At 36.2% G+C, this 144,179-nt stretch overlaps 5 protein-coding genes across 7 annotated transcripts in view; 2 read left to right on the top strand and 3 right to left on the bottom strand.

Moving 5' to 3' along the window:
• Positions 1 to 15,376, bottom strand: part of LOC142344630 (NADH dehydrogenase [ubiquinone] 1 beta subcomplex subunit 9-like) — a 412,587-nt gene extending 397,211 nt beyond the window's left edge. For all 3 annotated transcript variants that reach the window (XM_075396441.1, XM_075396439.1, XM_075396440.1), the window contains exon 1: positions 15,363 to 15,376. The gene's annotated coding sequence lies outside the window, so the exon portion shown is untranslated. The remainder of the gene's footprint in view (positions 1 to 15,362) is intronic.
• LOC142344629 (serine/threonine-protein phosphatase 2A 55 kDa regulatory subunit B delta isoform-like) overlaps positions 1 to 15,376 on the bottom strand; it is a 136,508-nt gene extending 121,132 nt beyond the window's left edge. The window contains exon 1 of the mRNA XM_075396438.1: positions 15,364 to 15,376. The gene's annotated coding sequence lies outside the window, so the exon portion shown is untranslated. The remainder of the gene's footprint in view (positions 1 to 15,363) is intronic.
• Positions 15,377 to 34,953: 19,577 nt separating this feature from the next.
• On the bottom strand, positions 34,954 to 106,344 carry LOC142344622 (alpha-mannosidase 2x-like). The gene is made up of 15 exons (XM_075396430.1): positions 106,007 to 106,344; positions 94,639 to 94,919; positions 93,717 to 94,263; positions 90,095 to 90,210; positions 89,655 to 89,822; positions 81,613 to 81,886; positions 75,732 to 75,850; positions 64,830 to 65,031; positions 46,200 to 46,469; positions 45,708 to 45,875; positions 39,986 to 40,094; positions 39,531 to 39,754; positions 39,101 to 39,245; positions 38,595 to 38,923; positions 34,954 to 35,395 (listed from the first exon to the last, which is right to left on the bottom strand). Exons 1-15 carry the CDS (start codon positions 106,313 to 106,315, stop codon positions 35,138 to 35,140), a joined length of 3,519 nt encoding a protein of 1,172 aa, XP_075252545.1. The 5' UTR covers positions 106,316 to 106,344; the 3' UTR covers positions 34,954 to 35,137.
• A 3,541-nt stretch (positions 106,345 to 109,885) lies between these two features.
• LOC142344625 (trafficking protein particle complex subunit 2-like) overlaps positions 109,886 to 144,179 on the top strand; it is a 580,178-nt gene continuing 545,884 nt past the window's right edge. The window contains exon 1 of the mRNA XM_075396433.1: positions 109,886 to 109,908. The gene's annotated coding sequence lies outside the window, so the exon portion shown is untranslated. The remainder of the gene's footprint in view (positions 109,909 to 144,179) is intronic.
• LOC142344623 (ubiquitin carboxyl-terminal hydrolase 5-like) overlaps positions 109,891 to 144,179 on the top strand; it is a 385,171-nt gene continuing 350,882 nt past the window's right edge. Inside the window, exon 1 of the mRNA XM_075396431.1 lies at positions 109,891 to 109,911. The gene's annotated coding sequence lies outside the window, so the exon portion shown is untranslated. The remainder of the gene's footprint in view (positions 109,912 to 144,179) is intronic.

Raw genomic sequence — 144,179 nt, 5'->3', positions numbered from 1 at the left:
CAGTGTAAGGACCTTCGGTCTTGATTCCCCAACTGCTTGGCTTGCCACGGACTTCGTCCGTTCGCAGATTTCTATTAAATCCTCTAGTTAATTCTACATTTGGATGTTGTTTCTTTACATGAGCCCTTATCCCATCATATCTCACAACAGAAGCACAAAATGGACAACTAACTTTAGCTGAAGTACAATTTCTACATGTATATTTACCCTCATCAAAATTATTTAGTGTTTTTATAAAATTACACTTATTACAACATCTATTTAAAACTTCTGAGCTTGGGTTAAGGTTGAGGTTAGGGATAAGGTTAGGGGTAGGGTTGGGGTTAGGATCTGAGTTAGGGTAGAATCTTAGTTTTATCTTAATGACATGATTCATAATGATATTTTAAAACAGCAATGTTTCCGTATTTATAGTTACACTCTAAACATTTTAAAAGCATTTATAATAGGGTAAACTTTAATATTTACCTAATCATAGCGCGGATAGGACTTTATCCATCAGTGCAGCCGCTTCGCGGATAATGTTTAGCCATGATTTCAATTAAATCTTTAGTATTATCTTTAGTATTATCTAGATGTGATACACTCTGCTAAATATTTATTTCCTAACGTATTGAATTTATTAGTTTTAAATCTCTTATCTAAAATCAATTCAAGGTCTAATTCTTTTTATCTCTAACAAAGTTTATAATCTCTTCTCTAAATTCTTCATTAATTCCATATAGTCTGGTTAAAAATTTTCCTCCCTTTCTATTCAAAATTCCAATCTCTTCATTTATATATTCTTCTTGTATTATATTTCGTAAATTGGTATAAACACTTCGTAGATCATTATCCAACTCTTCTCTATATCCTCCTCTATGTTAACCAATGTATTTACTCTACTCAACATTGTGCTTGCTCCCATTGCTACACTCCCAGCATTTCTTGATTTTATATCAGGATAAATATAACTAAATATAATTAAACCTGAGCTTATAATTCCACCAATAGTTGATAAACTTTTTATACCCTTTCCCATAATCATTTCTTTAGTTAGAACATCATTCTGTATTTTAATATTTTTTAAAGTAAGAAGTTTATTAAAATAAAACTGATAATTATCATGATTGATGGTATTTCTATCTGTTGCATTTATCATGAGTGGTTTCATATATGCTATAAGTTATTTATGTCTTCTCTTTCTAATTCATCTTTTAAACTAAGAGCTTTTAAATCAAGGAAACCAACTCTTGAATCATATATCATTGTTCTATTACTATTAATAATAATAAAAGTATTTTCCTTTTTATTATATTTAATTATACCAAAACGAAGTTCATCTGACATTCCATCTGTACGATTATAATAGTTACTAATTAACTCACTAATTATTTTACTAAAGTCATGTTCACATTTATATATCTCATTAAAGTTTTTAAATAGATCAGGTCCATTATAAGTTGTTAAATAAATAGTATCACAACTCATTCTTGCTGTATTAATTATTTGAGCTGGTTTATGACACATTAAAATCATTTGAATATTATAATGTCTACCTTCAGTAAAATAATAAGCTATATCTTTATTTAACCTATTACCCATATCATCAAGTATTATTACACAATTTTGAAATTTATGCATATTATTTTTTGAGATCATATTTATATCACATTTATTAAACCCAGTATAAAACCCAGTATAGACTCAGGATCTATCCAGTATCTGTCATCTTCACACACTATAACTATATTTTTAGCTTGGTCGTGGTTTTGGTTTTGGTCTTGGTTTTGGTTTTGGTCTTGATTTTGCTTTTGGTCTTGTTCTTGATTTTGGACTGAGTATAATTTTAAATATTGTCTGATAAAATATGTTTTGCCTGTACCAGTTCCACCATAAACAATAGTATGTAATGGTGACTTTTCATATTCAAATATAACTAGACTCCTATTCATAAATCCACCAAAGCTTTCTTCTAGTTTTGTATATTTACTTGGCATTGGATCATATATTATATAACATATTCCAATTATAATAATAAGAAAAAAAAGTATACCGCCTTTATCCATTTTTATATATTAAATTTATTCTATAAAAATGCTCATCCTAAATTTTGAGGAATTCAATAATAAATTTAGTATTGATAATAATGCTATGAGTGATATCAGAATAAAAGATATAGGCAAAGATATAAGCCTATCACCAATTGAAATTGTAATGAGAGATGATAAACCAGAAATAGTAAGTGAACCTAACTCTAACATTATTGTAAATCTACATCCAACTGAAGGAACGCATTGGGTTTTAGTTATAAGAAGAGAAGATGGTCCTGTGTATTACTTTGATAGTTTTGGCGTAGAAACCCCACCATTATTCCTAGAAGAATATGTTGATCTAGGCTCTAATGAGAGAATACAACAATATGATGAATCTTATTGTGGGGCTTATTGTTTATACATGATCTATCTTATTTATAGAGGATTTAGAATTAAAAGTGCTTAGAATATTCTAGTTAATCAATGTAGATATCCAGGAATATATAATGAGTGTTTTTGTTTAATTTGTAGTAGATGTGGTGATAAAGATAAGGATAAAGTTAATGATAATGTTAATGATAAGGATAATGTCATTGATAATGATAATGATTATGATCTACGAAGTAGCTTTGCTAACAATGATAATGATAATGATAATGATAATGATAATGATAATGATATTGATAATGATAATGATAATGATAATGATAATGATAATGATAATGATAATGATAATGATAATGATAATGATAGTGATAATGATAATGATAATGATAATGATAGAGATAAATTTATATATCTATTTGATGAAAAAATCAAAGGAGTAAATATAATACTAATAGCAAAAGTAATAGTCCTACTAACAGTATCCGCGAAGCGGTTTCACCGATCTCTGTTAATATAAATGATGATCTACAATCATGGCTAAATGATGATGATGATATAATTATTGAAGCCACATTCCCAGTTAACTTTAGATGTATAATATCTGGTCCTAGTGAATGTGGTAAGACATTCTTATTAAAAAAAACTATTTCTAGCTAGTATATATTTTGATAAGCTATACATCATTGGACCTACTGGCGATCAGTACCATGGTATAGAAAGAATAAACTCCAAAGCAATTATAGAATTTATTAAAAATATAAACGATTTACCATCTCCCAATAAACTACCCAAAGACTTAAAGAAACTAATGATATTCGATGATGTTAGAGCCAAAGAACCAGTTATTAACGAATAATTTTGTAGAGGTAGACATAATAATTGCAATATGATATATCTTAATCAAAACCTGTTCTCTCTGGATAGGCAGAGTGTTAGAGAGAACTGTAATCTATTTATTTTATTTGAACAAAGAGGTAAAGTCCTCATATCTATTTATGAAGATTTCTTTAATAATGTTGAACTTAGTTATAATGATTTTGCAAATATAAGTAATGAGGTATGGAAAGAGCCTTATAATTATATGGTCATTGATATAACTAAAAATAAAAATATTAATGGTAAACTAAGAATTAATTGGGATCGGAGAGTTTTGTATTTAACTTTATGTTTAAGTTTGTATCTAAATCAAATGGACCTCCGGTCTGCTAGTTACACTAGATCAACGAAGTTGTTAACACAAACAGTCTGCTGACTACGTCAGATCAACGAAGTTGTTGCTGGTTACACCAGATCAACGAAGTTGTTAACACTAATGTAAAGTAAAACTTAATACATCACCATTAAAGTCTGTAGGTCTTCCATGCTCATCTTTAATATGAAACGCTATATATTCTATTCTATCTTTAGTTATATTTTGTTATAAGATATTAGTTGGTATAATATTTATTAGATAGCCTGGTGGTTCAGTTAGATTAAAAGTATATAGTATGTCTGTATCTTTACCATTATCTTTAGCTCCAGATATAATATTGCAATGAATGTTAATATTATTGAAACACATAATATCAATAATTTTCTGAGATTTATATCTACCTTTTTTATAAATTATTTTTCTAAATCCTAGTAATGAGGCTAGTGAGTTTTCTATATCAAAGCTGAGTGCTCCTTGTTTTATTTCCATTAAACATTTCATCGTATTTTTATCAGGTTCTATTATAACGTTACCATCAGTTTCTTCTTTGATTAATTCTGCTATATCAGTTAACTCATATGCTCCCGGTGTAATAGTTGAATATAGCAATGGGATTCCTTTATAATTATAATTAAGTATAGATGTAATGTTTGGGCTTGAGGGAGAGATAGGGTTAAGGTTAGGGTCAGAGCTAAGAGCCCGAGGTAAAGCTTCATCATCTTCTATAACAGTACTAGCATAGATGAATTGATTGTTCCTTCTATTCACATTAAACACCGAATTATAAACAGATAATCTAATTAAACCTAATTTTGTTTTATTAAGCATAGGTTCACTAAAGTTAAATTTTTCTGTTGGTTTTATCATTCTAAAGTTAAGTGTATGCTCTTCTTTAGTTTTAGTTAAAGCTTCGTGTATAATTTGTAGTTCTCTTAACACTAAACTATCGGTGAAACCGTTTCGTGAATCAGTCTTTTTTTATCTTATAAAAATGGATATTAATTTGGATACAACTTATGGTTATAATAATGATATACATAAAAGTAAGATTATAAAATATAAACCTAATAATCTAGCAACAATGAATACGGTTAATACTAATATTAATATCATTATCAATAGAGAAGAGAATCATTTAAATTTACGTGATTCATATCTAGAGATAGAGTTTGTTGTATCAGATGTTGCTGGTGGTGAATTTGCTAATGATGCTAATATCAGATTAGTTAATTATGGTATGATGGCATTGTTTAGTTCAATTAAGCTTGAAACTAGTGGTGGTAGGACTATTGAAAATATAGATCATTGTCATCCTAATCTATTTATGTCTTCTCTTTCTAATTCATCTTTTAAACTAAGAGCTTTTAAATCAAGGAAACCAACTCTTGAATCATATATCATTGTTCTATTACTATTAATAATAATAAAAGTATTTTCCTTTTTATTATATTTAATTATACCAAAACGAAGTTCATCTGACATTCCATCTGTACGATTATAATAGTTACTAATTAACTCACTAACTATTTTACTAAAGTCATGTTCACATTTATATATCTCATTAAAGTTTTTAAATAGATCAGGTCCATTATAAGTTGTTAAATAAATAGTATCACAACTCATTCTTGCTGTATTAATTATTTGAGCTGGTTTATGACACATTACAATCATTTGAATATTATAATGTCTGCCTTTAGTAAAATAATAAGCTATATCTTTATTTAACCTATTACCCATATCATCAAGTATTATTACACAATTTTGAAATTTATGCATATTATTTTTTGAGATCATATTCATATCACATTTATTAAACCCAGTATAAAGCTTATTAGACTCAGGATCTATCCAGTCTCTGTCATCTTTACACACTATAACTATATTTTTAGCTTGGTCTTGGTTTTGGTCTTGGTTTTGGTTTTGGTCTTGGTTTTGCTTTTGGTCTTGTTCTTGATTTTGGACTGAGTATAATTTTAAATATTGTCTGATAAAATATGTTTTGCCTGTACCAGTTCCACCATAAACAATAGTATGTAATGGTGACTTTTCATATTCAAATCTAACTAGACTCCTATTCATAAATCCACCAAAGCTTTCTTCTAGTTTTGTATATTTACTTGGCATTGAATCATATATTATATAACAAACTCCAATTATAATAATAAGAAAAAAAAGTATACCGCCTTTATCCATTTTTATATATTAAATTTATTCTATAAAAATGCTCATCCTAACTTTTGAGGAAGTCAATAATAAATTTAATATTGATAATAATGCTATGAGTGATATCAGAATAAAAGATATAGGCAAAGATATAAGCCTATCCCCAATTGAAATTGTAATGAGATATGATAAACCAGAAATGGTAAGTGAACCTAACTCTAACATTATTGTAAATCTACATCCAACTGAAGGTACGCATTGGGTTTTAGTTATAAGAAGAGAAGATGGTCCTGAGTATTACTTTGATAGTTTTGGCGTAGAAACCCCGCCATTATTCCTAGAAGAATATGTTGATCTAGGCTCTAATGAGAGAATACAACAAAATGATGAATCTTATTGTGGGGCTTATTGTTTATACATGATCTATCTTATTGATAGAGGATTTAGAATTAAAAGTGCTTTGAATATTCTAGTTAATCAATGTAGATATCCAGGAATATATAATGAGTGTTTTTGTTTAGGTTGTAGTAGATGTGGTGATAAAGATAAGGATAAAGTTAATGATAATGTTAATGATAAGGATAATGTCATTGATAATGATAATGATTATGATCTACGAAGTAGCTTTGCTAATAGTGATAATGATAATGATAATGATAATGATAATGATAATGATAATGATAATGATAATGATAATGATAATGATAATGATAATGATAATGATATTGATAATGACAGTGATAATGATAATGATAACGATAATGATAGAGATAATTATATATCTATTTGATGAAAAAAATCAAAGGAGTAAATATAATACTAATAGCAAAAGTAATAGTCCTACTAACAGTATCCGCGAAGCGGTTTCACCGATCTCTGTTAATATAAATGATGATCTACAATCATGGCTAAATGATGATGATGATATAATTACTGAAGCCACATTCCCAGATAACTTTAGATGTATAATATCTGGTCCTAGTGAAGGTGGTAAGACATTCTTATTAAAAAAAACTATTTCTAGCTAGTATATATTTTGAAAAGCTATACATCATTGGACCTACTGGCGATCAGTACCATGGTATAGAAAGAATAAACCCCAAAGCAATTATAGAATTTATTAAAATTATAAACGATTTACCATCTCCCAATAAACTACCCAAAGACCTAAAGAAACTAATGATATTCGATGATGTTAGAGCCAAAGGACCAGTTATTAACGAATAATTTTGTAGACGTAGACATAATAATTGCAATATTGTATATTTTAATCAAAACCTGTTCTCTCTGGATAGGCAGAGTGTTAGAGAGAACTGTAATCTATTTATTTTATTTGAACAAAGAGGTAAAGTTCTCATATCTATTTATGAAGATTTCTTTAATAATGTTGAACTTAGTTATAATGATTTTGCTAATATAAGTAATGAGGTATGGAAAGAGCCTTATAATTATATGGTCATTGATATAACTAAAAATAAAAATATTAATGGTAAACTAAGAATTAACTGGGATCGGAGAGTTTTGTAGTTAAGTTTATGTTTAAGTTTGTATCTAAATCAAATGGACCTCCGGTCTGCTAGTTACACTAGATCAACGAAGTTGTTAACACAAACAGTCTGCTGACTACGTCAGATCAACGAAGTTGTTGCTGGTTACACCAGATCAACGAAGTTGTTAACACTAATGTAAAGTAAAACTTAATACATCACCATTAAAGTCTGTAGGTCTTCCATGCTCATCTTTAATATGAAACGCTATATATTCTATTCTATCTTTAGTTACATTTTGTTATAAGATATTAGTTGGTATAATATTTATTAGATAGCCTGGTGGTTCAGTTAGATTAAAAGTATATAGTATGTCTGTATCTTTACCATTATCTTTAGCTCCAGATATAATATTGCAATGAATGTTAATATTATTGAAACACATAATATCAATAATTTTCTGAGATTTATATCTACCTTTTTTATAAATTATTTTTCTAAATCCTAGTAATGAGGCTAGTGAGTTTTCTATATCAAAGCTGAGTGCTCCTTGTTTTATTTCCATTAAACATTTCATCGTATTTTTATCAGGTTCTATTATAACGTTACCATCAGTTTCTTCTTTGATTAATTCTGCTATATCAGTTAACTCATATGCTCCCGGTGTAATAGTTGAATATAGCAATGGGATTCCTTTATAATTATAATTAAGTATAGATGTAATGTTTGGGCTTGAGGGAGAGATAGGGTTAAGGTTAGGGTCAGAGCTAAGAGCCCGAGGTAAAGCTTCATCATCTTCTATAACAGTACTAGCATAGATGAATTGATTGTTCCTTCTATTCACATTAAACACCAAATTATAAACAGATAATCTAATTAAACCTAATTTTGTTGTATTAAGCATAGGTTCACTAAAGTTAAACTTTTCTGTTGGTTTTATCATTCTAAAGTTAAGTGTATGCTCTTCTTTAGTTTTAGTTAAAGCTTCGTGTATAATTTGTAGTTCTCTTAACACTAAACTATTGGTGAAACCGTTTCGTGAATCAGTCTGTTTTTATCTTATAAAAATGGATTTTAATTTGGATACAACTTATGGTTATAATAATGATATACATAAAAGTAAGATTACAAAATATAAACCTAATAATCTAGCAACAATGAATACGGTTAATACTAATATTAAAATCATTCTCAATAGAGAAGAGAATCATTTAAATTTACGTGATTCATATCTAGAGATAGAGTTTGTTGTATCAGATGATGCTGGTGGTGTATTTGCTAATGATGCTAATGTCAGATTAGTTAATTATGGTATGATGGCATTGTTTAGTTCAATTAAGCTTGAAACTAGTGGTGGTAGGACTATTGAATATATAGATCATTGTCATCCTAATCTATTGATGTATAAGTTATTAACTAGTACCAATGATGAATATGAGAGTGGTTTTGTTAGAAATCAAGAAAATAGAGACAGTCAACTTAAAGGTGACCCTATTGCCGCAGAACGAGGTCATATGTATATGATGGTTAAGATGAGTGATCTATTTGGTTTTGTAAATGATTTAGAAAAGATTATATATGGTTTAGGATTTAAACTAACATTAAAAAGGAATAATATTGAGAGAGCTCTTTTTAGAGTTAATGCTAATCCTGGTGCAGTTGCTAATGATGGTAATATAGAAATTAGAGATACATCATGGTGTGTGCCTAGTATTGATCCCGGTAATGTATTAGAATTATTGTGCAAAAGGGTTTAAGTAAAAAGAATAATGCAGACTTTAGTTATTATGAAAGAAAGACATTTTATAAGAATGTACCCAATGCTACTAACTTCTTGTTTGATCTAGGTATGGAAAGTGGTATGGAAAAACCACAATATATAATAGTTGGTTTTGAAATTAATAATGTTTATGAACAAACTCATGATGCAAGTACCTTTGATATAATGAATGTTACTGAAAGTTATTGTAAGATTGTTGGTAGTGAGTTTTATCCCGAGGATAGAATGAGTATTAATTATGGAACCAATAATTATAATGAGGCTTTTAAAGAGATTGTCAGCTTTAATAAAGATTATAATGGGCTACCACATAATATAAAACCATATAAAAATCATAGAACATTCAAAAGCAGTTATAGAATATATGTATTTGATACTAGATATCAAAGTGATCATATAGGTCCACAATCAATACAACTTAAATTTAAATTTAGTGCTGCAGTTGCAGATGTTATATGTCATGCATTAGTATTAACTAGAAAGGTTATTAGTGTGAATAGTGATGGTAATAAGATGGTTGATATAATATCATAGATATAATTCAAGCCATAGATATAATTATAATTTTAGATATAACTCTAGCGATAATTATAATTTTAGATATAACTCTAGCGATAATTTAAAATTATAGTATAATATAATTATTGTTATAATTATATACTTTTACTTGTACATAACCATATACTTATACTCATACTTATAGCTAGTCTCTAATTGTTACTCTTGTTAATACCTAACTATTTCTTATTAGTATTAACAAAACCTTTGGCATAAATAATATCTAATTTCTTTTTATTCTCTAGAGATAGGACTCCATCCATCCTGGATAAACCTCCAGCTTCAAGCTTTGGTTTAGATTTAGACCTAACCTTGGGTTTGGGCTTAGGCTTAAGCTTAATAACAACAAAAGGATTATACTTTCTAACTTCCATTATTTTTTATATATAGAAATGAGTCTTTTAAATAAGTTCAAAACTAATTCATATTGTGTTGGAGGTAGACATTATAGTGGTACTAATAATATAAGTGGAGCTATTACTTCAAAAGGTACTAAGATGATAAGAGGATCCTGCACTAAATGTAGAAGGAATAAATCAATGACAGTATCTGATGCAACAATAGAAGCTGAGGGATTGAAGGATTTCTTTATAAGTGTTGGTAGGGCTACAGTTAATTTTGGAAGGAAGGTTGCTAATAATTCAGTAAGAGCATTAGAAATAGCAAGTAAAATAGGAAGTGCAGCTGCATCTAGAAACCCTAGAGCTGCTTTATCAGCCACACCTGATTTAATTAAATTTGCAACTACTGGTGAAGGTATAAAAGTAGTACAGAAAGGTAGAGGGTTATACTTAGGTACAAAGAAAAGATAATTATTTGATTATGATTATGATTATGTTTATATTTATGTTTATGATTATGATTATATTATATTTATGATTATGATTATAACTAAGATTATGATTATGATTATATTATATTTATGATTATCGATAGATATTGATACTAATATTATTATTACTAAACATACTATTATTACTAAACACTAATATCTTTAATCTAAAAAAAATCAACTTACTTTTCTTGTTCTTGTTATATTCTTCATATAACTTAACAAATACATTATACTCATCATTATCTATTTTATTATTATTCATTGATTTAGTATATAGTTTAGTAAACTTATCACTAAACTGTTTACTTAAAATATACATTTGTGAATACTTTATAATTTCATTTCTAATTTAGTATTAATTGTTTTTGATAATGAACCACAAACAGTTGCTGTAGCAAAAGCTGTTGGTATAGAATAAGCTAATCCTATACCTGTTAATGAAACTGATGTTGTTGTTGCAGTTGTTGCTATTGATGATAAAAGTATTTCTGTTATCTCAGCTACGTTAATATAATCTTTATATCTACTTGATTTCTTATTATAGTTATCAGTTTCAGTTTCATAATAATTTCTAATATCTTTTATAATGTTAATATTGTTGTTCAATTTATTATTAGCTTGGATTTTTTCATTTATCTGTTTCTCAGGCGCTTCGCGGATCAATCTTTCTGATACTGATGACAAATCTGGATATAGTAATCTCTCACTCGGTGCTGTTGGGTTAGTCATGGACTCCGTCATAGCTTTACTTATTTTCATTAATAAAAAACTTTCTATTTCTTTTGTTATATCCTCTTGATTAAAACCATAATGCATCTCAAAACTGTCTTTCTCTTTATTATCAAGTAACGTACTTCGTAAAAGTATAGCAATTATATATTGTACTATTGTCATTTTATTTTTTAAAAAGGCTTCATCTATAAAAGAATTAGTCTTTTTGTTAACTTCTTTAAATTGTTTTAGCCCAGTAGTAAACATTTCATCTAGTTGTATGTTAGTGATATTCTGATTAAACTTATTATTATGAAATTCTTGTTTGAATTGATTATATTTAGAGATAGTATCAGCAGAAACTTTATTACAAAACTTAACAGTATTTCTGACTTCATTTGTTGACTTAGTCTTGTTACATTAGTCTTGTAATTAGACTTATAATTGGTCTTACAATTAGACATAGACTTAGAATTATAATTAGACTTAGGACCGCAGGTCAATCTGCGAAGCAGGTTCCCTGATCTACTTCGTAGCTGACCGTAGGTCTGTGTTTAATGATTCCAAAACCTTATTATTAGATTCAAAGTCAAACTCGGATTTTAATAATTCCTGTTCGTAATATTTACCTTCTATTATCTCACCATTAATATCTTCTATTTTATATGTTAGTGGTTGTGTTTTTAGAACTTCATTAACTTTAAACAATTCCCTATTCCAATTAGAAGTGTATCCCTTAGAGAAGATATTACGTTTATCTGCATTTCTAACATAATCACCAACTTTAAGTTTAGGTTGGGCGTAGCCAGGTTTACCCTTAATATTCTGAAAACTAAAAGTGTATTCAACTTTATCAGGATTATTAGAAGCGTCAACTGGTGTCATTTTAATTGTTGAGTGAATGTTATTGTTATATGTTACAACAGCATCATTTAATATATTTACCCAATTACCATCGCCCTTGATGAACATAGGTTTATTTATTATGTGTAATAATGTTCTATTGAATCTCTCTATAAACACAGCCTTTAAATCACTATAAGTAGAATATAGCTCTATCCCTGAAGCGGCTTTGCCGGTTTCATATTCTTTAAGTAAAGATTTAAATGATTTATTGTAAAACTCACTACCTCTATCTACCCATAACTTTATAGAGGTAGTGACTACTTTATAACCTGACTACCCAAACCATTAGTTATAGATAAACCAGATTTATTCTTTAATGGAATAGCCCATGCATATTTTGTGAATATATCTATAACTGTTAATATAAACTTATAGTTATTATTGTATTTACTTAGAGATGACTTATCAATTAAATCAGCTGACCATGTTTCATCTTTATATAATGGTATTATTCTTTCTCTTCTAAACTTTGTTATTCGAGGACTGAATACCTCTTTAGCTAGTTGTTGTTGTTGTTGTTGTTGTTGTTTTTCCTTATTTTTTATGGACGTAGTCAAGGTTTCACCTATCTGCAAAGCAGGTTCCCTGATCAACGAAGTTGTGAGCTTGCTCATGGACGTAGTCATGGTTTCACCTATTTACCATAGTTAAAAACAAAATTATCTAGTTGGTATTGATTAATAATATTCATAGATAATAGTTGCTTAGATATATCAAGCATTTCATCATATAATCCATCATGACCAAGTTTTGTTTCTAGTATTAGTAATTCTAATCTTTCTATTAAACTATTTGGATCTGCAAAGCAGGTTCCCTGATCCACGTAGTGGTGGCAATTTTGTTGATCTGGGTTGCTATTCAATCCCCTACCATATACATCACTTTTTGCCGCTATTATACGTTTTATTGCTCTATATCTAGCACTTTTCTTATCCCCTTTCCTAAATCATATCCAATATCCTTTAAAAACCTTTTAATTTTGTTTTCATCTTCCTCAACATTATCATATGTTATATTTGATTTAGTAAGAAAATCAGTAAATCCTTCTGAAAACTCATATACATTATCCCTAACTAAAAATGCACCCTGTTCTAGGGTTATATCAACACCATTCATTTTATAGCTCCTAGTAGGCAAATCTATGAGTTCTAATCTTAATTGAGGATTAGTTTGAGCCCCCATGTCATGAAGAAATTTGGCTGTTTTTGTATCAACATAAACTGGTGCCATATCTTGAGTTTCCTCCACGGCTTCATGAGTCTTCGTCCATCAGTGAAACGGCTTCATTAATGCCCCGCTTCATTAAATTTGGCTTCATTAATGCCCCGTTTCTAGTTTGCTCTATCATCTTAGTTTGTTTATCTAACTCTTGATTTTGCCAATCTATTGCTCTAAATGTTTGTTCACTGAATGCTAGATTGCGTTCATTGTTTGCATTTATCTGCGAAGCAGTTTCACTGATAGTTTTAGATAAAGGATCAAATAACTCTTCTGTTTCTCCATAATAATCTTGTTGTTTTAATTTATCTTCTAATCTATTCTTTCTGTTTTGTTTTTCTAGATTGTTTAATTTTATAAGTGTTTCTAGTTTAGTCATTTTTTATAAAAATAATTATCACAAACATTATATAATCTAATAGCGGCTTCAATAAACTTTCTATCATCATTAATTGTTAATTCATACTTTAATAAAATTATTATAATTAGTTATAGCTTTACTTCAATCTGGGAATCAGCTTCGTGGATTTGGAAACCAGCATCGCTGATATTATATTTCTTTGCATGTTCTGAGAATCTTTCTTTCGTATGATGAAACCTATAACTATGGAGATATATGCATAACCTACAATAGAAATGTTTAAATCTATACTGAGAGATGTGTTTATTTACTTTACACATTCTGCATACTAAATATTGATTGGGATTATTAAAATGAACAACCATATGATTATGTTTTTCTCTATATGTTATGATTTCATTACATATGAAATATTGGAATGGTTTACTTTGACATTTATCACAACTCCAACACCCAGCCTTATTTTTACATTTATCAAATTTGGTACTAATCATTTTAATAGTATTGAAAAGCTATATAAATAATATTATTTCAAAATTTGGCATATAAAAATGAATCAACAAGATTATACCGGTTACATTCATTCCACGATTGAGCGAGCTCAATCTCATGGACAAGTCAAATCTGGAAGTGAGCGAGCTCAATTTGGAAGTGGACAAGTCCAATCTCATGGACAAGCTCAATCCCATGGACAAGTCCAATCTAGTGCTTCTAGTATGGCAGTCCAAATGTTAAAAAATAAAACTAAACCAGTAGATCTGCGAAGCAGTTTCACTGATAAAGAAAGACAAAAGATAGAATTAGAAAAATCTTTAGAATCAATCAGAAGGTTTAATCAAATAAATGAAGAAATAAAAGAAACATATGATAAACACGATGCAAAACTAAAACAAAAGAAGAAGATATGCGTGAGTCATTGCGAAAAGCAGAAGCAAAATATTATCCAGATTTAGATCCACGAAGTGGTTACACCAATAAGGATTTAGGTTATGATAAGGATAAGGATAAAGATAAAGATGTAGATTCTGATAAAGATAAGGACTCAGATTTAGACTCATTTGATGATTTTGTCTATGTTAAAAAGCCTAAAACAAATAGGATTAGATGTGAAGAATGTGATGAAGAGATGACTCGAAAGAATTATAACAGACACATTCAATCACTTAAACATAAAAAGAATGACCGAATGTATAATAGAAATAAAATTATTGAGAGTGCTAATGAGGAATTCTTGAATATACTGGAGTCATTGCATAACATACATCCCCATATTAAGTTTAACACCTTTGATGTAGTTAAGCATACAAAACCTACAGATGATAAGTTAGAAGAAAACGAATTCACCTTTAGGTTAATGACTAGGCAATATAATGGTGCACATGACTTGGATTTATTGAATGGGGAACTAGAGACAAAAATGCAGGAACAAGAATTGAATCAATCTGGATGGAGCATGCAACGATTTGTTAAAAGGACAATGTATATACATAGGTTTTATCCTAGTGGTGGATGTGATACTGAGTTACCATTCACATCTAGATATATAATTAATATACATAATACTGATAATAAGTGTTTGCTATGGTGTCTAATTGCTTATCTACATTCTGCGCCACATAATCCCAGTAGAGTTAGTAATTATAAAAAACCAGAATATATTAATGAGATAAAATTACCAATAGGAGTTACAGCCCCATATGATTATTATCACTTAAAGAAAATACAAGAACTAAATAAAGATAAAACATTATTTAATAAGTTTAATCTAAAGAAAAATAAAACTATTAATCCTGTTTTAATTAATCATAATGATCCTAAAGGATGTAATATATTATTCTGGGATAATCATTACTTCCTATGTAAAGATGTATCATTCTTATTAAGAAAATCATCTAAACTTATATGTTATCCATGTCTAAAATGTTGTGTATCATTTAGAACAGAAGATGCATTAAATAAACATTTAGAATTATGTAATACACAGAAACATGTAGGAAGAAGAACATTCCATAGAGATGATTACCTAAAGTTTGATAAGTTCCATTATGAAAACAGAGTACCATTTGCTATGTATTATGATTTTGAATGTAGAATAAAAGATGGTAAACACAATCCTATTGCTTGTGGTTTATATATAAAAAGTGACTATCCTGATATATTAGAAGATAAGTATGAAGCAACTGTGGCGATAAAGTAGTTGATTGGTTTGTGGATAGAGTAGATCATTATAATAAATTTTTTAAAGATATATTTAATATAAATATTCCATTGAAAGAAGATAGTACTACTCCGTTATATAGTAGATGTTACTATTGTAAGGAGAACTTGGGTGAAGACATCGTTAGAGACCATGATCATCTAAATGGTAAATTTAGAGGATATGCTCACAATAAATGTAACCTCAAAGCTAAAAACACATTTGTACCAATGTATGCTTATAATTCTTCTAATTATGATAATCACCTATTTATAACTCAGCTAGCAAAGAAGATGGGTGAGAAACACCATGGACAGAGTCCCATTAGACTTAAAGTATTAACTAAAACTGATGAGAAATATATTAGTATTGATATGGGTTATGCTAAAGCATTAGATATGTTTAGGTTCTTCCATCCACTTAGCTTAGATGCTATAAGTAAAACATTGAGTAATGAAGAATGTATAACATTAAATAAATGTGGCTTAGAAAGACGTAAAGGTATATTCCCATATGAATGGTTTGATAGTAGAGATAAACTATATGAAACAACATTACCACCTAAGGAAGCACTCTATTCTAAATTGAAACCAAGTGGTATTACAGATAAAGAATATAAGCAAGCAATAGATTGTTGGAATAATACTGGATGTGAGACAATAAAAGATTATATGATGTTATATCTTAAAACAGATGAATTATTATCAGTTGATGTATTTGAGAAATTTAGAGCTATGTGTTTAGAATATTATGAAATAGATCCATGTTACACATTTTCTACTCCTGGGTTAACCTGGTTGTGGGGGTTGAAATATACTAATGTTAGACTTAAGTATTATAAAGAAAATACAGTTAATATTTATGATACAATACAACATGGTATTAGAGGTGGGTTAGGTTCAGTATTAGGTGATTGTCATGTAAAATGTAAAAATAAAGAAATAGATCCTGAGTATACAGGGAAAGAGAATTATTTAAAATATTTAGACTTCAACTCATTGTATGCTTCTGCTATGGTTCAAGCTTTACCTACCGGCGAGATCAAAGTATGTGCCACTCTCGATCCAGAAACTGGCTTAGCAGATACAGTATATACTAGATCTAGTTCTAATACTGGATATATCTATACCATTGATATAAAGTATAATGATGAGTTGAAACAGAAAACAAAGAAATATCCATTTTTTCCTGAAAAGAAAAAAGCTAACATTACTCAGTTTACAGACTATCAAAATGAAAATAAAAAGAAAGGATATAAACCCAATGAGAAGTTAATGTTGAAGTTAACTGATAAAAACGTTTATGTAATTGATGGTGAGACGTTAGATTGGTATTTAGCTAGTAGTTTGCAAAAGTTAAGCAATTAAACCTTATATTGAGTTTAATATTCAGAAAAGAAAAGAAGCTAAAGTTAAGTGTGATAAATTTGGGGATGTATTCTTTAAGTTAATGAATAATGCCTTCTATGGAAAATCAATAGAGAATGTATATAATAGACAAGATGTAGAGTTAGTTAATGATGTAGATAGACATAATAAATTAGTAGAAAATATTGGTTTCAAATATTCTGTAGAGTTTGATGATGATTTAGTAGCCGTACATAAAACGAGAGGTAATGTTAAATTAGATAAGTTTAATTATATTGGATTTGTTATATTAGAAAAAGCTAAACTATTCATGTATAAAGCTATACATGATTACTTTGAGAAAGAGTTAGATTGTAGTTATCATTACACAGATACAGATAGTATATTTATAAACATAAACATTCCATTAGATAGTACTATAGAAAAAGAAACGGATAAGATAAAAGATATTTTACATACTAATGAGTTAAGTAAGATGAAGGATGAATTATCTAATGATACTATTATAGAAGCATGTTTTCTTAAAGCTAAAGCATATTGTAACAATACTGTTAAAAGAGAAGAAGAGAAAAAGTTAAAAGGTATTACTAAAGCCACTATTAAAAAACAGATTAATTTGGACGATCATAAAAATGGTATATATGGTGGTGTCAGTAAATATGTAACTAATTATACTATTGATAGCAAAAGGCATCATTTAGAATCTAAGGAACAGTATAAGATAGCTATAGATCCATTTGATGATAAGGGCATTAGAGATACTAATGGTGAATTTAGGTTCTATCAGTGAAGCTGCTTCGCAGATGGGTCTTAGACCATGCTTCACCATCAGTGGACCACACTGACCACTGTGTTTCCACCGATCTCAGTGTTTTTGACTGTATACCCATCACAGTGTGTCCCATATTGTCTCACAGCAGGGATGATCTTTTTTAAGAACTGTGAATTTGGTTTTTTATCTCACTTAGTTTTATAGTATTTCATCAGAGTCGGGGGAAGTTCACTGGAGTCAGTGAGGAAGGAACCCCGAACCTTCCGTTTGCTAAAGCAACTTAACTAGACTCGATGATTTAACCACTACACCAAGTGAGACAAGAAATGATAGATTTTAAATATAAAAGAAGTGAATATAGAGTAGTGGATATATAAATGGAATTAGAGTAATGTGTATATGGGTACCGTATCGCGGCTCTATGTTGCGGAGGTACCCATATACACATTACTTATGGCACGCCATTTTTCAGTGCTAAACGCGTAGTTTACATCGGGTAGTATCAAATTTTTTTTTCAACACAAAAATGGACAAGGATTAAAAAAAGTTAGAATGTAATTGTGCGATTTGAAGTAGTTGAAAATAAAACTTATCTGTCAGCTTCAATATTAACAGTTGAGTTATCTGTTTACAATGATTTTCTAAGCACGCTTGTAGCAGTTTTTAGGGACTGGAGGTATAGTCAAACTATTGAATAGTTCTCAATTGTTTTTCAATTAACAATGTTTTTAACTCTCTCGCAATAACAGCTACCATACGCCAAACAAAATCCATCTTAAACAACCACGTACCTCGCCATCTAAACGATTTATTTGCTTGTAATTAAAAAAATGCAGTGTATAAAAGCCAAAATTTACGCTTCTGATTACAGAAAAGTTTCTGCCAGACGTTGTTCGGCCAAAGAAATTTTCATTAGTTGGGTTAGATATTTTTGTACCAGAAAACGAATATACTTATACCCAACTGTCAAGAAATCTGTGCTAAGTTTTGTGTGATTAATTCGGCTAGCGAGCAGTTTTTCAGTAAACACACTTGCCCTACAGTTCTCCAGTTGAGCAAGATTCAGTTTACTTACGTTAGAAAGATTTCAAGCAGGAATTTCCAGCCTTAAACTTAGAAATGCCCGCCTTCACATGTAGCCAACCCATCAGCTGTCAGTTTATCAACTTGTGCTCTCGGTTTCGCTGCACGCAGTATTCCTTCATCTATATTCCTTGTTAGGTGTTTCTCCATCTCATTTTTACGTGGGCATTTCAAGCCCGTCTTACTATCCAATTGAGTTGAAGATTCCAGTATCGTTTCCTCAGTGTTCTGAGAGTAAATAACAGCATCCGGAGGTGCTGGTAGGATACGATCAAGCGGGACATTTTCTTTCGCTAAGAGCTCCAATTTGAATTGGACCTTCAATTTTTCCCAGTGCATAGTGGGGTCTGGAAGTGGCTTGTCCGAGAAGTGCGGAGAAAACTTCGGGTGGTTGCACACTGCTGACAGCGTCATGACGTCTTGTTAGGTGAAGAACTGTAAACTCGGCGCTTTTAAAATTGCAGCTTTAGGTCTGTTATATATACTTCCGTGGATCGAAATACCACAAAGTTTTGTTCAACCGGTTTCAGACCAAGAGAATTGTTCTAGACTAAACAAAATAGGAGACATGTAAACATACCCAGAAGATTGCCGGAAAATAGCCGCCGTTGATTCCCATAACCAAGATTGGGAATGAAAGAAGAGAAAAAACTAATGAGAAAAATGATTTTTGTAAACAAACAATTTTAAGTGCGAACTATTTTGATGTCATTTTGGAGCTGAACATCCTCCTGTTTCGTAGTGAGACGACACAGTGCCTAGAATCAATACCAATAAGCATTAGAGAAGTTAACTATGTTGTGCAACAATCAAGTCAGAAAAAACATTGAATTTTGTCCTTATCGCAACCAAAACGAGTTGGTTGTTCCCGCAACTTAAAACTGATATAAAAACTTTGCAAACTGTCTAGAAAAATGTAATTGAATCCTCATCCACATTCTCTCACATTTTATGGTTTACCCCTCGCTCAAAGAACAAAACCTTCTTTCCCCAAAACAATGAGGACAAAAGTCTCCCCTGTTACTGGCAAAAAGTTCCACAACTTGTCCGACGCACTAAAGAAAGCATCAACGGTCAGTGCAACCATCAAGTGCCGAGCACAATAAACGGAACCCGAAAGCTGGCAGCCAGTCAAGACAAAGAAGAGGACACAAAAAAGACACAAAAACGAAAAGACAAGCAATTTTTTCAGCTATGAAGCCAAGTTTGAGTTACAAACGTCATCCCAGCGAGAGGATCTAGTTTTTTTACTGGTTTCAGACGTTACCAGCAGAAGTCCGCCCGAGATCTCAGACGTTACCTCTGATGTCCCGTTCCCCGGTTAGAGCCATCCAAAATCTCTACTTTTTTTCGACAAAAAGCCTCCAAAAAATTGATATTTGTCCCCTAAAAAACTTTTTTTGTTACTATAACATCTCGACTGATAAACCATGACTAGGTTTATTATTTTCAAAGCAAGTAAAGGCAATTATCTCACTTTTAAAGAAAAATCTGCGAAAAAAACACAAAATTCAAAGATATGTTACTTAAATCAGAAAATTCAAAAAACTCAATTTAGTTTTCTGACTACAAATCCGTTTAAATTGCGGAAATAACTATTAAAGTACTCTTCTGAATTGGTTTTCGATCAAACAAAAGCCACTTTTATCGACATATCATATCAGCATTATATAAATAAGAAATGTCAGAAAAAAATTTTTTAACTCAGAAAATTCAAAAAACACAATTTAGTTTTCTGACTACATATCCGTTTGAATTGCGAAAAAAACTATTAAATCATTCCTTTGAATTGATTTCGATCAAACAAAAAGCCACTTTGATCGATATATCACATCAGCATTATATAAATAATTGTCAGAAAAAATTTTTTGAATTCAGAAAATTCAAAAAACACAATTTCGTTTTTTAAATAAATATCCGTTTCAATTGCGGAAAAAAATATTAAACCACTCTTTGAATTGGTTTGTAATCAAACAGAAAGCTATTTGCTTCGATATATCCAATCAGTATCATATAAATAAGAATTGTCAGAAAAAATTTTTTGATTCACGAAAACTCAAAAAACACAATTTAGTTTTGTGACTACATATCCGTTTCAATTGCGGAGTAAACCATTAAACCACTCTTTTGAATTGGTTTGTAATCAAACAGAATGCTATTTCTATCGGTTTATCAAATCAGTATCATATCAATAAGAAATGTCATAAAAAATTTTTGAATTCAGAAAATTCAAAAAACACAATTTAGTTTTCTGAATCCATATCCGTCTCAATTGCGGAATAAGCTATTAAAACACTCTCTTGAATTGGTTTGCAATCAAACAGAGAGCCATTTCCATCGACTTATCCAATCAGTATCATATAAATGAGAAATGTCAGAAAAAAACTTTTTAACTCAGAAAATTCAAAAAACACAATTTAGTTTTCTGACTACATATCCGTTTGAATTGCGAAAAAACTATTAAATCATTCCTTTGAATTGGTTTCGATCAAACAAAAAGCCACTTTGATCGATATATCACATCAGCATTATATAAATAATTGTCAGACAAAATTTTTTGAATTCAGAAAATTCAAAAAACACAATTTCGTTTTTTAAATACATATCCGTTTCAATTGCGGAAAAAAATATTAAACCACTCTTTGAATTGGTTTGTAATCAAAAAGAAAGCTATTTGCTTCGATATATCCAATCAGTATCATATAAATAAGAATTGTCAGAAAAATTTTTTTGATTCCGGAAAACTCAAAAAACACAATTTAGTTTTGTGACTACATATCCGTTTCAATTGCGGAATAAACCATTAAACCACTCTCTTGAATTGATTTGTAATCAGACAGAATGCTATTTCTATCGGTTTATCAAATCAGTATCATATCAATAAGAAATGTCAGAAAAAATTTTTGAATTCAGAAAATTCAAAAAACACAATTTAGTTTTCTAAATCCATATCCGTTTAAATTGCGGAATAAGCTATTAAAACACTCTCTTGAATTGGTTTGCAATCAAACAGAGAGCCATTTCTATCGACTTATCAAATCAGTATCATATAAATGAGAAATGTCAGAAAAAATTTTTTGAATTCAGAAAATTCAAAAAGACAAGTTAATTTTCTGACTACATATTCATTTCAATTGCCAAAAAAACCACTGAACAAACCCCTAAATCAAATCATTGTCAGTCGGTTTGATAGTTTCACCTATATAGGGAAGTAAATAGAAAGTCATTAGGCGCCACAGCAAATATCAAAACTTTCATGTGACTAAAATAACAACCATTTCAATTTCTTTTGGAAAAAACTCCCAAAACTTGATTTTTTGCAGAAGTCCTCGGTCTCAGACGTTGCCGTCTGCTAAGTCACTTTATCCCTATTGGTTTCAGACGTTATCGTCAGCAGAAGAGGTGTTTTCGAAGAAAATTGGTTCTAGTGGTCACCAGAAAATTTGATGTTTTTTTTCCTACTTCGTTTTTTTGAAAGGCAGATCTCAGACGTTATCTGTTGGAGAGCGCTTTGATATTTTAGAAGAGTCAATGCATATTAAAGATAACGAAGAAAGAATGAAAAACATCAGATAAAGTCGCACAAATTTCTTATCTTTAGCCATCACAACAGTAATAAACTCCTAGAAAAAGAACAGATTTCAAAGTTATAAATTCGCAAAAACCTGTGAGAGGTATTTATTAATCATAGTGTTCAGTTAGGGTAAGGAAAATAAGTAAAAGTTTCTTCGGTAGTTTTATAAGGTTTCTGGTTGGTAATTTATTCGTATTTGTGAGAAACAGACGAGTTTGCGTCGCTCCGGTTCTCAAAGCTGTTTTTCACCTTCATTAACGAGCTTCTTCACCAACAGCATCAAAAATCAGCTTCAACAAAGCAACATCCACCAAGATGTCGAAGCAGAAGAGCGCTGAATGTCAGTTTGCCATCAATGTGTTCAAAGCGACAGAAATGTCAATGAAGAAACTGCTCGATCTCCCTGAGAAAACTGAGGAGCAGAAAAGGAGTTTCCGATCATTGTCTTCGATGATCAACAAGATCAAAGGCCAGGAGGCAGAGCTCAAGAAACTCTCAGAGGAAGTGATGAGACAGCAGCCACATCAAAGCACTGCAACATCTATATTGAATAGGCAAACGAGATTAATAACCGCGACTCAATGAATTGAAACTGCAAGTCGATCTGTTGGACGATGATGGCCAGCTCAATCAGTCTTCCAGTCGCATTAGAGATGATGTCAGCATGATCTCCAGCAGAACAAATTTGTCTCGGCAATCGACACCTGCGCCCAGTGACAAGGAACGAATCCAGGATCAGCGCGATATAGAGGAAAAGCAGACCAGCAGTAACATCTTCAATCATCCGCCCTCAATACCATCACGGCCACCAAAACCATAATTGTTTCTACAAACATCTAATGAACCAGGACTCCAAATTCAACATGTGCTTGAAGCCCACCAAAGAAAACCTAAAAAGGAAGTTCATGAAAGTCTTCTAAAATCGAAAAATAAATTTGAAAACCAAACAAATGCTCCCAATCCTTTTCCCTGCTTTGACAAAGATACCAGCCAAAAATTCATATCTCCAACATGATTAGGGAAACTCAAAATTGCCTCCAATCTGGTAAATAGAGATGTCTGCGAAATTGAAACAGCTCAAATCATTTTGAGTGACAACTTTAACACGTCGCAGAACCTTTTGCCTCCAATCCAGAATTTGAACCTTTCAAGCAATCATTCACTTTCAAACCCCTTCAATTTGGCAGAACACCACATCATTTGGTTCTGAAATGGACTGAACATTGTCTTACCGAGCTCAGCTCAGAGCAGACTCTTGTGGATTTTCAAGCGCGATTTTAGTGCTCCAAGCTCGAATCTACGACAAATTGAGTCGAGAAAGCAATCAAAGAAACATCAGTTCCCAAGCCTCCTCAAAGTTTGCCATTCGAACAACCTGCGAACCAAGCCATACAATAGCAACCTCTCAGTTTCAGTCAACAACGCATCGGCGGAAAACAGTAGAAAACATTGGACCTTTGCGCCTCAGCAAAATCGACCGTCAACTTCACAAAACGTTCCGAATAAAACTTTTAACACAAGTGAGAAGTGCAAACAAGACACAGCATTGCCACATGCCCTGAATATCAGTTGGGCTCACCAGGTGATCGATACAATCTTGTCAGCCAAAACAATTTGTGTACAAACTGCTTGGGCAACAAACACCACAAACAATCGTGCCCATCGCAAAAACGATGTGAGGTTTGCAGTGGCTTCCACCAGACAACTCTTCATGATCCTGCCAAGCAAATCAAACGCCCTACAGCAGCTTTTTCTACTGAAGTTTTTCTGGTAGCAATCCAACAGCTTCGTCTAGTAGTAAAGCTTCAAGTCAAACTCCAAATACATCTCAACAGAAAAGTCAAAACAAACAAAGCCCCCAACAGCTGTTATTGCAAAACTTTCAGCAAAAAGTACAATGACGTAATGTAAACGGAAATGCAATTAACCAATCATTCAGCATTAACCAATGCTCAGAAACACCGAAAAATTGGTATGAGCAATTGCAGCTGATTCCTGTTTCATTCCTCAAGGGGGATAAAGCGTTCGATACCTACGCCCTCATAGACCCCGGTAGCCAATTCAGCTTTGTACTGAACGCAATAGCTAAATTTCTTGAGCTTCCCCGTGAAACTCAACGGTCAGTACCACTACAATTTCTCAATACAGAGGACAGCATGTCCCTCTCAAAAATTGTTGAGCCAGTCACAATAACTCCAAATAAGTCAACCGAAATATCGTTTGAACTCTCTGGAACGCTCAGCACCCCGTCCCAGAACGTCGCAGCTGCAAAACTTTTTGAACTTAATCAAATTTGTTATGCCTTCAACAGTTTGCGCCACATACATTTCCCAAATATTGCCGATGGCAAAATAGGCGCCCTCCTGGGTGTTAACGCATTTGCATTCACCTACCCTACACATGTTATACCTGGCAATCAAAATCAACCGATTGGTGTGAAAACTAAACTTGGTTGGACCCTCGCTGGTGAATATGAGAATCGTATCTCAGCCACCACTCAGCAGCCCGCGAGTCAGCAGAAGATATTTATTTTCCATGAGTCAAGAAACAGAACAGATGAACCCGGACTTGACGAACTGGTTCAACAGTTCTGGAGTATTGAAGCATATGGCATTCAGAAGGACCGTGAACAAATTTACAAAACAAGAAGAACAGTTTCTTGATATTTTGACGAACTTCATCAATCACAATGGTGAGAGAGATGAAATCAAACTGCCCTGGAAATCAGAAATAAAGTTGGAAAACAACTTCTATTCTGCACTGAACCAAGTGGAAAACCTCAACACACGCCTTCAGCGTGAACATTTATTGCACGAAAAATACAATAAGACTCTCCTGACAGACCTCGAGAAAAACTATGTCAAACCGGGGGAAATGCAAGATCCTCAACCAGACAGAGTTTGGTACCTGCCACACCATCCTGTCGAAAATATCAATAAGCCCGGAAAAGTCCGTGGAGTTGCAAATGCCGCTTCAAAATTCCGCGGCCAATCGCTTAATTCAAACCTTCTTACAGGACCAGATCTTAATAATCTTTTAGGTGTCCTAATGAGATTTCGAGAACATCCCGTTGCAGTCCTTGCGGACATCAAAGGCATGTTTATGCAAATTGCCATCCATCAGATTGATCAATCTGCTCTTCGATTTCTCCGGTTAGCAGACAATCAGATACAACAGTACCAATTTACCAGACTCATCTTTGGAGCAAATTGCTCGCCTCCGTGCGCAATATACGTTCTCAACCATTGTGTCAATGAGAACAGTCAACAATTCCCAGATCTTGAGCCTTGTCTCCTTGATCTTTGACCCAATAGGGATAATGTTGCCATCAACGATCCGTTTCAAAATAGTTCTTCAAGAACTGTGGAAACTTGGGGTAAAAATGGGACGAACAAATTGCCACTCAAGTAGTTAAAACACTTCAAAAGAATTTGGACTCACATATTTTTTCACCAGATGTGACATTGAACAGAACTAAATAAGAATTGCAATTCACCAGAGAGTGAAAAGGAAATCCATATAATTGTCGACGCCTCAGCTGTAGCAGTTGCAGCCGTTGCTTACTTGAAAACAGTTCCTAATTTAGCCACTGATGTTGAAACTTTTTTCTTAATAGGCAAATGCGAACTTGATCCATTTAATCAAATCAGCATACCCAAATTAGAGTTGGAAGCCGCAGTCATCGGAGTGCGCCTTCTTTCAACCATCATGAAAGAGTCATCGTTTCACATTACTCGTTCTACACTCTGGACAGACAATCAAGTAGTTCTTGACTGGTTATCCACAAACAAGAAGCAACCTGTTTTTGTTGCGAATCGCCTCAGAGAAATCCTTGCATCAACTGATGCTTACCAATGGAATCACGTTACCACCAAAGAAGATCCAGCTGACCACGGGACACGTGGTCTCAATCCAGACGAAATTCCAGCCAAGTGGCTAACAGCGCCAGCATTTCTTTCCACAAGACAGCTCAGCGCTCCTGAGAACTCTTCAAAGCATGTGTTAGCAACGCATGAAATTTCATGCAATTTGTCGGAGCTAATAATCGACCCGTTCTTAACTTGGAAAAAGTTGCTCCTGACTTTGGCAATAGCCTTCAATTTGGTCTTTCGGATCAAAAAGTAAAGGCCTAAAGATCAGCAGTATATAACAGAAAATGTCATTCTTGCAAGAAATCGGCTGATCAAAATGTCGCAGCAAAATTTCTTCTCAACAATCCAAGCCCTGAAACGTGGTTCCAGGATAGACTCAAAGGGCGAAATCCGTTCGCTCAACCCAATGTTGGACAACAATGGAATCCTTCGGTCATGCGGAAGATTGCAATTTGCGCCAGATAACCTCGCAAAAGACAAGCGAGACTCTATATAGAGCATGCACACAACATTTGCGTTCACCAAGGAACAGAGCCAGTGAAGGTTTTTGTGCAGGAAAGATACCACATCATTGGACTCAGAAAAACACTTTTGAGTATAAAGTACAGATGTTTTCTCTGCAAACGATTTCTGAGTCAACTTTTTGGACCCTTTTATCTAGAAGATGCCAAAGGACAGAGTGAAAAACATGACGGCCTCATCTTCACTTGCCTGGTTACTAGGTGTGTCCATCTAGAAGCTTGTCGCGACCTTAACACTGACACTTTTTTAAACGCTTATCGACGTTTTGTAAGCCGCCGATGTCAGCCAACAACAATGCTCAGTGACAATGGCAAGACATTTATTGGTGCATCTGAGGAACTAAAAAGATGTGTGCAAGGTCTGGACAACGACACAATCTACAAAGCAATGGCAACAACCAACACAAACTGGAATTTCAATCCTCCCTATGGACCTCATTTTAGCGGTATTTGGGAGCGCTTGATCCAGACCGCAAAACGCACTCTATTGATCATTCGAGGCTCCAGACGATTGTCGCTTGATGTGCTCAGGACAATTTTGGTCGCGACCGAAGCTATATTGAACTTCAGACCACTAACGATTGTCGCTGACCTTCCAGAAAATGGAATGCCCCTCACGCCAAAACCATTTTCTGATCAACAGGCCGTTCAACTCTCTCCCACCAGGAAAGATCGACAGCCAAGATCCCGCCAGCTTCAAGTCTTGGAAGAATGTGCAGCAAATGGTCAACCATTTCTGGAAACGACTCGTCAAGGAGTATCTTTCGGCACCGTTAAAGAGGTCCAAATGGAGCGTAAGTGACCAAACACTACTCAGAGTCAATGACATCGTTTGGATTCTGAAAGATATGACTCCACGTGGAAATTTGCCCCTTGGACGTGTTCTCGAAGTCTACCCTGGACGAGATGGACAGCACCGTGTAGTGAAGTTGAAAACGGCTTAAGGCACGTACGTTCGCCCGGTCTCCGCAATCGCACTCGATTTGGCTGATTAACCCAGTTTTTTTTCTTGACCTTTTTTCGAAACGGTTCTCTAGGCAACTTGGGTTACACCCTCTTAAATGATCTGGTCAACCGTACGTGATGTGTTAGTTGGCCTCCTCTTTCCCCTGGAGCATGTCGTGCAACAATCAAGTCAGAAGTGATACTTGAAAAAACTTTGACTTTTGTCCTTATCGCAACCAAAACGAGTTGGTTGTTCCCGCAACGTAAAACTGATAAAACTTTGCAAACTGTCTAGAACAATGTAATTGAATCCCCATCTACACTCTCTTACAAACTAAGAACTAAGTTCGAGTTCCAGACATATAAAATTGGGCTTTATGGGTTTATCCCGTTTCTATTTATGATATCGGTTTCTAACTCTGTTCATTTTGAATTGCTCTGTTCAGCAACTATTGTCTAAAAACAGTTTTTAGCAGATTGAGAGACGAGTGATACTAGCCTAGGGAAGTCGAAAAGTTTTCACGCAAAATGATGAACAAGCTGAACTAAGGTAAAGCGCAAAAATTTTAGTACAACGAAGTAATAAATAGCAGGACAAGTCCTGACGTACAATTCAAAAAATTTTCATTGACTAAACAAAAGACTAGACCTAGAACAAACTAAGTGAAATGGGAAAACCATTCCCAACGAAATCAGATCAAAAAACAAAAAATCATAAAATCAAAGTTAAACTGACACATGTGAACAAAAACCACAAGCGAGAAAGGGAAATCTGGTTCCAAAAAAATAGGCCTAGAAATAACTATGAATGGAGTGGGAATACGATTAAGAAAAAAGTCCGACCCAAAAAATTCGAAAAAAAAACAGTAAACTTCATTGTAAAATGGCCGCAAGTGAACAACAAAACACCAGCCAGGAAGCGAATTTTTGTCTAAACAGCGACTTCTCACTCTAATTTAAAATAAGAGTGAAAAAATTTAACTCCGCAAAACCACTTGATTTTTTGCTCCATTTCTTGTTTCGGCGTGACCAAAATCACTACAATTTGACTTCAAATTTCTTGAAAATTTGTGAACACATCTTTAAAGACGGTGCCCCAATACAATTAAAGTTATATGAATTGTATTAAAAAATAGGAGCCCTATAATCGCCGCTGAGAAAGTGTGGCGGCTATTACTCAACTATCAATGCATTGGGAAAACTATTTAGAATTAAATAAAATGAGAAAATCAATGAAAATGAAAGCTAATTTAAAACATGTGAACAGAAAACAAATAGCGGTAACGGCGACCTTCGTTCAAACACCGTTTTCTCACTATACTTTACAACTAGAGTAAACAAATTTAACGCCTCAAAACCACTCAATGTTTCACTTTCAGCGGTACATAAATAAACATAGCCGGTAGATTGCCCGAAAATAGCCGCGATAGACGCTTGTGGCCTTCCATGAGTTGAAACAACTAACGAAAAACGCCAAACAGATTGACCAGGCTCCAATGCTCAAGAATTAGGACATATAAGTTTGGCACTACTTGGATGCACACTTTTGATCTTCTTTAACTAGTAAATGCTCATAAAAATTAGAGTCCATTAAGTGATTTCAGAAGTTATTTTTTTGAGTGAGGTAAGTCACGCAATTGACCTAATAGCAAAAATGACGTCACGAACACAAATTTCAACTGCAAAGCAGAAGTCAGTGAAGTCATTGAAAAAGTCAAATCCAAGAAGACAGGTTAAGACGAAACAAAAATCTGTAAGACTGAGTAAAAAACATAGCAGGACAAGTCCTGACGTACAATTCAAAGAATTTTCATTGACTACACAAAAAATTAGATCTCGAACGGACTATGAGTGAATTGGGAAAACCATTTCTAAAATAATCAGATAAGAAAAATGAGAAAATCGATGTCAAAATGCCCCATGTGAACAAAAACCAATAAAAAGAAAATGATATTTCGTTCAAACACAAAACTAGGTCTAGAATTAACGACGAAAGGATTGGGAAAATCATTTAGAAAAAAAAATCCAGTCCCACAAATCGAAAAAAATTAAAAATCAAAGTGAAATTGCCGCATTAGAAAAAACCACCAGCAAGAAAGAGAATTTTTGTTCAAACACCGTTTTCTCACTCTGCTTTTTAATTATTTCTCACTCTACTTTAAAAAAAAATTCAAGCCAAAAAACCACTCGCTTTTTCGCTCCACTTTCTGTTTCGGAATGACCAAAATCACTACTCCCATTTGATTTCAAAAATCATGAATGTGTGAACAGATCTTTAAAGACGGTTTCCCAATACAATTGAAATCCTATGAATTGTATTAAACAAATAGGAGCCCTATAATAGCCGCTGAGAAAGTGTGGCGGCTATTACTCAACTATCAATGCATTGGGAAAACTATTTGGAAATGAATAAAAAATCTAGGAAAGTGAAAGTCGATTTCAAACTTGTGAACAGAAAACAAATAGCAGTAACGGCGAATTAAGTTCAAACACAGTTTTCTCACAATACTTTACAATTAAAGTAAACAAATTTTACGCCGCAAAACAACTCAATGTTTCACTTTCAGCGTTACATAAATAAACATAGCCGGTAGATTGCCCGAAAATAGCCGCGATAGACGCTTGTGGCCTTCCATGAGTTGAAACAACTAAAGAAAAACGATAAACAGATTGACCAGGCTCCAATGCTCAAGAATTAGGACATATAAGTTTGACACTACTTGGATGCACACTTTTGATCTTCTTTAACTAGTAAATGCTCATAAAAAGTAGAGTTCATTAGGTGATTTCAGAAGTTATTTTTTTGAGTGAGGTAAGTCACGCAATTGACTTAAAAGCAGAAATGACGTCACGAACACAAGTTTTAACTGCAAAGCAGAAGTCAGTGAAGTTATTGAAAGAGTCAAATCCAAGAAGTGAGGTTAAGACTGAACAAAAATCTGTTAGACGAAGTAAAAAAAACATAGCAGGACAAGTCCTGACGTACAATTCAAAGAATTTTTATTGACTACACAAAAAACTAGATCCCGAACGGACTATGAGTGTAATGGGAAAACAATTTCTAAGTAAAATCAGATAAAAAAACCAGAAAATCGATGTCAAAATGATGCATGTGAACAAAAAACCAATAAAGATAAATTGAAATTCGGTTCAAACAAAAAACTAGGTCTAGAATTAACAATGAATGGATTGGGAAAACCATTTAGAAACAAAAATCCAATTCAAAACATACCCGGCAGATTGCTGGAAAATAGCCGCCGTTGATTCCCATAACTCTATCTGGATTGAAAAAGAAAATAACAGAAATTGATATTTGTACAAAAACAATTTTAAGTACAATTTATTTTGATGTCATTTCGTAGTTGAAAAAAACCTGTCTTTCAGTGAGAGGCTACAGGGTCTAGTATCAATACCAATAAGCATTATAAGTAGTAACTGAAATATATGGGAACAAAGTTCAAGTACCGGGCATCTAAATATGGGCTTTATGGGTTTATCCCGCTTCTATTTCTGACTTCAATTTTTTATACTGACTCTGTTCATTTTGAATTGCTTTGCTGAGCAACTGATGTTCAAAATCACTTTTAGCAGAATGAGAGAAGAGAGAAATTATTTTGTTTGACGAAGTAAAAAACATAACAGTACAAGTCTTGACGTAGAATTCAAAGAAATCTCATTGACTAAACAGAAAACTAGACCTAGAACGTACTATGAATGGATTGGAAAAACCACTTAGAAAAAAATCCGATCGAAAAAACAAAACAGTAAAAATCAAAGTGAAATTGCCGCATGTGAACAAAAAACCACTAACGAGAAAACGAATTTTTGTGCCAATACCGTTTTCTCACTCTACTTTAAAATTAGAGTGAACAGATTTCACTCCGCAAAACCACTCTTTTTTTCGCTCCACTTCCTGTTTTGGCATGACAAAAATCACTACTCCAATTTGACTTCAAAAATCATGAAAATGTGTACACAGACCTTAGAAAAGCGACAGCGCGCCAATACAATACAAATTCTTTGAATTTTAAAAATACACCCGTATTTCACCGCTTAATTAAGGGCGGAAGAGTTTAATTATACGAGTGTTTTACAAAATAAGAGTGAAAGGAGGTGGTGAGGATGGATCCCTCCCTAGCCCCCCTATTGAACATGTTGTTCTCACTTTGGGCATTAACCATTATGCCAACTGATACATGCCTTCGATGTTTCAATGTTTTGATGTTTTTTGTGTAAGAGTAATTTTTATCAGTCCACCCTAAATTTCACTCTTTGCAAAGTGTTTAAGAGTCGAGACAAGTGTAAGAACAGTGTCAATTTTGATCTTCTTTAACTAGTAAATGCTCATAAAAAGTAGAGTTCATTAGGTGATTTCAGAAGTTATTTTTTTGAGTGAGGTAAGTCACGCAATTGACTTAAAAGCAGAAATGACGTCACGAACACAAGTTTTAACTGCAAAGCAGAAGTCAGTGAAGTTATTGAAAAAGTCAAATCCAAGAAGTGAGGTTAAGACTGAACAAAAATCTGTTAGACGAAGTAAAAAAAACATAGCAGGACAAGTCCTGACGTACAATTCAAAGAATTTTTATTGACTACACAAAAAACTAGATCCCGAACGGACTGTGAGTGTAATGGGAAAACAATTTCTAAGAAAAATCAGATAAAAAAATCAGAAAATCGATTTCAAAATGATGCATGTGAACAAAAAACCAATAAAGATAAATTGAAATTCGGTTCGAACAAAAAACTAGGTCTAGAATTAACAATGAATGGATTGGGAAAACCATTTAGAAACGAAAATCCAATTCAAAACATACCCGGCAGATTGCTGGAAAATAGCCGCCGTTGATTCCCATAACTCTATCTGGATTGAAAAAGAAAATAACAGAAATTGATATTTGTACAAAAACAATTTTAAGTACGATTTATTTTGATGTCATTTCGTAGTTGAAAAAACCTGTCTTTCAGTGAGAGGCTACAGGGTCTAGTATCAATACCAATAAGCATTATAAGTAGTAACTGAAATATATGGGAACAAAGTTCAAGTACCGGACATCTAAATATGGGCTTTATGGGTTTATCCCGCTTCTATTTCTGACTTCAATTTTTTATACTGACTCTGTTCATTTTGAATTGCTTTGCTGAGCAACTGATGTTCAAAATCAATTTTAGCAGAATGAGAGAAGAGAGAAATTATTTTGTTCGACGAAGTAAAAAACATAACAGTACAAGTCTTGACGTAGAATTCAAAGAAATCTCATTGACTAAACAGAAAACTAGACCTAGAACGGACTATGAATGGATTGGAAAACCACTTAGAAAAAAATCCGATCGAAAAAACAAAACAGTAAAAATCAAAGTGAAATTGCCGCATGTGAACAAAAAACCACTAGCGAGAAAACGAATTTTTGTGCAAATACCGTTTTCTCACTCTACTTTAAAACTAGAGTGAACAGATTTCACTCCGCAAAACCACTCGTTTTTTCGCTCCACTTCCTGTTTCGGCATGACCAAAATCACTACTCCAATTTGACTTCAAAAATCATGAAAATAAGTGAACAGATTTTGAAAACATACCTGGCAGATTGCCGAAAAATAGCCGCCGTTGATTCCCATAACTCTATAAGGATTGAAAGAAAAGAAAATATCAACAAAAATTGATTTTTGTATAAAAATATTTTAAGTGCGATTTACTTTGATGTCATTTCGTAATTGAACATACTCCTGTCTCTCAGTGAGAGATTAGAGGATCTAGTATCAATACCAATAAGCATTATAGAACACACCCAGCAGAGTGCCGGAAAATAGCCGCCGTTGATTCCAATAAGCATGATTGGGATTGAAAGAATAGAAGATATCGAAAAGATTTTTGTACAAACCATTTTTTAAGTCCGATTTATTTTGACGGCATTTCCTAGTTGAACATAATTCTGTTTCTTAGAGAGAGGCTACAGGGGCTACTATCAATACCAATAAGCATAAGATGGTAACTAAGACTTATAGGAACGACGTTCAAATAGCGGGCATCTAAAATTGGGCTTTATGGGTTTATCCCGTTTCTATTTCTGACTTCATTTTTTTAATTCTGACTCTGTTCATTTTGAATTGCTTTGCTGAGCAACTGATGTTCAAATTCACTTTTAGCAGAATGAGAGATAAACTAGCCCAGAGAAGTCAAAAAGATTTCACGCAAAATGATGAAAAAGCGGCAAATGGTAAAGCGAAAAAAAGTTCGACGAAGTAAAAAAAAAATAGGAGCGCTATAATAGCCGGCTGAGAAGATGAGGGCGGCTATTAATAATAACTAAAACTTATGAGAACAAAGTTCAAGTACCGGCCATCTAAACATGGGCTTTATGGGTTTATCCTGTTTCTATTTCTGACTTTTTATACTGACTCTCTTCATGTTGAAATGCTTTGCTGAGCAGCAGCTGTTTAAAAGGACTTTGATCAGAATGACAGAAGAGTGAAACTAGCCTAGAGAAGTCAAAAAGATTTCACGAAATGTCAAAATGTCGATAAAGCGGCAAAATGGGTAAAGCGAAAAAAAGTTCGACGAAGTAAGAAAAATAGGAGCGCTATAATAGCCAGCTGAGAAGATGAGGGCGGCTATTAAAAAAGCAACGCCACAATACAATTCAAATTATTTGGTAAGTAAAAAAAACTAGGACAGCAATAATAGCCGTCTGGAATTGCTGACGCGGCTATTAATCACTTCAAAATTAATTAAATGTGTGAGCAGATCTTAAAAAACGGCTCCACAATAAATTCGAAATTTTTGGATAGCAAAAAAGGAGAGCACCTAAATATTAGCCGTTGAGAGGCTGTCATCGGCTCATATAAACAACTATAAAGAACTCAAATTTTTTAACTACGCTCTGCACATCTCAGGAAAGCTCTACAACTGCAAAGGGCCACGGGATTCACCAGTTTATCGCGCTTCTCTTGAAAAAAGTAAATTGGTCAAGATCAAAAATTCGTACGAGAATTGCATGAAAACCAACAGGTCTAAAATAAATGCTTAACTTCTTTTATGAGCAATTAATTACATGGAAAATCAATTAATATCAGTAAACCTGTACAGGGAACGTATATATTTACAAAGAAACAGCACACTTTATAAGCAGTTACAATTTTAGCACGACAGTCAAATTTTCATAGATTTCGGATAGATTTATCATAACTTTTCAATTTTATGATACTTGTTTGACTTGATATGTATTTATGTTCATTGGCTCAATGTGCACCACAGTCTGCGATTTATCGCTTAATTGATGGATTCCGTTAAGTGTGTACTCTGCGAACTGCAATCTACCAGACCCTGAGTCTCCTTGATCTGTGTAATGATTGGCTGGACCACTGAACAGATCAGGAAGCGATAGGTGGCCATTGGTCAAGGCACAGTTGGTAGGGGCCACGAGTCCCCATGTGCCTATTTTACAAGAGTGGCCCTGCAACAATTAAGCTCATCAATATTCATAAAACATTCAAACTTAAATAATGTACTGCGAACTTAACAAGGTACCGCGATTCTCTTAAAGTGTTTGAAATTTGGCTCATCTCTAACCGCTACGAGGTTTCTAACGTCATCAGAGTCACGTAACTTCGTTGCGTAACCTATCAAATACCACTATTGCGTTCTATCACAAAAGTGATATGACAAATTAAATACATTAGCTCTCGATAGAGTACCACATTTTGCTCACAAAGCTGCACAATTAGACATAGCCGGCAGATCGCCGGAATAGCTGCGAAAGAATAGACCTGCGTGCCATATAATAGAGATAGAAACAGATATAGATCTAAATTGAAAAAAAAAAATCGACGCCGTTCAAAACTAGGCTAAAAAACATTCAGCGATAAATTAATAAAGCTTGCTAAAATTCATTCCACAGAAGCCTCTTGTTAGGGACCTTTACTGCATATATGAGTTCCTTTGACCTTAAACAAATTCAAATTAAACTTAAGTTTTAAAGTGCAAAAGTCATTTTATTGAGTGAGGTAAGTCACGTATGATCAAAATCTAATCACGCAAATAACCTAAAAGATTTAGCTAAAGCGAGTGAAAAATGACGTCACGCGCGCAAATGCCCTTAGTGAGAGGAAGAAGTCATTCAGAAAATTTGACTTTTTCAGCTTTGCTGTGTGAACAAATGTAAAACGAAAAAAGAGCGTCAGACGACGAAAAAAACATAGCCGGAAGAATTCCGGAAGCGACTCGAAGCGTCAGAACTTCACATAAAAAACCGTGAATGCAGCGGAAGCAATTACCATTTGTATTAAACCATTAACTCGTTACCTCCCCAGGTCGTTTCTAAAAATTGATGACTTAAACCACTGTCACCAAGAGAAAAACGAAGAAAAACTTTATATTATTGAAAACGTTTTGTAACGTTAAAAAAGTCCGAAATAATTAACATGGTCAAAATACTGATAGGCTGAAAAAGCGGACAGGTCTATCAATTGCCCTAAAAAATTCATGATTCTAATCTCAAAGATCACGAAAGCAAACGACAGATAATAATCTTAGAAACTAAGTTGAATCTTTTCAAAAAAAAGCTCAAACAAAAAAATCAGATAACCACTACAATACACTTCTAATCACTGCAATTAAGACAAAAAACAACACATACTTCTTCCTTGTTGTACATATGCTAGACAAAATGATTTCATACTAATTCAAAAATTAAATTGATCATAAAAAAGACAAGCAGCAGAAGAATATTTAAAGGCACAAAATCGTTTAAGTTAAAACCCAGGTCGGAAGAAATTTGCAGTAGCCATTAATAAGTGGCAATTTTGGAGAAGGCATGCTAGCCGACTCTCAGTACTGACTTATGTTGAATGAAATCAATTGCAAACCAAAGAAATGACGAAAATCTAAGAAAAAGCTGAAATCATTCGATTTTTTAACAACTGAAAAAAAATAAAATACCGAAAATAAATGTAGGTTCCAGCACAGACCTAGAATGATACCAACTCTTATATGAAAAATAAGGACACAATGTAAGGAACACCGTAACAAAAAGACATTCTTGATTTTTGAAAGTTAAAAATCAAAATTAAAATATCAAGAAAAACGGATATATTTCATTGTTCAGCTTTGAGACATAGAAAAGATAACGAGCCATCCAATACAAACATCTATCCTCCTGAAGAGAACAAAAATATAGGAAAAAGCAGAATTCAAAAATACGAAACATTGAAACACTTTGCAAAAAAAATGGTCAAAAAACTTTAAGACTGCATTTATGAAAAAGTTGTAACTGTTTTTCAAAAACTTAACGTCAAAAAAGGATTGAACTTTTATTAAACCGAAATTAAAGTCCCTCAAGTAGCACAAAAAGACTATTTCTAGAAAGTAAAACCAAATTGGATACCAAAAAACGGAAAAAAATCGGAAAAAACTACCAAAATCGGATTAGCAAATGTACAATTTTATAAAACAAATTACATCTAGGCAGAAAGAGACGTTGAGTATATGAATTATCAAAAAAAAAGATTTTTGACAAAAAGACAGTTAAAATATCCAAAAATGAAGAAATTAATAGAAAAAAGCCAAAAATTAACTAAAAAATCAAGAAATGTGTGCCAATTTTGAACTTGAAACACATCTTCAGGCTCCGCAAAACACTGTGGTATCAATTTCCGAGGTTGACATTCCAATAGAGCATCGAATAAAAATAAATTCCACAAAAAACCAAATTACAAGCAAAAAAAATTGGGCCAATTAGACGAAAAAACGGCTAAAAACGGTTATCTATATGTGCCATTCAGTCAAAAACTACTTTCAAAGTCAAAAAGTCATTCACTAAACGCGGCGCATGATCAAAAAACTTCTTTCGCTCAGAAAAAAATTAGTTCACGCGGCAATTTTACTCACTTTCGCTTTTAGGTCAAAACAGCGTCTGAACGAATAGTACTTCCGGTAAAAAAAACTTAAAACATACCCGGCAGATTGCCGGAAAATAGCCGCCGTTGATTCCAATAAGCATGATTGGGATTGAACGAAGAGAATATATTGAAAAAAAAAAGATTTTTGTACAAAAATATTTTTTAAGTCCGATTTATTTTGATGGCATTTCGTAGTTGTACATACTTCTGTTTCTTAGAGAGAGGCTACAGAGGCTACTATCAACACCAATAAGCATTAGAGGTGGTAACTAAGACTTATAGGAACGACGTTCAAATAGCGGGCATCTAAAATTGGGCTTTATGGGTTTATCCCGTTTCTATTTCTGAATTCAATTTTTTATACCGACTCTGTTCATTTTGAATTGCTTTGCTTAGCAACTGATGTTCAAATTCACTTTTAGCAGAATGAGAGAAGAGAGAAACTAGCCTAGAGAAGTCAAAAAGATTTCACGCAAAATGTCGAAAAAGCGGCAAAATGGTAAAGCGAAAAAAAGTTTGACGAAGTAAAAAAAAAAAAAATACGTCCGCAATAATAGCCGGCTGAGAAGATGAGGGCGGCTATTAAAAACCAATACTCCTCGAGTCGTAAAAAAACCAAGAGCACCTCAATATAGCTACGCTCAGCTAATAGCTTCGCAGCTATAATAAAACATGGTAGAAAAAATAGCATCAAATTACAAAAGCTTGACCAATATTGAAGTTTTTAATTTTAATTCAAAGAAGAGAACGACTAACAATTCTATGTAGGAGTAGCAGAGATTGCTTTTCTTTAACTCTCATAGTTCTGAAGCTGAGCAAGTGCACGTCACATGGCAAAAACTTCAACGCCTGTCCCTTAAAACCCGATGGCGATGCAACGTCCGAAAGATCAGATGACACGTGAAGACCCGGCTGGACCAGTGTAACAACTGGGTTGTTCAATGCCAAATTGGCTTGCTGAGAAAGAAGCGTAGGATGTATTGTGTAGTCCGAGGAATCCACAGCTGAGTTCTGTTTGTGCTGTGAACTGAAAGTTTCCAACACAAGCCAAAAATCATTTGGCGTCAGTTTATTGTCCTTCACACCTATAAGTCAAAGCAACCTTATTAAATCTGGTTCATGTCCGATTATAGCTCAGATCATAGGACATGGCTATGCCATGTAGCCGCGATAAACTTGGCAGGCTGGGGGCTATAATGGGAAAGACGGCAAAATTTCAGCAAGTTGTGTAATAAATTGTTAGAATATAAGTGAGAACAAACCTTGTCCGAGTCCCCTGTCGTCATCCTGCATCAGTTTTCTGTCGAGGATGATGTCAACGTAACCAGATGACGTCATACCTGCACCATGAGCTTCGGCTGAATGAAGAGACAGTCGACTTTTGCCACTCAAACTGCTTATTACCATCTGCAACAAATGTAAAATTAATACGAACAAAATAGAGTTAATATGGGACAGTAGCTTACTGGAATGGTATGGTGAGAAACATCTCATACCTATGCAAAGCTTCAATTGTTAATGTTTTCAATTTCCATTTTGTCAAAAAATAACTGAGGACATATCAAACACTCAAGTTGATTCAAGGCTCAACATTTGAATATCAGCATAAAATTTGGAAAAATTTGATTTCACTGAATTTAATCACAGTAAAATACTGGTTCAATAAAACATTACGTATTTCTGAAAATATACCTGTGACGGCATGGGGTAAAAGCTAGCTTGGAGAGGCAGTTTGGAGTGATGGTGTCTGGCTTGCATCTGGAACCCATTGAGGTCAGTGTAAAAAGAAGTTTTAACTTTTCCAGCGGTGGAATCAACGAGCAAATCCACCGCGTCCACCCTCATGGCCATCTCCCTGTTGGACAACATTCGAATGTCCACTAGGTTTGAGATCAAAATACTGTGACCGTCGAGTCCTGAAAAGGAAAGAAAACTTATTCTCCTGGAACATTGATGGTAGCAAAATTTAGCTGAAATGTATTAAGGGCAATGCGTTACATTATATACACTCAAATATATACTTATCATTCTCTAGGATAACTACTACAAACTGCATTTTGCCTTGTATTATGAAAACAAACACTAAATACAACAGGAGTCCGTTGACGAACAAATAATAATGTTGAAAAGTGGTATAAGTACTCCACCTGGTGAATTGTGCAGTCGGAGGGTGTGGACAACATTGTCTAACATAACAATCACTCGGCTGAAGAGAGGACCTTTCTCAATGACCACTGGAGGACCCAGAGATGGCACCTATAAACACATACAATATAACCCAGCAAGCACTTTTTAAAATGATCACTCAGGCAATTTCACAAGCATCACACCAGTTTGTGCTCAGAAGTCCTCAAGTAATGGGATTCAGAATTGCTTAAATTAGAAATCATCGCTTAATTTTTCACAAATCCATGCACATCTATAATAAAATATCAGCCAAAGAGAAAACCAAAAGGAGCTCCGATCCGCATTTTTTTTATCTCAATGAGGAAATATAGATGCGAGAGAACGGCTTTTTATGAGGAAAATTTTCACTTTTCTGCGCGTCGAATAGAAAAAGAACATGGAAACTTTTACAACAGAGCCGGCAGATTGGCTAAATAGCTGGGAAATAGAGTTCAGGGCGTACAACACAGATAGCAACAGGTATTGAACTGAGTTGATGCAGTTGTCCATATAACGCATAACTATCAGAAAATTATTTTTTTAGTTTAGAAAATAAAAGACTCAAATTCCTTATTTCATTTCAATCGCAAGGCCTTAAGTTTAGCAGCCCACATAAAATAGTTGTCCTTTATTTAACTTGGAAAGAAATAGGGTCCTCTGAAATAACTTTTAAAGTCATTAAAAAAAGAGGCAAGTCAAAATCAAAAACTGTTCAGGCAATTTAGCTAGGAAAAATCTACGCAAATGAGCGTAACAAATGATGTCACGCAAATGAAAGCAGCAAAAAAGCCATCTGAATGTGTGATCAAAACCACTCTTTTGAGCTTTGCAGCCTTAATATACCTAGCAAAATATATCACGTTTCTATTTCTGATTCCGTTTCTGATACTGACTCTGCTCATTTTGAAGTGCTTTGCTGAAAATGACACCTTTAGCAGAGTGAAATAGCACATTCTAAAAACACCAATAGCAGCTTGAGAGAAGATTTAAACTAGCCTAGAGAAGTCAAAAAGATTTCAAGCAATATGGTGAACAAGATGTGAACTAAGGCAAAGCGAAAAATTTTTGTACGACGAAGTATAAAAACAATGCAGGACAAGTCCTGAAGTACAATTCAAAGATTTTTCATTGACTAAACAAAAATAGAACTAGAATGAACTATGAATGGATTGGGACAACCACTTAGAAAAAAATCCGATCCAACAAACAGAAAAAACAGTAAACAATCAAAGTGAAATTGCCGTACGTGATCAAAAAAAGCACGAGCGAGAAAGCGAATTTTTGTTCATACTCCGTTTTCTTACTCTACATTAAAATTAGAGCGAAAAAATTTCACGCCGCGAAACCACTCTTTTTGGCGGCGAGACCAAAATCATTACTCCAATTTGACTTCAAAAATCATGAAAATGTGTGAACAGATCTTAAAAAAGACAGCACCCCAATACAATTCAAATTCTTTGAAATGTAAAAATATAGCGGGACAAGTCCTGAGGTACAATTCAAAAAATTTTAATTGACTAAACACAGAACTAGACCCAGAACGGACTGAGTGAATTGGAAAAACTAGTTTTAAAAAAATCAGATAAACTAAAACAAAAAGGACGCTTTCTAAAAATTACAATTACTATAAAAGTCATTCAATTAAAAACATAGCCGACAGATTGCCGGAAAATAGCCGCGATAGACGCGTGTGGCCTAATTGAAACAACTAAAGAAAAAAGACACAGATTGACCAGACTCTAATACTCAAGAATTAGGGCACATAAATTTGGCACTGCTTAGATGCACATTATTGACCTTTAATTAGTAAATGTTTTGGGACAACCAAATGAATGGATTGGGACAACCACTTAGAAAAAAATCCGATCCAAAAAACTGAAAAAACAGTAAAAAATCAAAGTGAAATTGCCGTACGTGATCAAAAAAAGCACAAGCGAGAAAGCGAATTTTTGTTCAAACTCCGTTTTCTTACTCTACATTAAAATTAGAGCGAAAAATTTCCACGCCGCAAAACCACTCACTTTTTGGCGGCGAGACCAAAATCATTACTCCAATTTGACTACAAAAATCATGAAAATGTGTGAACAGATCTTAAGACAGCCCCCCAATACAATTCAAATTCTTTGAATTGTAAAAATATAGCAGGACAAGTCCTGAGGTACAATTCAAAGAATTTTAATTGACTAAACAAAGAACTAGACCCAGAACGGACTGAGTGAATTGGGAAAACTATTTCAAAAAAAAATCAGATAAACTCAAACAAAAAAGGACGCTTTCTAAAAATTACATTTACTATAAAAGTCATTCAATTAAAAACATAGCCGACAGATTGCCGGAAAATAGCCGCGATAGACGCGTGTGGCCTAACATTAATTGAAACAACTAAGGAAATAAGATACAGATTCACCAGACTCTAATACTCAAGAATTAGGGCATATAAATTTGGCAATGCTTAGATGCACATTATTGACCTTTAAGTAGTAAATGTTCATAAAATTTAAAGTTCCATAATTGAGTTCAGTCATTTTTTTCAGAAGTCATTTTTTTAGTGAAGCAAATCACGCAATTGACCTAAAACCAGAAATGACGTCATGAACACAAATTTTAACTGCAAGTCACTGAAGTCATTGAAAAAGTCAATTTCAAGAAGTCAGGGTAAGACGAAACAAAAATCTGCTAGACGAAAAAAATTAGGAGCCCAATAATAGCCGCCTGGAACGTTATGGAGTCAGAAATCAAACGCGAAAGTCAAGACTAATTTATAACGAAAAAAATTATTGAAAACGATTGTTTCAAAAAAGCCCCTAAAGAATAGCCTTTGAGAAACTCACAGCGGCAATTAAAAATCAAAATTAATTTTTGTACAAAAACTTGTCGAAAGACAACTATTTTGTAATTTTTTAGTTTCACATACTACTGTTCCGTAATAAGAAAATACAGATGCTAGTATCAGCACCATTACGCATTGAGATGGTAACTAAGAACTATAAGAACAAAGTTCAACTTGCGGGTATTAAAAATTGGTCTTTATGTTCATCCCATCTCTTTTTGATTTCATCTGTTCCCACTCCGTTACCTCGCCGGAGGTATTAACCACTCAGCTATCAGGGCCTTGTCATCTACTCTCTGAACAACAAACTTTATTTCGGAGTGAGAGCACTTGAAACCAATCAAAAATCAAGAAGTGCGAGAAAAAGTCACTTGAGAAGTCAAAAATTATTCTGGAAGAAAAGCACAAAACGGTCAAGTAAAAAATTTGCTTAAAAACATACGTCTATAATAATTGCTTCTCATTCCAGAACAATTAAACAGTAAACATCAATCTAATCGCCGCATATGAACGAAAACATACCAACTGTCGAGAAAACGAATGTTTGTCAAAACAGCTTTTTTAGACTTTTTCAACGTTAGAGATTTTCTCGCCGCAACATTACTCATTTTTTTATCTGTTTGGCGCAAAAAATCATGAACAAGCGTAAACATATCTTAAAAAAGAGCAACACAATATACTTTGTTGAATTATAATAAACATAGCAGGGCAAGTCATGAAATACAATTGAAAGAAATTTTATTGACTACACAAAAAAACTATATCGAGAAAAGACTAGGAATAAATGCAGAGAAGCATTTAAAAACTCAAGAAAAACTCTTAAAACAAGTCGATCCGACGCACGTGAACAAAAATCACAATCAAGAACATGAATTTCGTCAAAGCACAATTTTCTCACTGCGTTGAAGTTGGCGGTAAAAAATTATCACACAGCAAAACCAATTGCTTTTTCGTCGCTGCACTTCATATTTCAGTGTGACCAAAATCATCATTTTACTTCGACTTCAAAAAACTAAGTGAAAAGCTCAAAAAATGAGAGCAAACCAATACAAATCAAAATCTTTGAATTGTTATAAACAGAGCAGTACAAGTCCTTAACTACAGTTCACAACACTTTCATCGGCTAAACAAAAAATAAGACAGCGAAAATAATAGGAATGGATTCCAAAAAGTGATGAAAAACCGATAAAAAAGCAAAAAAACTGTAAACATAGCTGGCAGATTGCCAGAGAATAGCCGAAATAGCTTTTTAAATCTGCAGTCTCAAAAAACAGTAACAAAGTTGGCAGATTGCCAGAAAATAGCCGCAATAGCTTCGTAGATCTGCAGTCTCAAAAAACAGTAAAAAAGACAGACCAAAAAAATTAGTCCTTTTATTGAAGGCTGAGATGTTATATTTTGATTAAGAATCTGTTTTAGTTTTTGCGGCCTCCATTAGCTGCTCTCAAACAACCTTCATTTAGAGTGACACAGTCAAATGACCTTATCTCTTTAAATTAAAGTAAGTAAAAGTCCATTTCCAAGTCAGGAAATCATTTGATTGAGGTAAGTCAAATGTGACCAAAAATTTAATCAAGCAAATGAAAAAAAATAATCGCTCCACTAAGAGCGAAAAATGACGTCACGCACGCAATTCAGTTTAAATTTCATGAACGAATGAACAAAAATCAGATTTGAAGTGCTTGTGACGTCATATGAGAGAAGCAAGAGAAGGCCAATAATAGCCCCCGCTATCCCTGTGCAGAGATTATAAAAAAGGTCGATTTCTCGCAACTGAACCCGAAATTTTGTCGCGCCTGAAGTCGATTTGTCGAACATTGAGAGAGCGAATCTTCAATCAAACGCCGTTTCCTCACTGCATTAAATTTAAAGCAGAAAAATTTCACGACGCAAAACCAATTGTTTATTCGCTCCACTTCTTATTTCGGTTTGACCAACATTTTCACCTCACTTTGACTTCAAAAATCATGAGAAAGTGTGAACAGACATTTCAAAAAGACAGCGCCTCAGTACGAAATTGAATACTTGCGCCTCTACGAAAATGAGGGCGGCTATTAATAAAACATACACGCCAGACTGCCGGAAATTAGGCACTAAGGATTCCCATAAACTCAATTGGGAATGAAAGAACAGGAAAATAGATTTTTGTACAAAAAATTTTAAAGTTCAAGCTATTTTGACGTTATTCCACTTAAATAATAGCCTTTGAGATGCTGACGCCGGCTCCTAAAAAAATTAATTTTCTACAAGTTTCAGAGTGTGCTTCATGGATTTGTCCCGTTTGTTTCTATGTCTGCGTTCCTTTTCGATTGCTTTGCTGAGCAACTGCTGTTTAGAGGTAATTTGAGAAGAATGAGCTAATAATAAAGCTAGCCTAGAAAAGACACACAAGTTTCACGCACAATGCTGAACAAGCTGTGACTAACGGTAATGAACTTATTAGACGAAAAAAATAGAACCGCTATAATAGCCGGCTCAGAAAATGAGGGCGGCTATTAGTAAACAAACTAACGTCGGTCAAACAGCTCTCACGATGATTAAGGGGAAACAAGGGGCCCTAAACTGCCAAAACAGCTCCTCAGACATTGAATTTCGGTGTCTCCTAAGGAGTTTCCGCGAATAACATACTTAACGACTTACAAGGCTCTAAGAGAGCTGCTCAGCGACATTATGCCCTCCGGGCTTTACCTGTTTATCCCGTTTTTGTGGAAAAAAATTGAAATTATCAAACCTTATAAAAACTATCAGACGAAAAAATTTTAGTACGAAAAATCTCATGAAAAGACCAATAGGACTAATATCATTGCTACAAACATCGTTAGAGAGAAATTTACTACACACTTTGTAAGAAACAATTAATAACTTATGCAAACCTTAACTGCATCTTTATCTGGGTAGAATAAGTACGCGCCACCTTTGGTGACATGGTAGGAAACAAAGCTCAGCTCCACTCGAGTAGATGCAGAGGGTGTGCTCTGGTCCTGCACTGTCTTGAGGAGTCCGTTCTCTCCAAATGTCAGCACATATTGGTAGTTGGCCAGCTGGAATGGCATTTAATTAGATAATTAGAAAAAGACACTCTATTAGTCTGATAACAGTTTCTTGGTTAACATATCGTCAAAATCACAGTCGCATGCGCACTTTTTTAGTAATGATACTGGTCATCACTTGACTAGGACCTCTTGACGACCTGTCGAGTAGATTTAATATTGCTACATGATTTATACCATATGTGTTGCAAACAAATGTCCATCCTACTCGAGAAAAATGTATTATTATTATTGATGTATAAGCCACAAGGTAGACGCCTACATCAAACTTCATTAGGTAAAATTCAGATCTTATCGCTCGAAAACCATCATAACCTTGAATTCTTTAGTTTCGGAGTGTTCAATCTCAAATCCATTGTTAGGAAAACTTTCATCAACAGGAGTTTTCGCCCTCATAGTGAAGATTTTCGACTTGGAATCACTCTTGGTGGCAGCCATCACAAAGTATCTGGACAGAGATAATGGCGTCATGTTAACAGTGAACCACAACTCATACACATCTGCTTCCATGTTGAGAGACAGAGCCTTGTTTGACCATTTGGGTGCCAATTGAGATGGCACAATATTTCCTCTATGACCAATCACCTGCAACGAATCATCCTCTATTGATATCATTAAAAACAGTTTAATTTCTTTGACTAATTTGGTTTGAAGCTATGCATAAAAATTGACTGTTAGTATTATTAAACTACTTCTATCAAAACAATGCAATAAAATTTGCCCAAAAGAGGAAAAGAATATCGCAATATACGATTCAGAAAATTAAGAAAAAGGATTTAGCAACAAAGTTACCATTGACAGAAGCCTTACAAACTTCCGTTCTAGATCGAACATAGTTTATCACGTAGGATATTCGTAACTTCAATTAGTAAAAGATAAAGTCATTCAAGCGACAGAGCTACTAATAGTTTGGACAAACATGTCAGTTAATTCGAGCCAATTGCAGAACCAGGTCGGCGTACAGCTAGCTCAGACCGGGCTGTGAAGATCGGGTTTAGGCTCAGTGACACGAACGACAACTTTTTCAATTTTGTGGCAGAGCAAAACAGCACATCTACGGTGGCAAGCAAGAGTCCCAACAGTCGCGAGAAAACATTTGATTGGCAAATGACTTGTCAACCCAAGAAAAAGAAAACAAGCTGAGGTGCTTAATTTATTCTCAAGATAATGTACCGAATTAGAAGATTAGCTGGCACAAAACAGAACAAGGACGACGAAGAAGGCATATCAATGCTTTTTGAGACGATAAATTGAACTCCAAGAGCAACAGAGGCAATTACTGACAGCAAAGTAATTCGAACCTTCCGATGCTGACACCAAGCGTCTATTGGACGAGAAAAAAAGTTTTGCGAATGGGTATTTGGCCAAGCACAACACCTCAAAGATATTGTAGAACGTCACAGTTGTGTTACGGACTATCGACAAGACACTCTGGATCTTTAAAATGGAAAAGTTAATTAACTCCAAAGTAAGCGTCGTTTATAGAAGATGAGTTGAAAGCAAAACACTTACGTGACTGACTCTCACAAGCACTAACAAATTTGAGATGTGCAAAGAACTTTATGTGAACGACGCAAAAATTTTTCAAATTGTGAAACCAGATAAGGTCATTCAGGGTTTCAAGACTTTCTGGCGCTAAAGATTAATGCCGAGAAAAATTCAAAAAAAATAGCCGACTAACGTCGGGCGAATTGCTCTCAAACGACCGGCGAGCGGTTGGCTTCGTCAACAGCTAGCCACGGTTTAGTGACCTCAGGGCACTACCTCTATCCCGTTTCTGAAGACGAAAGTCAAATGGGTCAGACGACAAATCGGGCAAGCGAAAAATTGCATAAAAGACAAACAGGATTAAAATATTTGCTACAAACTGCTTTTGAGAGCAATTAACAATGGTTTCCTAAAAAGTGCCTGTTAGATCATTTATGATAAAAAACATTTCAACTATAACTCATTGATAATGAGGATCCGAGATGATGACATTACGCCACATAACAGCACCTGAAGTGCGGCATCAACAAAGAGAGAGAGAGAGAGAGAGAGAGAGAGAGAGAGATAAAACGTGAACGAGAAAGAGATGAAAAGGAACCCTAACCAAAAGAGAGAGACAAGAATATCTTCCATGATTGGATTCGACACAGAAAAAAACTGAAAATGACAAAATTTAAAAAAAGTGTTCAACTTCGCAAAAAAAAATTCAAAAACATTTTTTTGTCTCGAAAGTTCTGTCAATTAACCATCTCCGAGACTTGAAAAGTTCTGTTGGCCAGTAATTGTCGTTAAACTCGAAAAGGACAAAAAATATTGAAAAACTTTAGAAAAAATTGCAAATTTTAACAAAATCTTGCAAAAATTCAAGCATTAAAATCCTAAGAACCAATTTATTGTTTCAAGAGACTATCCAGTATCCCCGTTTCAAGCCAGAAATAAATTCATAAAGATCCATACACTTGGAACAAAAATTTTCCAAAAATTTGAAAAGTTTAAATTTTATCCAAAAATTACTAAAACTGGAGTCATAGAAAACGTTGATCGCCATCCCATTAACTCTAGAAACTATGCAGCAGCTTATTATCAAACCTTGGAGGAGGTCCCAGGGCCTCTGTTGCTAAAAAAATCAAAAACACGAAAACCGCAAATACTTTTAAAAATTGCTTAAATTCGTGATATTGAAATCTTGAACAACACTCCATTACATCTATGAACTATGCAGTAATATATTATCAAACCCTAGAGGAATTTCACTGGCCCTTGAAACTAGAGAAAAAAAACTCAAAAAAGTTGTGAGTTTTATAAAAAAAAATTGCTATAACTTTAAAAAGTGATATTAAAAGGATGAAAATTAATCCATGACCAAGAAAAATTTTCTAGTAACTGATTATCAAACCCTAACGGAGGCTTTTTGACCTTTGAAGCTCAAAAAATCTAAATAATGCCTATAAACGTCAAAAAAACGAAATTGGCAAAAATTAAAAAATATGCTAAAAATGGGATGTTAAAATCTTGCAAGACATTCCATTTAATCTAGAGATTATTCAGTGGCCTATTTCCAAACCCTAGAGGAGGATCCTTGGCTCTTGAGGCCGAAAAAATTTAAACATAACCGACTAACGTCGGGCGAATTGCTCTCAAACGACCGGCGGGCGGTTGTCAGCACCTAGCCACTGTTTAGTGAGGTTAGCATTCGCTTGATTGAAGAGGCGTGAGGCTAGGGTAATAGATGATATTATCACGCCACATAACAGCCGCTGAAGTCAACAAAAGGGTTAAGGAGAGAGAAAGAGAGAGTGCGAGGTAAAACGTGAGCGAGAAAGAGAAGGAAAGAAACTCCAACCAACACACACACACAGAGAAAGAGAGAGAGCTAGAAATTTTTTCCGTGCGATTCTAGCCTTGTTAGTAACTAAATCATATAAAAAACTGAAAGTGCAAAATTCAGAGAAAACTTTCCACATTTCGCAGTGACGAAAATGTTCAAAGAACATTTTTTGCCTCTGGATTTTTGTCATGTAACACATCTGCAAGACTTAAAAAGCTTCATTGGCCAGTATTAATCGTTAAACTCAAAAAAGGACTCAAAAACTGCAAATAAAATGACAAAAATTTCAAAAAAAAAAAATTGAGAAAATCATAAGTTTTATTAAAAAATCGATAAAATTTGTGATATTAAAAAGTTCAAAACTATTCTATCGCAATAAAATTTGTTCAGTAACCTATTATCGAAGCCTATACGAGGTTTCTTGGGGCTGGAAGAACTTAGATAATGACAAATTTTGAAAAATTTGAAAAAAAAATTCAAGTTATATCCAAGAATTGCTAAAAATCGTGATGTTCAAATGTTGAAAAACATTCTATTACCACTAGAAACTATGCAGCAACGTATTATCAAACACTTCAGGAGGTTGTCTGAACCCTGAGGCTGAAAAATCTTGAATAATGAAAATATATGTCAAAAAATTTTAAAAATATAGCAATTTTTGTCAAAAAAATGCTAAAATTCTTGATTTTTAAATCTTGAAAATGATTCCATTACTTCTAGAAACTACATAGTAACCTATTATTAAACTCTCGAGGAAGTTCCTTGGCTCTTGAGGCTGGATCAACCTAAAAAACGACAAAAACTTTCAAAAACATTGAAAAAATTTGCAAAATTTATCAAAAAATGCAAAAAATTCGCAGTGTTGAAATGTTGAAAACATTCTATTACCACTAGAAACTATTCAATAACCTATTATCAAATCCTAGAGTGGATTCCTTGACACCTAGGAATGCTAGGGCCGAAAAAACTTAAAAAACTGACAAAAATTTTCAAAAATCTTGAAAAAAAATTGTGAAAATTAGTATAAATTAGCGTTTTTAGCTAGCGGTTGTACGTCAGTAGCTAGCCAGGGGTGGGGGGCAGGGTGCACGGGGTTGCCGACAGTCGGGTGGGGGGTGGGTGGGCAACAGGGCGGTGGGGGGTGGCAATAGTGGGGGGTCAGCAGTGGGCGGGGGGGTGGGGGGGGTCTTCAACCTCTAAGAACCGCTGTTCACACCATAAGTATAAGACTCCAAAACTGTTTGAGCTGAAACAGAGCTAAAAGGCTCTAAGAGCACTTAATGCCCGCTGGGCGCTACCTGTTTATCCCGTTTTTGAGGACGAAAAGTCAAAAGCGTCAGACGAAAAATTGGTCAAGCGAAAAATCGCATAAAAAAAAAGACCGACAGGACTAATATAATTGCTACAAACTTCGTTTGAGAGCAATTAAAAAGACTACAAAATATTTCAAAAAAACTTGAGAAAAAGCAAGTTTTATCAAAAAATTGCTAATATTTGTGACATTAAAAATTTGAAAAACTATTTCATGGCCATTAAAAATTTGTCAGTAGCTTATTATCACACTTCTTAGGATGTTTTTTGGACCCTGGGTCTGGAACAACCTGAATAAGGAAAAAAATGTCAAACAATATGAGAAAATGCACGTTTTGTCAAAAAAATAGCTAAAATCCGTGATGTTAAAATGTTGAAACCATTCCATTACCACTATAAACAACGCAGTAACTTATTATCAAACCCTAGAGGAGGTTCTTTGACACCTAGGGCTGATAAAAATAAAAAAAAACGACAAAAATTTTCAAAAAGCTTGAAAAAATTGCAAAAAAGTATAATTTGCGTGTTTTTAGCGAGCGGTTGTTCGTCACTAACTAGCCATGGGGGATGCTGATGGGGTGGCAACAGTCGGGTGGGAGGGCAACAGCGCGGTGGTGGGGTAGGGGTGGGGGGGGGGGTCAACAGTGGGGGTGTCTCCAACCTCTAAGAACCGCCCTTCACACTATAAGTATAAGTATTAGTCTCCAAAACAGTTTGAGCTAAAACGGAGCTGAAAGACTCTAAGAGCACTTAATGCCCGCTGGGCGCTACCTGTTTATCCCGTTTTTGAGGACGAAAAGTCAAAAGCTTCAGACGAAAAATCGATCAAGCGAAAAATCGCATAAAAAAAAGACCGACAGGACTAATATAATTGCTACAAACTTCGTTTGAGATCAATTAATCAGCAGACCACAGATTCTGGAAACAAGAAATTGGCTAGAGGACAATTCTGTGAAGCGTTGAAATACGAGTTGAGACAAATAACTGAAGTTTTTTTCTGATTAGCAAGAGTCAATACAGAACACGGAGAACTGAGCAGGCCAGCGGCATAATGGGCGCCAGTTTTCCATAACAATTATAACTTTGTTCAATCTTATTTGCCTCTAATCGTTGACTTGAAAAGAAACATCGAAGAGAGACCATATTTCCATAATTCGAAAAGACCAGGTGATCCAGACTTTAAATTCACACTTTTTAAAGCATTGCAGTTCCGTCATTTGTCCTGAGATGCATGGGAAAACCTAACTATCACAGAACATTACCTAAGACTCCAAAGTGAAACCCGACCACCACACAAGACTTCAAATCAGAGCAGAAGGATACAAAAATGAGTTGCAAGCACACGAAAAAGTATCTTAGATTTAAAAATTCAAGAAAACAATGAGACTTAGTGCGTGATAATATTCTGTCAGAGAACAGCTCTTGGAATATATCATTTTTAAATATTTCACCAAGTTTGAGTTTGTTTTAAAAGAATTGTCAAAATATCATTTCAAGGACAGGTCACAGAAGCAATGAAAAGAGGCTCACTGGAACATTGAATTTTTGTCTTCTGCTTGCCCTCGTCGTTCTTCTTGCAATCGTATTATATAGTCTGAATGATGGTAGGTCTCAGTTCCATCATTCGGAGGTAATAGTGGACTAAATTATTGCTTTCAGTTGACAGCTAATGGTTTTTATGTGTTTTCAAAATAATTTTAAAAAACATGATTTTGGACACCGGTCATTATTTGTGACTTCATTAGAAAGCCAGTCAAGAATACATTAGAAAGGGTTTAAATTATATTTCTTTTCTAGAGTCAGAGTTGAATACGACAAAGAGCCATTTGTCAACTGTATCCTGTCTTTTCACTTTATCAAATATCTATTTGCTTCGTTTCACATGTTTGGTTTCCCTATATAACCAATTGAAACAAAGCATTTTACATCCCGTTACAATCAACTTTTCATTCTCTAACAACTTTGGGTTATAAAGTCATTAGAACCACTCTTACAATTGCGATAAAATCATCGAAGTTGATGAGAAGCATTATCATCTTCGCGGCCCAAAGAAACTAACCCTAACCTGCTAGGGGTTTGGGGGTAAACATGCATAAATCTTACTGCTGGTCTATTTAATTTGCTTAAAGTGGTCTGAACCTCGCATGACCTATGTTGTCGTGGCCGGCGAAAGTCCATGTGGTTTGCCCTAGCGGCGAGATTCCTCTCGGTGTAACCTCCTCAAGAAGCCAAACAACATCATCCACTTCCAAAGCTGCTTCACGAGACTTCCACTTCTGTCGTTTGTTCAGCGAAGGAACAAAATCGGTTAGCAGCCTCTTCTAGATCTGCTGAACTCTCTGCTTCACCTGTGTCCACGCCAAATTGTTCAAGGTAAATGTCTCGTTGAAAAGGGCTCCAGGACATTGCAGAAGGGTTTTCCAAGTAAGAAGTGGTTCGGGGAAGAAATTGGAATGTCGTCTTCGTGGCTGCTTCTAACGTGGGTGAGTGGACGCGAGTTAACAAGACACTCGCTCCGCTGACGATCGTTGCAGACATCTGGGGTGAGTTTCGCGGAACCGAGGTTCAAGTGAAGAGCTCGTTTGACACACTGAACGAGTCTCTCCCACACCCCACCGAGTGAGGAGCAGAAGAGGGTGACCTACCATTCGACAGACTTGTTCAGCAGCTGATCTTGAATGTAGTCGTGGTCGTACATCAGTCTTCGGTTCGTCTGATCTGCTTTGTTGCTCCCAAGAAATTGGATCCGTTGTCTGACAAGAACAAGCGCGGTTGACCGCTTCGAGCGATAAAGCGTCGTATTGCTGTCAAAAACTTGTCTGTGCTGAGCTCTTCTGCAACTTCCTGGTGAATTGATCTTGTGACCAAACAAATGAAGAAGCAAATGTAGGTCTTCACTTCTGCATCTCGATGAACGACGGCAAACGGTCCAAGGTGGTCAACACCGACATTGTGAAGATGACTGGTGACTGCGTTTCCCGGAAACAAATGTCTGGCAGGTCTGCCATCGGTTGCTGTAGCGCCTGTGCTTGCAAGCGGCTACAGTTGAAACATTTTAAGGCCAAACATCTCAGGAAGGCTCTGATTCCAAGAATGTGGCATCTCTGTTGTATGTAGTTACGTGTACTCAAGTCCAATGTGCATAGGAATTATGTGGCATTTCTGTATGAAGAGTTGAATACTGTGCTCTTTACAGTCCAGGATGATGGGGTGCTCGGCGTCAAAAGGTACCTAGTTTCGTTTTGTCCTGCCACCAACGCGAAGAAGTCTTCCAACTTAAGCTGTAACAAACCCCGTTGAAATGGTGTTTGCTGACTGAGATCTAATGTATATGACGGTTCCATCAGCCAGCTGCGAGGCATCACAGAAGCAGTGTAACTGGTTTATCGGAGATGGCTCGTTCAGAGAAACAAAACATCGTGGCATTGCTATTGCTGGCACACTTAGATATTGTTTCATCTAAGATTTTATTGATTTCTGTTTCTCTTCTGATATGAGGTCATCCCATGCAAGTCCTTCTTTCCAAGTATCTTGCAGGATTATTTTAAGTGTAATCACTAATGGGGCAATGATTCCTAATGGATCAAACAAGCAGACATTTAAAGAAAAGAGTTTTCTCAGTGTGTAGTCGGTTTTGCTTTCCTGAAGTTTGGAAAGCGTCTGGTGGAAGACAGTATCATTAGCTGTATTCCACATTACACCTAAGACACGATGTTTGTTGTTTTCAATGCACCATTGCACTTTGGGTATTTTGTTAAGACATTGAGCAGAGTTTGAGACAAACTTATTTAGACTGAAACCTCCTTTAGAGAGTGTTTGTCGCAAATTTTGAACTGCCGTTCGAGCTTCCTGTTCATTGACATACGAATGTACGAACTCATCCATGTAAAAACTGTTGATTGTTTAATCTTCCGTTGTATTGGTGTTTCCTGTGTCTTTTGCTGTTTGTTGGAGCACAAAAATTGCTGTAGTTGGTGAACATGTGGCTCCAAAGATGAACTGCGTGTACTGGAACTGCAGCGTGGAGATCTTTGACAGCCAAAGAAAACGGAGGCAAGACTGATCTTTTGTTCTTATGCATATCCGCAAAAACCTGGCCTCTATGTCTGCCATTACTGCATTCGGATCCTGGCAAAAGCGGAGAATTAGGCCAACCAGGTTGTTGACAAGGTCGGGGCCTGACAGATTTTTAAGCGACTGTCTCTTGAAAACAGCTGCGGCGTTTAAAACACACATAACTTTTACGGGTTTGTTGGGGTTGGTGACGGGGCGATGGGGAAGGTACCATATATTCTCTGGGTGGATTTGAGAAAGCAACTGATTTGAAATAACCTTTCTCCAAATCTGTCTCCAAAGTTTTCTCATACAATTGTTGCAACTCAATATCTTGGTTGAGTCGGCGCTAAAGGCTGTCAAGCTGTGCTTTCTCAACTGGATAGTTGTTATCTAATTTACTCTCCTGTTTCCAAAGTTATCCAATTTCATATCTGTCTACGATATGATGAATTTATCTTGTAATACTCGAACTGCTCTTTTACTGTCTGATGAAGTATCTGCACTCTCTTCAAATTCGGTTCCTGTATTATTTATTTTCCAGAAATTGGTTACACATTCACTGAGATGTCTTTCAGTATCAACAGTCAAATTTGTGAGCGCATGGTCAAGGGCTCTAAGTATGGGATAGGAAGTGTGTCTCCTCTAGGATTGGCTCATTTTTTGCTTATTGGGGCCTGTAATTGTCCAACCGAGAAGATTGCGTAAATCGAAACTGCTTCCTCTGGGTCCTTGAAGGAACTTGCGTTCCATAATGCATTGAGTTGCGTCAACACCTAAGAGTAAATTTAGGAAAATGTATGTGTTGAAGGTGAGTGTAGGACGAACAAGCTTCGTTCAAAATGTTGAAAGTTGCGTCGTTGTAAGTCCAATTACACACCTCATGTAACATAATGTAGCTTAAACGGAAGAGTGGTTTTTCACTTTTGAAGTTTCCATTGCCTGAGAGAACAAGATTTGCGTGCATGACGGATTCGTCAATTGCATGTGATACGTTCAGATTGAATTCTGAAGTTTTTGGAGCCTCTACTTTGTTGGCAGCGGTGTTGAGGACGTATGAAATGGTACTACCATTGTCCAGAATTGAATAAAAAATCATGTCTTCTATTATCAGTTCCAATCAGGGTGACAGGTATTACATGTAGTTGATTTCTCGTTCTTGATGGAAAGACAGGATTGTAAACCTGAGTTGGAATGTCACTGATCTTGTTTTGTTGGTCCAGTGGTTCACCTATTGGTAGATCAATTTCTGTCAAGTTTGTCGATTTGGGTACTTTTTGCCTGTCTGAGTGGAGAAGGCTATAGTGTTTGCCATTGCAATGTCGACACAGAACTTTTGACTTGCAGTTTTTGGCGGCGACTTGCACTTAGGCAATTCAAGTACAACGAGTTCTTCTTTCCTTCGCTATTGCGTCTAGTGGCATCAAGCCCGAGAAACTGTGGACACTTGCCAATGTAGTGATCTTGCTGACCAAGCGGGCATTTTGTTCTGCTCCTGTTAGCTGTTGCATTTCTCAAAGGCTGCTTCGAACCAGACAAGGAAGAGCTTCCCTTTGTGTTGTTGCTAATGTTAGCTGTCCATTGCTCAAGCTTTGCGTTAGCGAACGGTGTTTACTCGTTGTGCTATTATATTCATAGTTTTTATTGCTGGGGTTAGAACCTTACTTCCTGGGGAATTCTGTGTCCAATTCGGACGATTTTGGTTTTTATTCCGCTTGTTGAAGGAACTTGAACCCTGTTGTTGGCTTTGTTGACCTGAATTTTTATTAAAGGTGGATCAAAACGTGTCTTGTAATTGATCAAAAGCTCTGGATTGCCGATCCATCCAATCGGAAAGCTCTGAGACCTGGATTTGTCCAATTGTTGTCAACAACATGTTCGGTGCACTCCAACTAGATTGGGTTTGGTAGTTTATCTCGGGCTATCCTAAGCAAGTACTTGACATATAGGTCAGCACTGAAAACAAGTGAGGCAAAAATCGCACTACTTTTAACAGTGAAGCGAAAGCTATGAGGGCTGCGTGGTCATTAATAGCTGGTCTGTGAAACGCTTCTGGTTCTTTTGTTAAAGCACCGACAACGTTTTACGGGTTTTCAAGACGTCTGTTGAGCTTTTGAAGAGCAGAAGAGTAAAATTTTGGATTGCAAAGAAAGCCGCAGATAAAATCCTTTGCCTGCTCAATGACTGAACTTCGCAAATATCTCATTCTTTCAGTGTCAGTGATGTCTTGCTTGTTGTGGATGGTCGAAGACAACAAGCTGCTTCATTCGTTCCAATTGAGCGTGTCTCCGTCGAACTTCAGAATTCGGATGTCCAGCAGCTTTACTGAGCGGTTGATGTTCCGTTGACGATACGGGTTGGAGTTCTGATTGCCGAAGCTTTGTTTTTAAATGCCAGTTTTTTGTTCCACTGAAAACTGGCAGTTAAATATTTAAAGCTGTTGACAATTGTGGGAACGCAATAGTCAACAAAATTGCGTCAATAGCTCTCCGAAACAATTGTTGGATTCAAAGTTGGTTTTATTGGTTGAAGGAGCTTATGTCTATTTCTTGCTACGCTGTCAAGAGTCTGTTCCAGTGCTGATGGCTCGAGACTATTCTGTATATCAGTACTGATGACTCTATTAGAATCTTGTTACAATAGCGAACTGCACTTGTCTATGAATAGTAATCGGGTTGGATGTTTATTGCTGGTCTGCCAAATCATAGACATGTTGCTGTCGCGTATCACATACTTCCGGAGATTCAGGTGCAGAGAGAACCGGTATTCGATTGCTGCGTGATGAAGCGAAGCTTTTTGGGCGGGTTGAAGTATTTAGTTCACGCTTGCTTACGGTTTGTGCAATTTCTATTTTCTGCTTTGTCAAGTCTGCTGCATCGTTGAGGTAGTCTTCAGCTTCCACATTTTCCGATTTTGTAAGCTGGCCGACACGCTCGCCTAGAAGTGAAAATGTTTTCTCGAATTCAACATGTGTTATTGACACAACTTCGGGTTGTAGACCTGGGTGTATTTGATATTCCAGCTCCTGTTTGAGCTCTTTGACAATGAATAGTTTTCGGTGAAACAATCTAACTGTCCCAACTACAGATGGCTTTCAACGTCCCATGTGTTTTTTTGGTCTCACTTTCTAAACATTAGGGGTAAATTGAAAGGTCAAGAGGGGTGAATATAGGTCCCTTGGAGGTCACAACGAGTGAACTTTTGACCTTTTAGAGGTCACTTAGAGGTCAACTGGGGGTAATCTTCTGACCTTTAGGAGGTCACCTAAAGTTTAATTTGGGTAACCTTTTGAAGTTTTAGAGGTTACTTACAGAAAAAGTGGGGTGATTCCTTGACCTGTCCGAGGTCACTTAAAGGTCATGTTGTGTAATCTTTTGACCTATTAGAGATCACTTAAGAGGTTAAGTGGGGTGACCTTCTTCACCTTTTAGAGGTTATTTAGAGGTCAAGTGCGGTGATTCTTTGACCTTTTAGAGGTCCCTTAGGTCAAGAGGGGTGACTTGACCTTTTACGAGGTCAAGTAGGGTGACCTTTCGACCTTTTAGAGGTCACTCAGAGGTCAAGATGGATGACCTTTTGACCTTTTAGAGGTCACTTACAGGTCAAGTGGGGTAAATTTTTGACCCTTTAGAGGTCACTTGGAGGTCAAGTCGGGTGCCCTTTTAGAGGCCACTTAGGGGGATCCGTGGGGGACAATTAGTGGTTTTCGTAAGTCACTCATGCTGTCTCAAGAGGACAATTGGTGACTCTCGGAGTTTACTTGCGTGGTCCCTGGGGGACAGTGGATGATTTTCGTAGGTCACTTGGGGGTCCCTGGAGGACAATTAGTGATTTTTGGAAGTCACTCGGGGGTCCCTGGAGGACAGTGGATGACTTTCGTAGGTCTTTTGGGGGTCCCTGGAGGACAATTAATGTTTTTGGAGGTCATAAGGGAGGTCCCTGGAGGAAAGTGGTTGACTTTCGGAGGTCACTCGCACTGTTGTGGACTCCGGTTGGCCGGAGTGAACTGGCTGGCTGATGATAAGCAGTAAAAGGATCTCTGCTGCAATTTGGTTCTGCTGGCAGAACACTGGAGGCTGTTGGGTGCAGCTGCTGATGACTCAGGTCGGCCTGAGTAGGCTGGCTGGCTGTTGGAGGGCAGAAGTGGGGCTCTACTGCAAGCTGGTTCTGATGGCAGAACACTGGAGGCTGTTGGGTGCAGCTACTGATGACTCAGGTTGGCCTGAGTGGGCTGGCTGGCTGTTGGAGGGCAGTAGTGGGGCTGTACTGCAAGCTGGTTCTGCTGACAGAACACTGGAGACTTGGGTGCAGCTGATCATGACTGAAGTTGGCCTGAGTGGGATGGCTGGCTGTTGGAGGCCAGCAGTGGGGGTACCCTTCAAGCTGTTTCCGCTGGTAGAACACTGGAGGCTGTTGGGTGCAGCTGATGATGACTGATGTTGGCCTGAGTGGGCTGGCTGGATGTTGGGGGGCAGTAGTGTGGGTAGACTTCAAGCTGTTTCTGCTGGCAAAAAACTGGAGACTGTTGGGTGCAGCTGAGGATGGCCTGAGTTGGCTGGCTGGCTGTTCGAGGGAAGTAGTGGGGGTATATTTCAAGCTGGTTCTGCTGGTAGAAGACTGGAGGCTGTTGGGTGCAGCTGCTGATGACTCAGGTTGGCCTAATTGTTCTGGTTGGCTGTTGGAGGGCAGTAGTGGGGTTCTACTGCAAGCTGGTTCTGCTGGCAGAACACTGGAGGCTGTTTTCTGGAGCTGCTGATGACTCAGGATGGCCTGAGTGGGTTGGCGACATCCTCGTCTTGCTTGCTTGACAACATCTTTAACTTTTGCACCGGACCCGAATAGAGCTACTAACTAATTTTATTGAAATTGTTTGACAAAAAAACTAACCAAGAAGAGCCGCTACGCGCGGTTGTTCGTTTCAAACAATTCAGAACAATAGGACTGCTGTAACTTTTCAAAAATTCAGTATTTAGCTGAAGTCAAATAATTGAAAGGACAAGACTTAGATGGCTTTATCACTGGTGGTTGAGGACCCGAAGGAAATCAAAATTTACTATATCAATTCACTGAGATTGAATAGAATCTTATCTGGTTTACAGCCCTCAGGGATGTTGAAGCTGGTCTAGTCAATTTTTCCATCTATTTGTCATCTCAATGTTTGTCCATCTCAATGCAGCAATTTCACATAACACTCCAGATCATTTAAAAAATTAGGTCCTGGGTTTTTTCACTGAGTTCCCAGGAGCGCCAAAATGAATACGACAAAGAGCCTGTTGTCGATCCTATCCTGTCTTTTCACTTTATCAAAGATCTATTTGCTTCGTTTCAAATGTTTAGTTTCTCTATATAGCCAATTCAAAGACAGCATTTTACATCCGGTTACAATCGACTTCTCATTCTCATAAAAATTTGGGTTATAAGGTCATAAGAACCACTCTTACAATTGCGGTAAAAACATCAAAGTTCATGTGAGGCATTAACAAAAGTTGAAATTATTTTTTCAGTTGTTACCATTATTTTTGCTCAAATGCTTGGAAAAAAAGTTTTTGCTAAAAAATGTTAGCCAGTATTTTTCCATTTGCCTTCAAAGATAGAAAAGGGTTACTGAACTGTTCGATCCGACTTGTTTGGTAAAACTTGGGGAATTCTTTTATTTTGATATTCAGGCTTTTTCGAAACGAATATTTCTGTTTAGACGCGCATCGAGTCCAAGGCTAGCTTTAATCTCACCTTGAGTTTTTACAACAAAAAAAACAGATTAGATTTTCAATGCGCCTGTCTTTTATTAAAATCTTTTAGCGCCTTGCTTACAGGAAAATACAGAAAGGAATTCATATCAAAGTTCAAATAATGACAGATCCCACTTACGTTCAAGTGAAGCACCATGATCAGAAAATGTGCTTTCAGAGAACAGCTCTTAGATTTTATTGCTTCAGCAAAGCTTTCGTTAACCTTCATCAAACTCCTGAATTCTAGCAATTTTTGCTTTTGTAGTCCTGTGACTGTCTAATTCAGCAGAGTTTCAACTGGCTTTATAAAAGGTATAAATGAACCTAGGCATTGCCTTCAGTTGATACCTGCTGGCTCTTACTAGTTAAAATATGAATGTTTGATGGCATTTCAATCTTATTTCTGCCTACTTTTGGCTTAGATTCAATTTTGACAGTTTCTACCCTCTTAGCAGTGAATTGAAAATCAAAAAATATATAGCTGTTTTATGTCAGGGTTTTGATTCAGGGTTTTATGACGTTGATACGAGTTTTCAAACAACTTGCCATTTTTGAAAACTTCATCAAATAGGTTAGGAGTCTCGTTTTAAGCGTCTTGTTTTAAACAATATAATTTCAAGGACAGCTCCTAGAAGTATTGCAAGCAGGCCTAATGTAACACACACAAAGTTTAAAAGAGCAGTTTTTGGAGCTAGTAGTGATCCTATTCAATGCCTTCCGTTGATGGCTAATGGTTTCAATGAATTTGAAATAATTCGTTTTCAAATTTATTGAATTTTTGAACTTTGCCACTATCAGTTCTTTTTGTCAACCTTCCACTTAGACTCACTAGCTAAAGCATTCAATCATTTAACTGCGACAAAATCGTTAGTCTCTATTCATTTTACTATTCAACTAACAGCTTTGACACTATCTGTTTTCATAAAAAAACGTTAGAACACTGGTCAAAATTTCAATTTTGACACTGATCAGAATTTGAGGTTGTTTTGGAGACTTTTCACATTATCCGTTTAACTAAAAATTTTAACTTTTTTTTACTCATAGAACTATTATTCGACTATTACTCAAACATATTCGACTATTGTCCGGCGAATCGCTCTCAAATGACTGGCGAGCGGTTGGCTTCGTCAGTAGCTAAACAGGGTTTAGTGAAGCTAGCTTTAGCTTAGTTGAAGGGGGCGTGAGGTGACGGGCTTGTGCCTACAGGGGGGAAGGACTTCGACTGCACGGGGCCCTTACGGCCTGAACGATGTGCAGGGATAGGGGTTGGGGTGAAGTGAGGGAGGCAGCTTTTTATTGGGCAGGGAGTTGTCGTGTGAAGTGGCGTGGGCGATCGCACCGGGGCGGGGGGTGTACCACGGGGGTGGCAACAGTGGGAGGGGGAGCACTGCAGGGATGGTATTTTTCGGCTGCACGATGTCCAGGGTGGGTGAAGTGAGAGGGGTCTCATGTGGGGGGGGGGGGGGGGTCAACCTCTGAGAACGGCCCTTCACATTATAAGCATAAGTCTCCAAAATTTTCTCTGAATCCCATACTTGGAGACTAGTAAGCTGAAAGGCTCTAAGAGAATTTAAAGCCCGCTGGGCGCTAACTGTTTATCCCGTTTCTGAAGACGAATGTCAAATACGTCAGACAAAAAATCGTCAAGCAAAAAGTCGCATTAAAAAAAGACCAACACGACTAAAATAATTGCTAAAAACTTCGTTTGTGACCAATTATTTTGAAAGCTTTCTATCCCTCCCTCATTTGGTAAACAAATAAGCCAAAAAATGTGGATGAGCGGGTCTGAAAATTATGTGCAAACGCACATTACCGAGCTTCCTTAATAAATTTAACGGACGTTCAATACTAAATTGGAAGATTTTGCAAGACAAAAAGCTGATCAGTTGCACCTGTTGGTTTTAGCTTTTTATTGGATTACAATTGACAGAATAAAACATAGCCGGCAGATTGCCGGAAAATAGCCCTCCCTGACGCGCTAGACGCACATCGGGATTCACACAGAAAAGGAAAAAAGAGATAGAAATCAACAATTTTCTACATTTCAAAAATTGTTCTACTTGTGCAGTTTCAGTTATATTCTAAACCTATACTTACTTCAGCTTCTAAACTGAAGGGTATTAAGCTTAATACTAAAATCGGCTAGCAGTCGCTCTAATGAACTTTGATAACCTAACTCAAAAAACTTGATGACTGGGCTTTATCGGTTTATCCCGCTTCGTTTGATTTCGCTCTTTTGATCTTGAAAATATTCTCTAAATTACGTAATTCAATGCTTGAAAGAATTTGAAATCCATTCAGTTTAAACAGTGAAGGAATTAAGTCAAAAGTCAGACGTGAAAATTGTGACTTACGTGAAACAAAGAAACGTGATCAAAAACTAAAGCAAATTTAAAAAATCGAGAGCGCCTAAATAATAGCCGTTTGAGAGGCTGACGGCATCTATTAACAATCAAACAAACTAAACAAAGAGAATCATCGCTAAGCTTTTAACCCGAACGCAAAACTCGATCCCTTCAAATATACATATATCAAAATCCAAAACCAATTTTTAGCTCCGAAATTGGTCCAGGATTATATCTGCATGACCTGAAAAAAATCATTAGCCCTTGAAGATCGATTAACTCAGAAAACGACAAAAAAAATTTAAAGGAAACCAATTGCAAATATTATGTTGCGGAAAATCGTAATATCAATATCTTCAGAACCATTTCTGTGTCTCTAGAGGTTATCCAGTAGCCAATTCCAAGACTTCAAAAACTCATTGGCTCATAGATCGAGAGGCAATAACTTAGAAAAAAATTCAAATTTCAAAAGAAAGAAATTCTTTCTTTTATAATGTTGAAAACCACTCTATTACCCCCTAGCAGCTATTTAATAACATACTATCAAATCCTGGAGGAGATTACCTGGCTTCTGAGGCAAGAAAAGCCGAATAAAAGACAAATGTTTTCAAAAAAACTTGAAAACAATTGCAAATTTTATCAAAAAATTTCTAAAATTCCAAAAGTTAAATTGTTGAAAAAATCCATTGACACTAACAACCAAGCAGTCCCTTTTTCATCAGATCGTGAAATAGGTTTTCTGGCAATTGAGAATGGACAGATATCAAAAATAGACATAAATTTTAGGAAAACTTGAAAAAAAATTTATCAAAAAAATGCTAAAATTCGAGACATTCGAAAGTTGAAAATCATTCCATTGTTACTAAAAACCATGCAGTGCCCTATGATTAAACCTTAAAGGAGATTCTTTGAACCTTGCAAAACTCATTTTTGCAAAACTCATTTTGCATTTTTGTAGTAACAAAACTTATAGCTCATAAAATATTCATAACAAGTAATTTTGTCGCAAAAGACCTTAATCAACTTTTAAAAACTTTAATCTAAGACTACTCAAACAAAAAAACTAACATAGCTGGCAGATTGCCAGAAAATAGCCGCAATAGATTCGTAGATCGGTAGTCTAAAAAAACAGTAAAAAAGACAGACCAAAAAAATTTGTCTTTTCATTGAAGGCTGATCTGTTATATTTTGATAAAAAATCTGTATAAGTTATTGCTGCCTCTGTTAGCTGATCTCAAATAACCTTCATTTAGAGTGACACACACCCATTTGACCTTATCTCTTTGAATTAAAGTAAATAAAAGTCAATTTCAAAGTGAGGAAGTCACTTTTGAGATTGAGGTAAGTCAAGTGTGACCAAAAATTTAATGACGCGCATGAACAAAAAAACGCGCTCCACTAAGAGCGGAAAATGACGTCACACATGCAATTCAGTCGAAATTGCATGAACGAATGAACAAAAAGTGGCTGTGACGTCATATGGTCGTAACAAAAATCATGACGACGAAATAAAAAAAAACCAAGAGAAGGCCAATAATAGTCCCAGCTATCGCTGTGCGGCTATTAAAAAAAAACCACAAAAAACATGAAAAATTGCAACATTTTGAGCCCAAAAACTCCTAAAAATAACCTTTTAGCCTTAAATTAAGGCCATCCCAGCAGCTGCACCACTCTAAGCACTTGAAGGACTACTAAAGCCAACTTTGGGTCTTTAACTGTGTGCTTTACCTGTTTATCCCGTTTTGAAAGATCAAAGTCATAACGTAGGGCGAATTCCTCTCAAAGGACTGGCGAGAGCCAACGATTGTCTTCGTCAGTAGCTAGCTGGGGCTAGTAGCTAGTTTAAGCATAACCGAGAGAGCGAGAAAAGTAATAGAAATAGAAAACGAGTGCATTGGGGTGTGTGAGCGCAGCCTTAGGGGAGGGAATGAGGTGGAGGAAGGGGGTGATGTGGGTCTAAACAGCCAAAAAACTGCTCATCACACTATAATTCAATGTCTTCAGCAGCAGTGCATAGCAACTTAATGCTCTCCAGGCTTTAACTGTTTTCCGTTTTCAGGACAAAAAAGTGAAATGGTCAGACGAAAAAGTCGGTACTATAAAAATTTGAACATAGAATTGCAAAAAAGTTTGTTTGAGAGCAATAAGACACGGCGAAAGAGATGAGCACTTCACACAATCATATGCGTACCTGGACATTGGGGCTGTCGACTAATACGGACACCAACTGTTGCCTCTGGAATCCTAAGGAGTTGTAAAACAGAACTGGAACAACCGACCCATCAGCCAGTCCTTTAACAGACAGCACAGTCCCTTCTGGCATGGAATCGTGGGTTGCCCGCTTCTCGCTCACCTTCCAAGCGTTCAGTGAGTTCAAGTTCGGTGGAGACATTCTGCAACAAAATTAATTCCAAGATCAAAGCCGACGACAATTAAGCAAAACTATTTTTTAATATTGTAGACAGGGGCTTTCCCATTAGCCTAATAGTTGCGATCTGAAATATTAACATTCAACGTAATACTTGCTCTGTTGAATAGAAGAGTGTCATATATCAGACTTGATTGGCAGAAAACACTAGCGCACTTCGCAACTAGGACATTGCTTGGACAATTGCAAACAAGTGAAACAAAGCCATACGCGGGTCATGCTCTGGTATCAACAGAAGTTTTCGTATCATTAAAATTTTATTGGTTTAGCAATTTATGCTTATATTTAATGGTTATTAACATGAAAAACTTTTCATTCACATTTTGCGATCTTTACTTAATTGTTTTACATAAAGCTTTTGGTTTCACTTTTGAAGACAAAAACGTCTAAAAAACAGACAAAAAATGAAAACGATACATACCGCGAAACCGGGGAATAGGAAAAAAACGCAGCTTCGAAATTTTGTTTTTGTACGAAAATGGATCCCCCCCCCCCCCCCCCCCCCCCCCCCGAAATGAATCTCCAGACACCTTGTATCTGTTCGACCAGTGATTACATACACAAGATGCTCAACCCAAAGAATAGCAAATAGGAACATTATCAACTAACGTTGGGCGAATTGCTCTCAAATGGTCTGCGTGCGGTTGACTTCGGCAGTATCCACCTGGGCTTAGGAATGCTATAATTAGGGAGTGCATTTTGGGGGGGGGGGGGGGGTGACCGAGGGGGTCACACTCTTAAGGTAAAGAACGTCCCTTCACACCATGAAATTGCCTCCTGAAAACAGTTTCGGAGAATCGCTTTCAAAGAGACTAGTAAGGCTCTAAGAGCTGATTGATCAGCCACTTAATGCCCTCCGAGCGTTAACTATTATTCCTGTTTTTGAGGACGAAAAGTTAAAAGCGTCAGACGAAAACCCGTTCAAACAAAAAAAAATCGATAACAAAGAATACCAGAAAGATTGGAGTTCACGAAACAAGAACACCGTGGGAATCAAAGAAATTGGCAAAAACCAGATTATCTTTGGAAGTCAGTTGCGTCGAAGTAACAGAACCTCATAACTACATGCCGACATCCTTAAAATCAGCATCTTATAAATCTTTAAAGTTAAAAAAAATACCTTTTAGCAGTTCTGATGGATGACAAAAAAGAAAACAACAACATTTGAAAGCGACATGCACAAATTCACCAGAACATTTCAAAAAGAAACGGTATTTCAGTCAATAATTATGTTCATTAAAAGTTGGAGCCAGTAAATTGACTAAAAAACTACACAGCGCGAGCAGGTCAATGGGAACTCTTACTCATGTGACTATGCGATAGCACCAAAAGAAAAACAACCAAAACATGCAACACGAAAGAATCATTATTGAGACCAAATGATAAGAACAAAATATCATACTGGATTGCTTCCTTAATTTAGAGATTGACAGGAACGATTGGAATATCAAACATTCAAACGATTCCTTTTCCAGCAAAACAAGAGTTATCTATGAACAATTGAACTAACAAACATCATTCTGAAGACCACGTAAGACAGAAAAATAGATAAGAAATATCAAAATTAGTCAACAAATTGCATGAAAATAGTCGCCGTTTACGCACATCGAGAAAATAGAAACAAAACCGACTAACGTCGGGCGAATTGCTTTCAAACGACCGGTTGGCTTCTACAGTACCTAGCCAATGTTTAGTGAGCTTGGCTTTAGCTTGTTTGAAGGGGCCTGAGATTAAGGTAACAGACGATGACATCACGCCATATAACAGCCGCTGAAGTGCGGCATCAACAAAAGAATTAAGGAGAGAGAGAGAGAGAGAGAGAGATTAAACGTGAGCGAGAAGGAGAAGGAAAGAAACGCCAGCCAACACAGAGAGAGCGAGAGAGAGCGAGATTCGACTCTACAACTTTAAGTTTTCTAAAATTGTTAGTAACTAAATCATATAGAAAAAAACTGAAACAGTAAAATTCCAAAGAAAAGTTTCCACATTTCGCAGTAAAAAAAATGTTCAAAAACATTTTTTGTCTCTGGATTTTTGTCATGTAATCCATCTGCAAGACTCGAAAAGCTTCGTCGGAAAGTAATGATCGTTAAACTCAGAAAAGGACAAAAATACTCGAAAATTTTAAAAAGAAATGCAAATTTTTACAAAATCTTGCTAAAATTCGTGAAAATAATATCTTCAGAACACCATTATATTGTCTCAAGAGGACATCTAGTATACCTATTTTAAGCCTTTAACAGTTTTACTGGCTCATAAAGATCCATACACTTGGAACATAATAAACTTTAAAAAAATTTTCAAAATTTATCAAAAAATTTCTGAAACTCGAGTCCTTGAAAAAATGATAACCATTCCATTAACTCTAGAAACTAAGCAGCAGCTTAGTATCAAACCTCGAAGGAAGCTTCTTGGCTCTTGAGGCTGGAAAAACCTTAAAAAATGACAACTTCAAAAAAACATGAAGATTGCCAAAAATATTTCAAACAAAAATGCTAAAACTCGTTAACTGTTAAAATCTTTAAAAACACTCCATTGCATCTAGAGTTTACACAATAACATGTTATCAAACTCTAGTGGCTGTTCCTTGGCTCTTGAGGCTAGATAAACCTACAAAATGACAAAAATTGTCAAAAAACTTGAAAAAATTGCAAGTTTTATAAAAACAAATTGATAAAATTTGTGATATTAAAAAGTTGAAAACCATTCCATTACCACTAAAAACTATGCAGCCACATAATATCAAACCCTTAAGCAGGTTTTCTGAACCCTAAAGCTGAAAAATCTTGAATAATGACAATAAATGTTGAAAAACAGTTAAAAATGGTATTTTTTTCAAAAAAAAATGGTAAAATTTGCAATGTTAAAATCTTGAAAAAAATTCCATTACGTCTAGAAAATATACAGTAACCTATCATCAAAGTCTAGAAGACGCTCCTTGGTTCTTGAGGCTCGATTAACCTAAAAACCGACAAAAATTTTCATAAACCTTGAAAGAATTTCAAGTTTTTTCGAAAAATTGCAAAAATTCGCGAAGTTGAAATGTTGAAACCATTCTATTACCACAGGAAACTGTGCAGTAACCTATTATCAAACGATAGAGTGGGTTCTTCCTTGACATCTAGGGTTGATATAACTCCAAAAATTTGACAAAAGTTAAACAAAAAGGACAAAAATTTTCAAAAAGCTTGAAAAAAATGTGAAAATTTGTATAAATTTGCGTTTTTAGCGAGCGGTTGTTCGTCAGTAACTAGCCATGGGGGGTGCTGATGGGGGTGGCAACAGTCGGGTGGGGGGCAACAGTCGCGGTGGGGGTGGGGGGCAATAGGGGGGGTCAACAGTTGGGGGCGTGGGTCTTCAACCGCTCTTCACACCATAATTATAAGTCTCCAAAACAGTTTGAGCTGAAAGAGCTGAAAAGCTCTAAGAGCACTTAAAGCCTGCTGGGCGCTACCTGTTATCCTGTTTTTGAGGACGAAAAGTCAAAAGCATCAGACGAAAAATCGGTCAAGCGAAAAATTGCATAAAAAAGACCGACAAGACTAATATAATTGCTACAAACTTCGTTTGAGAGCAAGTAAAAAGAAAAATATACAAATTGACAAAATTTGTTCTTAAGTGTTCTAATCGGGTGTGCAGTAATTTAGGTTCTAAAAATATACTTGATTTAGCTTCTAAAATAAAACCTATTAACTCTAGTGCGTATGCCAGCTAGCAATCACTATAATGGACTTTGATAACTTAATGCACGATGACTTACGGACCGGACTTTATCGGTTTATCCAGTGTCTTTTGTTTTTCTCCTTTGACATTAAGGGTATTCATTACCTTGCCTAACTCAACGAGTGAAAATTAAAAATTCATTCAGTAGAAACAGCAAGTGATTTAAGCCAGGAGTCACACGTGCAAGTCGTTACTACGTTGGAACGAAAAACGTGATCGAAAGGTAAAGCGAATTAGAAAATAGCCGATAGACTCCGGAATCTACTCGAAACAGATAATCACATAAGCCCATCCAACTACACCATTTATTGCTATTAGTTTTGAACAGTAAGTGTAAAAATAAAGAGAAATACAGTATCAATTGAACTTGACAAAAAATCTGAAAAAAAATTGTACAAGTTGCAATCTCGAAACAATTATTGGCAGAAAAAATTTCGATTAAAATAGTTTCCATTCAGCAAACGATTAGCAACAGAAAGAAAAATCTATAAAAAGTAGATAGAGAAAACTGAGAAACAGGGAAACAATCAAATTTTGTTTACAAATTCCGTACAATACGCGAAATGTTGCCTCCCAAAACTATTCTGAGATAACCCTTTAAACTTCCGTGACCCACATAATACAAATTTGTAAAATTTATTGTATTATTATATAAACTATAATATATCACCTTGAAGTGTCACCTCTTAGTAACAGCATCTTCCTCTTTGTAACTATTACAAAAAAACTCAAAATCAGAAGAAGCAGGCAAAAATTCTACAACAGACGAAAATGAAACCTCGTTAACTGTTAAAATCTTTAAAAACACTCCATTGCATTTAGAAATTTTACAATAACTTATTATCAAACAAAAAGGACAAAAATTTTCAAAAAGCTTGAAAAAAATGTGAAAATTTGTATAAATTTGCGTTTTTAGCGAGCGGTTGTTCGTCAGTAACTAGCCATGGGGGTGCTGATGGGGGTGGCAACAGTCACGGCGGGGGGTGGGGGGCAATAGTGGGGGGTCAACAGTTGGGGGCGTGGGTCTTCAACCTCTAAGAACCGCTCTTCACACCATAATTATAGGTCTCCAAAACAGTTTGAGCTAAAACAGAGCTGAAAAGCTCTAAGAGCACTTAATACCTGCTGGGCGCTACCTGTTTATTCCGTTTTTGAGGACGAAAAGTCAAAAGCGTCAGACGAAAAATCGGTCAAGCGAAAAATCGCATAAAAAAAGACCGACAGGACTAATATAATTGCTACAAACTTCGTTTGAGAGCAATTAAAAAAATATACAAATTGACAAAATTTGTTCTTAAGTGTTCTAATCGGGTGTGCAGTAAGTTAGGTTCTAAAATTATACTTGATTTAGCTTCTAAAATAAAACCTATTAAGTCTAATGCGTATGCCAGCTAGCAATCACTATAATGGACTTTCATAACTTAATGCACGATGACTTAAGAACCGGACTTTATCGGTTTACCCAGTGTCTTTTGTTTTTCTCCTTTGACATTAAGGGTATTCATTACCTTGCGTAACTCAACGAGTGAAAATTAAAAATTCATTCATTTGAAACAGCAAGTGACTTAAGCCATGAGTCACACGTGCAAGTCGTTACTACGTTGGAACGAAAAACGTGATCGAAAGGTAAAGCGAATTAGAAAATAGCCGATAGACTCCGGAATCTACTCGAAACCGATAATCACATAAGCCCATCCAACTACACCATTTATTGCTATTAGTTTTGAACAGTAAGTGTAAGAATAAAGAGAAATACAGTATCAATTGAACTTGACAAAAAATCTGAAAAAAAATTGTACAAGTTGCAATCTCGAAACAATTATTGGCAGAAAAAATTTCGATTAAAATAGTTTCCATTCAGCAAACGATTAGCAACAGAAAGAAAAATCTATAAAAAGTAGATAGAGAAAACTGAGAAACAGGGAAACAATAAAATTTTGTTTAAAAATTCCATACAATACGCGAAATGTTGCCTCCCAAAACTATTCTGAGATAACCCTTTAAACTTCGGTGACCCACATAAAACAAATTTGTAAAATTTATTGTATTATTATATAAACTGTAATATATCACCTTGAATTGTCACCTCTTAGTAACAGCATCTTCCTCTTAGTAACTATTACAAAAAACTCAAAATCAGAAGAAGGCAAAAATTCTACAACAGATGAAAATGAAACCAAACTTGATGCAAATTATAAAATTCTTTTAAAAAACACAATTGAAAATTTATATCAGTTAAATCAACAGATCACCAAATACAAAAACAACTAACCTCAGCCAACGAAAGACCCCAGTTGAGGCTATTAAGAAATTGAAGATTGCAAAGTGCTCAAAGAGAGCGCTCAAAATAGCAAAAATAGTTCAAAACCATCTGAAAGATTAATATCTGCCTGAGCTCGTCAAAAATGCTTCCAAACATGCCATTATATGAGACAAAAAACTGAGAATCAATAAGTAAGAAATAAAACCTAAAAACCGTCTCTTAAAAATTCAAAAGAACGCAAACGAAAAAAATGTAAAATTCAAGGAAAATGCGCTCTCTGGCTTTGAAATGTCTTCCCGACCACTATTCGGCAAACATTTTAATTGCACTTTCTGCTAGATCAGTCACCCACCCAATACTTAGCAAAAAAAAATAATTAAAAGATGCAAAGTGTATAATTAAGAGATGCAAATAATTAAAAGATGCAAAGTGTATAAGATGCAAAATGTGTATAACTCAGATCAGTGAAATGTCCAGCTTTTCACTTGTCACTTCATAGCAGGAAGACTTATCTAGTAGCTCTCAGGTAAAGATTGATTGAGAAAAACTACGGAAAGACAAATGAATTAGAAGAATGAGGCAAAAAAATTCAATTTTCTCTAACAGAACAACTCAAAGTTAAAATCAATGAAAATGTTGGAAAATCAAAACTCTTAGAAGAACCAATTTTCACAATAAAACTCCCCAAATGTATAAACTTCTTTAAAATTGAACAAAACAAAAACAGCTAAAGAGGCTTAAAAACATAACCGACTAAACGTCGGAAGAATTGCTCTTGAACGACTAGTGGGAGCTCTAATCAATTGCAGCCTGCTTCAGTCGGGGGGGGGGGGGAGGGGTAGCCTAAATGGGACTAAGAAGTTCTATAGTGGGCTTCAAATAACCATATTAGAGGTTAACATAATACCACTATTAAGATTTAAAGTAAAAAAATGACACCAGTTTCGGCGCACTTTTTATTTGACTTTTAGTATTAAATTGCCGCCAATTGAGTTCAGCTGCTTGAAATTGTGATTGAGAGAGAATTTTAGATCACGCGAAATGCAAAAAGTCAAGGGCGTAAAAGTCACTCGAAAAGTCAAAACCGTCAAGCGAAAATTTTGCATTAAAAAAAAAAGACACACACGTTTACAATAATTGCTATGAACTGCGTTCAAGAGCAATTAACAAGGCAACATGGTAAAAATAGCTCTGATGTGAATGCAAAATTTTATTTTTTCCAGATAGTCAAAATTGCTTCCAGACGCACCATCGCTAGTTTAAATGAACGATACAAACACCTTTAAATAAAGAAAGAGCTTAAACTAATAAGATTTAGAATTCAGATTAAAATCACATAGCTGGCAGATTGCCAGAAAATGGCTGTAATAGCTTCGTAAATCTGCAGTCTAAAAAACAGTAAAAAAGACAAAAAAAGACAAAAAATTCGTCTTTTCATTAAAAACTGATACATTATATTTTGATTGAAAATCCGTATAAGTTTTTGCTGCCCCCCCTTTGCAGCTCTCAAATAACCTTCATTTACAGTTACATACACCCATTTGACCTTATCTCTTTGAATTAAAGTAAACAAGAGTATATTTCAAAGTGAGGAAGTCATTTTTGTGAGTGAGAAGTCATGTGTGAGGAAAAATTTAATGACGCGAATGAACAAAAAACTCGCTCTACTAAGAGCAAAAAATGACGTCACAAACTCACTTCAGTTGAAATTGCATGAACGAATGAACAAAAAGCAGATTTTGAAGTGGTTGTAACGTCATATGGTCGTAACAAAAATCTTGACGAGGAAATAAAAAACAAAGAGAAGGCCAATAATAGCCCCAGCTATCACTGTGCGCCTATTAAAAAAAACTGATTAGTAAATGCCATACGTGACAAAAACGCCGCCCTGGTGAAATTTTTGTCACAACTGCTTTTCTCGCTCTATCGAAAAAGCGACAGGAACAGAAAATTCCTTTTTCCTGCTTTTCAACAATTCGACCTAAACACTTTTCCTAGTTACAAATTTTAGTTTTTACTTATTTCAAAAAAGACGTTCCACCAATGCTCCTCTTCGAGTCGTACCAATAGACCAGCATTACTTCTGTTCGACTTGTAATAAAAAAAGGAAAACGCACGAATAATAGCCATTGAGAGGCTGACGACGGTTATTAAACATAAGCGACTAACGTCGGGCGAATTGCTCTCAAACGACCGGTGAGTGGTTGACTTCGTCAGTAGCTAGCCACGGTTTAGTGACACTAGCTTCAGCTTGATTTGGCTCTGCAACTTTCAGTTTTCTCTCCTTGCTAGAAAACAATTAAAAAAACTGATATTTTCAAAATTTGCAAAACATTTGCAAAAAAAGTTTAATAGAAAAGCTTTCAGATTTCACAGTAAAAATGTTCAAAATTATTTTTTGACTCTGGAGTTATGTAAAGCAACCCATCTGCAAGACTTGAAAAGCTTCGTTGGCCAGTAAGGATCGTTAAACTCAGAAAAAGACAAAAAAACTCAAAAACTTTGGATACAATAACAAATTTTAACAAAACCTTGCTAAAATTCAAGTTTTTAAAATCCTCAAAACCATTTCATTGTTTCAACAGACTATCCAGCATCCTATTTCAAGCTTTAAAAAGTTTCCCTGGCCCATAAAGATCCATAAACTTGAACATGATAACAATTCTCCAAAACTTGAAAAAAAATTACTTTATCAAAAAATTGCTCAAGCTAGAGTCATTAAAATATTTATAACCATTCAATTAACTCTAGAAGTTATGCAACAGCTTATCACCAAAATTTGGAGGAGGTATCTGGGACCCTGGTGCGGGAAAAATGAAAAATTCAATAAGATTCAAAAACTTGAAAAAATTGCAAATATTTTTAAAAATTGCTGATATTAAAATCTTGAAAAACAATCCATTACGTCAAGAAGCTATGCAGTAACCTACAATCAAACTGTGGCTCTTAAAGCTGACAAAAATATATGACAAAAAAATTCAAAAACTTGAAACTTGAAAAATTTGCATAAAAAACTGAAACTAATCAATAGCCAAAAAACATTTTTCAGTACCTTATTATCAAACCCTAACGGAGATTTTCTGCTAGGCTGAATGACCTCAATGATGACAATCAATGTCAAAATTGAAAAACTTCAAGTTCTGTAAAAAAAATGCTCAAATTGGTGGTGTTGAAATCTTAAAAACATTCCATTACAGTTAGAAACTACACAGTAAGCTATTGTCAAAGCCTAAGGGTGGTTACTCGGCTCTAGAGGCTTGAGAAAACTAAAAACCGACAAAATTTTCAAAAAACTTGCAAAAAATGCAAGTTTTCTAAAAAAAAAATCGCTAAAAAATGTCATTAAAAATCTGAAATCTATTCAATGGCAGATAAAATTTGTTCAGTAACTTATTATCAAAATCTTAAGGACGTTTTCTCGCCCCTGCGTATGGAAAAATGTGACTAATGAAAAACAAATGTCAAAAAATTGAAAAAATTTGCATGTTTTGTCGAAAAAAAGCTAAAATTCTTGATGTTTAAATGTTGAAACCATTCCACTACCACTAGAAACTATGCAGTAACCTATTAAAACCCTAGAGAATGTTCCTTGACACCTAGGGCTGAAAGAACTCCAAAAATGACAAAATTCAAAAAAATTGTGGAAATTAGTATAAAATTGCGTGTTTTTAGCAATCGAAGGTAGCCACGGGGGCAATAGTGCGGTGAGGGCAGTGGAGGTGGTCAACAGTGGAGTGGTCTTCAACCTCTAAGAACAGCCCTTCACACCATAAGTATAAGTCTCCAAACCAGTTTGAGCTGTAACAGAGCTGAAAGGCTCTAAGAGCACTTAATGCCCGCTGGGCGCTACCTGTTTATCCCGTTTTTGAGAACGAAAAGTCAAAAGCGTCAGACGAAAAATCGCATAAAAAAGACCGACAGGACAAATATAATTGCTACAAACTTTGTTTGAGAGCAATCAAAAACAGACAAAACCACCAGATTTTGACATTCATTAATCAATTTTGAGCAAAGCTGACGAACATCGGAGAAATTGCTCTCGATGTAACGGCGAATGCTCGATTCTATTTTAGCCTGTTATTGGATACAAAATAGACCAATATAGAGAGAACCATACCAAAGTTGATAGTCGCCGACGTAGCTTGAGACCCGATTTCAGTGGCGATGCTTTACTAGTAACAGCCCTCATTGTGTAGGAGTCCTCTATTATGCCAAAAAATAGACCTCGAAATTACTGGGAATGGACGTCTAAAACCAGTTAGAAAAGAAATCGATAAAAAACATAAAAAAACAATGAAAAAGTCAAATTGCCACACGTAAACTTATAACTCCTATCGAAGAAACAAATTTTTGTTCAGACAGCATGTTCTCATTGAAAATACGAGCAAAAATGGCTAGAGTTCAAGGGAAAAATCATATCTCACCGCCATACGTCACTCATCAAATATTTCTGCTAACTTTTGGTACTATATTGACCCATAACTGTAACGCCGACAGCAGTTACAAATATCTATGCCTAAGAATCGAGCCAGCTACCTCCAGAGCTGCGGTCTAGTGTGTTAGCCTTTACACCATAACTTATAATCTCATTAGTCTGCTGGGCCTATAAACCAGATGGTGAGCGTTATAACACTATACCAGTTCTAATAGCTGCAAACGCGACTCGTGTCACCACTTACCTAGAAAAGAACTGGGCATCTGATGCGAGGAGGAGATATTCGGACGCTGCAGCAATGACATCATCTGCGTTTCGCACTGACTTCAATAGTCGGTTGCCGTAGTCAACAACTACGTGATCCTACAAAAGGACACAATGGATTATTTGATTAGAACTCCAATATACATCCAATCACAAATGCTTTTGTATCTACATCGTCACTAACAATCGACAGATCATGCAATACAGACATAAGAAATGGCCATATTTGTACTAAAAACCAAGAGTCCACATTTCTGTAGGGGCAAGCTGATGAAAATACTTCATTTTAAAAATAACATTTACAACAAAAATCGGGTCTTTCCCATTATAGCTCCCCGCGCTTACTTGTCGTATAACCTATACCCCCCAATCATGGTAATCATACCATAATGGGGGCTGTAATTTCGTGGGGCTATAATGAGAAAGACCCCCAAAATCTGATAAAAATTACAACACAGGATTGTTTGCGAAAAAGGGGTACAGCATAGCAACACAATCAACAGAAAATCCCAAATACAAATTAACATCAAGTCGAAGGATTTTTCCCGTTGAAACGTTGAGTAGTAACTATAATAATCGATCTGTACTTACATTTAATGACCCAAATAAAGCTGAGCAATTGAAAAGAGCGTTAACATTTACACAGGTTACATCGCCAAAAATTGTAGAACGGTAGTAAAGGCTTTCAAATAGTGAGGGCTTCGAACTCCAATTTAAAAACCAACATATCTACCGAATCTTTTAATTATAGCCGCCAGATTGTCAGAAAACAGCTGCGATAGCTTCGTAGACCTGCAGTCGCAAAAAGAAATTTTATAAGTTTTCATCAATATTTTCTCTTAGCTGCTCTCAAACAACCTTCAATTAGAGACATACTCGGTTGACCTTCTATCCTTCAAGTATGCAACGGTGTATTTGAGAGTGGGGCGGTGAATCAAGTGTAACCAAACATAATCACGCGTATGAACTAAAATATATAGAAACATAGCAAGCAGATTGCCAGAAAACAGCCGCAATAGGTTCGTAGATCTGCAGTCTCAAGAAGATAGTAAAAAACAGACCAAGACATTTCTCTTTACAAATGCTGACGTTATATATTGATTAAGAATCTGTTTAACTTACTGCTGTCTCTATTAGCTGCTCTCAAATAACCTTCAATTAGAGTGACAAGTACACGCTTGACGTCATCTCTTTGAATTAAAGTAAAGAAAAACCAATTTCTGAGTGAGGTAGGTCACGTGTGACCAAAAACTCCATCACGCTAAAAACTCTCTACTTAGAGTGAAAAATGACGTCACGCACGAATTTCAGTAGAAATTGCATGAACGATTAAACAAAATGCAGATTTGAAGCGATTGTGACGTCATATGATAGGAATAAAAATCTTGACGACCAAATAAAATACAAAGAGAACGCCAATAATTCTAACTACCACAATTATACAGAAACAAGTCTTCAAAGTTAGGCACATGACCTTATAGACAAAAAAGTCAAAAACTAGAAAAGGTCTTGAGAAAAGAAAGATACGTATATTGGAGAACTAGTGGCGTAACCTTTTTCAAAATGAATAACATGAAATTGAAAAATCATTTACACTACGGGTGACAGAAATTAACAGAATTCAGTGTCAAAAAGATTTTAATTTGGTGTATATGGCGAGTTTCAGTTAGATTCCAGAACTAGAAATCGAAAAATCATTTACACTACGGGTGATCAAAAAAGACACACGAAGCAAACAGAGAACTAGTGGTTCTGAGGCCAAGAGAAACCAAGGAGAAGCAAAGTTAAAAAACAGCAAATATACAAAAATGAGAAAAATGTCAAAAAACGCTAACGTTTTTTTAAAAAAACTGACATGAAAACGGTTGAAAACAGATTCGCATATTCGAGCACTTCTCAAAATCATACTACTTAACGTTCATAAACCAAACTTTTTAAAATTCCACTCAGGAACAAGGTAAACAATTAATTAAAACAACTGAACTCCAGACTCAAAAATTTTTGAAATAATCAAAAGCTAATGGTACCCAAGTAAAAAAATAGCTACAAATTGAAGCGATTAAATGGATCAAACTTTTCCGCTAAGAAGCCCGATGGGCCCTGTCATTGGCCAGATTAATTAATAAAAAAATGAACAACAATTACTCTCAAGACGATAAACTTTTGTGAAAAAATTGTCAAAGTAAAAAATTTAAAAGATATCAACAGCAAACAACTATATAAAAGTTTCACTTAAAATTTACCAGAAAGTCCAATGGAAAAGTTCTTAATGAGAATAAATTTCAAAGCAACAAAGACAGTAAAACAAACTAATAAAACCTCGTATTAAAACATTGTGCCAGTCATAAAAATAATTAGCTGTCAAAAACTTAAATATGCCTATTTAAGTAGGACGAAAGTAAATGGAACCTGTTATTAATTAAACTTTTCAAAAAGAAACCAAAAATAACAAAAAATGGGCAAAAATTAATAACAATTTGAAAAGGGTACTGTCAAAGTTAAAACAAAACGCTAATTACTCAAACAAATAATGAAATTCATTTATGCCTCATTAGAATGCAAATGACAGTTTTCACTAATGATGCTAAGAATGGTTCAGTAGGAAGACGAAACTCAATGGAACCTGTCATCAATGGAACTGTGCGAAAGGACACCAAAAAGTACAGAAAAAACGGTTCAAACTAAAAAAAAAATCAATTAGATTTCTTCAAAAACCGGTTACCAAATCAACCACTGATGAGAATTTTCATTAATGATTCTAAGTGATACAACAACAAAAAGACAACCGATAGCCGCAAAACTCAAAAACTAATGAACATAACCGACAAGCGTTGGGCGAATTGCTCTCAAATGACAGGCAAGCGGTTGGCTTCGGTAGTAGCCAGCTCGGGCTTAGGAATGCTAGCATTAGTGTTTGTCCGTGCGAAGTGTTTGTCCGTGCGAAGTGTTTGTCCGTGCGGGGAGGGGTTAAGCGATGGGGGTAGGGTTGCTTAAGGCTAGATGAGAGGGGGTTCAAATCGAGTGGTGGAGGAGCGGTTCTTAAACTATCAAGATTAAGAACCGCCCCTCACACCGCCCCAAAAAATTTCCTCAAAACAGTTTTTGTGAATCGCATTGTTAAAGTATATTGAGGCGTAGGGCTCTGAAAGAACTTAGTACCCTCCGAGAGCTACTCGTTTACCATGTTTTTGAGGACGAAATTCAAATGGGTCAGACAAAAATCGCATTAAAAAAGACCACATGTCTAATATAATTGCTACAAACTTGGTTTGAGAGCAATTAAAAACTGTTTGAAACCACAGGACGCTTAAGTTATGAAATCTACTAGCATATATTCAGCACTAGATCAGATTTGTAGCATTAACGTTTGTATCATTCGTGGAAAATCACTGGAAACAGAGTTGAAATTGAGAAAGTGAAAAAATCTCAAATAGCAAAAATTTGTCAAGGGCGTAAAAGTCACTCGAAAACTCAAAACCGTCAAGCGAAAATTTTGCATAAAAAAGACACACACGTTAACAATAATTGCTATGAACTTCGTTCAAATTCGTTCAAGAGCAATCAAAACGTGTGAACAGATTTAAAAACTCATAAACCTGGAGGTAAAAACTAAGCCAGAAACGCAATTCAATCAAAACTACATTGATGAATGATCAAAAAGCAGGTTTGAAGCGACCATTGAACTCTTATGGTCGTACACAAAAACTTGACAAAACAAAAAAGCTGGAAGAATTGCCTAAAAACTCGAATCGTCGGTCCTTTACCAAATAAAAAAATATGACCAAATCCGAAATTGCACGCCGAATTCATCAATCACAACAGCTTGACCGACATAAAGACCGTCTTGTTTCTTGATAAAATTTGCATAAAATTTAACTTGCATGCCAGCAGAGATCTTGCTGTACAAAATAGGCAAACAGAAGCAAGAGAGATTAAAAACTTTAATTACGAAAGCAAAAACTTAAAAATTGCTCAAGTTCTTGGCGATTGTACACAGAAGAAAGAACAAGACAGACATTAACAGAATTCAGTGTCAAAAAGTATTTTAATTTGGTGTATATGGCGAGTTTCAGTTAGATTCCAGCTGAAACATTGAATGAGGACAGCAGTGAAACGTGAAGATCGTGACTTATGTACAACTAAAAACGTGACCAAAAAGCAAAGCAAATCGATAAAAAGGAGATCGCATAAATAATAGCTGTTGAGAGGCTGAAGAGACGCTTATTACATCTTCTAGATTGAATTTAACCTCTATAGGGCTGGGGAAATTTGAAGATTTCACCAGAAATTTCCAGCTGCCCAAAATTATAATTCAGAGACATGGATTTTTACCAAACCAAGTAAGGGGTAAAGCGTGAAGAAAGTCACTCGAAAAATTCAAACATGCCAGACAAAAATTTGCGTAAAATCTAGCAGGTCAAAATGAAAGCAATTAAAAATACTAAAGAACTCATTAAGCAAATATCATTTTATATATCATGCAATCAAATCTGAATTAAGTTTCAGACAATGGGTTATGACCAAAAGTAAATGCTATCGATTAACAACCCTACACTTCGATGGAAAAATCGGTTGTTATTAATAGAGTTGAACTGAATAATTTGCGGAAAAGAAAACTCTTGGAAACTTTCAAATTTCTTAAAGCGTGAAACTTTAAGGAAGGTTACACCATGGTTTTTACTATAGAGCTAGCTATTCATCGAAAAGAATTAAAAATGGCAATTCAACATAACATCCCACTTAATTGATCCCACCTCAAAAGAAATTGCTTAACAAGCAGTACTAAATTGGAATGGGGAACTAAATAAATTCACGAATTGTTTCAAGATTTGGTAAAAATGAACACAATCAGGTAGCGTGCACGCATTACAGCAAAAAAGACCAAATGAAAAATCACTAAAGTTGTTTAAATTTTTAAAAAAGGGTCCTCTACCAACAGCAGAATAGTGCCCTCAGGAGTGAGACTCAAAGAGTTTAAAGCAATTCAAATAATACGCCCTATGCACATCTCACATTATGTATAGGTTACGTAACTCTGCTTGAAGTCACTGAGAACAACTGTCGTTTAGATGTTGAGACAAAATTTTGAGGTGACTTCGCAGTGTGACGTAACTTTGCTTAAAACACACTACATGCAGATTTGAAAATACTGCAAGTTCGCGGAAGTCAGCTTTTGGTTATGTATATAGGAACTTTTGGCATTTTAACTTCTGACACCGCAAATTTCAAAACCTGCAACGAGCGTGTTTTAATGAGACATTCATGAATTACATCATTATAAAGCCATTACAGGATGGACACCAAGATCATCTTATAATACCTGTTGGAAGGTATTGGTAACAAAGACAACTGTACTTACTTAGAATGTAGTCACTTGGATCTAAAAGACAATCGAATACAACAATGATTACAATTACAAACGAACAGGAATTCAAACAATTTGGTTACACAAACAGTTGATCACGTGGTTTTGATTCAAGATTATAGCTTTATCAAATTAAATAACTTTTGATTTGCACCAATTAAGCATTCTCATAGAGTACGAAGTAAAACAGCGTATCCGGCCCCCACCCTCTTGTCAACAAAATATTTCTTTTCAAAAATGCGTGTATCTATTGCACTAACAACGGTTTGTATAGTCAAGGCGGCGCGAATTGCCATTACAATTTAGAGATTATTATAAGGGTCTATAATGCTAATTATAGATGTAAATATTCGACCTCCACAAAGGGTGGGTAAGGGGCCAGTTTCCAAACAACAGACATGATATAACAATGAAATGTACCATAATCTTAGACGTATACGTTAAAGCTCAATGAAAACAATCCAGTTAGCAATTTACTTAAATTCAACTGTCTCACCTTAGCCGTTCCGGTAATTCCATCGTGGTGTTGAAACAAACCAAGGTTCCTTCTCGCTTCTGTTAACTTCTCGTGAAGTCCTTGTGCTTCGTTTTCCCAAATTGAAAAAGCATGATTTGAAGACTCGACGAATAAGTTGGCCATTGAGAATGCTATTTCAGCAGACCTCAGTCTCGCTTCAAGTACTCTGTCCAGTTTCTTGTAGAAGGCACGAGATGTGTAGTAGCCCGACCAGTAGGCTTGGTCCTTATCAGCATATGTGAAGAAATCACCACTGAAAATGTTTCACACGATAAGTTGGAAAAGATTCTGTTACCGTGTAGTCAAACCAAAAACAATGATTAACAAGGCGATTCGCAGTTTGCAGTGCGAAGCATAGCAATTTTTCCCGCCAAGGCTTCTGATTCAAAGGTAGAACACGTGACAAAAGGGGAGAATTTAAAAATGCCGTAAAATAGCTGCCGTTGCTTCGTAGACACGTAGTTTCAAAATACCAATGAGGAACATAAAACCTAGGAATACCTAAAAACATTAATAGCAAGAATTCGTCTAAAGTGTAATCAACTAGAATTGTTTCTGAAAGCTTTCCTGATATAATTTTCAGTTAATTTCGTATTTTCACAGTTGGCATAAACAGCTCCAACGAAAAACGGGGGACACTACGAGAAATCATTTGTAAACAAAAAAATCTATCCACTCCAATGAAAAACTTCGTAAATAATGAATTGGACGTTACAATCAGAACTCAGCCAATAAAGCATCTCTGTAAAAACATAGCCGGCAGCTTGCCGGAATAGCTGGGAACGAATAGACTTGTGTACCGTATAATAGAGATAAACAGATAGATCTAAATTGAAAAACATAGCAGGACAAGTCCTGACGTACAATTCAAAGAATTTTCATTGACTTAACAAACAACTAGACCTAGAACGGACAATGAGTGAATTGGGAAAACCATTTATAAAAAAAATGTCAGATGAAAAAAAAACAGAAAACCAATGACAAAATGCTGCTAGGGAGAACAAAAAACCACTAGTGAGATATGTAATTTTGATTCTAACAGAAAACTAGGTCCAGAATGAGCTGTGAATGGGTTGGGAAAACTATTTAGAAAAAAATCCGATCCAAGAAATTGCAAAAACAGTAAAAATCAGAGTGAAATTGCCGCATGTGAACAAAAAACCACTAGCGAGAAATGTAAATTTGGTTCAAACAAAAACCTAGCCCCAGAATAAACTATGAAAGGATTGGAAAAACCATTTAGAAAAAAATATGATCCAAAAAATCGAAAAAACATTAAAAATCAAAGTGAAATTGCCGCATATGAACAAAAACCACTAGCGAGAAAGTGAATTTTTGTTCAAACACCGTTTTCTCACTCTACTTTAAAATTAGAGCGAAAAAAATTCACGCCGCAAAAGCACTCGCTTTTTCGCTCCATTTCCTGTTTCGGCGTGACCAAAATCACCACTCCAATTTGACTTCAAAAATCATGAAAGTGTGCGAACAGATCTTAAAAAAAAAGACAGCGCCCCAATACAATTCAAATTCTTTGAATTGTAAAAAAATCGACGCCTCTCAAAAAGCTAGGTTAAAAACATTCAGCCGTAAATTAATAAAGCTTGTAAACATTAATTCCGCAGAAGCCTTTTTTATTAGGGACCTTTACTGCACATATAAGTTCCTTTGACCTTAAACTAATTCACATTAAACTTAAGTTTTAAAGTGCAAAAGTCATCTTATTGAGTGAGGTAAGTCACGTATGATCAAAATCTAATCACACGAATGATTTTAAAACCTTTGCTAGAGAGAATGAGAAATGACGTCACGCGCGCAAACGCCGTTAGTGAGAGGAAGTTATTCAGAAAATTTTCAGCTTTGCGGTGTGAACAATTGTAAAACGAAAAAGAGCGCCAGACGACAAAAACAAAAAACCAAGAGCACCGCAATATGGCTCCGCTCAGCTTACAGCTTCGCAGCTATAATAAAGAAAGGGGAACTGAATTCTCCTTTGTCATAATTCTAATAGTTATGGAGTTAGCAATAGAAATTTACAACGCATAAACAGATATTAAGAAAAAATGGACAAAATTTTTTGGAACCATGGCAGCCAAAAACAAAATGAGCACAAATATCATAAAAGTCGCTCAAATTTTTACTGTTTTGTTGACTGGTGTCATGTTATTCGAAATCAAAAATGCCAACCTTGAAAATAAACTAGACCTTGAGTTGCCTAGCAAAGGACTTGAAAACACCGCTTCCAATAAAAAAAGCAAAATCTCAGAAACCAAAAGTTTGTTAACATGCCAGTCTCTCACCCCACTTTAGCAAATTGGAAAACTTAACAACTTAAATTGAAAAAAAGTATAAAAACGTTTTTTAAAAGACAGCACACCAGGAACATTGAATTGTTGAAATCTAGGAACGGTTAGTAAGATCTACACTCGATGACGATATTGCTGCACGTAACCAAAATTCACAGTCGTATGCATGCGATCGTATAACTTCCCCTCTCGCACACAAACAAATAAATAAACAAACACAAACACATACACTAACAACCACACACACTAAGACGCACATACACGCATATCCTAAAATATTTTTCTTAAGCATGGGTGATGGGTGCACAGAAACATTCAAACATCCGCACGCTCACATGCAAGCATATACAAACGCACACATGTGTATACCAAAGAATACACATGCTGAAACACGTATGCGCCCATATGCATGTACATACTCAGATTTTTGCTCTCATAAACTCGAGTACACTCAAAATAAGCTCCCTTTGATGCACGAATGAGATTCACTCTGCCAAAAAAGCAAGAAAACCCTAAAAAGATCAAAATCGAGCACAGTCGTCTTGGAAAAAAAGTTCCTCTGGCATAAACTTCTACCCTCTAAACTGCAGCTGGAACAATAAAGAACAATCTCAGTTTATGAGAACAATGTAACAGAGGACAAGAAGAAAAGAATACACCTGTAGTTGCAAAAATATAGCAATCAAATTTGCATTTTTTTAAGCAGATTTCCATAAAAAAAGCCGAGATTTCCGTAGTAAAATTTGAAATATTTTAGGTCGTTTCGCAGTTGGATAACATCCCATTTCTCAATGAGCGCATACAGGGTCTAGTATCAATACCAATTACCAATACAGATCGTACCCATGACTCATAAGAACGAAGTCAAAGGGGCGTGCATCTAAAATTAGGCTTATGGGTTTCCCGTTTATTTTTGATTTCGATTTCGAAACTGACGCTGTTGACACTAGATCGTTTTCCTGAGCAGTAGCTGCTTAAAATCACTTGGAGCAGGATGAGAGAAGAGGGAAACTAGCCAAGAGAAGTGAAAAAGGAAAAAGATCTTCAAATTGCGATCAAGCAGCAAACTAAGGTAAAGCAGAACAAATTTTTGCTTGACAAAGTAAAAATGCAGAATCTTTTCCAAAAATTTAGCGTAAAACTACACCAGCTGAAAACAAACCCAAAACGATGTTAATCCTAAGGTTAAATAAAAAAACATACCCGGCAGATTGCCGGAAAATAGCCGCCGTTGATTCCAATAAGCATGATTGGGATTGAAAGAATAGATATTGAAAAAAAAAGATTTTTGAACAAAACCATTTTTAAGTCCGATTTATTTTGACGGCATTTCGTAGTTGAAAATACTTCTGTTTATTAGAGAGAGGCTACAGGGGCTACTATCAATACCAATAAGCATTAGAGAGATGTAACTAATACTTATAGGAACGACGTTCAAATAGCGGGCATCTAAAACTGGGCTTTATGGGTTTATCCCGTTTCTATTTCTGACTTTAATTTTTATACTGACTCTGTTCACTTTGAATTGCTTTGCTGAGCAACTGATGTTCAAAATCACTTTTAGCAGAATGAGAGAAAAGAGAAACTAGCCTAGAGAAGTCAAAAAGATATCACGCAAAATGTTGAAAAAGCGGCAAAATGAGGTAAAGCGAAACATTTTTTTATTCGACGAAGTAAAAAAAAAACATAGCAGGACAAGTCCTGACGTACAATTCAAAGAATTTTCATTGACTAAACAAAAAAAACTAGACCTAGAATGGAATATCAGTGAATTGAGAAAACCGTTTAAAAAAATCAGATGAAAAAACAAAAAAAAACAAAAAATCAATGTCAAAATGCCGCATGTGAACAAAAAAAACTACTGTCGAGAAATTAAAATTAAATTTAAACAAAAAACTAGGCCTAGAAAGAGCTGTGAATGGATTGTGAACACCATTTAGAAAAAAATCCGATCCAAAAAATCGAAAAAACCGTAAAAATCAGAGTGAAATTGCCGCATGTGAACAAAAAATCACTACCGAGAAACCGAATTTTTGTTCAAACACCGTTTTCTCACTCTACTTTAAAATTAGAGCGAAAAAAATTCACGCCGCAAAACCACTCGCTTTTTCGCTCCACTTCCTGTTTCGGCGTGACCAAAATCACTACTCCAATTTGACTTCAAAAATCATGAAAATGTGTGAACAGATCTTAAAAAAAAAAGACAGCGCCCCAATACAATTCAAATTCTTCGAATTGTAATAGGAGCGCTATAATAGCCGGCTGAGAAGATGAGGGCGGCTGTTAAAAAAAGTAATGAACTTCAAATAATTTTTGTTATATAAGATAATATAATACAAGTACATATAACAACGACATGCTTTAATTTCCAACACTTATTTGTGGAAAACTTACTGTGGAAGGTGCAAAAACTTCTCTAGTTCTGAAGAAATTCAGATAAACCACTAAAACAGAAAACAATTCAATTTATATCAATTTTTTGCCATAATTTTTCATAAAATACTGATTTAAACATGCAAAGTTGCAATCGGTTCGTAATCTAAAAACCCATGAGCAATAGGCGTCTATTCAATTCGCGATAAAGAAAAAATACGAAACAGTTAGCAAAAATCTCATGCATCAAAATGCGTAAAAAATTTAAAAAACCTCCGAATTAGCTTGAGACTCATTAAAATTATCAAAACTTCTTACGCATTCATAACAGCCTAAAAGTTATTACCAAAACATATTGAATCATTTCAATCAAAAGACCTAAAATAAAACAGAACAAGCATTTGAAAAAGCCGCACGTGAATAAAAAAAGGCTTGCTTAGAGAAAAAATTTTTACACCCTAATTTCTCGCTGCTCTCGAAAACAGCGTATAAACAAGAAAATCGCCGTTTTCGCTCCACTCTCAAATTTTTAAAACTCAAATCACTCACATTTTTTTCACTCGTTTCATTTCCTGCTTAGCCACTCACTGCAATAAAATTGATTAAACATAGCCGGCAGATTGCCGGAATAGCTGCGAAAGAATAGACCTGCGTGCCATATAATAGAGATAGAAACAGATACAGATCTAAATTGAAAAAAAAATCGGCGCCGCTCAAAAAACTAGGCTAAAAAACATTCAGCGATAAATTAATAAAGCTTGTTAAAATTCATTCCACAGAAGCCTCTTATTAGGGACCTTTACTGCACATCTGAGTTCCTTTGACCTTAAACAAATTCAATTTAAACTTAAGTTTTAAAGTGCAAAAGTCATTTTATTGAGTGAGGTAAGTCACGTATGATCAAAATCTAATCACGCAAATAACCTAAAAACTTTCGCTAAAGCGATTGACAAATGACGTCACGCGCGCAAATGCCTTTAGTGAGATGAAGAAGTCATTCAGAAAGTTTTACTTTTTCAGCTCTGCTGTGTGAACATATGTAAAACGAAAAAAGAGCGTCAGACGACGAAACAAAAAACATAGCAGGACAAGTCCTGACGTACAATTCAAAGAGTTTTCATTGACTAAACAAAAAAACTAGACCTAGAATGGAATATCAAAGAATTGAGAAAACCATTTAAAAAATCAGATAAAAAAAACAAAAAAAAACAAAAAATCAATGTCAAAATGCCGCATGTGAACAAAAAAAACTACTGTCGAGAAATTAAAAATTAATTCAAACAAAAAACTAGGCCTAGAAAGAGCTGTGAATGGATTGGGAAAACCATTTAGAAAAAAAATCCGATCCAAAAAATCGAAAAAACCGTAAAAATCAGAGTGAAATTGCCGCATGTGAACAAAAAATCACTACCGAGAAACCGAATTTTTGTTTAAACACCGTTTTCTCACTCTGCTTTAAAATTAGAACGAAAAAAATTCACGCCGCAAAACCACTCGCTTTTTTGCTCCACTTCCTGTTTCGGCGTGACCAAAATCACTACTCCAATTTGACTTCAAAAATCATGAAAATGTGTGAACAGATCTTAAAAAAAAACATAGCTGGCAGATTGCCAGAAAATAGCCACAATAGATTCGTAGATCGGCAGTCTAAAAAACAGTAAAAAAGACAGACCAAAAAAACTCGTCTTTTCATTGAAGGCTGATCTGTTATAATTTGATTAAAAATCTGTATAAGTTATTGCTGCCTCTATTAGCTGATCTCAAATAACATTCATTTAGAGTGACACACACCCATTTGACCTTATCTCTTTGAATTAAAGTAAATAAAAGTCAATTTCAAAGTGAGGAAGTCATTTTTGAGAGTGAGATAAGTCAAGTGTGACCAAAAATTTAATCACGCGCATGGACAAAAAAACTCGCTCCACTAAGAGCGAAAAATGACGTCACACATGCAATTCAGTTGAAATTGCATGAACGAATGAACAAAAAGTGGCTGTGACGTCACATGGTCGTAACAAAAATCATGACGACGAAATAAAAAAAAACCAAGAGAAGGCCAATAACAGCCCCAGCTATCGCTGTGCGGCTATTAAAAAAAAGACAGCGCCCCAATACAATTCAAATTCTTTGAATTGTAAAAAACCAAGAGCACCGCAATATAGCTACGCTCAGCTTACAGCTTCGCAGCTATAAAAAAGACGTCTCCACTACTTTTCTTCGAGTGACTGTGATGCCAATAGTCGTGACAAAAAGTGAAGAAGCGTCGATACCTCCTGAAAAAATACTACCAAGCCATAAGCTCATATGAAAAAGAACACAAATAAATTAGGCGTTGATTTCATTAGTCTCAATAGTTGGACAGAAAAAAGGACAGTACTAATTTAAGTCAAAAAGAAGGTAACTTGGACATCATCTGCAAAAACAACAATGTTTCCATCTGAGAGAGTATCTAGCCGAAAAGAGGATAAATAGAGGATCTAGTCAGATGAAAAACACTAGACTAATTAATATAAAAAATAAGTAGGAAACTCGAACCACTTAAGTTCAGCCGCTTAAAATTGTGAATGATAGATGAATTCGGATCACGCAAAACAAAAAAACAGTTGTGAGTGTAAAAGTCACTTGAAAAGTCAAAACGTTCAAGCAAAAAATCAGCATAAAAAATATGTTAACGATAATTGCTTCAAACTGCGTTTGAAAGTAATTAAAAATAATTGCGCAAGAAGTGGACAGAAAAAAGCGCTCATTTAGAGCAAATTTTTTCTAACCTCAAGTGGTCGCTCTCTCAAAACAGTGCAATGAACAAAATAGAAGCTATTCTTTACATTCGTAAAATTTGTTCAGTAGTCAAACAATTACTTTTTTACGTATTTCAAATTAACTGCTTTTAGATCCTCTCTGAGACTTTAAAACGAAGAGAAGACGATAATCGCTCTACTTGGGTTATCTCTATCACTGCTATTGAAAACAAAAGCAAGCGAATGAGATTATCGAACCCTGCCAATCCCTTTACACCATAAATAAATTACATTAAAGAACAACTACATGCATTTGGGATTAACAGTGTATCCCATTCCTAAAGACGAAAATCGGCTAGATGAAAAAAAAAATCGCAGAAAAACAAAACGAAAGAAATGCTACAAACTAGATTTGAGAGCAATTAGTAAGTAGAGTAAGAGTATCAGTCGACGTACTTTCAACTTATTTAAAATTTGCTTGACAAGAAGCCTCTTCACGCTCGTACCAGATTGTTAATAAGTGTTGATCAACAACAAATCTGAATTCGTCTAGTTCGTGATGCTATTTAACAAGTAGGCCTGACAATGATTCTGAATTCGACTGTACCTGTAGCTAGGAAAATCTTCCAGCTTCATTCTCTGTCTGACAAGGTCAAAGTATTCGGAGAGTGTACCCCATCTGATGCGCGTATTCAGTTCAGGGTGAGAGTTTATGTATTCGAAGATCTTCTCGTGGTTATTGAACGTCACCTCTACCTGTCGAGAATTCCGATGCCTACAAAATATCTTAAAGTATATTCTGTAGTTTGATCTCTCGATCAGGTTTCAGGCAAAATTGAAAGACGACCAAGAAAAAGCTACCGTTTACTTCAAAAAGTGCCTTAATAGCCGGATCAAGCTAATTAATTACTATGCAGTTAAAGTATTTAACTTAATTCAGAGGAGTCAACCAATACTAGCACAACTTTGTAATTTGAAAAGTATTTAAAGATGTATATAAACAGATAACTATGATGTAGCTTCTCTTACCAAATGCATTGTACTTACTCGAAATCACCTCCAACAGCTACCATCACTACATTCGATCTGTATATGCGGGCCTTCTTTTTGTATTGCTCCAAAATCATTTTGGACCTCTCAGCCACGTTAGCGTCAGTTGTTTCCTAAGAGCAAATTAGGATGTCCAAGTCTAATTAACATAGCAGGCCAGGGATATAGAGTTATGGTATTCAAACATGCCAGTGACAAAAAATCAGAAAAGGAAGAAGTATAATTTCATGTTCAATTAATTTTTGTTTAGACTCATTAATACATTCCTACAGCTATAATTTCTGGAAGATTTATGCAAATTCTCTCCACAGAATAGAGTTACGATAACATTTGACTTGTCCTGAATTAATTTCAAAACTTAATTACAAACCGACAAGTCAGTTTTAAAGTGAGGTCCCTATTTTGAAAAAAAAACAGGCCGATGAAGTCCCGGCACAACTCAAAGAGTCGTCTCTGGCACAGATTATTGTCTTCAAACTACTACTCGATAGAAAAACATGGTAAAAATGTTGTCTGTTGAATTCTGATCTTGAACTTCGTATTAAAAGCTGTCATTGTTAAATAGTGAATAACAGGAAAGGTGTTGAGGTAAATTCAGGAACTTCTCACCCTTCATTTATTGTTTACATAGTTCATCCAGTGTAAGGGCAACGTGCGTTTTTTTTTTTCGGTAACACGCCCTTGCTGGTAGGCTTAGAGGACGTGTTACCGGGGAAAAAAAGCCCAGAAATTCAACATAATCAACTAACCTTGCTCTTACACTGGATGAACTATGTAAACAATAAAGGAAGTGTTAACAATTCCTGAATATACCTCACACCTTTCCTGTTATTCACTAATTAACAATGAAAAATTTTTATACAAAGTTATCAGATCAGATAATTTAACCAACAAACATTTTACCATATCTTTCCATCGATATCCAAAAATTGAGCTTTGACCCCAAAATATCAGTCCTTTTCGATTTCTTATCGCAAAATTAGTTAAATAATCGAGCAAAAATTTAGCAGGGGTCACTGCGTTTTGAACTAAGAGGTTTTTAGTTCAAAAAGTCTTTCACTTTTCGTCCGAAGTGGTTTTTTAAAATTTTGGTCTTTATGTTTCAAGGTTCCGTCAACGGTTCTCTGTAAACAGATAAGTTAACAATTTCTGTAGTCGCTTGGATGAACACATGCTTAAACTGAATAAAATGTTGAAAGATATCAACTCAATGTAAAACCTAAAAATTGCCCTTCACAGCATGAATTTATGTTTCCTCAATAATTTCGGTGATACATTTTACAGACTAGTAACTGTTTTACAGATCTGCTCAACAACTTAATGCCAACGGAATTATGTTTCTCCCGTTTCTCAAGTCAAAAAATCACGAAAACTTACCGATCGAAAAACTGCATAGATAATCAACAATAACAAAATGATGGCTAGACACTTTGTGTAAGAGCACTTAACATTTAGAAACATAGAAAATCAATTGCCTCATGTGACAAGGTCGAATACATAAAAAAGCTACTCAAAAAGACACCCAAAATACGTGAACTAACTGTTAAAAAGGATCAACTCGATGGAAACCAACAAAAAATCGACTTAGGTCAGAGCTCACCAAAATAACATAACCGACTAAACGTCGGAAGAATTGCTCTTGAACGACTAGTGAGAGCTCTAATCAATTGTATCCTGCTTCAGTCGGGGGGGGGGGAGGGGGAGCCTAAATGGGACTAAGAAGTTCTATAGTGGGCTTCAAATAACCACATTAGAGGTTAACATATACCACTATTAAGATTTAAAGTAAAAAATGAAACCAGTTTCGGCGCACTTTTCCTTGGACTTTTAGTATTAAATTGCCGCCAATTGAGTTCAGCTGCTTGAAATTGTGATTGAGAGAGAATTTTAGATCATGCGAAATCCAAAAAAAGCCAAGGGCGTAAAAGTCACTCGAGAAGTCAAAATTGTCAAGCGAAAATTTTGCATAAAAAAAGACACACACCTTTACATTAATTGCTATGAACTACGTTGAAGAACAATTAATATTAAACGTTTGGTTTCGTTACACTATTCAATTGAAAACAATATATGGATAAACGTAAAATGATAAAAAACAATCTGCTTTTAAAAAATTCTTGAAGTCTAAAAAGCAATTTGTACTCAAAAGACCGCGTTATACTGTCATCGATAGTTCAATGAATGACTCACCACATGAAAACTTTAATCAAAAAACATTTTTTGAAGAATTTAACTTCTCAACTGCTTTTAAAATGACAGGACAGACTGCAGAAAAGATTTTTGATACTTCCTGAGTTATTACTAATTTTGATACGCAGGTGTATTATACATTGCTGCTTTAAAAACTAGAATTTTCTAACTCGGAAAGGTGTCATAACCTACTTAAGAAACAAAATATCTTTACAGAGAAACATAGACAGAACGTTAAAAAACATAAAAATTTAAAAATCACTTAACACGAAAAGCTAAAATTTGAAGGTTTTTCTATAGAACTATAAGTTGCTTAAATTCTAAACAAGCATAGTACCCCCCCCCCCTATTTTTCTCCTCAATCATTTAACTAATCGTTAAAATATCGAAAACGACAGATACTTTTTGGGCCAAACGCAATTATCTGCAGCCCAATGTTCAGATATCGATAGAAAAGCTGTAAAAAAATTTGTGAGCTGGATTATCTGATCACTTAACTTTGAGTAAACAGTTTGTCAGTGTTAACTAAAGAAAGAACATCAAAGACCTGAGGTATTATGCCCTGAAGAGTCAAAATTTTTCTGCCATATTTTCAAGTTAAAAACATTTAAAAGATTGGCGGAAAAACTTTTAAACGTTCAGGGCGCTTATAATTTTGCAAAGATCAGGTAGTTCCATTTTCACAAACTCTACAAAGCCCATTATTCGGGTACTATACCAGTAAAAATGCAGACTGTGGCCAATTTGCCGGAAATGGCAAAAAAGCGGCAAAATCTTTAGGCCTTTCATACGGTAATTCTTAGTTCTATCCACTACATTGCTTGACTTACTGTTCATTTAAGCTTCAGTAATAGGTAAAAACGGACTATCCTGGGGGCGCAAAATCCCCGTTGGGTCGCCAATAAGGATTTTCTCCTCTGTCTCGTGGCTTTTCAAAATGTGAATAAATTTGGGGTCGTTTAGTTGCGGAAAAAATTGATCACCAAAACATCAAAATCGAGCCTAAGAAGTATCTACAAAAACCCTGCTACTAAATAATTCGACCCACGCAAAATGAATGTGAATAAATTCTAGCAAAAGGGGCAACTAAATCTAAAACACTGATTTTAAAATAGTGAAAATCCTACTTCACTCTGACTGAAACCTGCGATAGAAAAAATTCAATCTCAAGTTTCTTATGGTTTATACTCATTATTCTATTACCAAAATGTCTCAAAACATTGAAAGCAATGAAAATTGCTATTTGGTGGTCATTGTATCAGTGATATTGATCATCATGATTACCAATCGAATCCGGAGCCAGTTTCCGACCTATTTCTCCGAACGCGGAGTACTTTATATGAAGTATGGCTAACAATAATCAGAAAGCCACTTCCACCGAGTGCCTCAAAATAACTCCCAATGTTATCGATGTAATCATTCCACTCACCACAGGTCCATGTTTCTTACATCCTGTCGGAATTCCAGTAATGAGTCGCTGGAAGTCAAATTGGCAACAGACCATCTTGTCAGGTCCACAAGTGTCAATAAAATTATAAGCATTGGAAAACACCATCATATGTGCTAACATGTCAGTTGAGGAGTCCGGATCCCAATTTTGCCGCCATCTGAACTCGAGCAGCTGATTAGAGGCGAAATATTTTTTAACGAAATAATGTGTGCGCTGAATGACCATGTTCTGGAACCCGCTACGTTTTCTCAAGTAAGCAACGGTAGGACTCAAACCAAAAGGGTCAATAGACCATGCTGATTTCACTTCGGCATTCAAATGCTTCTTGATGAAATCGTTTCCTTCGATCAGCTGATCCACCATTGCGTATAGATGAGTGTTCGCTTCGTCTTCCATCACCCACCCACCTGTGAGGAATTCAATCTGCCCCGATTGCACCATTGTTTTGAATCTTTCTCTCATGCTTACACTAGCTTTCTCCCACCAAAGTGAGAAAAAGGATATTTCCACCCAGCTGAATCGTCGTCTGTATAAAACATGCACATCAGGTATACAAAGAAGGAGCATGTCTATCCGAGAAACAGCAACCCTTCTTTACATTTTAAAGAAAGCCTGGTCAAAAAGATTCACGAGTTCATCGATTTTTCATGTTAATTTGGATTGTATAAAGAGGGATTTCGGGTGAAGTTAACCAACACAGTTTTATCTTGTGAACCTTACAGGCAAAGAATAATAACTTCGAAGGAGTTGGGTCGATCGAAAGCGTTTAACTTGACTGAGCAAAATCAATAGGTAACCCTTCTTTAAAAGTATGCACATAGAATGCACATCCTATTTTACCTTAACACTATCTTTAGATACTTTAAAGCCCAATTTCACTTTGACCAATATTGATACTCACTCAGGTTTCTGTTCCACATATTTGAGCACATTGTTCAATATTGAATTGGTATCTTGGTCGAAATACTGCTGGAAAGTCTTCCCCCATCCAGGATCATTATGGGAGTGAGGAATCAAGACAACTTCTAGCTTCTTTTCCTCGTATGACGATTCCTTATAAGTGAGCTGAGTTCCGTCTGTCCACACACCAGTGTTGACGTTTTTAATTGATAAGTTGGTGAACAGATCAACCATCTGTACATCAGCGTTGCTTTTCACATTTCGAGAGAAAGAGCAGTCTTCCTAAATAACAAAACATTACTTATAGTTTGTAATTTCTCAATTTCTTAATAGCATTTCGAACATCTCGAATCACATTTTCGAGACCATTCAAACCCCAAAAATGGTCCACCTCGCGGCTTTTTTCGGGAATGTGTGTTAAAACATCTTTCTAGCCTGAAGGAAGACTCTGTGTGATAATGAGGTACTGGGTGCTCAAGTCTTGGGAACAAAGCACAAGGCAAACTACTTGAAAAATCTTCAAAACTCGCAAAACCAATTTTCAGTAGCATTATCCGAAAATCTGACATTCGGAGAACACCAAACCTTTCTTCGCATCAAACAGGACACTTAGCTGATTAAAATTGGCTAATTGATGCATACAGGCGTGAAAAACCTCATTATGCACTGGTAATGATTTTACTATCTGAGAAACGATTATAGTGTGCACTATTATTTTTATTTAATTCAGTTGAATTCAGCTATGAAACAACAATTGGCGGACTTTTAAATTGGCATTATTTTATTGGTATTCTATTACTTGAAACTTCAAGGGAGAGCGGTTAGGAAAAATTCAAAAAAAAAAAGATTGAATAGGGCGGATAGCCATTCGATTAGATTGAGAGATATATAAAAATTTAATTTAACAGCATGAAACATTAAACCATTTTTTCCAACATCACCACGCCATCGAGTAACATAAGTTTAGCCTAACTAGAGAGTGTGTTGTAATACAGCACACGGGAACCCATGTAAGAGTAGGGATGGTCAGTTCGATTAAATACCAGCTAGTCATACCATTTAACATTTTCTGATTCCGCAAAGAGTAGGAAAAAACAAATGGTAAATAATGTACAAAATGACGCAACAATAAAATCTGAAACGCAGCGAACATTTAGAAAACAAAGGCAGTTATAGTAGTTAGCACGGCAACGACATAACCAGAGAAGTTAACGGCCATTTATATTCAGCAACAAAATCAGTTTCGCCTCACGTAGACAGAATTAAACCAAACTTCGGCATCATAATCTTTGGAATATTAAGAAGGCCCTAGATATAATAAACAGCCAAGTGAAACCTATCAAATGTCGAGTACGAATATAAACGGACTAACGTCGAATGAATTGCTCTCGAACGACAGGCGCGGCAAATTAAATTAGAGGGGGCGTAGCTTAGAAATTTTCTATGGCAGCAAAAAAAACTAACCAAGAGAGGTTCGAAACCACGAACGCCCTGGTGGCATACCACTAACCACTAAGCTACACCTTAAACATTAAACTATACCTGTTTCGATACTTCCTCGCTTACAATCGCCTTTATGTTGGCAACAGACTTAACTTAGGAATGAGAGCAATATGAACCACGCCCCTATTCGTGCCTCATAGTTACATGATGTAGAAAACCCTAAATATCCCTCAGTAATTACAATGAACTGGTTCAAATTTAAATAGTTCTCAAGGCGATATTCGGTCTTTATTTCTATCAAGGACTGTAACCTCTATTCGTTTATATTTAAAAACAACCACAGAATGACAGATTATTACTGATAAACATTACGTTACCAATAGTCTCATTATTTAATTTTCAAAGTTCGATAAAGATGAATTTTTATAATTGTTAAACACTTTAAAGAGAAGTCGTTTACTTGGTGAAGTAATTATGCTGATAAATTAGGTTATAATACGGAAATGTATAGGTACTTAAACAACATCAGAAAACATACAAAAGCCAAAAATTGTAAAACTTGAAGATCATTGAAAATTTACGAAGGACCAATACAACTCGAGGTACACGCCTGCAGAATTATCAGAAACAGAATACCGGATAAACATCCTTATAATCAGTCAATAAACTAGTCTTGAAACTCTCCTGAATTCGAGCAAAACTTATTCTTTCTTGAAGACGGGCTAATAAATTGAAAGATACTTGAAACAGGCACAAAGGAAACTTAGTTACAGAGAGAAAAGCTATTTAAATACGAGGCAACTAGTGGATAAAACAAATATACGAGCCGCACAAATAAAGGCCCTTACTAACTAATTGAATTGTAATTATATCCACTAAAATGGCGCTATGAAACAGCCATTGTAAGTCTTTGTAAAATGACAATTATAGCCATTAATTAGCCGAATATTAACGCTTAAAACACCTATAAAACTTAATAGTTAGTGCGTAACAGATGTGCTGGAACAAAAGTGCAAAAAACGGTCTAACAAAAACTTTGAAAAAAAATAAACGTTTACAGTATTTGCTTCAAACATCGTAAGAGAGCAACTAAACAATATGAACGCAATTAGTTTGATAATTATGAGTTACGTTTCAGTTAAAGGTTTTGTAAATTGAGGCGGGGAATTCTGTCGCATAAAATATTAGCCGTGTTGAATTGATGTAAATAACCTATTTACATTGTCTGGAAATTTAGATAGATGGCTACAAAAGCCAATAATTCCAGCCAAAATTCGAAACCTCTTATGATATGGCACCTGTTACAATGAAAACCAACAACAGCTTCCTAATCTTTCAGTGAGTCAGAAATGTTCTAATCGGCAATCAAGCTACTTAAACTTACTCAAGCTCTTCTTTGATCAGACGAACACCTAGACATATGAAGAGCTATCATCCTACATGCATTATGGGGAGGAGGTATTGTCAGATGCCTAGTTCCTACCGTACTGCAAGTTTAGCAATGGTTTCCCGGAGCTCGGATGATTATAGAAGACTAAAACTTACGTTCTTTTCCTAGTGAGCGGTGGTTTCCATTCGTCCTCATTGCTGATTTCCTGACGATTACACAAACTTTTTTTGAGTTCTGCTATGGTTAGCTCCAGATGCCTTGTTACAGACGCTACGTACCAGCTTTAATTTTATTTTTGTGTTTGAATTGTGAGGTGCGGCATCATCATATCAGAATACTAGTCCGTTTCCGCTTAAGTATTATTAGCGTTGGCTAATTATTTTGTCCAAGGTGCCCGTAATTTTGAAGCAGGGAACAAGTTGCTTTTAGATAGATTTAGCAGGGATCAAGTTACTTACTAAAGGTAGTCCTGGGCGACAAGTCAACTCCTGTATACGCGAACCAATTCTGACAGTAATCAAACGTCAAAGCATCGTAAATAAATAAAGATAGCTTCAGTTAGAAAGAAGATAGCTTCAGTTGATAAACTTATTAAATAGTTTCGCTTCTCGCTTTGATATGAACGTTATACCGGTCTTTCTGTGTCCCTTTTATAAGGGTTTCAGAAACCAGTCCGAGCTCTCCTATTCACGACAGTAGAGCGATATTGTATTCAATTCTATCCTTCGAATCACTTAATTCATTATCTGTTTGGTTCAGTGTAGAAAAATCTCAAATCCGCCGGAACAATTTCAGTTTTGGAATATTAACCATCCTTTGTCCTCCCGGAGGTCAGATACAACACATTCACGTCTTTATTTCACCGAAAAACAAGTACAAGATAATTGCTTTATTTGTTGGCGGTAACGATCTCTTTGATAAAGAAACTAGAAGCCCTTCTAATGTATCGTCTGTTGACGTTGCTATAGAGCTATGGAATCAGCCAACGTTATTTTGACACGAGCCGATAAAGTTTTCATTCTTGGAATTCCCGAAAGATACGGAAATAGAACTCGACCTGACTCAGTGAACGACAGCTTAAAAGTTGACCAGAAAAATTGACGTTGGTTATTATTGAGAAGTGGTCATAGATATCTTCAAGGCAGCAGGTACTTCAAGGAAAACGCAGCAACACATATCACAGGAAGCGAAGAATCTATCAGCGAACAATTTAAACAATCTCCGTAAATAGAAAGTGTTGAACAAAAGCTATGGTCGTCAGTTAAATTCAAAGAGAAATTTGAAAGTCGTTCAGTGCTCCCGAAACAATTGCGCTTGCGGCAGCCACAACAAATCAAACCAGACAGGTAATATTTTTTTGCTGTGTTCTCCTTGAGGGTCCAACGGAAGAAAAAAAAGATCTTTGTTCATCACTTTTCCTCGTGGAAATCCTATATTGGGCACCGGTGAAAATGCCAATAAAAAATGTGACAATTGCTATGTCTGTAAGGCAAAAAAGAATTGAACAAAATTCCTATGCTTTTTGCAGTAAAGTTTTGCACTTCATTTCTGAGTGCGCTCGATTCAATGAAAGCTCTATTGATGTCCCGAAAAAGCTAGATCGACTGAAAATGTCAAAAGTCAACGACTATAGTTTGCTTGGCGATGCGTTGGTTGAGAAGCTTCAACGCCAAATGTGTGTTCTCTGAATACCTTAAAAAATCGCATGAGCTGATGGTACAAATTCAAACAGAAGTAATGGAAATGAAGTAGGTGGTCCTAAGTCTGAGAAAAATGTAACTGAAAAGTAATGACGAAAGAAAACATAGCCCTCGTACAATAATCAACCTCGATAGTGGAGTGAGTAAAACCGTCCAATTTATAGTCAGCTCATCGCCTCATAGATTACAAATGGAACTCACACCTCAAGATGTTATGAAAGAAAACGACTGCCTGCAGAAAGGACGAGAACTTATAAACGCGGAAAATTATGAAACAAAAATATACACGTAAAGCAGCTCTGTCTTGAAGTACGAACCGATGGTCGTTAGCAAGCTCCAAGATTTTTACGAACCGAACACGTTTCTGAAGATGGACCTGACTAAACTCTTTAATCATGCTAACTCACAATGTAAGCAGTTTAATTGACATAAATCGAGGATTATAATTTTCAAACATCAAGTCTTTAAATTTCCGGAAAAATCATCAAGCACTTTCTCTTACCAATTGATCTATTTACCGGAAAGATCGGACTACCAAAAATCTGGGAACAAAGCACGGTGGACTGTTAATTGCCATCCGATATTCAATCAACAACGAAGTTATCGATCTACATTTAGAGTTAGACTGCTATACTGCCGTGAAACTGCTCAATCGTAAAATTACCATTATTATTTGTTAATACTTTACGCCAGAAGGTAGCCACTACCAGCTCAGCAGTTAAAATTCAACAAATTTAACGAAACGCGTATTTCACCGAGCAGGACTTTTGGCAGCAGATTGTATGATCGTAACTAGCGACATCAACTTCAGCAACACTTGCTGTTCAACAATGATGTTTACATGTGAACTAGAAACTACTGTATCATAAACTAGTTGAAAAACCCTCATCAATTTTTTGGATGCAAAACTAAACATTGTTCTCTGTAATAGCCTGAGGTTCTTATGAACTGCGGTCAAGAGTCCATTCTGGGCAGACAATACAAACATAATGGAAAAAACTCTTTCAAACATAACTCCATCGTTACGCAGCTGAACTTTGTACACAACAATCAAGCACGAATAAGAAATGAACGTAAACAAGCTGACTGGGATGGATTGAATTCCTCCATTGTTGAGGCAAATTTCAATCCTTACTGTCACAGCAATGTCGATGTACAGACCAATCAGTGGTACAGCTGGTTGAACTCCAAAACCTAAAAATTCGTTCCTAAAGTAACCAAACAAGGAACTGCATTGCAACCTTGGGAAAGTAATGAAACCTCATATTTTTTCAGTCAACTTGAGACAAAAACGAGAAAAGTCAGTGAGCAAAACAAAACGCTGTCACGTTTGCGGAAGATAAAGAAAAAAGGAGAAAGTTGCTAGAGCAATGGACAACGATCTTGGTATCAGCAACTTTCAAAAATATCCTATATTCGGAAAAATCCTGGCCTAACGCCCAATATGATTTGGAAAACTCTTTTCGAGAACACGACGTATTAAAAGCCAAAGCATACAAGCTCTTTTTCAGTGTTTTTTTTTTTGAAAAACACACTCATTGAACATGTGAGTCTCAGCTACCTTCGCTTTGACGACAAGGAAATCATCAAAATTCTTGAATTGGCGGCATTGTATAAACCAACTGGTCCAGTCACTATGGGCAACAGTTTACTGAAGAATTGTTTGAAATCCTTGAATAACTCGCTGAAAACAACTTTTCAGCTATCAAAAGGGGCACTTATCCAAGCTTTTGGAGAATTAGTCAAATTGGCCTTCTGTTTCAAGATCGGAATAAAGCTGAAGTAAGAACTTATAAGCCAATCACTCTTCTGTCGCGCCTCAAAAAAATAAAAAAATTAATTTTGACCGCACTTTCGAACAATGTCATCACCGATTTTTTGAGAACCAATAAGGCTTCAGAAAAGCCCGGTCTCCAACGTTCTAATTATTCATGTTTCTCAACTCTTTTTATCGACGACTTATCAAATGCAACCCAGACCGAGATTCATTAATAATTCTTTACTTAGACTTTCCGAAGGAATTCGACACGATGCCACGCAAATCAAAAAATTACAGAACTTTTTGATAGGTGGAAGTTTGCTGAAATTGTGGTTCGGTTCTCCTATTTGACTGATCGAAAACAATTTGTCAGGTAAATGATTCCGATTCAGAATTGTCAAATGTCACAAGTGGGGTACCGCAGGGCTCAATCCTCGGGTCTCTGCTGTTCATATATTAATGACTTACCAAATGTGCTTCCAGGCATTGCGTGCTGCCGATTTGCGGACGGCTTTAAAAGGCTTTCGCAGAACCAAGCAAGTCTCAACCATTCTTCAAACTAGATTGAAAAAAGATGTAAAACCAATCGCATGACGCTTACTATAAAAAAGTGCATCTTGCTAAATACCAAATGAAACTTGCAATGCTATTTAAATGGAGAAATGCTACGTTCCGTAGCATTCCAAGGAGACTTGGGACCTTTGATATCTGAAAAATTAAATTGGAATGACAACTGTGAATTACGAGCCAGCAAAGCCACTAAAGCTTTCTACCTCATCAACAGAAAAGTGTCAAAATTATGCTCCAAAGCAAGTAAGCTAACGGCGTATAGAGGCTACATTGTGCCGATTATCACACACGGCTTCCAGGTTTGGAATCTAACTAAAGTCATATGCAAAATTTTCTATGGCTGCAAATGAGGGCAACAAAATGGATTTTGAAAAAAGATTGTTGTTATGTTTATAGACTAAAGAACTCGAACTACTACTTTTGCGCTTGTATATAGAAATGCACGATTTTTTTATGTTCTTGTCAATAATCAAGGACAATTTTACTGCAAAAAAGATGCCATTCTGAACTTTGCGATAAAATAATAAGACAACAGACCCGCCGTGACTCGAAAAAAACAGCTTGAGAACATCAGATGACAACTTTTTGGTCAAATTACTGCGTATAAAAAATAAAAATCTGAAAACTGGCAACAAACTCTGCAAAAGTACAATATCAAAGACTTACTCGCACTATTTGTAATGTCCTTGAATGTCGATGACAAATGCACATGGCGTATTGTATGTGGATGTAAAAATGCAATCTTCAGAAAAATTTAATGTGTGTTTACTAACAAACGAGGGCGCTACCGCCCGTGGGTATAGTGATACCCAGAATCTTGAACTTCTACAAATGAAGGGCATGCCAGATTATTTTAAATCTAGCTTGAATAATTTATAAGCATATAATAGTCATTAAAAGTCAAATAATAAGCACAACAACCAGAAAATTAAATGTGTATATATATACCATCTCTACTGAAGTTATTACATGATATAAATGAAGTAAGGCCATACAATTCAAACATTTGCATCTACAACGTTAAATATTTTCAAATGAAGTGCATAATTCAGCTAATTGATTCGATCTTTCAAAAATGTTATTTGCGGAGCTAAAATTTTCGGACAAAATTATTACCTCTTTGGGACCAAAACTATTGAAAAAAACTTTCAACTGGCATTTTCCACTTGTGACATTAACCGAATAATTTCTGTAGTACAACGGTAGAAAAACGCGTCAGTTAACACTAAAACGTAACCAGTAATTAGATTTGATTTGCAAATTGGATCTACTCATTTTCAGGTGAAAATACAGGCATAAAAAGAAAAAACAAATTGAAAAAACGCGGCTCCACTGGTTGCACATTTGATGGTCCATGGGTCGTCCCAGTTCTACATCTTAATAGAGCATTCAATAAAGAATAGAAAGATAGCCAGCAGATTGCCGGAAAATAGCCGCGATAGACGCTTGTGGCCTTCCATGAATTAAAACAACTCAGAAACAAGATAGGCAGATTGACCAAAAGTCCTTTAGTAGACCACTAATTTTTTAGATTAGATACGTACTGTCATTTTTAGTTAATTTTGACCGCACTTTCGAACAATGACATCACCGATTTTTTGAGAATTCATATGGCGTCAGAAAAGCCCGGTCTCCAACGTTCTAATTATTCATGTTTCTCAACTCTTTTTATCGACGACTTGTCAAATGCAACCCAGACCGAGATTCATTAATAATTCTTTACTTAGACTTTCCGAAGGAATTCGACACGATGCCACGCAAATTAAAAATTACAGAACTTTTTGATAGGTGGAAGTTTGCTGAAATTGTGGTTCGGTTCTCCTACTTGACTGATCGAAAACAATTTGTCAGGTAAATGATACCGATTCAGAATTGTCAAATGTCACAAGTGGGGTACCGCAGGGCTCAATCCTCGGGTCTCTGCTGTTCATATATTCATGACTTACTAAATGTGCTTCCAGGCATTGAGTGCTGCCGATTTGCTGACGGCTTTAAAAGGCTTTCACAGAACCAAGCCAGTCTCAATCATTCTTCAAACCAGATTGAAAAAAGGTGTAAAACCAATCGCATGAAGCTTCCTGTAAAAAAGTGCATCTTGCTAAACACCAAATGAACTTGCAATGCTATTTAAATGGAGAAATGCTAAGTTCCGTAGCATTCCAAGGAGATTTGGGACCCTTCATATCTGAAAAATTAAATTAGAGTGACAACTGTGAATTACGAGCCAGCAAAGCCACTAAAGCTTTCTACCTCATCAACAGAAAAGTGTCAAAATTATGCTCCAAAGCAAGTAATCTAACGGCGTATAGAGGCTACATTGTGCCCATTATCACACACGGCTTTCAGGTTTGGAATCTAACTAAAGTCATACGCAAAATTTTCTATGGCTGCAAATGAGGGCAACAAAATGGATTTTGAAAAAAGATTGTTGTTATGTTTATAGACTAAAGAACTCGAGCTACTACATTTGTGCTTGTATATAGAAATGCACGATTTTTTGATGTTCTTGTCAATAATCAAGGACAATTTTACTGCAAAAAATATGCCATTCTGAACTTTGCGATAAAATAATATGACAACAGACCCGCCGTGACTCGAAAAAAAAACAGCTTGAGAACATCAGATGACAACTTTTTGGTCAAATTACTGCGTATAAAAATTAAAAATCTGAAAACTGGCAACAAACTCTGCAAAAGTACAATATCAAAGACTTACTGGCACTATTTGTAATGTCCTTGAATGTCGATGACAAATGCACATGGCGTATTTTATGTGGATGTAAAAAAGCAATCTTCGGAAAAATTTAATGTGTGTTGACTAACAAACGAGGGCGCAGACCGCCCGTGGGTATAGTGATACCCAGAATCTTGAACTTCTACAAATGAAGGGCATGCCAGATTATTTTAAATCTAGCTTGAATAATTTATAAGCAAATTATAGTCATATTAAAAGTCAAATAATAACCACAAAAACAACCAGAAAATGAAATGTGTATATATACCATCTCTACTGAAGTTATTACATGATATAAAAGAAATAAGGCCATACAATTCAAACATTTGCATCTACAACTTTAAATATTTTCAAATGAAGTGCATAATTCAGCTAATTGATTCGATCTTTCAAAAATGTTATTTGCGGAGCAAAAGTTTTTGGACAAAATTATTACCTCTTTGGGACCAAAACTATTGAAAAAACTTTCAGCTGACATTTTTCACTTGTGACATTAACCGAATATATTCTGTAGTACAACGGTAGAAAAACGCGTCATTTAACACTAAAACGTAACCAAATTTGATTTGCTAATTGGATCTACTCATTTTCAGGTGAAAAATACAGGCATAAAAAGAAAAAACAAAAATTGAAAAAACGCGGCTCCACTGGTTTCACATTTGATGGTCCATGGGTTGTCCCAGTTCTACGTCTTAATAGAGAATTCAATAAAGAATAGAAAGATAGCCGGCAGATTGCCAGAAAATAGCCGCGATAGACGCTTGGGGCCTTCCATGAATTGAAACAACTAAGAAACAAGATAGGCAGATTGACCAAAAGTCCTTTAGTAGACCACTAGATTTTTTAGGTTAGATACGTACTGTCATTTTTTTTAATACACATACGGTCTATAAGGAAAAAGCCTTAAAAGAGCTTTTTCAAAACTGATTTTCGAAATCAAAAACTCAACACTAATACTCAAGAATTAGGGCATATAAGTTTGGCACTACTTAGATGCACACTATTGATCTTTAACTGGTAAATGTTCATAAAATAAAGTTCCATAAGTGAGTTTCAGAGGTCATTTTTTGAGTGAGGTAAGTCACGCAATCGACCTAAAAGCAGAAATGACGTCACGCAGACAAGTTTTAACTGCAAAAAAATTGCCGCATGTGAACAAAAAAACCACTAGCGAGAAAGCGCATTTTTGTTCAAACACCGTTCTCTCACTCTACTTTACAACTAGAGCGAAAAAAAATTTTAGGCCGCAAAACCACTCGCTTTTTCGCTCCACTTCCTGCTTCGGCGTGAACAAAATCACTACTCCAATTTGACTTCAAAAATCATGAAATTGTGTGAACAGATCTTAAAAAAAAAGACAGCGCCCCAATACAATTCAAATTCTTGGAATTGTAGAATAGGAGCTCAATAGTAGCCGCCTGGAATTGCTGACGCGGCTATTAATAAAATAAACAAAGAAAAGGCACTACTTGAAGAGGCACAGATCCTATTGAAGTATAACAACAATTTCCCACCTTCTTAAGCGTTCTTGAGTCTTGGATGCACCTCCTGAGAAGCGCAAAGATATTTTTTGTTTTCCGGTAGGTCAGCATGTGATCATGTATAATGCCCACAGCTCTATCATGAAGCTTTTATTTGATATTTGTATTTTGTACGTCAGGGGGAGCATGAACGTTTCATGCCAAAATTTGTGTTTCTTTTCTGAAGCTGGTGCTTCCAAAAATATGCTTGGTTACGATGAAGCCACAGTTATACAGAAATATAATGCACTTACATTACCGATGACTGCATGAATATTGGGTGGAACAAATGCGGACCTTGTATCAATCTCATCTAACTCGCTACTAAATTTCAGGAGATCAAGCTTCTTGGTGCTTTCAATAACTGCCTCTATTTGATTGATATACATTCCCGTTCTCGACATCATGGACTGCGTATCCAGAATCATTTTGTACAAAGCCGAATATTGCCTCTCATGCAGTTCTTGATTTTTTGCTTGTAAACGGAATAGCCACATGACTGTGAAAAGGAATATTGACACAGAAGTGTACACGATAAGCCGAAACAACGGAATCCTTCTCATATCCACCACCCACCATTCAAGGCTATATTGATCTAAAAAAATTTACCGGCTATATTGATCAACATTTTTTCCTTTTGTCTAAAGGATAAATTTTGCAAGTCAACAGACAAAGGCCACTACATTTACAACTGTTTTATATCAATCTATAAAACAAACTACTCCAATTGCAGGAACAGAAAACAAACAATTTAAATTGCCAGTAAAAGCTATCTGAATTTATCTCAATTCACAAACTGTGCCTGAATGTATCTCAGTTTGCCTACATGTTGTGAGACAAATTAAATGGTTTCATGTCTGTAATGTTTTTTATATCATTAACACTTGACTTGACATCAAAGCAAACGGCTTGTGGGGGTCCAGATTCAGCTAACTTTCTTCGATGTGAAAGAAATTAAGGAAGCATACAAGTTTCACGAGGCAACAAAATATAAAATATCGACAAAGAATTTTGGAAATTGAAAAAGTACTTTTGTTCCACTCGTGCTTTACTGCATGGGAGGCATAGAGCCCTCTGCAACACGCAAGTTTTGCACTCTGCAAGTTTCGCACTCCTGTGAATTGGACGATTAAGGCAGCTACTTAAGAAATTTTTTGTTCCATAATAATTCAGAAGGGATACAAGGGATGATAATCTACATAGTGGCTCGGCAAAGAATGTAAAAGTAATCTCTGGGCTTGAAAGTCGTGGTAAAACGTAAGTAAAATTGTAACTAACATAATGAGACTCCCGTACTAACCGTTGCACTGCAACTGTCAACTCAATACAGAACGTTAAAAGGCTACAAAGAAAAATCTCGTGAAAAGTTGTTATTACACACGCGGTGTTTGAAACATGAATCGCCACGATTCGTTGTTTCAGAGAGGGGCCGGCTTTGGGTTCGGTGGAGGACCAGGCAGATCCTTGCATCGTCAAAAGCTATAGGCTGGAACAAATAGCCTTTCTCAGCGAGTTCTCTATATTTCGTTGCTTTAGTTTTTCGGTCTCTGCATCTGCTTTGACCGGGTTGGCGACCGATCCGCTCTCAAGGAGAGCAGGGGCAAGCAAGTTCACTACTGTAACATCCCACCAGCGCAATTATCTTTCAGAGGCTGCCGAGGTAATTAACGTATAACTGAGCCTAGCATATTGCTCTAAGTTTGAAATACAAAACATTTTGCAGTAAATTTGAATACTGTGCTGTGATGTTTAATAGTGGCTGCTCACTCTTCCGTCCATGGGATGGATTATACCCCCTTTTTACTGTAGTGATTTTGATGGCTCGAACTCCAGATGCAACCCTTCTTGACATCGGCTCACCCAGATACAACATTTTCAACTCGAACAGGTTATACCTAACAAATTCGACTTCATCTGTATAAATTATCAATAAACAAATGTAGCTCTATTCATTTTCAGCTTTCATTTTATATGAATTGCTGTTTTTATGGCAGGTTTTAATTCTCATCGAAGTTCCCCTAATGAACTCAAAGATTATTCACACTGTTTGTTGGATTTAATAAAAATCAAGTTCTACTCAATTGTTATCGCGGCCAATACTATTTTGCCGAGAAATCAACATCATATAATTAGGATGCTACATATTTTAATTTTGCTTTATAAAAAGTTCTGTTCAATTTCTTCCCCTCAGTTGTCAGTTTCAGAGTTTATCAAACTTAGTACTTAAAAATCTTTTAAATATTGTGGTCATTTTCTCAAAAAAATTCTGTTCAATTTCTTCCCCTCAGTTGTCAGTTTCAGGGTTTATCAAACTTAGTACTTAAAAATCTTTTAAAGATTGTGGTCATTTCTCAAAATTTGCTAATCAATCTTTCGAACAAAGGTTAATTTTCTAAACCAATACCCTCGCTGGTTACTAACTGTCTATGCTCTCTCCTGCAATATTTTTTAGAATTTGAGTCTTCTGCATATAATTTAAATTTTGCTATGTTTTCACCCCTCTGTCGGTTACAGAGTGCGCGACGTCGTTACCAGCGCATTATTGAAAAATATGGCACGTGAACGGCGGTGTATGAACGCTCATGTTAAAGCCTCCGCGTACGATGCGGGACTCTGAGGGCAAGGGTACCTCCAGGGTTCTTTGCCCACGCAATCAACCTCCGCAACATTCGACTGAAACTCGACATTCCATTATTAATAAACGACCGCTTTGGGACATAAACGGCAACCCCTTGAATACTATTACAAATCCTCGTGATTTAGTGTTGAAGTTTGCTCAAATGTTTCATGTGACTGCCATATCTAGACATGCAAAACTACGGAATTGGAACACCGTTTTTAATTTCTTAAAGCGAAATATACCGGTTAGCCTTTCTTTCCTACGAAAAAAGCAACTTTTTATCTCTCTAGTATTATCAGTGCGGCTCTGCATATCTTTCTCATGGTGTCCCTCACTAACTTCTATGCGTGGACAGAAAAAAGTTCAACAACTGGCTGTTCGTTCGATTCTACACAAATCGAAAAAATTTTATGCTAAATCTCTAAAGTTGCTGGTAATGTGGCCAATAGCGTGAACAGAATACAGTCCGATCTTTTTTGTTTCACTTCCCCCGATAGTTTCTTTTTGGATAGACGCTCTTTTGACCGTCACAGCCAGATCAAATTAGCATTGAGCCATTTTGTATGATTTTCGAAAATGTGCAAACTTCTCTGCTGATGGTATAAATGGAGCTGGTATATTCACTCGTCTAAAAAAAAACTTTTAGGCGTAAGACACTCAAAATTTTGAGAGCCGTTGCTTGCGGGTGTCAGTGGTTTTGTATTGAAAGTCTGTTCAATAAGTACCGCAATCATCAATATTTTGCAACTCCAAACTAGTCTATCTCATACTTCAACAAAATTTGGAGATCGGCGAGGATAGAGGCGCCATTTAATTTTCTTGTGAAATAATAGCTGTAGCTGCTGTTTGTTCCAACTTCTTATGTGGGTGTGACTTCTTAGTAGAAACCACAAAGTTTGTCCAATTGTCATTGAGAAGTGTTTAAGGCTTGATTTCGTTAGCTAAATCTGGTGAAAGACCAGAACAGTTTTAACTTGAGAACAGAATTGAGCTTAAGACACCGAGCAAAATTTGGGTTTGGTTAGAACTCAATGTAGGAGGTGATTAGGACGGTCCAGAAAAATTTCTTAAGTCAACTCCGGAAATTGATGAAACAATCGCCGGCTTCGGTTGCTTTACCGCTGCCTATTTGAGTTCAGGTTCCACAAGACCTGTGCGGTCATGGTTGCCACAAATTTTCCTAATGGGTCATTCTTTAGAGGTGAGACTTCCGTAGCCCATACGGCTTCAACGATATATATTAAGAGGTTTCTACTGGAGCTTAGTAGTTCGGGTATTCGGATCTAATTAAATCTAATGATCAAGTCTAAGACGGCACAATAGGAAGTATTAAGAGCAATAAAATATTGAGCATAGGCAAAATTTTTGGCGCACAAATTGGTATTCATTCCTTTTCCTTTGCGTTATCGATACATTGTTAAAATAAACGGACGACCGCCAAACAGGGGACGGCCAGCTTACAGTACTAGCGGTTCACTTGCAGTCCTCTTTCCTCGACTATTTTAGACTAATTGTTGGGATAAACTTATTAAATAGATTTGATATGCTAAGTCTTGCAAGAATGGTCTCTCCGTGGAGAGAATTTTAGAGGCAAGCATTGTATGTCCCTATCACCCGAGTGTTCGGAGAACAGGAACAACTCGGCCCTCCATGCGACCCCGCTTCACAGCTCCCCTTCTCCCTTGGGACGTCAAGAACCTTGTGCCCGGAACCTCAAGGACGAAATACATTAAGGGCAGTGATATCGGCGCAACAATACACTCTTTTCGCGGTGCAAATATACGGGACCTCATTGATGTTGTGCAACAATACTACCCTCTAAATTTTCGCCGTGACGCTAATTTATGGCTTCAATGATCATTCTACAGAAAATTTTCATTTCATTGAATGTTATAGACTCCTAATTGAACTTATTAGATACAAATTCAACCCATCAGTCCTGATAGCCCCCAAAATCATCCCATCAAAAATCAATCGTTTGATAAACCATAAGCAATATTTGAAAAATTGCGCGATTTATAAATTGCTACATTACTGTTTCCCTCATGTTATCTCGCCCTCTTTTAACCTATCGCCTTTCATGTTTTGCCGTGATGGTGTTCATTTTTCTCATATTGGTAATCGAGTATTCTCATCTATACTTCATTCTTAATAGTTTTCATCAACTAATTCACCAATTTATCCTCCCTTCCTCGACAAACCGTTCCCATGTCCGAGCAGACGCACTGCTCGAAGTGTCTCAAACCCCTCAAGAAGAGGGGTATATGGTGTTACTCATGCGGTACCTATATGCATGTCCAATGTAGCGGACTTCGATTTGCGCGCGAACACCATGACAACTTCGAATGCGAAAACTGCCCCAGCGCACGCACACACGAGGCGTTAATCACCGACACATCAGCAATCACGAATGCAAACAACGCAGATTCCCATACCCATGTATCCCATACCCATGTCACCCAAACCCCTGCCCCCCATACGCCTAATTCTCTCACTGCTACCGCCTTCTGGTCCAATCTAACCACCGGTAAGAAAGAAACGCTCAAAAACGTTTACCAAGAAATTGTTCATTGGAAACCCGTCTTTTTCATTTTAAGCAAAAATAAAGTTGGCTATCGCATTGTCGCTTCACTCAGCGTTGCATTGTCACAATGTGAGACTATTAACCATAATAGTGAAGCTGGGATGTTAGCCGCCATGGTCATGCCCCATCTCATCCTCGCTAGAACAAAAAAGGGCAACGATTGATCAGTAGGTAAAATCATAGCTAGGCGACTCGACCTCTGGATACATTGCGAATTTGAATTATTATTTCTAGAAGCGAAAGGACTACAAGACAGACTTACAAAATCGAAGTATAAACATGAAACAAATTAATTCAAACTAGTCGACAAAAACATGGAAACTGGAAAAGTCTCGAATGCACTAAGATGTCTAACCGAAGAACCGAAGGGCGGTGTCTTACCCCTAAATCAAAAACTAAGAACGAAAACAGTAATGGACATATTAGTTGAAAAGCATCCCGCCCCATAGACTGCAAACCTTGACTACGTTGTGAAAGACCCCCATTTAAATACATTACCCTATCACCACTCTATATTTGATCGCATCAACGCATCTGCAATACGTAGATCGGCCATGAAGACACACGGCAGCCGTGGTCCCTCAGGATTAGATGCAAATGAATGGAGACGCATCCTTACATCGTTCAAATCTACGTCAAACGACATTTGCAAGTCATGCCCTGGTGTACGGCCCATAGGCGTTGGTGAGGTAATGCGACGCATCATTGGTAGGGCCATTGTTGCGTGCGTCAAAAATGACCTCAAATTCCTCGGAGGTAATCTCCAACTTTGTCCTGGTCAAAGATGCGGCATTGAACATGCCTTTCACTCTCTACTTGAGACCTTCGGGCAACCGGAGACACAGGCCATCCTCCTTATTGATGCGAAAAATGCCTTCAACAGTTTGAACAGAGACTTAGCCCTAAAAACATCGAAGTTCTTTGTCCATCTCTTTATCTGGCTTTATCCAGTTCTTATGAGACCCCATCTAATCCCTATGTTTCTCACAAAGTTCTGCAATCCCGAGAGGGAACTACTCAAGGCGACCCACTTGCAATGGCAATGTATGGACTAGCTATTTTGCCCCTCATCGAAAAGGTTTCCGACGACAACCTGATTTAAAAATGGTACGCGGATGACAGAAACCCCGCGGATCGGTCGAAGTGCTGAAAGTCCTTCTATCGAAGTTGGAACTGCATGGTCCTTCATTCGGTTATAATGTTATCAAATGCTATCTTATCACCAAAGCAGAGTTCGTCAATGACGCAAAAAACGTGTTTAAAGGTGGAGAAGTAGATATTATTGATGGATCAAGAGTTCTTGGATCTGTTATGGGAAACGTGGACTCCTGCAGACAATACATAGAAGATCAAAAGCAAAACTATCTACGTATAAAGCAAAAATTAGCCAAACACGCGAAAATTGCACCTCAAAATGTGTTCAAATGCATGACGAACTCTGTGCAGCATAAATTAACCTTCTTATCGAGGACAACGTTCGACTTGTTGGAAGAAGCCGAGAAAATTATCAATGATCACCTCATCCCTAACCTTGTATGTATTACAAATTATGACGAAACCTATCGCGACATATTTTCACTCCCCGTACGCGAAGGTGAACTCAACATCATTCGCCCTGAAGATAGAATTCTCGAATACAAACGTTCGAAAACCATTTCAGAGCCGCTATTCCTCGGGGACGTATCAAACATCGAGTCCGAACAATTAAAAAGAGTTGAGAAGATCAGAAAAGATAAATCACAGAAAATGATTGAGGAAAAATCCAGCATTAAAAACTGCTTGAATGCAAACAAAATGTATGCAATCGATCTAGCCTCTAAAAAAGGGGCTTCATGTTGGCTTAATGCCATGCCAATGAAAAAGTATAACTTCAATCTATCCGAGTCTTAATTCCGAGATGGTATTGCTCTTCGGTATGGTTGGGAGCACCCCAAATTTGCGACCAACTGTGTTTGTGGCTAGCCAATCACAGATGCCCATGCCCTTTCCTGTCCCAGAGGCGGGTATACCCACTAAAGACATAACGACATCCGTGACTCTTTCGACAATCTGCTTGAGGAAATTTGTTTTGACGTTGAAATCGAGCCTAATCTTCTGCCGTTGCAAGGTGAGTCCTTTGCAAATACAACTACCAGCACTGAAGATGACGCACGATTGGATATTAAAGCCAATGGTCTCTGGGACAGCAGATTTACAAAAACGTTTTTCGATGTAAAAATCTTCAACCCCTTTGCCAAAGCTGCACGAAAAATATCGAAGACGCGTATAGCTACCATGAAAATATCAAAAAATTGAAATACGAGCCTCGAGTTATAAATGTTGAGAAGGGCACTCTCAGTCCGTTGATTTTTTCTTGCTCAAGAGGAGCAGGACCTTCAGCAACTTGGGTGATAAAGCAAGTTGCCAGCAAACTGAGCCTTAAGAACGACGACTCCTACGCCAACATCATCACGTTTATCCGAACGAAAATCAGCTTTGCGCTACTCCGGAGCTCCGTACTCTGCCTGCGCGGTTACCGCTCGCTCCGTCGACTGAAGCCGGTCGGGCTTCCATGGGGGCGGTTGTCGAGGAAGGGAGGCTTTTAAGTTGATACTCCTTTATTTGATTTTCTTTTAGATTTGTTTTACGTTGTGATAATTTTTATCTCACTTTAAGTTGATTGTTGGTTTTAAAGCAAACCCTTCGCTGTACCCGAACTTCTCTCATCTCCTTTTTAAATTCGTTCAATTTCTTAACTGGTACCGATTGAACTAATTTTTTCCACCATTTTTGTAAATACTGTTCTCGACCTTTCTGTAACTGTTCTGATTAAACCTCACATACATTTTGTCTATATGCTATTGTAGTTTGTTCCCTTCTAAGTTAAATTTTCTAACTTCATTCGAAGTATTAAAAGTGTTTCGGTGCTCTGTCTATTTTGAAGCTCTGTTAACACATTTTTGACTCTTTGAAGTAGTAACAAGATCAAAAATCGAGTTTTTTCAAATCGTGATATGATATATGTATTCTCGACTATTTTAGACCGGTGTAAAGCAAAGTCAAAAAGTCGAGATATTTTAGCCGTCACATTTGATCCACACAGTTATCCAGTTATCAGGGCAAGTGACAGATTGTTTGACCCTAACGCCAGAATCTCTAGAGGAAATCAGAAGAAGGTGGTGTCGAAAAAAGCAAGAGCCGAAAGCAGACGGAACTGCTTCACTGTGCGAGCGGCTAAAGATTGGAACAATCTGAAAGAAGAGGTTACGTCCTGTCTTAGTCTAAACATCTTCAAAAGAAGACACGACAGGAACTGGGCTGAACTCAATGATATATATCGTGGTCCCCAATGATATATATCGTGTACCCCACTACGAACTTCAACTGAAAGCAGGGCAAACTGGCACTGGAGGTTGTCTCCTTGAAGTCTTATATGACTATCCCAACGGACGAGAACAATTTGTCCGAGTGGAGAACATCAAATCGAAGTATTTACCAGTGACAAGTGGTGTCCAACAGAGATCACTGTTCGGGCCGATCTTTTTTTTGCATATACACCAACGACCTGCCAGATGCCCTCAGATTTGGCGAACCCTTTATATTCGCGGATGACCTAAAAATACTCCAAATTGGAACACCAGCAGACCAAGTACAGAGTAACCTCGACGCACTGGAAGACTGAGTCACCCGAAAAAAATGGGTCTAGCTTTTGAAAAACGCGCTAAAGTTTTGTTCAAAGGAAAGGAAAGCCACTTCTACCTGAGTGGAGGTCTCCTCCAAACCTCAGCGGGTGTAAAGGACTTAGGGATTCGGATACAATACTATTTGACTTAAAAAATCCACTTAGAGGAAATAATGAAGAAAACTAACCGAGTCTTCTATTCCCTGATAAGAAACGTAGCAAATAAAGTAAATATGCGCATCAAACTGGGACTTCGATGATTCTGCCAGTTCTAATGTACGGTTCCTCGTGCTGTAACTTAAACCGAGGAGATATGAGAAACTTAGAACGATTTCAACGAATAATCGTCCTGGATAACAAATAGCAAGACACTGAGTTACATCGAACAACTAGGTTTGTCAAATCTACTACCCTTGCCAATGTACTATCAGCACAATGATCTTCTACTACTATCAAGTCTTCAACAAATTCAACCGACAAATACAAAACAGCCGGTGCTGCCTGGAAACAGATCAATGAGAAGAAACGATTACTTTGACTTAACGAAAAAACAAATCGAAAAATCTCGCGGCGAATTCATCTTTCGTACACAAAGGATAGCAAACAGATTTCATCACGGCATTGACTTCGGAAATCAAGACGGCCCAAAACACAGAATTCTAAAGCAAATTTGGAATGATATCATGATGCGGTACAAACCAGAAAACGTCTGCATGTGACTGTCAACACTGCAGAGAGACATGGACCAATTTTCTATAACTGTTTTAATTGGGAGAAATCCCTTCTGTAAAGAAAATCCCCAACAACAACAACAACAACAACAACAACAACAACAACATCGAAAACTAATAAATAATCTGAAAATAACTGTAAATGGGGTGACATTTACGACCACTTGGGCGTGCGTAACCAAAAATTTTTTCATTTTAAATGGGTACTGGAAGTTCAGATTCTATAAGACCAATATTGATATAATTGGGGAAAGAGTTCAAGACCATTATGTTCCTAAACAACTACCTCATGGGGAATATTAACATTGAAAGTGGCTATAATCTCAATATCAGCAACTTTTATGACTAATGATAAATTATTACATCACAGATGTTTTGATTAACGCAATAGTTCATTGAATAAGCTATCAGTTTAAGATCTCAAGTTTTCGCAACATTTAGCATCTGCGAAATAAAACCTGGTGGCTTTAGACAAGGTTGGGTTAATCGGTGACCAGCTTTCTCATATGCACTTCATAATGGTTCTCGCACATAAGATTTAAAATGAACATAGAGTAAGATTTAAAAAAAAATTGTCAATTTAAAACTTTCTTACGAACGTTTTCGAACTCTGAGTTCATCTTCGGGTTATAAACAATACAAAATGCTAAATTGAAAAGCCAGAAAATAAAAGCAAATCACTAAAATCAATCATTCAAGGAAATTTAAAACGAATTTTTACATATCTACAATCGTATCTACAAAATATTTACATCTGAGTAAAAAAAAAAATTTTGATTTGATGTAGCAGATGCATATCGACATGTTCTTTTATTTAAAAACCTACATATATTGCTTTAAACTTACTCCAGTTTTGTTCAATTGTAAAGTTGAAATTTTCGTTTCTTAACGTGCCTTTTAAGTTCGATTTTCATCTCCAATTTAAGTGTCAATTTTCGTCTTCGGTATTCGTTGCGCGTGTTGATGACTGGTTTCAATGTTCTTATATAGAGCGCCTCTAGTGTCATTAAATTAGATTGGTTGCTGCATTGGTCTAATATCTTCCACTGGAAAGCTGCTTTCTCAACGTTGCATTCCATTGCATGTACCCCCATCGTTGAGTCCGACTTGGCATGCTCTGCAACCCTTGTGGTAATATGTTGGCATGTCTGCCCTGCATAGATAGATTTGCATCCATTCCAAATGAGTTCAAAAACCACGTGGGATTTGAGATCCTTTTCAAAGTTAGACTTGAGGGTAGGTAAACAGCTATTAAGTTTCCGATAGGTGAAAATCGTCTGTGCAGGATGAATTTTGTTCAATTTCTATACAAATTCATTAGAGATGTTGCCGCTGTATTGTAATACAAATTGTTGTTTCTCAGTATTTTCCTGTTGTTTTACGGCTACACCCGCGTTATATCTATGTCCTTTTCTTTGTTTTTTCATTTGCAGCTGGTTAATTGTATCCTTGACGACATTCACTACCCAATGCCTAGGATATTGATTAAGTTCCCAAATTTTTTCATTTTTTGTCGATGCTTCGTGGAACGCTTCCCAAATGCTGGTGGCTCGGAACAGGCGGTGTATTGTTCCCTGTATTATGCTTTTCTTATGTTGTAGGGTTGCACAGCTACGATAGTTCAGAATTGTTCCAGTATCTGATACCATGTGCAAAAAGTGTTCCCCTCCGGTTGTACGTTAATTGACATGTCAAAAAATGGCAAACTGTTTTTGTCATCTGTTGTTCCTAATGTAAATTGGAGATTTGGATGGAGGTTATTGACCGCATCTAACAGCTCTTTTGTGTCAGCTCTAACTGTTCTCACAATATCGTCGACAAATCTTAGAAAAACGTTAGTTTCGGACGAATGGTTAATGTCAACCTGATCATTTTCTCGATAGAATGATCATATCCAGAAGTGGTTTTCCAAGCTATCATTTTCTGTGTTACTGATTTGCTGACATTTTGCGTGGAACCATCTATTACAAACTTCACACTCAACACCCCTGGCACGTGCTGTCACACGGTGTGCGAAATTGCGATAAGTGCTAGATTGTGTTTTGTTTTTACATTTATTTGTCTGTAATTTCAGTTGTGGCTCCCACGATTTCATCCAAAAGTTTGCCAAAATCACCGCCAAGAACGCACCCATTGCCAACCCGTCTTTCTGACAGTACCAAATTTTCTTGCATTTGCAATGGACGTTGGTGATGGAAATGGTGTCGGCCGTGGTGACGGCCATGGTGACGAACATAGAGTAGTTTTCATTCCCAAATGAGTACTTTTGCACCAGAATTACCAAAAGTTCAAAAAAGATGAACTTCAACACGCCAAAAACTAAAATAGGCCAAAATTTTACCTATGCTGTGTATTTTAGCATCATTAGGAATCCTGTTATGTTCAAGTACAACGAAAAAGATATTAATGACATAAAAATAATTGAAAAAGTTTAAAGGGAACAGTTTGTCAGGTTCTTATTTGCACCAATAACCCATCGTCGCGAATGTCACTGGCACTGTTTTTGGCTCAAATATATTCAGGTATTGATTTTGGCGCCAATTTGACTGCTGGACGTTTGTATGTTCAACCTGGAGTTCTGATTGCTGCTGCTGGCAACAATATCATTCAAGATTTAAAAAAGGACTGCCAATTTAAAACTTTCTTACAATTGTTTTCGAACTCGGAATTCATCGTCAGGTTTTACAAAATACAAAATGCTACAAAAATAAAATGCAAATCACTAAAACCATTCAATCAAGGAAATTTAAAACGAATTTTTACATATCTACAGTCGTATCTTCAAAATTTTACATCTGAGTCAAAATACATTTTCGATTTGATGTAGCAGATGCATATCAACATGTTTTTGTATTTAAAAACCTTCATAAATTACCTTAAACTTACTTTGGTTTACTTTGTACAATTGAAATTTTCGTTTCATATCGTGTCTTTCTTTCAAGTTGGAACTTTATCTCCAAACTAAGCTTTCAGTGTGTTCTCGTGTTCGGTATTTGTTGCGAGTGTTGATGGCTGGTTTTAGTATTCTAATATAGAGCGACTCTATTGTCATTAACTTAGATTGGTTGCCGCACTGGTCTAATATCTTCCACTTGAAAGCTGTTTTTTCACCGTTGAACTCAATTGCATGTATTTCCACCGTTGAGTCCGCCTTGGCATGCTCTGCAACCCTTGTGGTAATATGTCAGCAAGTCTGCCCTACGTAGACGGATTTGCATCCATTACAAATGAGTTCAAAAACCACGTGAGATTTGAGATCCTTATCAAAGTTAGACTTGAGGCTAGGTAAACAGCTATTAAGTTTCCGATAGGTGAAAATCGTCTGTACGGGACGAATTTTGTTCAGCTTCCTAACAAAGTCATTAGAGATGTTGCCTCTGTAGTGTCATGCAAATTATTGTTCCTCAGTATTTTTCTGCTGTTTTACGGCTACAACCGCGTTAAATCCTTTTCATTGTTCTTTCATTCGCAATTGGTTAATTATGTCCTTGACAATATTCACTATCCAACGCCTAGAATATTGATTACAATCACAAATTTCTTCATTTTTGTAAATTCTTCATGGAACGCTTCCAAATTGCTGGTGGCTCGGAACAGGTGGTGTATTGCTCCCTGTATAATGTTTTTCTTATGTTGAAGGGGTGCACAGATACAAAAGTTCGGAATTTTTCCAGTCTCTGATGGTTTTTGATACCAAGTGCAAAAATTTGTCCCCTCCGGTTTTACGTTAATTGACATGTCCAGAAATGCCAAACTGTTTTTGTCATCCGTTGTTTCTAATGCCAACTTAAGATTTGGATGGAGGCTACTGACCGCAACTAACAGCTTTTTTGTGTCAGCTCTAACTGTACTCACAATAACGTCGACATATCTTTGAAAAAATTTGGTTTTTCTCAGTGTTAATGTTAATTTCATCATTTTCACGGCAGAATAAGCACATCCAGAACTGGTTTTCCATGCTATCATATTCTGTGTTACTGATATGCTGACATTTAGCGTGGAACCATCTACTGCAAAGGTCACACTCAACACCCCTGGAACGTGCTGTCACACGGTGTTCGCAATTGCGGCAAGTGCTAAATTGTGTGTTGGATTAACTATAGGTGTCCTTAGATTCTATTGTAGCCCCACGAGTTCATACAAAGGTTAGGAAAAATTACTGCCAAGGACGCGAGCATTGCCAACTCGTTTTTCTGACAGTACCAACTTTCATTGCATTTAAAATGAACATTTGTGACGGCTAGTTCGAGCAGACGTTTTATTGTTGTTCTAGGTATGTCTTGTTTATCGTCCCTAGCATAAAACAATTGCAGGGTAATGTTAATAGCTTCCTTTACGGGAGCATTGATGGACGAAATTTTTTAAATCTAATGATAGGATTTGTTCGTCTTTTTCAAGTTTTTTTGCCCAAAAGTTTTTCGTGCGTCATTGGTGTTAATTTCCGTGTTTGCTCCTTCAATCTTTTGGAAAAAGGGTGTTATAAAATTGTTAAGTTCATGCTAACAACTTCTCGGGATAGAGAGAAAAGGTCCCGGAAGGGTTTATTTTTGTGTACTTTAGCTAGTTCATACAACCTTGCTGGTTGTGATCCGGTATCTTTTTTCCCTCATATCCAAAAATCTTTGTTTAGTTTTTTTTTCATTTTTCATTACGATTTTATCACAACTCTTTTCTGAACTGTTCGCAGTCCAATACTTTTTTTTCAGTTTTTCAGCAAACGAGCTCCTTTTTATAAGAGAAAACCCATCAGCCTAATCAAAAGCAACAGCAATCATGGCGTTGTCACGCAGATATTTTGGCACCTTTGCTATTGCTCTATCTAAAGGTGTTTCTCTGTTTTGCTTACCAATTTGCTGCGAGTTCAATCTCGAACATTTTTTCACCTGGTACGTTGTTCTCACTCAGATTTCTTATCAAACTGCTATGTCCGCCAAGAAATGCAACTCTTTACACTTGTCCCTTGTTGGATGCTTTGAACCAAAAGCGAGAATATCCCTGACGAATCCCGGCAAAATGATATTATCGAGAACCACTACAGTCTTCCATTAGATAATCTGAGTAGCTTGTTTTCCTTTTCCGGAAGTTTGGCAAGTTTTCCCCGCAGTCTTTGTTCAGAATTAACTACATGGTTGGAAACTCGGTTGCGCAATTTAAAAATTACGGAGGGCAATAGGTGGTTATCTAAATTCTTAAGGTGATTTTTTCGACTAGAAGCTCGCTTTTGGTCACATTTATGGTGTGTGTCAGCTGCTGTGGAAATTTCCGACCTTAGCAATTTTAGTTGAAAACTATACACTGCTTGATCCGACAAAACATGTTTTTGGAACACGAAATTCTAAAAAAATCCCGTATTTCATCTGTGCTAAGGCAAGTTTTAAGAAAATTTATTCTGCATCTAATACTTTCAAACTTACAAACATTGTTTTCATAGTCGAAGTATGGTTCCCAACAGTCTTTTTTTTGCAGAATTGTTCTTAACCAACATCTCGGCAGTTTAAGCATAGCTGAAGGTTTGTGAAAGATCTCCGGTGAGCAAACAACAAGAGATGCTATCACTTACCACTGAGCATTCGTTTTCTCCGTGCCTTCCGTTGATTTTTGCTCAGTTTTCTTTTTCCCCTGTTCTTTTTCAACAATTTCCGTAGATTTCATTGATGATTTAACCCTAACCCAAGTGATTTAAGCTCAATTTTGGGGACCTGAGTTGGAGGTATCTGCTGATGATATTGGTGTTCTTTTGCTTCCGTATTGACACGAAATGCTTCTTTAACTAGATCACTAAAGTTCCCGATTTTAAAAGCTGTTCTAAAATATTCTTTGCGCCATATGTTTGAAATTAAAATACTGCCTTGATTCTGTCCGAATGACATTGTAAAAAACTCCTCTACATTGCACGGCCTGTTGTCGTTTGTTAGTTTGTGAGGGGTGATGGAGTTACTCAAAGTGTCGTTCCAAATCAAGAAATCATTCCAGTTTTTCCGGTGACCCCTGTCCCAGGCGTTTCTTATGTTATTTTTGGCGTTTCTGGAATTTGAGTTGAACGAAAGACACGGAATGGCCATCAATGACAGGAGTAACGGATTGTGATGTTTGCTGTTTTTTGGCTTTAATGCATGGAAAAGCGAACTTGCCGCCAGAATTTGCCACCATTCTTCAATCTGTAAATATTTCATGTTGATCTAGCTAAATTGACATAGAAAACGCAACTTGCCTCTTCCTGGGCTTCGGTTTATTGAATTGACAGATTTGATCAAGATTTAAAACTTGTCAATTTAAAACTTTCTTACAAACGTTTTCGAACTCTGAATTCATCATCAGGTTATAAACAATACAAAATGCTAAAAAGAACAGCCGAAAATAAAATGCAAATCACTAAAATCATACCTTCAAGTAAATTTAAAACAATTTTTCACATATCGGCAGTCGTATCTACACAATTCTACAACTGAGTAAATATACATTTTCGATTTGAAGTAGCAGATGCATATCGACATGATAAAAACCTTAAAAAATTAACTGAAACTTACTTTGGTTTTGTTAAATTGTACAGTTGAAATTTTTGTTTCGTGCCGTGTCTTTCTTTCAAGTTGTAATTCTATCTCCTAACTAAGCTTTGTACATCTGAAACGTTGCCGTTCTCTTGCGATAACAAATTTTGGAAATCTTATCAACCAGCTGTAGAATTTTGTACTTTGCTTAGGCTGACTAGCTGTGGACCGACTAGCGCCCAAAAATCTAACAAATTGAGAGGGTTGTTTTGATGGCTCTCAGACTTCTGTTGGAGGGTTCTTTTGTCCCCACATGGCTCTTGTCGGCTGTAGGAAACTCTAGTTGCAATAAAGAATTGATTCGAGTAACTTTTTAAATAGTGAACAAGAAATGTAAAAGATCACAAAATTAAATCAAAAATCAACTAGGGTCTCATTATGAGAGAAGGTTCGCAATTTTAAATTTGTAACTAAACTTGCAAACAAAGAGCTACAATTCTCTCAATTCTACAACCTATGAATTAATTCGCTTGATCAAACTGCGGTTCTCGGGTGTTCTCAAGTGTTCTTTCTGATTTCCAATCGCGCAAACCAGTGTTCTGAATTTATCAAGTCAGTTCAACTAACTAAACAATGATTTTGTTATCACAATTTCTCTTAAGATCTATTCCTAAACTACAGCTATTATTATGGTGCTGTTTATTAATCTTGTTGCTCTATTCCTTTGTAACTTATCAAGCAAAAACGTATGAGAGTGGCCAAAACGAAAGAATTTGTTCACTTCGCATTATGGACTGCATTAGTTATGCCTTTCTTACGTAACGTTTGTTATGGCAACAAAAGAACAATTGAACCACCCGACCGCCTTCTTTCTAAAATGCTGACTTCTTCTCAAGCTATTCAAACTAAAACAAAAGCAGTTACAGACTTATGACGCTACCAATTAGTCAATCGGTCAAACTATGATTTAAAGATTTTAAGCCTTATTTGGAAGTTTAAAGCCTCCCGGCGGTACATATGAAACAAATTCCCCAAAGGTGACAACAATGGAATTTGCCCCAAGTTTGTCCTAATTCCCCATCAATTTTGACCACACTGAGTTAAATATCGATTGATAACTAACTTCCATAAATTTGGACCCCCTCCGAAAATCAATTTTCAACCCATTCAACTTCTAAGATCTTCACTTTTTGTTCCACAAATTTCTGGTTGGCCAAATGACATTATTTGGTTGGCCAAAATGACTTTTTGTTCCACAAATTTCTGGTTGGCCAAATGACAATTTGTAGGAAACCGATCTTCGAAATTAATTTTATACAATTTCCAATTGCGACACTTTTGTGAGAAAAGGATGATTTCCAAAATTCTTCATTCCTCCCTTCTATGTTATTATTCTTCAAAATAAAAGCTATATCTGGCAATTGACCTAAATCTTAGGCAACCTTAGAAAAAACCTTTCATAGTCGCAGTATGGTTCCCAACAGTCTTTCTTTGCAGAATTGTTCTTAACCAACATCTCGGCAGTTTAAGCATAGCTGAAGATTTGTGAAAGATCTCCGGTGAGAAAACACCAAGAGATGCTATCACTTACCACTGATCATTCGTTTTCTCGTTGCCTTCCGTTGATTTTTGCTCAGTTTTTTTCCCCTGTTCTTTTTCGACAATTTCCGTAGATTACATTGATGTTTTAACCCTAACCCAAGTGATTTAGGCTCAATTTTGGGGACCTGAGTTGGAGGTATCTGCTGATGATATTGGTGTTCTTTTGCTTCCGTATTGACACGAAATGCTTGTTTAACTAGATCACTAAAATTCCCAATTTTAAAAGCTGTTCTAAAATATTTTTGCGCCATACGTTTGAGATTAAAATACCGCCTTGATTCTGTCCGAATGACATTGTAAAAAACTCCTCTACATCACACGGCCTGTTGTCGTTTGTTCGTGTGTGAGGGGTGATGGAGTTGTTCAAAGTGTCGTGCCAAATCAAGAAATCATTCCGGTTTTTTCGGTGACCCCTGTCCCAGGCGTTTCTTATGTTATTTTTGGCGTTTCTGGAATTTGAGTTGAAATAAAGACACGGAATGGCCGTCACTGACAGGAGTAACAGATTTTGATGATTGCTGTTTTTTGGCTTCAATCATGGAAAAGCGAACCTGCCGCCAGAATTTGCCACCTTTCTTCAATCTGTAAATATTTCAGGTTGATCTAGCTAAATTGACATAGAAAACGCAACTTGCCTCTTCCTGGGCTTCGGCTTATTGAATTGACAGATTTGATCAAGATTTAAAACTTGTCAATTTAAAACTTTCTTACAAACGTTTTCGAACTCTGAATTCATCGTCAGGTTATAAACAATACAAAATGCTAAAAAGAAAAGCCGAAAATAAAATGCAAATCACTAAAATCATTCCTTCAAGTAAATTTAAAACGATTTTTTACATATCTGCAGTCGTATCTACAAAATTCTACATCTGAGTAAATATACATTTTCGATTTGATGTAGCAGATGCATATCGACTTACTTTGGTTTTGTTAAATTGTACAGTTGAATTTTTTGTTTCATTTCGTGTATTTCTTTCTAGTTGGAATTCTATCTCTTAACTAAGCTTTGTACATCTGAATCGTTGCCGTTCTCTTGCGATAACAAATTTTGGAAATCTTATCAACCAGCTGTAGATTTTTGTACTTTGCTTAGGCTGACTAGCTGTGGACCGACTAGCGCCCGAAAATCTAACAAATTGAGAGGGTTGTTTTGATGGCTCTCAGACTTCTGTTGGAGGGTTCTTTTGTCCCCACATGGCTCTTGTTGGCTGTAAGAAACTCTAGTTGCGATAATGAATTGATTCGAGTAACTTTTTAAATAGTGAACAAGAAATGTAAATGATTACAAAATAAAAAAATTACATAATAAGATCACAAATCAAATTTCCGTAGATTACATTGATGTTTTAACCCTAACCCAAGTGATTTAAGCTCAATTTTGGGGACCTGAGTTGGAAGTATCTGCTGATGATATTGGTGTTCTTTTGCTTCCGTATTGACACGAAATGCTTGTTTAACTAGATCACTAAAATTCCCGATTTTAAAAGCTGTTCTAAAATATTTTTGCGCCATACGTTTGAGATTAAAATACCGCCTTGATTCTGTCCGAATGACATTGTAAAAAACTCCTTTACATCACACGGCCTGTTGTCGTTTGTTCGTTTGTGAGGGGTGATGGAGTTGTTCAAAGTGTCTTGCCAAATCAAGAAATCATTCCGGTTTTTCCTGTGACCCCTGTCCCAGGCGTTTCTTATGTTATTTTTGGCGTTTCTGGAATTTGAGTTGAAATAAAGACACGGAATAGCCGTCACTGACAGGAGTAACAGATTTCGATGATTGCTGTTTTTTGGCTTTAATCATGGAAAAGCGAACTTGCCGCCAGAATTTGCCACCTTTCTTCAATCTGTAAATATTTCAGGTTGATCTAGCTAAATTGACATAGAAAACGCAACTTGCCTCTTCCTGGGCTTCGGCTTATTGAATTGACAGATTTGATCAAGATTTAAAACTTGTCAATTTAAAACTTTCTTACAAACGTTTTCGAACTCTGAATTCATCGTCAGGTTATAAACAATACAAAATGCTAAAAAGAAAAGCCGAAAATAAAATGCAAATCACTAAAATCATTCCTTCAAGTAAATTTAAAACGATTTTTTACATATCTGCAGTCGTATCTACAAAATTCTACATCTGAGTAAATATACATTTTCGATTTGATGTAGCAGATGCGTATCGACTTACTTTGGTTTTGTTAAATTGTACAGTTGAATTTTTTGTTTCATTTCGTGTATTTCTTTCTAGTTGGAATTCTATCTCTTAACTAAGCTTTGTACATCTGAATCGTTGCCGTTCTCTTGCGATAACAAATTTTGGAAATCTTATCAACCAGCTGTAGAATTTTGTACTTTGCTTAGGCTGACTAGCTGTGGACCGACTAGCGCCCGAAAATCTAACAAATTGAGAGGGTTGTTTTGATGGCTCTCAGACTTCTGTTGGAGGGTTCTTTTGTCCCCACATGGCTCTTGTTGGCTGTAAGAAACTCTAGTTGCGATAATGAATTGATTCGAGTAACTTTTTAAATAGTGAACAAGAAATGTAAAAGATTACAAAATATAATCAAAAATCAACTAGAGTCTTATTATAAGAGAAAGTTCGCAATTTTAACTTTGTAACTAAACTCACAAACAAAGAGCTACTATTCTCTCAATTCTACAACCTATCAATTAAGTCACTTGATCTAACTGTGGTTCTCCGGTGTTCTCAAATGTTCTGATTTCCAATCGTGCAAACCAGTGTTCTGAATTTATCAAGTCAGTTCAACTACCTAAACAATGTTTTTGTTATCACAATTTCTCTTAAGATCAACTCCTAAGCTACAGCTCTTATTATGGTACTGTTTATTAGTGTTGTTGCTCTATTCCTTTGTAACTTATCAAGCAAAAACGTACCAGAGTGCCCAAACGAAAGAATTTGTTCACTTCGCATTATGGACTGCATTAGTTATGCCTTTCTTACGTAACGTTTGTTATGGCAACAAAATAACGATTGAACTACCTGACCGCCTTCTTTCTAAAATGCTGACTTCTTCTCAAGCTATTCAAACTAAAACAAAAGCATTAACAGACTTATGACGCTACCAATTAGTCAGTCGGTCAACTTATAAACTAAAGAATTTAAGCCTTATTTGGAAGTTTAAAGCCCCCGGCGGTACCTATGAAACAAATTCCCCAAAAATGACAACAATGGAATTTGCCCCAAGTTTGTACTAATTCCCCACCAATTTTGACCACACTGAGATAAATATCGATTGATAACTTCCATAAACTTGGTCCCCCTCCGAAAATAAATTTTCGACCCATTCATCTTCTAAGATCTACACTTTTGTTCCACAAATTTCTGGTTGGCCAAATGACATTCAATTGCAAGCCGAAAGCCACACTAACATTTTGTAGGAAACCATTTTTCCAAATTAATTTTATACAATTTCCAATTGCGACACTTCTGTGAGAAAAGTAGGATTTCCAATATTCTACATTCCTCCCTTCTATGTTATTATTCTCCCAAATATTTACTAAATCTGGCAATTGACCTAAATCTTAGGCAACCTTAGAAAAAAAAGGTTCTGCTCGTCTCGTTGATTCATCTAGTCTCCCTTACCAGTAGATTTTGCGTCAAGCATGCCTTACCTTTTCTTTATTAGTTCCACGACACATCACAAGAGACTTATGCATTTTTGCTACGCCTAGTAGACTAATTGTGGACCATTGCTATCTACCAATGATTTGTAATAGTACATCAACGTATTACTCTAGAAAACTTACCAAATTTACAGCATATGAATCCAAATCAACAATAATGGCTAAAACTACTAGAAGGATTACGCAAATTAGAAACTTGTCTCTGTTTATAGATACAACACATATAACAACTAGTAAAGAGAAAACTCAAAACCACTTTTTGATACGCTATATCTACCCAACAACTGGCTAGTGAATCCATCGAATCTCTTCAGCACTTAACCCGTTCACCTCGCCAAAATTTCTATTTGAACGTTTTAGTAATAATCAATTCAAATAAATTGGTTCAACTCACCTTTCTAATATAATTTCAAGGTAAGTTATATGCAAATAGCTTACTCTGCACAATACTCACAAATCAAGTTTCTGTGTTTAACCACTGATACTTTACACACCCTCTACCGGTTACAGTTTGGATAAAAATACCAAGCAGTTATTTCGCCACAAACACAAACTTAACACAATTAACCAATATTTCAGACTAAGTTTAGCACTTTAATGACCAATGGTTAGACACAGAAACCAATCTGAAACACAAGATTAGACACCAAAAGGAGAAAAAGCTATCATGCTGAAGATTATGAAACCGACTGTACTTTCTTAAAATCTTCTTTTCTTCCATGCTTGAAGGGATGTCCTCCCATCTCATCACTAGACAGCCACCTCGCATCTAGAGGTCTCCTCTTCCAGCACCATCTCCGCACGATCATCAGTCTGCTCCATCTCTTTTTTCGAATTGTCTTAAGCCACCCCGATCATCCGTTCATCCTTCGAGGATCAGATATGGTCGTGCTTCGATTTCTGACCGCTATTTAGGGTTCCGTATCCAGCTCTCGGCTTGATCAGCTTAGTACTGGGAAACAGCTGATGGCTCAAACTTCTAAATTAACTCCCTTTCTAGTTTGTTCGCTCATATGCTGCTAAGTCCTCTGGTGAACTACAAGACTCACTTGTTTCGGCTATGGCCGCACCACAAATCCTGGATCCCAAATCCTCACTACATGAGCTGCGTGAATCCGTTGATTGCTCACTGCGACTTGAGTCTGCCTTCATTCCGCCTTTTCTCTCTGCCAGATGCCGCATTCTGACAACGCTTTCAAGCTTTCCAAGCCGCTTCATATAGCATTTTGTGTACTGACTTCCAAAGCCAAACCTCTTCCGCCTAGCTGTTCTCGGATGTCCTACATTTCGTCCTTGATTTGAACCTTGAAAAACAAATCCCTCCTTTAACTCTATTTGACTTTTCATGGAAAACTGTTCCAAAATTGTCAAAATTTCCTCCACCAAAGACACTTCAGCTGTTCTCCAGTTGTTATGACAACTTTAGACACTCAGGTTTTCTCTTAAAATTGGGTTAGTCAAAAAATCTTTGTTAACTTGGGCTTCCGATTTGCGCTGAGTATCACTCTCTCGCGCGGGGACAATCTCCCCTTCATCCCCATCTTCCGGCCACGGGTGTTCAAATCTGAACAAGTTCTTTTCCAGTCTGGCCCGGAGCTCGGGCCTATTTAAGCATGACTGGTTCTCAAGACACAATGTACGATCGTAGCTCCTCTGTAATTCTTGACATTACTCCGAATCAGTCATGCAGGCCTCTATCAGTCCCTTCTTGTGAACACTCGTTTTTGTCTTGTCATTAACTGAACAAACCTCAAATCGTTCTAATACTACAGTGAAATTGGAGAGTTGATCCCGCTCTCTGGTGGAAATCACTGCACATATACCCTCGATAGGACCCTCTGACGAGTTTTCTCAATCAAACTCAGCAACTCTAGCCAAAGACAGCACTTGTAATATGCATTCACCTGAAATGTTTCCTGGATGTACCACTGAAACCATTGAAGTGCAGTTTTCCGGGATTTGAACACTGTCAGCTTTAGACCTGCTCGTTTCACTAACTTCAAAAACCCCTGTTGTTTTTCAGCAGAAGTCTATTTCACAAACCCCCGATATAACTTGAATCCTATCTCGTTTATTCTAATTTTGGGGTCTCTGGACTGCTCTCCTATCATTTTGAAAGTCCACAACTGCCCATGTACTAATTTTCTCCTCCGATTTAAATTCATGAACTTTAGGATCCACCAGTGGATTAAAATCTGCACATACTTTTGGCCGTTCTCCTTTTAAGTCACCAAGGTTTTCACTCCACTGAATCTGTCGAGAAATTTCTCCCATCCTATTTGTTTGTAAGTCTGCACATTGCCAGGGTCCACAATTAACGCTTGCAGGAGAAACGGAACCAATATGTTTCCTTTTGACTTGATTCACGTTTCGAAAAGATGCATCTTCAATTTTACTAGATACAGCACCCCTTTTCTCAACTATACATAGAATTTCTTCAATTACATTGCCAATGTCTTCAATTAAATTAGCTCTAAAATTGTCATCAGCTAGGTATTCCGCAAAAATTCTATAAATGGACTCTATCTCTCTCATATCCATTTAACCGCCTTCAAATGGAGACGAAAACTCAGGTGCCATGGGAGGTACATCCCAAAGGCTTGTCTCTTGAGTACATCCAAAGAACTAAGGAAGAAGCTTAATTCCGTCATTCTCTTTGTCCTTGTATTCGAATTCAGTCATGAAGAGACAGTCAAGCCCTCAATCAATCGCTGATGAGTTGTCAACGTAGAAGACAAACCTTCAAGCGTAACTACTTTCTCTAACCTTGATAAGAATATTTCCCTACTCTTCTCATATAGTCTTCTCTCTTTTTTGTTCTCTATTTTACGGCGCTGCTTTTCCTCCTTTTTTCAATTCCTGACTGCAGCTCGCTATCCCCAATCCTTCTTGTTCATCAATATTTTTGTATAGTTCAACTCTATTACCAACGTTTTTTTTCCTCGGCACGCTTCTTCATCAAAATTTTTAATTGACTCCCTTGCAAAGTCTATAGAAACAACAGTTGTCTCGAGCCATTTACTTGGGATCAAAATTATTTCCCGTCCGGTTCCTTGATCGTACCGATACTTGATTCCTACTTGCTCTTCCCTGTTTACTTCTCCCAACATACTCAGACCTATCTCTTCTGCTTGCTCCTAACTCAATTGTTGCACATTTAATTTGTTCTGGAAGTTTCCCGTTGCTTCATCTTGGTTACTGCATCTTGTTCTCACTAGTTTCGAACCATTTTCAATAAGTTCAAAGTCTTCTTCGAAGTTCTGGTTTGAGCAGTCTTTTATCCTGCCTTCCGCTAGACCATTCTCACTTTGTCATTTTTCGTCCATTACATTTCTTCCCCTACTTCTAATACTGTCCGTACAACTAATGTTTTTTTTCTTACTTCTAGATAGCTTCTTCTCAATGAGGTCAAAGTATTATCTTAACGACATTACTTATTCACCAGTTTCCGACAACCAGAATCTGAAATGCAAATGCAAAACCGCTTGCAACGCCCACCCTCTCAATAGACTAAGCATTGACAACCTAGCTTGATCCTCAATCTTTTATAACACGTCTATAACGTCAAGGTAGTACATCCTCCAGTCCTACCAATTCAGGAAACTTTCCGACGCAAAATACTCTACGAACAGGAACGCACTCCAATCCATCCTTAATGAATAATTTTGTAACTCTTTTTTTCGTCTTTTTATTCGTGGTGTTTCTCAACTCTAACTGTTTCTACTCTGTCTAACGGCCTTCTCTGTCTGAGAAGATCACTTAGCCTCTCACTTCTGCTGAGCTCAATTCTTTCGATCCTATCAGTAACTCCTGTTCCTCTAACCTGATTTATCTGCTATGCAACACTATAATAGCATACTGCTGCTGTTGAACCACCACAAGCCTCGTTTGCAAATTTATTCTAGTTCTCTGCTTCAGATTTAAACTTTCCGACATGTGCTCCTCCAGTTTGAAGGAAAACTTAAAACTGTGGAAAGTCTCTCTCTCTCTCTCTCTCTCTCTCTCTCTCTCTCTGTCTTCTCTCTCTCTCTCTCTCTCTCTCTCTCTGTCTCTCTGTCTCTCTCTTTCTCTCTCTCTCTATCTATCTACTCTACTCTACTCTCACAAACCTTACACTCACAACTGTCACTTGCCAAATAACAACTTACCAACTTCCTGTTTCAAGCTCTCGATATCCAGAAATGGTTTCTCTTAAAGAAGAGATTTTTTTCAAGAAAAACCAATTACTAACAAGGACAGTCTTGAATAACATGCTCTAACTAAACCTTTACCTTTTTAGACCACCTCTAACTCTGGACTAGCAACTCTCTCTCTCTCTCTCTCTCTCTGTCTCTCTCTCTTTACCTTGCCTCACAAAACTTTTGATCTCGGCATAAGCGTTGTGACAATTTTTGCTTGGATAGCCAATTTTCTGCACAAACTAAGCCTCACAAAACTTACAATCTTGACTAAGTCAAAACACACTCTCCTCTAATCTTAAGAAAAGCTGAATGTTAACAACACCCACAGTCAAAATCCAACTCAACTGAAAACTACTCTGCACACCCGCACTCTCTCTGGTCCTCACAGTCAAGCTCCAACTTGACTCTGTCCATGGGTTTCTCTTCCTTCTTCACTTGTAACACAAGTCGATTCCCTTTTCTCGTCAATTACATTAGCAAAGTCCAATCTTGTTCATTTGCAACAACCAGAGCCGTCAATCCACATCAACTGTCAAGATTTGTGGAGCGCCAACCCAGGAGCGCGACTGTAGAATTTTGTACTATGCTTAGGCTGACTAGCTGTGGACCGGCTAGCGCCCAAAACTCTAACAAATTGAAAGGGGTTTTTTGACTGCTCTCAGACTTTTTTTGGAGGGTTCTTTTGTCACCACGCTGCTCTTGTTGGCCTTATGAAAGTAATGAATGATTCGAGTAATCAAATAACTTTGATTGAGTTAAATGAACAAGAAATGTAAAAGATCACAAAATAAAATCAAAAATCAACTAGAGTCTTAATATAAAAGATGGTTCACAACTTTAATTTTGTGACTAAACTCACAAAAAAGGGCTAATGTTCTCTCAATTCTACAAGCTATCAATTAAGCCGCTTGATCTAACTGCGGTTCTCCGGTGTTCTCAGTCATTCTGATTTCCAATCGCGCAAACTGAAGTCCTGAATTTATCAAGTCCGTTCAACTCTCTCAACAATATTATTGTCACAACTTCTCTAAAGATCGACTCCTAAGCTACAGCTCTTATTATGGTACTGTTTTTGGTAATTTTGTTGCTCTACTCCTTAGTAACCTATCAAGCAACGACGTACAAGAGTGATCAAAGCAATATAATTTTTTCATTTTGCATTTTGGACTACATTAATTATAATTTTCTTAGGTAACGTTTGTTATGATTCCAAAAAAAAAACGATTGAATGACCTGAGCACGTTCCTTATTCAATGCCGACTTCTACTCAAGCTATTCAAACTAAAACAAAATCAGTAACAGACTTATGACGCTACCAATTAGTCAATCGGTCCAACTATGAACTCAAGAAATTAAGCCTTACTTGGAAGTCTACAGCCCCCCGGTGGTAGCTATAAAACAAATTCCCAAAAAGTGACAACAATGGAATTTGCCCCAAGTGTGTGCTAACTCCCCACCAATTTTGACCACACTGAGTGAGTTAAATATCGATTGATATCTAACTTTTATAAACTTGGTCCCCCTCAGAAAATCAATTTTCGACCCATTCAACTTCCATTTGCGACCTTTTATGGGTAAAGTATGATTTCCCATTTTCTACACCAGGCAAACTACATCAACTAATTTGATTTGATCTTTGAACTACTTCGGATCTTTTTTGTTTCAAATTTCCCGATAGTTGCTTTTTGGATAGACGCTCGTTTGACCGTCACAGCCAGATCATGTTAGCTTTGCCTTTTATGATATTTGAAAAGGTGCAAACTTCCCTGCTGACGGTTAAAATAGAGCTGATTTATTCACTCGGCCAAAGAAAACTATATTAAGAGAACGCAACACACTCAACATTTTTAGCGCTTTTGGAGCCGTTGCCTGCGGGTGATAGTTTGCTTTGAAGGTCTTTTCTTCAAAGTTTTTGTTGAGTATCTCGTAATTTAAATTTTTGTTGCCAAGTATCGAAATTTTCAATGATTCGCAACTCCAATTTAGTCTATCAGAGACTTCAATCAAATTTGGAGATCGTGGAGGATAGAGGCGCCACTTAATTTTCTTGTGAAATAATAGTTCCTCTTGCTGCTGCTTGTTCCAACTATTTATTTGAGTTTGCAACTTTTTAGTAGCAACCACAAATTTTGTCTAATTATCACCGAAAATTGTTTTAGGCTTGATTTTGTTAGCTAAATCTAGTGAAAGACCATAACAGTTGTAACTTGAAAACAGAGTTACGCTTAAGTCACCAACCAAGATTTGAATTTGTTTAGAACTCAGTGTAGGAGAGTGTAGGAGATGAGTAGGACAGTCCAGAGAAATGTTTTAATTCAACTCCGGAAATTGATGAAACAATTGCCGGCTTCGGTTGCTTTACCGCTGCCTATTTGAGTTCAGGTTCCACAAGACCTGTGCGGTCATGGTTGCCACAAATTTTCCTAAACCATGGGTCATTCTTTAGAGGTGAGACTTTTGTAGCCCATACGGCTTCAACGATATATATTAAGAGGTTTGGCAGAATAGAACTAACGTCTATGCACCCAGATTCCATTCGATCCATGTGGCTCCAACAACATATCGTCTGATGGATCGACCGGAGCTCGGACTTTAGGAGCCAATTGAATCTATCTAAATAATATTCAAAGATAGCACAATAGTCAGTTTTAAGATTAATAAGGTTTTTCGCATTTCCAATATTCTACAATCGCACAATATCACACAATATTATAATCAATATGTTATGAATTATGTGCTGTTAATGCAAAGAATTACCATCAAACAGCAGACAACCAGCTTACAGTCTTCATGGTTCAGATACAGTGCTTTTTATCGGTTCAATACAGCCAACCTGGCGTAAAGCAGTTTCAAGAGTCGGGATATTGCAGCCGTCACAGCAATGGCCCGGGTCGAGGTGTCACCGCTAAAAATCGCTAAAAGATGTAAGATTTGCGGTGAATTTGAGTAAAAAGTGTAAGATTAGCGCTCAATGCAATCAATGCGGTGAAAAAACTTTTAAGCGGTGAAAAATTTTTTCACCGCTTATGCGGTGAAAAAAATTCACCGCTAAAAATCGCAATTCTTATAAAAATTCACCGCAAAATTCACCGCTAATCTTACAAATTTTCATCATTGGAAAAGTTGTATTACATTAAACATTTCCGGAAATCTTACTCTCTTTTTGGACAGCGTGCAGGTGAACATAACGACTCCGCATTACCTCCTTCCTATTGGTCAGCGCAATGACCAAAACTATCTGGGGCTTTAGAAATATAAATTCAATTTTCACAAGATTACATCTTCGGAAGTTGTTTCTAAATAAATTCGAACCAATTGAGTTTTTGTTCGAGAACATATCCCAACAATATTTTGTTTAGAAACGTTTTTGACATAACTAAAGTCGCCAAGTTAAAAATTGAACTTATTTAGATTAGATAAATTAGATGTCAAACAATGCCGTTTCTTCCCTGAATTTCATTTTCTCCCAACATTTTTCCACTGGAAGAAATCCATAACTCTCCAACATTTTGCCAGCATTTGGTTGAAATTTAAAGCAATATATTTTGAGATAAAGCGTTATGACTGTTTGTTTTAGTCTTCATTTTGAGTCTTGTTGACTGATAATTGACAAATAAAATTATAGACTATTATTTGACTAAGTAATGGTGATTAAAAATTGTACGTAGCTGAAGATTTGGGCATAAATTTACTAAGACTATGCTCTTTACCAAACGTTTGTTAATTGAGCTTTGATGCCATATCTTAAACAACCAGAAATAGAATAATTTGTTCCCGGTTATTCAGACAACTAACTGAAATCAATTTGGTGAAAAAAAGGAACAATTGATCCTTTAATTGTTCACAAATTGGTCCCTGTGTGTCACAAATCTTTTTCATATTCTTGATGTAGCCACTTGATTCTAAAAAACAGCTTAAAAAATGCTCAGCCAATTTTTTAGACACCGAAATGGGATCAACGAAAATATGCTGTGAGCATAGTATATAATTTCATTTCTTTCCAATTTGTTGACAAACAAAGTTATACTGAAAATTGTTTGCAAAATTTTTGCAATGATGGAGTCGGACAACAAAAGGTTGATTGCTGTCGGGCGTCAACACAAGTTGTGTTTTCATGTTTTTGTAGTATTACATTTTGTGTCCCCAGGAAAAATGACAAAGAAGCGCTCCAAGAGGAGCACGCTGAGCGCAGTTGTTTTATATTGACAGCAATTTCCTCTGTCGACTAATGTTCTTTCGATTTATGCCTTCTATGTTTTACGTAACCTCGGCGTCTTTGACAAATTACCTCTCATAAACAATTTTTCCACCGTTTATCCACTATTAAAGAGGGCCTATGCGTTGAAAATACGGACACTACTCCGAATTCCTACAGAAGTTAGAGAAGAAAAATCAAAACGTCGTTGCTTTGTTTAATTGTTGCTTCCATTCGGTTTGTGATACCCAAGTATCATACTTTGTTATTTATTTGATGCTCTGAATGATGCTTGTTATTTTAATTCGATGCTCTAAATTTAGTTCAATTTCATTTGCCCTTGACTTATCATTTCACGTTAATTCAATTTTGATTTTATATTGTTCCTTTATATCTTGTCTTGGTTTCCCGCTTCGTGATCAGACATGTCTGATCACACCTTGTATAGTTGATTACAAGCCCTTGAGCTTCATAACTTCAGTTTTTTAATTCAAACTCAGTTGGAAACTTTTCTTTGTATCTCGCACCGAAGTAAACGAAAATAATTCAGATTGGAATCGCGCTCCACGAATCACATTTCTGAGAGAAATAAGCAAACGCGCTTCGCAAGTGAGCACTGAATCTAAGTAGAGTACGACATGGCGCAGTCAGAAAACAAGCGTACACCGCTCGGGATCGACGCTTTTTGGGATAAGCCAACAACCGACCCCCCTCTTCGCTGGGAAAAATGGAGAGTGCAATACAAATTGGCACAATTGGCAAAGGATAAAATAATTCTCGACACTGTACTTGGACCCGAACCTGAGATGGTGGATCTTCCGTTAGAATTAATATACGAATACACTATAATGGGTTCCTCTGCACAGTCAGAAAGGGAAAGGAGTACCCGCAACGCTCAACAGAAGATGAATTGGCAAAACAAATGCCAACGACTAATCGAAATCGGCATCATGTGTGGAGACAAGCTATGGCCACATGCAGATCGTAAAACAGTGTCTCTCCTATACCTGAGTAATGGAGTGGAAAGTAGTCAGATCCTAAACCGTAAGAACCCGCACATCATGATTGATACACTGTCTACTGCAGACTTTTGGAACATTGTGGAAATTGCATTCATCCGCCCTCGAAACATTACTTTCGAACGACACGTATTTCTCATAACAAAAAAATTTCGGGGAGAAACAGTCGAGCATTTCTATGGTAAGCTAAAAGAATTAGCAGAAAACTGTGATTTTGAGAACAAAGAGGATTTTGTATTCATCACCAATTTAATTGATCCGGAGATACAAAAAACTCCTCAAACAGACTTTAGAACCACGCCAGGCACTAGAGTTGGCCATTAATATGGAACTCGGCGTGCGAAACCAGCACCAAAATCAACAGCACAACAAGACGCTCATCCCGGCAAGCGGGAACGCGATTCAGTTTCCGAGCAACTCCTGATCATCAAATTGGTCCTACTCAAACAACTTCCAGAAAGCAAACAGTAGACCACCTCTATATAGCTCAAATTGCAAGGGAAATTTGCTACCTAACCATCGTGATAAATGTGTAGCGAAATGGAAAAGCTGCAATTACTGCTGACTACTGAATCTTTTCGCTAAAGTGTGCAGAAAACAAAAGAATATAAAAACTCCGAATTCCACAAAGCGAACAGAGAATACAATGAATGAGGAACCTCACCCTGAGGATTCTGTAAAATTCCTCCACACAACCAAATTGTACGAATCCGACTATAGCAGTGGAGAAGATAACACGGTTGCGTTAATTGAAAACGACATAGCGAAGATTGAGCCCCTCAATATGCCTATCAAAATAGGCAATATTTCAACTACTCTTCTCGTGGACTCCGGGAGCGCATGCAGTATCTTAATCGATCACTCGCGACGCAAGTATTGGATAGCATTCCGCATGCGTTCTCGATTCACAAACAAGTCAGCCCAAAAACTCCCATAACAAGCAATGGATGAACTTCGAATTAAGCGACTTTCAGTGTTATGGCGGACGCCTTCAAACTTCTCATTGGATGAGACCTATTTGATCGTCTGGGTCTGGTGGTAACAAGATCTCCGTCAGTAAAAGTTAACCAGGTCAACACCATTGTTTCATCGTCAGAATTCGAAGAGCATATTGCAAAAATTTTCTGAATTTGATTTCGCGCATCGGAAGATCAAAAAATCATGTGGCTAAATCTTAATTTTGATAAAGACTGTCAACCTAGACAATAAAAAGGTAGACGAATACCAATTAATCTTCAAGATAAAGTGAACAAAGAACTCCAAAAATTATTTGACGAAAATTGTTCTTAGAGTAAAAAAGACCAAACGATTAATCTGGCACTGGACTCTAAAATACTAAATAACGCTATTCATAAAAACCGGTATCAGATGCCCAATATTGATGCGCTCTTCGAACTACCTCTCAACAAATTAGTGTTCCTGCATCGCAGAACACAAGATAATTCACTACGCTGGACTTGAAATATGCGTACAGTCAATTAAACTTAGATCCTAACACAGCAAATCACTGTAATTTCAATATAATAAGTAGAGAGATGACTGGCACATAGACATTTCAAACCGAATTTCAAACAGATATGCCGGCAAAATTTCAAAGAACCATGGATTATACTCTCATTGGTTTGAAAGACACTTATTGTTGTCCTGACGATATTTTGATTGTAAGTAATTGATTAGAGGCCGAACAGAATAAAAACGTTTTGAATTGTCTTAAACGTTTAGATGATGAAAATCTTCGGACCAATCTTCAAAAATGTCATTTCTCAAAACTAGAAATTGATTGGTTGGGGTATCATGTTTCACATCGGGCATCTCGCCCATCGAGAGCAAAACTTATGCAATCTTTTCTCTCGAGGCTCCAAAGACACTAAAGAAATTCCGCTCTTTCCTGAGTTCGGTACAGTATATTAGTAAGTTTTTACTAATTTTAGCTCAAATTAGTCACCCACTCCGATCCTTGATAAGAAAGTTATCCAAAGTTATCTGATTTGAGGAGCATGAAAATTCTTTTTTTGAAATAAAGAACCGCATCGCAAATGCTACCAAAAATAGTCACAATAACCCGCAACTCGAAATGCGTGTCAAATGTGACGCCTCTGGTTCCGGTCTCGGGGCAGCTCTCGAACAATCAACCGTTGATGGGTGGAATTCAATTGCAATTACCTCTCAATTTTTAAATTCTTGAGATGAACGATATTGCGTGAATGAACTCGAACTTCTCGGGGTAGTTTGTTCTATTGAATATTTTAAAAATTAATTCTACGGTAAACACTTCACAGTCAATACTACAGATCATAGAGCCCTTTTTTCTATATTAAAAAAAATAGATCTAATAAGTAACAGCCGCTTAACTCGCTGGATTGATAAGCTATTTCCGTTCCAATTCGATATTGAACACGTGCCCGTTGCAAAAATGGGTTTCGTAGACTACATATCCCGACACCCAAATCAAAAAGCCAAAATAGTATCTGCATATGATGATCAATTTATTGAGACAAAATTGAAACTTATCTCTGTTCCTTTAAATCAGAACCCACCACATCTGCCGTTCATTTTAATAAATTATTACAAGCACATGATCACGCAGAGCAAATCACACCTAAAATTGAGCCTACAATTAAAACTATAAATTTAATTAGCACACACGCAAAGCGCATACACAAGCATAATCCTCACTTATCACTCGCACAGCAAAATCACACTATAAACAAAAATAACAATTTAAACAATTTAAAGTATGCATATCCCGTGTCGCAAAAACCGCTTAACACTTCACTCGTAGAGCAAACTACAACCCATTGTAAACAATAATTGCAATTCTTCCAAAATCCAAAATTATCCCTCGCGACGCGCGAAGCTCAACTCAATCAACTTAAGTTCCCGCTTTCCGCAAATATATCTAAAAGTCACTAACCACATATATAATCAGTGCTTTTTGCCTTAAATTGTTCTAGAAATCAGTCGTTCACTTCTAACTCAAATAATTCATTGTCATCCAAACACATCCTAGAAACAAAATATATTAACAAGAAAAACAATGACATGCCTTTTAAAAAGCGTATCACAAGAGTTCGTTTTAATGACGCTTTCCGCTAAGCGAATCAGTCATCTTCGCATCAAAATACAACTCCCCCGCACGTCAACGATTCAATTCTCCGAGCATTACTCGCGCAGCAAGCTCCCCACAATTAACAGGACCAACATCTCCGGCTCTCTCTTCTAACGTCAGTTCCCCCCTTACGCCTAGCCCACAAATTAAAACATTCGATCACATCGTAATTAAGATTTTTAGAAGGTCTCTTATCGCTTCCCTAACGAGCAAGGACATAGTTCTGAAAGAGGTACGGGACTGTATACTTACAAATAACGAAAGCCGTCTTAAAGCCCTAAACCCGTACATACATTCATTCTATAGAAATCTCCACTTACGTTCCGGCTGTGTGTGCGTTGACGAAAAAATTGCAATACCAAATATTGTTCGAGAGGCGTTCATTGACGACATTCACTACAGCCATCCGGGTACCTGGGGTATTATATGCATGGCCACGCATTGCCTGTGGCCATACCTGAACCGAACTCCAAAAATTATTTGACGAAAATTGTTCTTAGAATAAAAAAGACCAAACGATTAATCTGGCACTGGACTCTAAAATACTAAATAACGCTATTCATAAAAACCGGTATCAGATGCCCAAGATTGATACGCTCATCGAATATACCTCTCAACAAATTAGTGTTCCTGTATCGCAGAACACAACATAATTCATGACGCTGGACTTGAAATATGCGTACAGTCAATTAAACTTAGATCCTAACACAGCAAATCACTGTAATTTCAATATAATAAGTAGAGAGATGACTGGCACATAGACATTTCAAACCGAATTTCAAACAGATATGCCGGCAAAATTTCAAAGAACCATGGATTATACTCTCATTGGTTTGAAAGACACTTATTGTTGTCCTGACGATATTTTGATTGTAAGTAATTGATTAGAGGCCGAACAGAATAAAAACGTTTTGAATTGTCTTAAACGTTTAGATGATGAAAATCTTCGGACCAATCTTCAAAAATGTCATTTCTCAAAACTAGAAATTGATTGGTTGGGGTATCATGTTTCACATCGGGCATCTCGCCCATCGAGAGCAAAACTTATGCAATCTTTTCTCTCGAGGCTCCAAAGACACTAAAGAAATTCCGCTCTTTCCTGAGTTCGGTACAGTATATTAGTAAGTTTTTACTAATTTTAGCTCAAATTAGTCACCCACTCCGATCCCTGATAAGAAAGTTATCTATAGTTATCTGATTTGAGGAGCATGAAAATTCTTTTATTGAAATAAAGAACCACATCGCAAATGCTACCGAAAATAGTCACAATAACCCGCAACTCGAAATGCGTGTCAAATGTGACGCCTCTGGTTCCGGTCTCGGGGCAGCTCTCGAACAATCAACTGTTGATGGGTGGAATTCAATTGCATTTACATCTCAATTTTTAAATTCTTGAGATGAACGATATTGCGTGAATGAACTCGAACTTCTCGGGGTAGTTTGTTCTATTGAATATTTTAAAAATTAACTCTACGGTAAACACTTCACAGTCAATACTACAGATCATAGAGCCCTTTTTTCTATATTAAAAAAATAGATCTTATAAGTAACAGCCGCTTAACTCGCTGGATTGATAGGCTATTTCCGTTCCACATCGATATTGAACACTTGCCCGGTGCAAAAATGGGTTTCGTAGACTACATATCCCGACACCCAAATCAAAAAGCCAAAATAGTATCTGCATATGATGATGAATTTATTGAGACAAAATTGAAACTTATCTCTGTTCCTTTAAATCAGAACCCACCACATCTGCCGTTCATTTTAATAAATTATTACAAGCACATGATCACGCAGAGCAAATCACACTTAAAATTGAACCTATAATTAAAACTATAAATTTAATTAGCACACACGCAAAGCGCATACACAAGCATAATCCTCACTTATCACTCGCACAGAAAAATCACACTATAAACAAAAATAACAATTTAAACAATTTAGCATATCCCGTGTCGCAAAAACCGCTTAACACTTCACTCGCAGAGCAAACTACAACCCATTGTAAACAATTCTTCCAAAATCCAAAATTATCCCTCGCGACGTGCGAAGCTCAACTCAATCAACTTAAGTTCCCGCTTTCCGCAAATATATCTAAAAGTCACTAACCACATATAGAATCAGTGCTTTTTGCCTTAAATTATTCTGGAAATCAGTCGTTCACTTCTAACTCAAATAATTCATTGTCATCCAAACACATCCTAGAAACAAAACATATTAACAAGAAAAACAATGACATGCCTTTTAAAAAGCGTATCACAAGAGTTCGTTTTAATGACGCTTTCCGCTAAGCGAATCAGTAATCTTCGCATTAAAATACAACTCCCCCCGCACGTCAACGATTCAATTCTCCGAGCAGTACTCGCGCAGCAAGCTCCCCACAAATAACAGGACCAACATCTCCGGCTCTCTCTTCTAACGTCAGTTCCCCCCTTACGCCTAGCCCACAAATTAAAACATTCGATCACATCGTAATTAAGATTTTTAGAAATTCTCTTATCGCATCCCTAACGAGCAAGGACTTAGTTCTGAAAGAGGTACGGGACTGTATACTTACAAATAACGCAAGCCGTCTTAAAGCCCTAAACCCGTACATACATTCATTCTATAGAAATCTCCACTTACGTTCCGGCTGTGTGTGCGTTGACGAAAAAATCGCAATACCAAATGTTGTTCGAGAGGCGTTCACTACAGCCAATTGACGACATTCACTACAGCCATCCGGGTACCTGGGGTATGATATGCATGGCCACGCATTGCCTGTGGCCATACCTGAACCGCGAGCTTATTGTAAGAGCTACAAAGTGCAAGTCGTTTTTCTAAATACTCTACTGCTTGTATCAATGACAAAGCTAATGAACCTTCTAAAATTTTTGACAGTCAAATTGAAAATCATGGAATACTCCGATCTATTCGATTGGATCAAGCAAAATGTTTAGTTGGTCATCAAGTAAAGAACTTCTGTAATAAAAACAATATTGATATCATTGAAGCTCCAGTAAACGATCATCGTGCTATTGGTTTGGTAGAAACCCTCATTCAGACGATTAAAAGTAGACTTGCATGCAACAAAGAAAAGGAATCACGACTAATAACGCCTTTCATGTAAAGTCTGCAATAAAGATAATAGTTCACCAATTGCGAGTATGTAAGCAAAAAACAACAAAGGTCTCGCCCTTCGAAGCACACTTTGGAACAAAACCTAATACCCCACTGAGCGTGATGTCGACTAAACATAAGTTGTCTAATCTCTCATATGAAAATACTGTAAACTACTATTTAGATGGAGACACAGTTATGCCAGAGGAAATCCTTCCCGACAATAAGTGGGTGAATGGCTATCGGACCGACATAGAGGTCGAAGCTGGAATGACCCGCGCTTGGCAGGACGCTAACAATAGGGAATGATCAAGCACAGACGGCTAATCTCGCTTCCTACGGTCAAACGCCTGCCGTCCTCTTCCTCTGAAAGCACGGGCTGTGGAAACGAAACTAGTCAGGAAAATAAAAGGCAAGCGGCGTTCAAAAAAGAATTTGGAAGGCTTATATGATGTGCTTACTCCTGGATCGCAGATTCTCAAACTAAGCCCGACTACATCAACAATTAGGGAGCCCGGAATACCCGTGGTAACAGTAAGGAACAGTGATATAGCGAAAATCTGTAGGATAAAGAAACTCCGTTAAAACTGTACGCGGACCGTAGAGGACCACTAACTGGAGAAAAATTGGTGGAGGAACTAATTCAAAGCCACATTAAAGAATTTACGCGAAAAATAAAAGGGGAAAAGAAGATGAAACATCGCAAACGTGACCCGGGCAGCAGGGTTTCATCTTCGAAATCCAACATTTCACGCGCGATGCGATGGCGTATCCCAAAAATCCCCATTTTTTTCGCCATTCGCAATCAACAGTTAGAATAGAATACTGCTTTACATAGCGACCAGCCCATTTCTCCTCAACCGACAACATCAGCTGCACCTACAACAACAACGACACAGACTAAAAGATCGTCAGACAGAAACCGTCGCAGCCCCTTATACTATGGCTTCGATAACTCATCATCTGATTCGACAATAGCAGCTCCCCCCAAACGTCCACGCAGATCGGGAGACTTTGATAATTGAGTCGATCATTGAAATGGTCCAACATAATGCGAAACAACAACCGGACGCAACAAACATCTCCCCGATAATAGAAGACGTCTTGCCACGCGCTCGTCAAGTTCCATCACTTCTGGATATTGATACCCCGACACTGGTACGCTCTGTGACGGCATTCGAAGCCGAAAACCAAGAAACGATGGATGAGTAAAGTTCGATGAAAACTGAATCTTAATAAACTTTTTAAACTAATATTACCTATTTCTTAGCTATTATAATCATCACATATATTGTTATTTTTTATTTAACAGGGGACCGAGTACTAATTTGTAAATAGTATTATTATTTTATACATACGAAAAATAGTTATTGTCACAATTTTTCTTTGTCAAAACAAGGGGTATGTGCTACGTATGTATCACAATTTGTTATTTAATTGTTGCAGTATATTTTAATTAGATGCTCTTAATTTAGTTCAATTTCATTTGCCCTTGATTTA

This window comes from Convolutriloba macropyga, chromosome 8 (genome assembly GCF_964194025.1).
Source record: "Convolutriloba macropyga chromosome 8, txConMacr16.3, whole genome shotgun sequence".
Taxonomy (NCBI): domain Eukaryota; kingdom Metazoa; phylum Xenacoelomorpha; order Acoela; family Convolutidae; genus Convolutriloba; species Convolutriloba macropyga.
The sequence above is the reverse complement of the archived record's forward strand: the minus strand, read 5'-3'. Positions and strand labels throughout refer to the sequence as shown.

What these genes read in the sequence shown, in the direction of transcription:
- LOC142344622 (XM_075396430.1), bottom strand. Translation starts at nt 106,315, where the DNA reads ATGAGAAGGATTCCGTTGTTTCGGCTTATCGTGTACACTTCTGTGTCA. An exon ending in GCTGTTGGAGGTGATTTCGA is followed by an intron (nt 89,823 to 90,094) that starts GTAAGTACAATG and finishes GATATTTTGTAG; the next exon opens with GCATCGGAATTCTCGACAGG. An exon ending in GATGCCCAGTTCTTTTCTAG is followed by an intron (nt 65,032 to 75,731) that starts GTAAGTGGTGAC and finishes ATTTTGTTGCAG; the next exon opens with AATGTCTCCACCGAACTTGA.